Genomic DNA, 144179 nt, shown 5'->3' on the forward strand with positions numbered 1-144179 from the left:
AAATGAACCAAGCAAGAACAAGGAGTGGAATCCACCTTTAAACCAATCTTCACCTCTAAAACAAATAGAATTTTACCTTAATTTTGTCTTTACTAATAACCGGGTCCTCTTCAAATTTAGATCAAATTTCAGAAATGTCAAGCCTCCTTGCAAATAATGATGCCCTAGCAAAGATCAGAACTTTGAACTCTTGAAATCACCCATATATTTGCCAAAAATCAGACCTTTGATCATGTATCTCCTTCACCAAATAAAATTGCCCAAATCTAGGGCAGAAATTCACAACCTCTAGCAAAAATCAAAACTTTTAGAAATCACCCAAGCAAGAGAAAAATTCTAGATTTGCTCCCAAATTGCCTAGGGCAGAAATTCACCCAAATTGGAAGGAGACTGGTGCCAAGCAAGGAAAATCTACTCCAACAAGAAAATCGCCTAGGCTAGAAATTGCCTCTTCCTGAAAATTTGCCCAACACACGAGGAGGAGGAAGATGGAATGAGGAGATGAGAGAGGGGGGAGCCTCTCTTATACCAAAATTTCCTTATCTCTCCAAGCTAGTTGACTTGTCCTAGAGGAGAGCAAAATTAAATTAGCTTCTTTATTAATGGCCTAGATTTAAATGCCATGTTAAAATAACTTAACTCATAGTGAAATTAGCCCATTTGATTGCCGATTGTGATAAAAAATTGCAAAATAAAATAAGGAAAGCCCAAGAGATGCCAAAATTTTCATTTAAAAGCATTTTAGCAATTAAAATATCATTAAAATTGAATTTAGCAATCTAAAATCAAATTTCAATTTAATTTACCAAATTCCTTTAACATTTAAAAATCTTCTAGGCAATATTTCAACCAATTTAATGAGATTTTGCAATTTAATCCACTTCAATTTTGCAACGCAATTTTAATTTTTAACCAAAATAGATCATTTTTCTAGCATTCAAAATTGATTTTCCAATTTTAATTTCACTATCAAAAAATTTATTTTTTCACCAAAAATATTTAATATTTTCTAAAATAATTAAATCTAAAAAATTTCATTTTGAAAATGCTCAAGTCTATACAATTATATCAAATTTCCAAAATCCGTCGAAGTCCGAAAATTTGCAAATTTATCTTGTTGAATATTGTTTTAACGATAAAAAAAATGTTTCTTTTGAAATTTGTTTGGCCTAAGGATACAATTACATGTTTCAGAAAATCAAGCTTTGCACCGTGTGAAAAAAAAATCACATCAAATCCCTCCTGGCCCTAAGGCGTCCAAGGTGTAAAATTTTTAAATCAAAAACTTTTGGACAACTCCGAGGCAATCGAAAAAATTCCAAAAATCCACGAAAATTGCCAAGGCTTGCCCAAAAAAGGGGGTCCCCAAATTTTTTTGGGGCAATGGTGTGAAAACCTCACAACACCTGCACCACAAATGTGGCAGAAAACGTCCAAAAACACTTTCAAATCCTCTTTCTATTGGTTTCTCCCTTTCTACTAACATGAATGTTCCAGCCTAAATCATGCGTAGATGACTAAAGAAGCAAGAAAGAGTTATTTGAGATTTGCTTGAACTATAGTTAGAGTTCATAGTTTAGCAAAAAAAAATTTCTTAGGTAAACAAAGGAAACTGATGCATAAGAGATCTACTATAGTGGTCTTTAGAGACTGAAATGAGTTCAAGTTGGTTTTGTGCTTGTAAATTCCCTGCCAAACATTCCAACAAAATTGATTTTTAAAAATTTTTCTATCCCCAAACAATTCATCAAACAATTTGTGAAGCATTAAATCTTTGAAGGTCCTTACCTAATTTGTACCCAAAAATTTCTCCTTTTTCCCACACCCATGTCTTGTGAAAATATGTCAATTAGCAAGTTTCAGAGTGTGCAATGTTTAATTGCAGATTGTGTCTACGTTTCTTGTAAGAACTACTAAAAATTTCTCACTATTGCAACCAGTTTTAGCATTCTTTTCCAATAAAGAACAATGTTAAACAACTCGCAAAAATGTGAATATCACAACTTTTTTGTTCGCATATTTGACCACCTTCTAATAAAGGGAAACTCATGAAATATTCAAGAACATATTTGATACATATGTTCACAACATAATAAGTATGTGTTGCAAAGGCATAAATAAGTAGAAAGTTGTGGCAATGCTATCCCCAAAATTAAAGTTTAGACATACAAGTTTTCCTTATAGGGTAGTACTGCTCTATTGAACAGATTACAAGGCATATAAAATGGAGATCTGACTTGTATGATGTCATCACAACTCAACCATTATGTGGTGAATTTTAGATATAGGAAGGAAAAGAAGTGAGTACACAAAGTATGCATTGATAATTAAAGTGCACACTTTTATGAAAATGCCAAAATAGCTTCTAGCAACAATTTAACATAGAGGCTCCTAGTTTTGTCACTCTATCCAAGTAAGCAATTTGCAATCATATGCCCCAAACACTAAACATAATCATGCACCTCTAGCAAGGTTTATATCCAAGTGATACAACTTTCTATGTGTGCTATGTAGAGTAGAAGAAACATATTTGATACTCCTTATTATCATGGCTCGAATAAATGATAATCACTGAAAAATATTCTGACCCTTTGACCTATGAAAACCTTGCAATAGTGACCAAATAATAATATACCAAGAAGAGTTTGGCAAATAGTTAATCCTTCCCATGACAAACTTAAAGGCTTGTAGTATACAAACTTTAGCCACCCAATTTGAGTTTGTGTTCAGAAAGCTAAGGAGCATTAGAAGCCTAATAGGAGAGAAGAATCAAAAGAGAAGAATTTCAGGAATGGAGAAGGCAATCTCAACAGAGTTGAGTGTGGAAAGTTTAGAGCCAATCTTGGTGTCTCCTTCTTTGCCTTCACCCAAATCCATTCTCCCCACTTCCTCCATTGACCAAGTATATGGAAAACTTAGCTTTAATTTGTTGTTAGTCTACAATGGCTATCAAGGGATTTCTACAGATCCTGTGAAAACAATTAAGAGTGCTTTAGGCAAGGTCTTGGTGCATTATTATTATTTTGCTAAGCGTCTTATAATGGAAATAGAATGGGGTATATGAGTTTTTTTAATTTGAATTTATAAAATCAATGTACATGCCCCAATCAGGGCCTTGCTCTATACTAAAGAATCCATAAATTTTTTGCATCTCTGTAGATAGTTCTATGCATGTTTGTTAGATTTTCTAAAGTTGTCATCTAGGTGAACATTCTTACAACTTTAAAAAATGACTCTATAGACATGAGAAGATATCATAGCCATGAATGTTGAAACTTAGGAATGAACTAACAACTTGATAGGCAAGTGGAACACAACCTAGATGCTTCAAGTGGAGTGCACAGGTGAGGGTGCTCTCTTTGTGGAAGTCATGGAAAATAACAATCTCTATGTTCTTGGTGATATGGGAAACAAATCCGGGTCCATTGTTTTGCAAAAACAACCCAAACCACTACCCATCGAAGCCTCTAGAGGGATACCCACTTGGTAAAATCACAAATGCGAGGCCATCCCCATTACCAGAGGACATTGAAAAGGAAAAGTAGGAGGAAAAAGAAACATAAGATTTGTGGTTAAAGGGCTAGACTAGCCTAATGGGGTTTCCATACATAAGACACCCTGCACTTCTAGGTGACGACCTCACGACATACCCTTCACTGGAAGGCTACACCGCTGCATCTCCCACCAGGGTTATTGGGGAGGAGTGATGATTAAAGGTTGGGAAGGAGAAGGATGTGTGGCATGGATTAGAGTGCATAACAAACCTGCTATGTGATTGTATCAACAACATAAAATAGATGATGCAAAACACATACCTACACTTGTTACTCCCACCTGTTTAGAAGTCAAACCAGCAGAAATGAGCTATGAACTAGTGATGAAAAACTAAAGACGCTGCATTCTGTTAAAAGCTTGGTAAAAGCTTGAGCGCTAAAAAATGAGCAGGCATATTTTTCACAGACCCGAATTTTTTTATTTTTTAACAAAGTAAAAAAGTGGAACAGGAACAAGTATTCCAATTCCACCTATTTAGGTGGAATTGGGATACTCATTTTTTTGGGCATAAATGGAATACATACTCCCATTGTATGCCTATTCCCAATTCCTAGTTGTTGCACCCAAATGAACAATTCAGAGATTTCAAGAATAGACAGATGCCTATTCCAACCATATTTCGCTTGCCAAACGGGCCCTTAATTACAATAAAACACATTGAGCACGACAACATCTATTGTAACAAGTAGAAATTATAATTGAAGCTAAGTAATAAATAAAGCTAGTAGCTTGAGAAATTTTAAAACTTATATGATAAGTGTGTAATGAAGGTTCCCTAATAAGGATAACGTGAAACAAATTGTTAGCAATCGAATATACTTAAATAGGGTCTAGAAAAATAAGACCATAGAACATATTATAAATCCTTAAACATCACAACACTAGAGTTACAAGACCATGCAATACTTCTCGATGTTCATTGATAATTTAAGAGCATCTTTATATAAAAAAACATATAATGAATATTTGTAGCCTCTTGGAAGTAAAATAACCTATTTATCTATCTTCAAGACTCTATTGTAGAAGTTTTAAATATTTTATGCTCATATTAATAGATAATAATAAGAACTAAGTAGAATTTAAGTTAGATATAAAATGTTTGAGAATTATAGACTTAAATTCACAGTTCAAAAATTCACTTAAACAATAAATTTAAAATTTCTATATTTAATATAATACTTTAAAATTAATCTAAAATAATGAAAAACTAAAATTTAAATACAAACTTATAACACATGAGATATGTGATTCAATCAAAATTCTAATTAATTACGCTTCTTCCCATAAAAATATACTCAACCCTAATCTTTACTTATAAAAAAAAATATTAAAATTGACTAGAACACGAAAAACCTAGCCTTTTAATTGCACTAAATTAATTGGTAATATAATTGACAACAAAAATAATAAAAAACAAAAAATAGGAAATGAGTTCTTCGCACGGCTAAGTAATCGTACTAAACATTATTTTAGGAGGAGATCTAAAGCAAACAAAAACCAAAACCAGTAAACTGCGACCGTCGATGGATCCCACCGAAGCTGGGAAATGCATGACGGATCTATTTTTCTTTTTCGATCCACCATCCGTTGTTTGCTTGCTTCAATATAAAGTTTACGTGGAAATTTTGGATATTTGTGGAGGCCCCTCCCGCCTGATTCCATGTCGCTTCAGTTCACACTTCACCTTTATGATCAATTTTGCCTCCTATACTGGACATAAGATAGAGATTGTCGTTTGAAGTCGCCACCTCACGCACGAGATCAATTGCGATCATTATAACGAGAAAATAAACCCCACCAGTGCTCTCCACCAGAGATTCAACGCCTTATTTTACCAGCAAAACAGTAAGAAGTCAACAATCATATCTTAAGTCGAATTTCTGATCCATTTATAAATGTGGGTCATTAGGCACACTCAACGTAAAGATAAGGAGAAGAAATGAGTTTGGTGATTCACTTTGCTCTGGTGTTCAGTGTATTGGCGATCGCCTCCTACTTCGGATTCAATTCGCCTTTCGTTTACATTTTGTCGTTTCTCTATCTGTACCAGGTATGTCGATCATGCTTAAAGAACCCATCTTTTTGTTTGTTTTGTTTTATGTACCATTTCATCTGCAGAAGTTTTGCTTCCTCAATTTCATCTTCACTCGATACTCTAACGTTGACGCTGTAGAGGGCATATTTTTGAATGGTTTGGATTATCCGGGGAAATTTAGAAAACATTTTAGGTTAGGGGTTGTCTGAAATTGTTTACGGAAAATGTTGGAAAGGGGTCGGTGGATTAAACGGTAGAGTCTAGCAGCATGCTGAGTGGAGTCATGGAAAGCTCGTCCATGTGAACTAGTGTAGTCTCAGAGCCAGACTGGGAGATCTGAACACAGAAGCATGACTTGTTGGGGGGAGACAGTGATTGGGACGATTCATATATTGATGGCTTATAGGCCCTTCGAACTCGTCTTCTGGATCATATGGATGGGATACACATACAATCTCGATTACTTTAGTTTCTCCTTTTATTTGAAAATACATGGAAACACACAACTACAGACTTCAATACTTTCAGAGAGGAGGAGGAAAAATCACACGGGAAAGTCTGCAAACAACTGAAGTAACTCAATAAACCAAAAGATAGAGCAGGCCCATTTTTGAGCTTTATAATAACTTCAGTAATGAAAGATTAGAAAACCTAAAATTGACGAGTGAAGCAGGGATAAATACATAGTGAGGGAGTAAAATAGATGTACGCACACATCTACACGAATTTATGCATAGAGGGATAAAAGAAGGAACAAGTCATGTGAAAGGCTACAATTACCTAAATTAGTTCAATGGTAACAAGCGATACTACAAGTTATAGAGTTTTTGAAGGATTCCAATTACCTAAGATAAGAAAGTCTAACAACGATATGGGGAGGGAGCATCAAACAAGCTCAGAGATTTATATTTGACCTAATAGCAGGATATGTGGATGCTTCGGGTCTGGCTAGTTGTAGACAATAGTGATAAATCCAGATTTAGTTTCTCAGAAGTATCTTGGGTGTTCAATGGTGGAGACGTGTAGGGGCTTGCTCGCTTGCTGGCAGTACTGGTAAATTTACTTTCAATTTTTTTTCAATATCTTGGGTTTTAAATCATTCTACATAGGCCACTAATGTGCTGTACAGAGATCCATCACATAATCATGTGCCATAGTGAATCTCATGTTTCCTTTAGAAGGTCTGTAATAGACTTTGTAATTTCTACAGTTCTATTTCATTATTAATGTAGCAATTGATCCTGATGGACTGTGTGGTAAAATTTCACATGCCACAGTTTTCTTATGGAACAGTAATAGATATGGTTCTAATTAGTGAAGTGGGGGCCAAACAGTCATTAAGCATCGACTATTCATATGTTACTGTCAGCTTCTTTATTCATACGGCAAGGTTGTTCGGATCAGCGTACCCTTTCTATTAAGGAAAACTAAGTTACCGATTCGGATGCGGATTCCGGAAGTGGATACGGGATGCGGGGATTCTTTTTTTTTTTTTTGGATGCGGATGCGGGAGGAAACGTACATATATATATATATATATATATATATATATATATATATATATATATATATATATATATATATATATATATATATATATATATATATATATATATATATATATATATATATATATATATATATATATATATATATATATATATATATATAACGAGATAATTGGTAAATACTTGCTTGTAAATAAAAGAGACCGAAAGGTCAATTTATACAAAACAATGAGACGATGTTTCCTTAGAAAACGATCGTAAAGAATAGAAACATTCTATTCCAGAGAAAGCAAAAAAACGAAAGCAAACTAAAGCTAAAGATATTTACAAGATAACCATTAACTAATAATAGACGTCTTATCTACTATTATAATACCCTCCCTTAATGGTTAATCTATCTAACACACCAAGCTGTCCTCGGAATTTGACAAACTTATCAGGACCAAGAGGCTTGGTGAGAATGTCTGCAGTCTGATCTGTGGTAGGAACATACTGCAGATCTATAGTCCCGTCTTCAACCAGCTGTCATATGTAATGACAATGAACATCCACATGCTTGGTTCGTTCATGGAAGACTGGATTCCGTGCTAACTTGATAACGCCTTCGTTATCAACAAACAGAGTAGTCGGTCCTGTTGGTGACATTTGCATATCCCCAAGCATCCGACGAAGCCAGATAGCTTCACATCCTGCCTTAACAGTCCCTCTGTATTCAGCCTCTGTAGAAGAGAGAGAAACTGCCTGTTGCTTCTTGCTGGTCCATGTGACTGCACCGGATCCCAAACTGAACACATATCCAGATGTTGACTTTTTATCATCAACAAAGCCTGCCCAATTTGAATCTGTGAACCCACTGAGTTTAGGATTAGAACTCTGAGAATACAAAAGTCCATAATCAGAAGTGCCCTTCACATAACGAAGCACACGCTTTGCTACCATCCAATGATCAGCCTTAGGAGCTGTCATAAAGCGTGAAATATAGCTGACTGCGAAGCTGATATCAGGCCTAGTAGCAGATAGGTAGATGAGGCTGCCTACTAGTTGCCTATACATAGTATCATCAACGGAAGGAGTATCAGACTTGGCTGATAACTTGAGACCTTTCTCCATAGGTGTAGATGCAGGTTTGCAATCCTGCATTCGGAATTTGTCTAACAAGGCCCTGGCATATTTGGACTGAGAGATGAATATACCAGAAGACTGTTGCCAAACTTCAACACCTAAGCAATAATGCATGAGCCCAAGGTCAGTCATATCAAAAGACTGGCATAAGTGTTGTTTGATTCCCTGAATCAAAGATGCCGAACTGCCAGTGATGATCAGATCATCCACATAGATAACCAGAAGGATGATGTCACTGTCAGTAGTCTTGATGTACAGATTTGAGTATGAAGAACTCCTCTTGAAGCCTTGATCACGGAGGTACGTATCAATCTTGATGTACCATGCCCGAGGGGCCTGCTTCAAACCATAGAGAGCTTTTACCAATCTGAGAACCTGATGGTCTTTACTAGCAACCTTGAAACCAGGAGGCTGCGTCATGTAGACCTCTTCATGGAGATCACCATTCAAGAAAACACTCTTTACGTCCATCTGATGGACCTTCCAGCCAAACTGTGCTGCCATGGCTAGGACTAATCTGATGGTGCTCATCTTTGCAGTAGGAGCAAAGGTCTCCTCATAATCAATGCCCTGACGCTGAGAAAAGCCCTTTGCCACTAAACGAGCTTTGTACTTATCCAAAGTACCATTTGATTTGTATTTGATTTTGTAGACCCATTTGCAGCTAATGGGTTTCTTCCTTGGGGGAAGATCAGAAAGGATCCAAGTGTTGTTCTTTAGCAGGCTCTGGTGTTCAGATTGCATGGCTTGTTCCCACTCTGGAATTCCTTTAGCCTCGGAATATGTTTGAGGTTCAAACACACTGTGAATGTTGGCCATAAGAGCAAAGTTAACAGAATCTGTAGTTTTGCTCTTTTTCCGAGCAGTTCTCCCATTAATGAGCTCATCATCATGAAGATCAGCAAGTGTCTTAGCCCACCACTTAGGTTGGAGAGGAGAATGACCAACAATAGTACTAGGAGATGCTTGATCAGCAGGATCCTGATCAGAAGAATCTGGATCAAACTCAGGTGAAGCATCTTCAAAACGAGGTGATCCTGCAGGAGAAGCCGGAGGTGTTTGTACAGGTATCACTGGCAGGACTGGAGCTGGAGGAGCTACTGGAGCCCTCCCATCAGGTGGACCTAATGGAAGCCGAACTCCCAAATCATGAACCTGCATAGGCTGGTCTGCTGGATCAGGAACAAGAGAAACAGGCATGAATGCTCCTCGCTGCTCATCAAAGACTACATCGCGGCTGTATATGAGATGAGATGTCTCAACATCAATAAGGCGGTAGGCTTTGTGAAGACTGCTATATCCAGCAAGCATCAGTTTCTGACTTTTGGCATCCAACTTGGTGCCTTCACAGATTTTCACAGTTTTTCATTGAAAAACTTGCTGAAAAAAGCTTGAAAAAACTTCAGATTTCTTGATAAAAAATGGTCGAATCTGCTTACTAGAGCATGATGACAGACTGAGACGGCTAAGAGCATGAAGATTTCATATAGAAACATGCAAATTTTCACCCCAAAAACGCGAGTCTGCTAGTCGCGCGGCTGTTACAAACCCCTGCAACTACAACAAGAGCCTCCAAATCGCGCGAGTGCAGGCTAAAGACGCGAAAATGGTGTAAAAAAAATCGCGATTTGCTGAGAATGGTACAAAACAACCACGATTTTCATGCAATTTGTAGACCCGAGTTCAGAATTTCTCTAGACAGAAAAACCTAGGCGGGTTTTTGGAGAAAATAGCTGAAATAATTTTGGAAAAATTTAAATAAATAATTTCAAGAAGAAATTATAAATTTTAACAAAAAAATTAAAGCATTTAGCTCTGATACCATATTACGAGGTAATTGGTAAATACTTGCTTGTAAATAACAGAGACCGAAAGGTCAATTTATACAAAAGAATGAGACGATGTTTCCTTAGGAAACGATCGTAAAGAATAGAAACATTCTATTCCAGAGAAAGCAAAAAAATGAAAGCAAACTAAAGTTAAAGATATTTACAAGATAACCATTAACTAATAATAGACGTCTTATCTATTATTGTAATTATATATATATATATTATAATATTAACATATGCAAAGAAATGCAAGAAATATACAAAAACAAATTATTTGATAAATCATAATATGACTATGAATATATGATACTTCACAGTTAACTGAACCCTTAAACAAAATTCAAGATATTTCAAAATTCATATGATATTCATATATCACTATCAATATGTGCTTGTCCAACATTAGTGTTTAGTCTTGACTCTTAAACAATAAGTTCAAATAGGTCATGTTCAAGATTCCAACAAAATAAAATTTAAAAACATGGTAAATGATTGAAGCATGAAGATTCAATCAATCAAAGTCTGACTCTGAATCATAGGGATTTGCAAGAAAATCCACATTCTCATTGTCATCTTCAACTGCTGAAAGATCATTTGAACCAAGCATGGTTCCACTTATGCTAGATGCACCACGTGCCACACTAACATCATCACCGTCTCCAATTGTAACAAGATCATGAAGTTTTGCATCCAAATTTGCACACTCAGGGGCTACATCCCAAAGCTTTGTTGCCTCGTCCTTGTAATGATCATTCTTACGTGACAAAAGACGCAAGTTGGTGTGGACAAAGACCAAGTCCTCAGCTTTCTTGGAGCCTAACTGGTTGCGCTTCACCGAATGGATAAAGGAGTATGTACTCCAATTCCTTTCAGTAGCAGAAGAACTAGCAACCTATATAGTTGTCACAAAACATACAAATGAAAAGCAAATTAATTTTATAGAATGTGTGAAACGCTAAATTCTACAATGCAAGTGTAAACATAAAATTTTAAAACAAATTTACAAAACAAAATAAAAAACTTACTTGTGATAGGACTTTGATTGCAAGAGGTTGAAGATGCTTGAAAGGTTGACCATACATGTACCACCATGTGATAGCTCCCATTCTATTTTGGTCCTTTAGTGCAGATGGAGAATGCTTTAACCCCGAAGCAAACAACCCAAATTCTTCCCTCACTTTTTCATGCATTTCTTCCAGTGGGAAGAGTCTTGAAAGGGCTTTGTGGCACCCCTCAGCAACCTCCTCATCCGCAAATGGTGCAACTCTACCCGGCATACCAGCTATCTCCTCACTATAGTACCTAGGAGATAAGGCATATGCAAGGAGGTGCAATGGGGTAGTCATCTTATTCCAGCGATGGTTGATAATTGCTTGCACTTGTTTGCATAAGGCTTCACATTGTGTGGGGTCACTCTCATGTGCTTGTATAGAATGTTTTACCTTCTCAACCATGGTGTCCATGTCATCATACACATCCCCTAAGCAAGGTGTATCTGTATCAGTAAAACGGAGCATAGTCATGATGGGCTCGGTGAAATCCAATACATATGCCACACGAGCCCACCAACTCTCATTCAAGATCAAATTCCTGATCCTTTGTGCTCTTTCTGAATTTGAGATCTTCCATACACCCCATTGATGACCGATGACCATTTGACTTAATGCATCTTTTACCTTGAGGAGTCATCTCATAACGATTGTATGAGATGCAAAGCGGGTCTCAACAACCTAAGCAAGTTAACAATATGTCAATTGACAATATAATTATAAATTTTAATTTTTAACTAAATTACAAAACCATGAAACTTAGTAATTTAAAAAAATTAATTTACCTTCAGCAACTCCAATTTGGAGTATGTTCTAAAAATGGATTGTGACATGGGGTGGTTGGTCACAAACATCTGTATGTCCTCCCCCTCTTCATATATTTTCTTCACCCAATCTACTTCAGTGCCAATCCTCTGCATGATCAAGTTAAGGGAGTAAACAGTGTATGGAGTCCAAAAAAATGGTCATACCGACTCTCAACTAAAGCACTCGCACCCCTGCAATTTTTGGCATTGTCAATGACCACCTGTACCACATTCTCACTACCCACCATCTCGATGGCCTCAATGAGAATTCTAGAAATGAATTCCGAATCCTTCACTTGCCCTTCACAATCAATGCCCTTCAAATTCATTGCCCCTTTGGGGGAAATTGCAATCACATTAATTAGTGGCCGGTTTCTTGTATCCTTCCAACCATCTGACACAAAGTTAGATCCGAAGTTTTCCAAGATTTTTTGATTGGTTGAAGGTCTTTCTCTATATGTGCCCTCTCTTGTTGCAATAAAGTTGTACGCACCTTTTCATAGCCTAGGCTTGTGTAGTCAGCTGGTGATTCTTTGATTGCTGCTACCATTTCCTTCCAATATGGTGATCTCATCAGGTTGAAAGAAAGCCCATTCGCATAGAGGCAATGTGCAATAGCTTCATTAGCGCAATCTCTTGCCTCCATTTTAAATGCGGTGTCCAATGGGCCTCTTTTGCGGGTTGAAATTTCCACTTCTTCCTCATCCTCTCCTAGCATAGGTACCTGCAAGAATGGGTGTTGGGAGGATGCAATTGGTTCAGTGAGTGTCTAAGGCTTGCTCTTTGAGGAAGGACCTTGATAGTAGTTTTTTTTTGATCTATTGATCAATGCGTTAACAGCTTCTTGTTCTCTTGCAAATGAAAGTATTTCCGCGCTAGTCATCCCAGTACCATTTTTGCCTTTGCACATTCCAAATCCTTTGCCAACAGGGCCCATAAAATGAAGCTTCACTCGGGAATATGAGCTATTGAAAGGTTTTCCTTTGTTACTTTGACAATAATTGCACTTCCAATAGTATGAGCCACCTCTTGAAACCTGTGATATCCGTGTTGTATGTCTCTACAAAGGATAACCTACATCAATTTTGAAATTATCAGTCCCTTCCCCTCTTTGGCCCCCCATTGAACTTTGACTAGCACTACCACCGGTATCCATTCTTGCTTAGTTTTTTGCAACCTATTTTATAAGAAAATAAATAAATTTTAATTAGTTCCTAACAACTATGAACGTCAATGATCATGCATACAAGTGGAAAGAAGTGAGAAAAACTACTAAAATAGATACACAAAGTTGCTTCTACATATCTTTCAAAAAAAAAAAAATTGAAAAAAAACTTTAAAAAAATCATCAAAAACTCAAAAAAATTCATCTAAATACTCAAGAAAAGGATTGATCACTTACCTTGAATGGTTTAAACTTCTTTCGATCGATCCTCTTCGAAAATGCTGAACTTAGCTTCACAATGAAGGAGTGGCTGTAGGTGCAAAAAAAAATTCTAAAATGGCTCTTGTGAATGCTTCTATGTTGACTTCTAGGGTCGTTTTAGGGTTTTATTGTGAAAAAACACTTTAAAAATGCTTTTAGTCACACGTTGTTATGGAAGTTTAAGTTAAAATAAACTATATTTTATTGCTTTCCCGGCTAAGCCTCGCGGGTGTGCGCGGATGCCCTGCGGGTGCTGGCCTTAAGCCATCTGCAGGCATCCGGATGCGTGTGGAAGCTGATACTCAGCTTCCACATGCATCCGGATGCCTGCAGATGGCTTCCAGCCAGCACCCGCAGCGCATCTGGAGGCTTCCCGCATCCGTCCGCATCGGATGCGGAAGCCAGGCCCTGCTGGCACGAATTGGTATCTAAGAGAAAATATGATGAAACATAAACTACATATAACATGGACTGCATCTTTAGTGAGGTTCCCTTGGTGACAATTTTGATGCAAAATATTGGTGATATGATAGTTATATGAATCTTGGCATGAGTACTCAACAGAACATAGAATTGATTAAAGGAAAAACTGTAGCTTCCCTTCACCTTAGGTTTGCAAACATTGAAAACTAACTAGGCAAGAGTAATGTTTCAGAAGTGGTCCGTATTACTATTCTCCATACTTCCATGAAGGATGCTTTGGTTTTGTGTGTAATGAGTTTATTTATTACAATATGCAATCAGTGCCAGTCCTTGTCTGCCACAGGCCTTAAATTGTAACTATTTGGCATTCGATAGTTTAGGCACATTGTCACCTTTTCTGAACATTAGAGAATTTACAAGACAACCCATATTTATATTAATACTGACTTAAGGGAGACTTAATGCAGAATTATCAAAGACAATTTCATATTATAAAAGGGGTTAGTGAGAGACAGATTAGCAAAAGAACAAGGATAGGATTAAGGAAGCCGAAGAATCACAAGTTGGGTCATTAAAAGATGGAGGAGGAGTTCATTTGGATATGTTTGGACCGTGGTTCATCACTCTGGATTTGGTTTTTGAGTTTCTCTTGGGGAAACATTGGGAGAGCTTTCAGCTTTCTATTCAGACCTGAGGATGGAAACCTTCAGGCCATTTCTGGTGGGTTGAATGCAGACCCAATTCATCGTTGCAATGGATTCAAGACAGAGTTCATCCTGATCTTACAGGTTCTTTCTTAGTTTTCGAATCTGATTGTGTAGCTGTATTTATTTAGATATCTGGTTATTGTATTGCTGATGTATAATGCAATAACATATTTTGAGGTATTTTAATGAGCATCTACTCATTCATTTGCTGGGTTATTTTGCATTAAATATCTGTTTATATTCTGAAAATTTCTGTGAGAGGAAAATTGGAGAAAATATCCATTAGGGATATTATAGTGGTATTAGAGTCTCGAACCTGCCATCCTATTGGGTATTATGAGAGGGTTCCTCAAAAACATTTTTACAGAAAGAAATAAGTTATCTAAAGGTGCTGAAAGATTACTTTGGCTTGGAAGTTACCTACTTAAGGAAGACTAGTTTTTACAGTACAAGCAAAGGGCTATAATTATTTTGGTTATTTGGAAATTACTATATATCTAAGACTTTTATTAGGAGACGACAACTAATGACCCTCTCAATGTTGGGCTTATATTGTATTGGGTGGAAATTGATAGTTTAATAATTGACATCAAAAGAAATACCTTTCATAAGCTAAAGTTGATAAATGAAGTAAAAATGTTAAAGCGTGAATTCTCTGCTACAACTTTCTGTTGATTTATCATTAGCCTAACTTGTTAAGGCTTGTTCAATATTAGCATTGAAAATCTGGAAACAAAGATTTGTCTGATAATAGCTTGAGAGGCTCGGTTATTCAAGAGCCTAAAATACAAATGTCAAAAACTGTAAAACATAGTGATGGGAAGTTGGATGGTTGCCTCTAATCAGCATCTCCCAACGTTGCGTCAAAATAAGTGTCTGACTCTGAGTCACTGCTACTATGAGGATAAAAGGCTTGCTCATCTAATGGAACTCCAACCAATCCTCTTTCACTTCACTTGCTGTTACTGCCTCACTCCTCACTTTTGTTGCTAATCAATGCAGTTTTTTTCTAGCAACACCTTCAAACCATGCTGCTCTGTATTTCTAATTTGGCTGCAAATTGCTTTTCATGTAAAAATGAAGTCATATGCTACTCATGGAGTGCTATATCTTTCATGTTAGGGTTAGAGGGTGTGGAACCACAAAAAGCATTTTTTTTAAAACCTCGTGGCTGGCTGTCCGTGAGATGGTCAGGGATGTTTCTGACGTCCTCAACATGTTTGGAGGATGGCTGGCTGGCTGTCCCCAGTTTGTCCCTCTGTCATCTCACCATGAGCCTTCCAAATTTTGGAGATGATTGAGAAATGTCTCTGAGCTGTCACCCATCCCGGAGATGTCCTCGATGCAGGGACATGACCAAAAAATCCTGGGACACATACCCAGTTACCCTTGTGTTTTTCTGGTTTATCTCATTTTCATGTACTATTTTAGAAGTCTATAATTTTTTTAATGTCTTTTAAGTTTTAAGTATATGAATAACCATTATAATTATAAAGGTCTAGGCAGAAAAATATTCATTCTCAAGAGAAATAATTAGTGTAACTTTTATGAAATCTATATAATGTATGTATCATAGTTCCAAGAATCACGACGATTCATGCGATTCACGCGATTCGACGATTCGATTCAAGCCAAACGATTTTTTGTGAATCAATGAATCGAATCAGCGATAAAGGGTTTATGAAATAAGTTGTTCACTAAATTTCAAGGGTTTTTTAAATTTGCCGATTCGTGGGCGATTCAATTCCGATTCATGGCCGATTCACGATTTGATTCGGCCTTGCCGATTCCGATCCGATTCCGATTCTTGTTACTTTGGTATGTATGCATGTTTACCATTAGAAACAGATTATGTAGCAATAGCAGATGGATTTGTGACCTGCTCTGGTGAATGGAAAGACTTTTGTTCGTTTCAATGTTTAGATGCTTTACTTAAAAACATGTTGGGCTGTCAAGTTTTCTGTTCTCAACAACTTGAACTTTATTTTTGTTTCGCACCTAATTATCTCAATTTTCATGGCTCATTTTCTTTTTCTATCATTTGACAGGTTGATCAAATATGCACTCAGAGAGTGCAAAGGCGTATGCGCCACGAGGAGAGGAAATATGAAAACAAAAAACAGGTAACTTATCAGTATTATCTCCTGAATGCTTATGATAAATTGATCCTATGGCCTTTCGCACTGAACACATTTGTTTCTATGACAATTACATGAAAGTTTCTGAGCCGACAAAATTTTTTCTGATAAATATCTTGTGCATCAGATGTGGTCATAAAATATTTAAAGAAAATTGTCATTCTCCACGCCAAACATGCCTCTGTCTTTGATATAACTTTTTTCATCTGAGATTAATTCCCCTTGTATGTTAGATTGCACTTTTTTCTCACTAATAATTTAAACACAGATCACATGTTTTTGATACAATCAGTTTGCAAAGTTGTGTTTTGAGATAAGGCATTGAAGATGCAGTTGTATATTTATAACAAAAATTGAATTTCTTACTTGATGTTTGTGCTACAACAGCTTCTTTCAGACTCTGAGACTGTTAGGTGGATGAATCATTGCATGGAGAAGATTTGGCCAGTCTGTATGGAGAGAGTTGCATCTCAGGAAATATTAATGCCCCTCATACCCTGGTTCTTGGACAAGTACAAGCCTTGGACTGCTGTAAGTTTTTTTACATCTAATATTTTAATCATCTTAGTTACTTCCTTTTGAATGTCATTAGTCATCATTAAATCTATACAAGGGTCTTATCAAATGAGACTTTGTTGGCAATTTGGAGGCACTGACTATGAGCTAGCATGGCAACCGTGGAAAAATATGCAGTTCACCTTGGGTTATTGTTTGATCATAAACCAGAAATCTTTTGGTCACCAATGTTTTGACCCTATGAACACAAGGTGGAAATCAGTCTTATAAACATTTGTGAAATATAGGGCCTGGAAAATTTTTCTGGGAATCACGTGGAATTTTAGGAACAGAAATTTAGTTCCTTTCTGCAAGTGCAGCTGAAGTGGAATGGTACCCTTGGGTGCTATGGGACAATAACCACTAAAAGTTGAACTGGAAAGATGAGGCTATGTCATAGTAACTGGTAAAGCAAGAACCTTAGGATAAAGAGAGAGAAATCAAAATGGACAACTTGTTTGACGAGCTTAGCACTGAATCTACTACCCCTTATGACCCCTAAAACAAATGATCACTCCTGCCATTCCAGGTCACAAATGGCAGTGATTAAGTAGCGTGGAGTTCCACCAACTCTTGTTAGTTTACTGTAGCCTTGGCATAGCCTGCTCATGGAGAAGACACACCCATGTTCCTCAATGTGGGCTGGCACTTTGATCTAAAATGGAGCACTTCAGATGGCCAGTTTTGCATGGGAAACTTCTAATGACAGATATAATGGAAAAGAAAGGATAGATTGCTATGAAATTAATAATTATGTATGAAATAGGGGCAGTGCTGATATACTCTAAATCCCAAACAATATGCAGTTAGGCCTAGGTGAGTACTTCTTGAGGATGATATGGTAGAAAATGTTAATTCTGTAACTTGCTAAGCATACTGATCTGAGAACAGATCAATCCAATCTGAGATGGCATGATAAATATAGGACTAAGTTGTTTCCATTGCTCCCTTTATAAGGTCAGCATCTATCCTTATGTTTTGGTTTAAGACTAATCTAAACTTCGTTTGTTATGTTTGTGATTAAACTTAATCATTCTTAGAAAGTCGCCGACTTCTAGAGGTTAGGCAAACAACTTTGAAAGAGAAATGTCCTTTCTAAGGACATGTCCCTTGACTCTTATACTTATAGAGGGTAAGGATGAAGTCTAAGAGCACACAAGAACAAAGACAAGTCTGCTTCTTAGTCATTACTGCCCTCATATGAATTGCAGAAGCAAAAAGACAGAATTCTGAATTACATTTCTAATTAAATTAAAGGCAATACTTTGAAGTTATTCTCAGCAAATCAAAAGGAGAAGAAGAAGAATAAATCTAGTCTATATTCAGTCATAGAATTTGAAGAAACTTTACATGGTATCAGAGCTCTGGTAGTCGAACCTAGGCTCTGCAAAATTCAGTAATCAGATTTTATATATATCTAGCAACTATCTCCTATCTTCAATGGCATACACAATCAGACCCAAGGATAGGTTTGATGGGAAAGAACACTTTGAAGTGTAAGAATTTGCCTTAGGGAAAAATGACACCAGGATCAAGAAGCTCAAGAACAAAGCACAATATGGACCAAATGATGTATGATCATAATAACAATATGAGAATGAATGAATGCACATGTACACTAGAAGTGCCTATATATAAAGGCCTCTAGAATGACTAGGAGTTAGCAAAGTGATAAACGTCACAACTGAGCACATGTCCACCAAGAGTGGATTATCCTCAATTAAGCACAGGAGTTCGTGCGATGATGAGAGGATAAGCTTTCATAGGTGTGTCACGTAAAAAGATGTTGTAGACACCATGTGCTTAATTAAAGTGCGAACAACTATGTTGTCTACATGACAACTCAGTTGATTATGTAAACTCTTATGTTGTAGACACCATGTGTTAAACTGAGTTGCTAACTCTTGTGTTGTCAACAAGACAACTCATATTAGTATGCATACTCCTAGGTGTCTATATGATAGATAATAAAATAATGCATTTAACCTAAGTAAACTTAAGTAAAGTGTAAATAATAATTAAGTATTTACACTAACACCCCCCCCTTAAGTGCAACTTAGGGGAATGCACTTGAGCTCACAAAAGCTATGATGAAAATGCATGATGGGTCCCGACTATTAGGCCATGTTAGGTACCCATGTACAGATGCAATGCTCTACATACAATGCTATGCAATGCAACACAATTTCTTTGAAAATGGAGAAAGATGGAAAACCTCATGGGAAAAACCCTCCCCCAAAAAGAGAGATAAGTACAATAAAAAAGAGAAGAGTCATGTGACCCGCACCCCCAAGAGATCTCGCAAATGAAGATACTTGACCTCAGTGAAGGGCTTGGTGAAGATGTCGACAATCTGCTGCTCTGTAGGACAATACTGCAATGCAATGACTTTCTCATGAATTAGCTCCCTGATGTAGTGCATATGAACCTCAATTTGTTTTGTCTGCTGATGTTGGACTAGATGTTTTAGATTTCAATGACACTTTGATTATCACAATATATGACTATGGGTCGAGGTATGTCAAAACCAAACTCCTTTAGAATTTGCTGTAACCAAATAGCCTTTGCAGCCGCATTGACAGCTCCTTGATACTCGGCCTCAGTTGATGAAAGAGCAATAGTGTTTTGATTTTTACTCTTCCAACAAATGGGTCCGGAACCAAGATGAAACATATATCCTGAAGTAGACTTGCGAGAATCAAGATCTCCTTCATAGTCTGAGTCTATATAACCCACTAACTGTAGTCCAGTATCAGCTGCATAACATATCCCATATGTACGTGTACCCTGGATATAGTGGAGGATGCGTTTGGCTGCCTTCCAGTGAAGTTCATGTGGCTCTAGCATGAAGCGAGAATCCATGCCAACTGCAAATGATATGTTAGGGCGTGTATGTGTCAAGTAGCTGAGACTTCCAACCAACTTTCTATACAAGGTAGCATCAACAAGTGGAGTGGAACACTTTGCTTCTACCTTAACACCTGAAAGAAATGGAGTAGATGCAGCCTTGTAGTCACTCATGCGAAACCGAGCAAGTAGATCAAGAGCGTACTTGGGTTGTGATAATGCGATCCTTGATGAAGACTGATGTATCTGTAAGGACCCTCCTCGTATGTACTTATTTAATATAAATCTCTTTGTTAAACGGTTATAGGAGATTTAAATGGATATGAAGTAATGTTTATATTGTGAATGTCTTGATGAATTGAGAGCAGTTGACACATCCATGTTTTAAAACTCAGTGATCGAGAACTACTACATTATCTCGATTGTTTAAATATTAAAATTTCACTAATGATGATACGAGACATTTTCACCTGATGATAGGGGTTTTGAATTTTGATACCTCGATGATTAAGTTTTGTGCTTCGGATAGTTTATTATTCTTTAATTGGTGATGTTTATGATGATAGGTATATGCATGCCTAATAATGATTATTCTAGTATTTTAATCTAAATGAATGGATAAGTTATGTTATATTGATTTTATGATTACTGACGATTAAATGTGAGTAGAAATGAATTAAACAGTTAACTTATTTGAAAGATGGATGTTTTAATTTATGTAATTTCCTTCATACATTATATACATATATGCATGTGAATTTTCTTGTGCTGCTGATGTGTGTAATGAGTGTGCAGGATATTTTAGCCGAGAAATCTAACTGAGAAACGAAACAGAACCCTATGTACCGATTGTGGAAACCAGGGTTGAATCTAACAAAAGGTGCAAACCTTATTGTTCGTATTTTATTTGTATCATGGATTGAATGAATGCATCATTCTGTAATCAGTAAATGTTAATGCTTCGTAATAGTGTTTTTATAGTGTCGCTTGACACTTGTGAATTGTGTATGCATTCCAACATGATAGTTAGAGGGAACCGAGTAACCTAAAGATCTAAGCTGGATTTGGTTAGTTAACTTTTTGTTAATTAGTTGTATTGAGATTAATTACCTCTAATTAGGATTAGTGACTTATCTACATTTTGAAGGTTGTTAGTAAATCCTAAAATATTCCTAGCTTTTGATAGGTCTCAAATTAATCCTAAAAGCCTAAAATCATTAAATCTAAGTACCTAAGGGGTATGGGTATGGGTTAGGTACATTTTCCACCCCCTTAGCCCCTTTGGCTGACTTTTATGGTCACTCAAATACTCCATTTTTGCTTTAGTGCAAAAATTGATTGTCCCATCATGTGTTGGATAACTTTAACTCCACTTTGAGGCCTACCTTATGTCTAGTTGAGTTAGAAGTCTCTAGGGCTTTAGGCAAGTGGGTGGGAGTTATTGTTTTTGGGGGTAGGTGGTTGAGTTTTGGGGGGGATCTTTTTAGAGGCTTTTTGGAGAGGGTTTTGGGTTGTTACCTAATCTCTAGTTTTGGAGAAAGTTTGAAGATTGAAAGAAGAAAAGGAAAAGCTCTTCTCAACCTACCATTTTGCCATAATTTTTTGTGAAGGTAGGAGTTCTTTACTTTTTTGAATTGTTTCTTCATGTTGTTCATGCTTGAATCATGCATAAGGCATTGTGTTGTTCCTTATATTGCCTGCTTGTGTGTTGGGGTTGATTTGGAGGGATCTTAACTTGTTTCTTGATGTTATTCTTATGTTTGCCTTGATGTTTTGTTTTTGAGGGGATTTCATGGGGATTGTTTTGGCATCACTCACCATTGAATAGGGAAGGAGTGGCCATGCATGGGGGAAGGGCCTTAGTTGGACCTCAATAGTGTAGAGTCTCCTCTCATGGTGAGAGGAGGAAAAGAGGTAGAGTGTATGGGCCCCTACTTGTCATCCCATACCTTGTATGAAAATTTGAATTCTTGAAGAAGGGAAGGAATGAATACCCTTGTTATATTGGCCCCGAAAGGATATTTGTAAAAGAACAGAAGTTCTTGAATTTTAGCCCCGAAAGGGCTATGTTATGGTATGGTGATTGACATCTCTTATTGAGAAAATCCACCTCCCCTCTATTTTGGTTCAATGTTGAACCTATTGTGCAAAATCGGGTTGGGAATGCATGCTTGAATTGTTCATCATATTATTTTGTTTTACCTCCATGTTGGTTCTTGTCTCTTCATGGTTCTCTTGGTGCATTGAAGATATTGGAAAATACCTCTTGTGAAGGACCTAGAAGAGATCTCATTTGATTTGTAACATTATGTAAAAATATATTTAATTTTTGATGTATTGACAAGGATGTCGGGTTTTCTTACTAGTTCTTTCCTGATGGAGTCTTGAACTAGGTTGAATAATAGAAGAGAAAAAAAAAGGGGATTGAGTAATGTTCTTTCATTCAGCCTTTTAGTATTTCAGTTCTTTACATATGTTTAAATGAAAATGGATAAAATGAAGTTTCACTCTTCCTACGACATTCATATGTTTTGTAATCATATTAATTTGATTGAAGTTAATTTGATAACATAGTGATGTATATCAAGTTATGCAAATTTAAGATTAAAATATGTTAAGAAAATTCGCATTTGATTTGTACTTAAATTTCGTAATTATACATGAGTGTGAGGAAGTAAAGTAGTTCTATTCAAATACGTATGTATTACTTTTAATCCAATTATCACCCTTGTTTTTAAAAAAAATTGTTAGTGTGTTTATGCCCTATATTTTGGGCATGACAGTATCTCGATACCAAGGAAATAATGAAGTAGACCCAAGTCTGTCATCGAAAATCTGTCCTGCAAAGTAGCTTTGACACTACCAATGATGGATGCTATACTCCCTGTAATGATCAAGTTATCAACATAAAGCACAAGTAGTAAGTGAGAATCATCCCTTTGAAGAATGTAGACATTCAGATCGGAATGACATTTGGTGAACCTTGTTGAGAGAAGGAAAGAATCCATCTTGGCATACCAAGCTCTTGGAGCTTGTATTAGTCCATAGAGAGACTTTTTCAACCTGCAAACCAAGGTAGAATTCTGAATGAACCCCTGTGGTTGCTTCATATAAATCTCCTCATGAAGATCACCATTCAAGAATACGCTCTTCACATCCATTTGATGAACAACCCATCTTTGAGCTGCTGCTATAGCTAGTGTCAAATGAATGGAGTTCATTTTTGCAACTGGTGCAAAAATTTTAGTGTAGTCAATGCCAGGTACCTAAGAGAAAGCTTTTGCAACAAGTCTAGCCTTATGTTTATCAACATTTCCATCTGCTGCAAACTTGGTCCGATAGATCCACTTACATCGAACCAATTTTCTTCCCTTAGGAAGAGAGACTAAGTCCCATGTGTCATTTCTCATAAGAGAATTATATTCTTCCTCCATTACTTTATCCCATTCTGGAATTCCTGAAGCTTCTTTGAATGATTGTGGATCAGAAGCAACTGCTATATAAGCATGAGGGAGTGAGTTTTGTTGTGATCTTGTCCTCCTAGTAGCTGAAGGATTCCCTGACAATGGTTTTGTCGCATCCAATGGCTGCTGAGCCCATTTAGGTCTAGTGGAAGAAGATGTAGAAAGGATATCCTCAACCTCATCTGGCTGATGCTTGTGTTTGGGTCGTGGACAAACATCTTCCAAGTCACTGTCATCACTGTCATTCTCTTCAATGAAAGAGGAAGAAGGAGGAGTTGAAGAAGTAGAGCTTGGACAACTTTCTTCAAAGTGTACACTCCTCTCATAGAAAATGTTATGTGTCTTTGGATCCATCAATTTGTAGGCTTTTTGAGAGTCCACATATCTAACAAAAATGCAAGGTTTTCTTTGAGGTTCCAATGCCTTGCGTTTTTGTGGAGGTATTTTTGCCCATGCTGGACAACCAAAGACTCTAAAGTGCTTTACAGAAGGTTTCTTGCCAGTTCAAGCTTCAAAAGGAGTTACTCCATCCAAAGCTTTATGACTCCTATTTTGGATGTAGTCAGCACAATTCATTGCTTCAGCCCAAAAGACTTGATCAAGAGACTTATGTAGTAGCATGCAAGTGGTCATCTCCTTGAGGGTTTTGTTCTTCCTTTCGGAAACACCATTCTGCTGTGGCGTGTATGGTATTGAATGCTGAAGGTCAATTCCCTTTTTAGTACAAAAGTCTATAAGCCTTGAGTTCACATACTCCCCTCCATTATCTGTTCGAAAAACTTTGATGGCTTTCTCTGACTGCTTTTCTACTTGAGCCTTGAAGCTGAGAAATCGTTCAAACACTTCACTCTTATGAGCTATGAAGAATACCCAAGTATAGCGAGAGTAGTCATCAATGAAGGTGAGTGCATAGCGAGACTTTCCAAATGATGGCACTGGAAATGGGCCCGCCACATCACTATGAACTAGTTCAAGAACACATTGTGCTCTCTAAGACTTCCCCTTGTTAGACATTTTTTCTGGATGCTTCCCAAGTGTGCAACCTGAACAAATACCTTTTAAAAACTGGACTTGAGGTAGACCTTGAACCATGTTCTTGCTACTAAGTTGTTGAAGATACCTGCAGTTGAGATGTCCAAATCTCTCATGCCACAGTTTGTTTTCTATATTTGAATGCATTAACAAGGCTTGTGCATTTGATTTAGGCACAAAGGAAGAGAATGTGTAAAGCCTTGAATCATGATTAGCTTCACCTACTGCAACCATAGAGTCATCCTTGATACTTTTCACTACCACTGAATTGGAAGAAATTCAACCTTATTTCCACCTCCATAGTGAGTGATTTGGTAGATTGAAAGATGTGAGGTACCTCTGAAGGTGTCATTGAAGAAAGATCTCTTTGAAGCACCCATGTGATGTGTGACACCTAAATCAATAATCCATTCTCCCTGACTAACAGTGTTTGTGAGTAAAGCTTGCCCTTTGCCCTTAGAATCTGAAGATGAAGACCCTTTCTCCTTATAAGCAATTAGGTAATGGAACATTGCACTTCTTCATGATGTTTTTCAATTCATCAATCTGCTTGTGATAACACTGATGTTCGTTATGACCAGTTCCTTTGCAATAGGCACACCTCATCTTTTCCTGATTAGTGTCCCCCTTTTTGTTGGTATTAGGAGAAGACTTGCCTTGTTGTTGATTTGATGTTGGTGTTGACTTTTCTATATCCCCTTGTTTGTTATCTTTCCACTTCTCTTTTCCCTTTCTTTTGTTTGAACTTTCACCAACTGAATTTTTATAACTCTCTTTGTTAGCCACCAATGCCTTAGACGTTCAAGACTTGAGAATCTCCATTGTTATCAACTTAGTTTGTTCATCCTCTAACAACTGAGCATACTTATCAAAAGTGATTTTCTTATAGGAAGCCCCTAAGGTATTCTTTGTGGTGTTGAAAGAAGAGACAAATGTGGAGTATTCAGATGGCAGCTTATTGTGAATTAGATAAATCAACCCATCATCTTTAATGGGACTACCACAATCATTAAGTTTTGTTCTCAACTTATTAACCTTAATGATAAAATCGTAGATAAAATCAAAGCTCTTAGGATCTAGGGAGATAAGCTCATCTTCAATCTTGTAGACATCCTCCTCAGTCACTTTCCATATAGGTTTTTAAGGGCATCCCAAGTTTCCTTGGATGTATTATATTTTATGATCTGATAGAGGATCTTGTCATCAACCCCTAACCTAATGAGATCTAGGGCTTTCCTATCTACTGTTTCCCAAGCACAAATTTCACTTTCAAATATTTGATCACTTGTTGGTTTAGGAAAAGAACCATCTACATATTGAGAAACTTCTTCATTCATCAATTCACACCATTTTTAAACTGACCATGTGGCATAGTTATGTGGTGTTAATTTTGGAATCTTAAGGTTTCCCATAATGCAAGGAAATAAAGATAACAAAAAGAAAAGAGGAACACAACACCAAGAGACACCCCCCCCTTTTCACTCAATCAACCCCTCCCAAATGAATGATTTTGGCACTTTATACTTAGTGCGTTTACAATAGCCACTTGCCAATTTAGGCCTAAGTGGGCTTTTGATTTTGTTGTTTACAACCTCCTCTTGGAGTTCAAATCTGGTACATAGCATTGTAGCTCAAATATACAACAATTTTGAAGTTTTATCAAAGCAATTCAATGCAAAATAGGACCTATTTCTGAAAGTGGTATTTCTATCCACACAAGCCTATAATCTAATTGTAGATTTGGAAAGTGGACGAAAATTTTTTCACTTAAAAAAAAATGGAACCTGAAAATGTGTCCAGATGAGCCCGTACGGAGCATTTGAAGTTGCAAAATATAGGATTGGACAGGTACAGTCGCCAAAAACTGAATTTTCTGACAAATCCGTGCACCAAAACTAGAAAATAATAGCACCACTGAAAAATTCAGAAAATTCTAGTCAAAAAAAAAAAAAAATTGCACCTAATTTGGAGTCCGAATGATTGAGATATGGCCTCTCGAAGTTGAACTTTCCAATCAAAACTACATATGGTGAGGGGTCTACTCAGTAAAACACTGTGCTAAAATTGACGTCCAAACGACCGTCACAACAGTGCAAAATGGCCTACTTGTGACAGTCAGACGACTGTCAAATTTAGGCTCATGAAATGCTAACGTCATCGAAAAAAGGGCCTGCCTGGCTTATGTGGTAGGATAGATTGTACAGACTGACATGGTTGATGATGTCACCAGCGTACAGATTGATGACATGTCGGTTGATGTGTTTGGTGATTGGATAGTTGTACGAGAAGCTTATGTGTCTCCGCATGGCGCTGACTGGGCACTGCGTTGACATGTATGCTGGTTGAGTTGGCAAGTTACGTGGCCAGGGTCTCTATGGATGTGGAGCTCTGTCTCGGCGGGTATGTGGATGACTTGTGGCGGGTGACGTGGGCCCGGTCGACGGAGAGTGGGCCACGTTGTGTATTGGCAGCCGGAGTTGAAGTGGCCGATGGGAGGTTTGGCTACCGTGAAAGTTTTAGCCGCAGGTGGAGTTTGCCGGCGGGTGAAATAATCCCACATACATGGGGCTAATGGTGAGTAATGAGTTTAAAACAAGAGCCTGTTGGAGTTTAAAACAACTCAAGTTGCCAGATGTTGATTGTGCTGGATTGTGGTAACCGCTAGTTGTATATGGAATATGTTGCCAGATTATGTGTATTTGCGGGTGAATGTTGCTTGGCCACTTGTGGTCTGTGAAGAATTTGCAGTGGAATATTCTGCAGGTGCCGGGATTTGACCACCCAGTTAGCTTGCAAAAAAAACTCCTCTACAAGCCTAATAGGCCAAATTTTTTCCACAAAGTTTCGGAAAAATAATACAAATCCAAAAAATAATTGTAGAGAAATTGATTGCAGAGCAGCAAATTAAAATATGCAAATCTGAAAATTAAATTCACAGATCTAAAATATCATACCAAATTCGCAAATCGGGCCTTCGGGTTTCAATTTGCAAAATTTTTTTACCTTAAATTTGACTATATCCTAGGGTAGGCAAATTTATAGTCAAAATTCACCAAATCAATGCTCCGGACGCAATGGTGAGGTCCGCTTTGGCTCTAGATGCTCCCAATAGCTATAGATACTCCGGATTTGAATCGTGGTCCTTCGAGAGGCGAAGCAAAAATGGTTTCCAATGGCTATGAAATGACGCTCCCCCAACTTTGATACCATGTAACAATTTGCCTTAGGGTAAAATGACACCAAGATCAAGAAGCTCAAGAACAAAACACAATATGGACCAAATGATGTATGATCATGATAACAATATGAAAATGAATGAATGTACATGTACACTAGAAGTGCCTATATATAAAGACCTCTAGAATGATTAGGAGTTAGCAAAGTGATAAGCCTCACAACTAAGCACATGTCCACCAAGAGTGGATTATGCTCCATTGAGCATAAGAGTTTGTGCGATGATGAGAGGATAAGCTTTCATAGGTGTGTCACGTAAAAAGATGTTGTAGACACAATGTGCTTGGAGTTTGTGCGATGATGAGAGGATAAGCTTTCATAGGTGTGTCATGTAAAAAGATGTTGTAGACACCATGTGCTCAATTAGAGTGTGAACAACCGTGTTGTCTACATGACAACTCAGTTGATTATGCAAACTCCTATGTTGTAGACACCATGTGCTAAAATGAGTTGCCAACTCCTGTGTTGTCAACAAGACAACTCATATGAGTACGCATACTCCTAGGTGTGTATATGATAAATAATAAAATAATGCATTTAACCTAAGTAAACTTATGTGTAAATAATAATTAAGTATTTACACTAACATGAAGCCTGAAAATTTAGAATCGTGACGATTCTTGAAGAGAATGATGTAAAACAATTTGTTGAATCAGCAACTAGACAACCTGCTGTCGAACCTCATAAATCCTTATAGATTAAAGGAAATAGGAAAGCTATTCATATCATTCTAGATGGAGTAAAAAATGATATCGTACCTATGCTGAGTAAACATCAAACAACATTTGATATGATAAAAGCACTACCAAATGCCTATAAGGTTAACAATACAACTAGGGGTCTAACACTGAGAAGGCAACTAAATCACATACAAATAAAGAAGGGAGAATCAATGAATTCTTACTTTCTAAGAGTTGCTAGCCTAAGAGATGAACTTGCAAGTATAGGAACCATCATTGGTGATATAGAACTACCACTAATGGCTATAGATGGATTACTGAGACTTTTTCTCAAGGAGTAAGTGCTAGAGATAAACTTCCTGAGTTCAACAGACTTAAGAACGATTGTCTTCAAGAAGAATCCAAAAAACTAAAGAAAGGAGGGAAATTGAAAACAGAAGATGAAGAACTTCATGTTCTTAATACAAACTCCTATAAGGGCAAGAAGAAGCATTTCAAGAAGAAAAAGGAAAATCAAAAGAATGGAAAACCCAAAAAAGATTTATCTAAAATAAAGTGTTTCAAATGTGAAAAGTTTGGACACTATAGATCTAATTATCCTAAGAATTCCAAACAACAAGCAAACTGTACTAGCGTTACTAGAGAAGAAGATAATTATGATCCTGAGAATCGTGTATTATATTCGTCACTATCAAATGAAATCTCAAATAAAGCATGGGTAATTGATAATGGATCTTCGAGACATATAACAGGATACAAAGAAGCACTAGACTCTATTTCAGAAAAGGTCAATGGCGAAGTTACCATTGGTGATAATTCAACACATCTCGTCAAAGGAATTGGAAATTGCACCTTGAAACTAAAATTTGGAAATTCTCTTATTCTCAAAGGTGTACTTTACGTACTAGGAACTAAAAGAAATCTAATCTCAATTACAACACTTGAAGATGATGGGCATAATGTTGCATTTGTGGACGACAAAGTAATAACTTGGGCAAAGAACTCCTCAGTCAAGAAAGCAAAGTTGATTGGACAGAGAAAAGGATATTTGTATGAATTGAATTCAGAATCTAGTGGACCTATTCAAGCCTTAATTCATGAAACTGAAGACATAAATGAAATTTGGCATAGAAGATTAGGGCATCTAAACTTGAAAACCTTATCAACTATGGATAAGATGGTTACTGGTTTATCTAAACTCAATAAAGATCACTCAAGCATATGTAAAGGGTGTACATTAGGTAAGAACACCAGAAGTCCATTTCATGATAGCACTAGAAACACAAATAATGTTTTAGAATTAATTCATTCAGATCTATCTGGACCTATGCCTGTTCCTTCTCTTGGAGGATTTTGGTTTATATTTTGTTCATAGATGACTTCTCTAGGAAAATATGGATTTACTTCTTAAAGTGCAAAGAATTAAAAGAAATCCTAAAGAGATTTAAAGAATTCAAAACATTAACTGAAAACTTATCAGGACATAAAATTAAAACTCTTAGAATTGATAATAGAGGGGAATACACCTCAGATTTGTTTAAAAGTTTTTGTAAAGAAACAAGAATTAAGAGGGAGTACATCTTTCCTTATAATCTAGAACAAAACGGGGTAGCAGAAAGAAAAATTAGAACAATTAAAGAAGTTGCTAGAGCTATGATATTTGATCAAACTCTAGAATATTATCTTTGGACAAAAGCCTCTTGTACTGCTGTTTATATTCAAAACAGAAGCCCTCACTCTTAGAGAAGTCTTTACTAAAGTTAAACCCGATATAAGTCATCTTAGGATTTTTGGGTGCCCCGTATATATCCACATTCCAAAAGAAAAGAGAACCAAGTTAGAACCCTTTGGGAGGAAAGGTATTTTTGTAGGGTATAGTGAAACATCTAAGGCATATAGGATTTTCATGCCTGGACAAAAAACTATTGAACTTAGTAGGGATGTAATTTTTGAAAAAGATCTAGCATTCAAAAGAGCCCTAAGTTCTGAAGAACCTTCTTCTTTACCCAGTTCTAAAAGAAATACTGAGTCTTATTCTCGGAGGGAGAACATAGAAGAAATTGAAGACGAAATTCAAAATCTAAATCTTGAAGAAATTCAAAATTCAAAGAAAAGACCACTTTGGGCCATCAAAACAGTAGAGGAAGCACAAGACTTTGTTGCACCTTCTGGAATAGTCAGAGAAAGCAAAAGGCCTAAAAGATTTTCTAGTTATACAACAAACATGAATGATTTGTCCAAAACAGAACCAACCAATCATTTAGATGCTATTAAACATTCAACTTGGAATGAAGCTATGATAGAAGAATACCAATCTATTATGAAGAATGATGTTTGGGAAATTGGTCCAAGACCTAAAGGAAAATCTGTTGTTTCTTCTAAGTGGATATGTAAAATAAAGCATGCTGCTAACGGTAGCATTGAGAAATATAAAGCTAGATTTGTAGCTAGAGGATTTTCTCAGAAAGAAGGGATTGATTATGAAGAAACTTTTGCTCCCGTTGCCAAATATACCTTCATAAGAGTAGTCCTAGAAATTGCAGCATTGAAGGGATGGAAAGTACATCAGATGGATGTAAAAACATCATTCCTAAATGGAAAGATTACAGAAGAAGTATATCTAGAGCAACCTGAAGGATTTGAAACTCATGATCCTAATGTTTTTGTTTGCAGGCTCAAGAAAGCTCTATATGGGCTTAAGCAGGCTCCAAGGCCTGGTATGAAAGAAATGATAAGTATCTCACCAGCTTAGGATTCTCCAAGAATGAAGCCAATCCAAATTTATATTATAAAAGAGATAAAGATGATATGGTAATTTTGATACTGTATGTTGATGATTTACTAATAATAGGTGATGATCATCTTATAGAGCAATGCAAGAAAGATCTAACTAGAGAATTCGAGATGAAAGACTTAGGACTCCTTCATTACTTCCTAGGACTGAAAGTACAACATAATTCTGACAGTATCATACTTAATCAAGGGAAGTATACATCAGACATTTTGAAGAGATTTGGAATGTGGAATTGCAAGTCTATGTCTTCTCCAATGGAGACTAATCTACATAAACTTAAAGAAGTAACAACATAATCACTTTCGATAGATTCTAATCTCTACAGACAGAGGATTGGGTCCCTTATATACTTAGTAAATACGACCTGATATTTGCTATGCTGTTAATGCCTTAAGCCAGTTTATGTGTGAGCTAAAGGAGATTCACGTAGTTGCAGTTAAACACATTATGAGATACAAGGCACTCTTGATTTTGGACTCAAATATGAGAAGGTTGGCTTAGATTTATATGGATTCACTAACTCAGATTGGGGTGGAAGTGTTAAAGACAGCAAAAGTACTTTAGGATGCTGTTTTAGTTTAGGATCAACAATGATATCCTGGATATGCAGAATGCAGTCTTCAGTAGCTCAAAGCTCCACAAAAGCTGAATATATTGCAATAGCAATGGCCTCTCGAGAAGCAGTTTGACTAAGGAAGTTACTTGTGGGATTATTTGGGCAAGCCATGCATCTTATGATTATTCATTGTGATAATTAGAGTTCCATCAAGCTTTTGGTGAATCCTGTTTTTCATGAAAGGTCCAAGCATATTGAAATTCCTTGCCATTATATAAGAGATATGGTAGACAAGAATTTTGTAAAATTAGAATACATTTGCACTGCAGAATCAGACAACAAACATACTCACCAAACCTCTATCTAGAATGAAGATAGACCACTTCAGGAGAAGACTTGGTATGGTTGAATTGTAATCCATTTGTATTCTTTAAATTATTAATAAAATAATTTTTGTTAGGCTATTGACTGTTATGGGCTCCACCATTTGTATTCATTATTTAAGAGTGGATGATCTTTGAGATAATGAACACTTGTATAAAAGACATTATAAGAGATGATGATCTCTTAGATAATGTGCTAAACAATAGAGTTCTACTGTAAGATCTAGAGGAGTTCAAGATCATATTGTGATGTTGATATTGCTATGTCAATAAGTCACAATTTGGATAAAGGAAGAATTTTATTATTCTCCAGGTTTATCCTATATTTTGGTAGATCTTAAACTCAGAATCATATTGTGATATAGGAATACCAGTATCTATGAGTCACAACTTGGATAAATGTAAAAAATAAATTACTCTTTAGATTTATCTTGAACATTGTATTTTTTGCAATACTGTTATCACTAGTTGTAGTGATTTGTCATACTACAGGTTTAGTAATATGACATTGTATCATGTGTTCTATGATACCACATGCTAAGGAGATTCAAATAGATATAGAGTATCAACTCTTGCTTGTTCATCTTTATTGATGTTGCTAGATATGATATCTCTCAGTATGATTATCAAGTTAAGAGGGAGTGTTAATTTTGTAACTTGTTAAGTATATTGATTTGAGAACAAATCAATCCGATTTGAGATGGCATGATAAATATAGGACTAAGTTGCTTGCGTTGCTCCCTTTATAAGATCGGCATCTATCCTTATGTTTTGGTTTAAGACTAATCTAAACTTTGTTGGTTATGTTTGTGATTAAACTTAATCATTCTTAGAAAGTTGCCTACTTCTAGAGGTTAGGCAAACAACTTTGAAAGAGACATGTCCCTTCTAAGGACATGTCCCTTGACTCCTATACTTATAGAGGGTAAGGATGAAGTCTAAGAGCACACAAAAACAAAGACAAGAATGCTCCTTAGTCATTACTACCCTCATACGAATTGCAGAAGTGAAAAGACTGAATTTTGAATTACATTTCTAATTAAATTCAAGGCAATACTTTGAAGTTATTCTCAGCAAATCAAAAGGAGAAGAATAAGAAAAATCTAGTCTATATTCAGTCATAGAATTTGAAGAAACTTTACACAAAAACCACTTAAAGATGAATTGGAAAGATGAGGCTACACCATATTAGCTGATTTGACGAGAGAGAGAGAGAGAGAGAGAGAGAGAGAGAACAAATTGAAAATGCCAAGAAATTTAAAGATTTTTATGGATTTAAACCTTGTTTCATGCATCATTTAATAAATAAATGCTAAAGACAATAATCTCAATAAGTAGAAGCCACTTTGAAGACATGCACAAGTTTACATTGATCACATAAGTATGAATGCAAATTTTGGGCTTTATCTGAAGGAAATAAGCATAGTTACAATGCCTTGGGGGACAGCTGAATGGGGGGACAAGTTTTCGGAACAGGGGGATAGAGAGGCCTTAATTTGGGGACGGTGGGGGGACAATGGTAGGGGACCGTGGGGGGAGGGGGGGGGGTTATATATTATACATATGTTTGCTTAAAATGCTAGTTATGAAAAGATTTATTGCAATATAAAGATGTAAAGATGTAAAAGAGTACATACTTGAACATTGCATTGAATTGGAACATTGAACATTGAATGCAAATAGCCAAATCAGCAAATAGTCTGTAATAATCCTGACTTAGTATGATCAATACGTTAAACCTTGTCTAGAGGTATTTTGTTGAACAGTTGGCATGTAACCTTGGCATTAAACTCTGATGTTGCTGTGAATAGTCCAACTCCAGAATATATATAACAATATGACTATGGAATTTGCATACAGTGTGACAACCTCAGAAAACAATAGTATTGTATGTATATTACTCTTCAAGTACAGTAGATCCCATACAATGTTTTGTCGAACTTGGATTATAGAGAAATAATTACTGAATGAGTTCACACGTAATTATTTATGTTTAAAGCACTAACACATGGTATTACAAACATAGACAAGGAAATAATGGAACTTGTATACTGCAGCTGCTAATAAACTGGACTGCTCATCTATGACATACTCTTCAAGGTAAATGTTCCGGAGCTGCCAATGCCCAATCACTCTGCTACCCGTATTGGTTACTTGACTTTGTCTTGGCGTGAAGGCCTTGAACCGTGGTCTCTCTACTCTTCTACGTCACCTCACTTATGTTGGCTAAGTACCAATCCCTGCATATGAATGAATGAGCCACGCACAGATACTTTATCAATCCTTTGGGGCATTGTTTGGAGCTCTAATCGTTGTTGTATCAGACTGCTGGAGCTACCCATACTCCACTTGACAATCAGACAAGTATCATACTGCTGGTGCAGCATTCAGATGCTCTAATCGCTGTTGTATCAGACAAGTGTCAGACTGCTGTGGCAGTGTTCGGAGCTCTAATCACTGTTGTATTAGACTGTCAAAGTAATATGAATATCCCCTTCTTGTAACCAAGCCTCCACTTTGTTATACTGCATAATGTATGTGCAAGGAGTGAATGTAGGGTCATGTCTGCTACCTTGTATTCTTCCTTTTGCTCCTCACGTGATTCCTGGTCCTATGACTCCCCTTACTAATGAACAACCACTTATCCAATAGGCTTCACGGCTAGCATAAAAAATCTGGTTCAGAAGCCATTGTACTATGTTATCCACCATTTTCCTGAACTTGATGTAGATCTCACAAGGAATACTGGGGCTACGTCTAGCTTCCCAAACTTCTTAAGGGGTTTCGTCCTTAAGATAACCAGTCACATTTAAGCAACCATTTGTATTTGATCAATATCATATTATTCATGGTGTCAATCCCAATGTGGCTCCACACTTTTATAACCTCAATATGAGAGAAGACACAAACAACTTGGCAACATGGGATAAAAGCCAATTTCGTCTTTTAGTCACTGAAGTTACTTTTGTCATAAAGTGACTTTAAATCATAAAATAACTTTATATTTGCACTTTATAATATTAGAGTGACTTTATTATTATATGTTACTTTATAACTTTATAATAGCGTTAAAATATTTAAATAAATCACTTTAAGTTCCTTGAACTTTAATATCTCTTGAAATACTTGTCTAATGTCCATGCTATTTGAAATAGGAATCTCCCCTCATAATTCCCTATGTGACCAAATACACTTTCTAAAAATAGAAAGGGTCCATCTCTATTACTCTTGACTTACCACACATAGTAAGTATGGCAAATGGAATCCAAATGATACTGAACGAAGGCCAAATCCATAGTAAGTATGGCAAATGGAATCCAAATGATACTAAACGAAGGCCAAATCCATAAATCCCTGAATGTTGGAGATAAATCAATCCTCATAAGACCCTCTAATCATCCTCGTTAGCCTATGAGGATCCAATATTAGGCTAATCCTTGAAATTCTGATGCTGACAACAAATGGGGACATTACAATCCTCCCTTCTTGAGATTGCTTGCCCTCAAGCAATCCAACCATCACGGTGAACTCCAACCTCCACTTGGATCACAAATGAAGTAGTATGTGACACCCCTGTTATCATTGAACCAATTGTATTGATTCCAAATACTTGTCTGGTTTCCATACTATCTAAAATAGGAATCTTGCCTCATAATTCCCCATGTGGCCAAATACACTTTCTAAAAATAGAAAGGGTCCATCTTTATTACTCCTGACTTACTACACATAGTAATTATGGCAAATGGAATCCAAATGATATCGAACGTAGGCCAAATCCATAGATCCTTGAATGTTGGAGATGAATCAATCCTCAGAAGACCCTCTAACCATCCTCGTTAGCCTACGAGGATCCAATATTAGGCTAATCCTTGAAATTTTGATGCTAGCAACAAATGGGGACATTACAATCCTTGCTTCTCGAGATTGCTTGGCCTCAAGCAATCCAACCATCACAGTGAACTCCAACCTCCACTTGGATCCCAAATGAAGTAGTATGTGACACCCCTGTTATCATTGAACCAACTGCATACCACTGACATCATCAAGACCAACAACATAACCTATAGGATAGCACTCAAAACTTGTGTTAATGATGTAGGAGTTAGAATATCTCTAGAAGAATCCCCCTCAGGAAATATCTTCAACTTAGTCCCCACCCATATAATATAAGCTGGATTGCAATCTTGATCAACAATCCCTTGAAGAGACGTAGCTACAAGAGAGCCATATGCACTCAGGCCAACTGTATCAACCATAGGTGTAGACACGTCAAAATCGGTGGACATAGGAACATTACCAACTGCTGCGACACAAAATTGAATCTTTATAGATGGTGAAAATTAAGCCCAACTCCATTCGGGTGAGTGATCAACATCAACTTCAAACAACGGATTGTCATAAGACAATGTTGCATCCATGTCAAACATAGGACTATCCATGAAGTGGACATCAATACTTTGTTGATTAATAGTATAACATGACTCTATCACTACATCACTCACCTCATCAACAATAACAAGTGTACTATCATTAGAACACACATATACAATTGCATGCATATTGCTAAACTCCTCATTAGATGGCTCAATCGACACAGAAGTGGCTGTTGATATGACAGTGTCCTCGCATGCTCCTACTCTCACTATCCCTGCATCGGCATCAAAAACATGATCTGGGTAGCTGATGCCAATAATTGCATCATTAAACTTAATCGGATATAAATTCTCATCACATTCCACCTCAATTGTGCCCAACTCATGAAGTGCCTCATAAGAAATGTTTCGCAAATCTAAAGCCGTATCATCAAATTTTGCTTTTCGAAGAAGCAATATCATCCTCTGCTCAAATCTCGGATTCGAAATTAGTTGGGTTATCCATTTGTGATTTTGATTCATCCCATTCACTAGCACATCCAACTGTTTTACAATACCCTGTAGCTCAAAATCTCCCTCCATTGGCAAAGAAGTATGCCCTTTGCGAGCATAATGAATACCAAACCTTTTGTCACCATCCATAGCTCTGAAAACCAAGTCCTCTACCTATGGGCAAAAGAAAAGTGATGAGCACTCCTCATAGTGTAATGCCGATAAAAACTCCCAATCTCTGTCAAGGGCTCATCATCATCAAATTAGAAACCAAAAGATGACTCCAATCTCTGACTCTGAACTACTGGTTGAGCAGGATCTTGGGCAACCCTCTCAGCAAGCCTAACCACAAAATCCCTATTGGGAAGCATTGTAGCCAGGGTTTACAATCTTCCTCACCAATTGTCGAATAGCACAAGAGCCCCAAATGAGAGCACCCTCAAATATACTATATGAAACCTCCCACAAATCCGAGCTCTCAATTAAATACTCCATGAATGACTCAGTACAATAGAAATTATATGTGAAAGGATCAAGTTGCTCCCCTGCAATCCACAACCGATCTCTTTGAAAATGTGACAATGCCAATTGTCCAATGCTACCAGTTGTATGAAAAGAAGAAATAGATTCACTTCCAGTAGAAGGAAGCAAATCACAATGAGAGCCTATCTCCATTGGTGCTCTCACCTCCTCTGTACATACCACACTCAAATCTTGGATGAATATGTTCACTACATCATCACGCCCCTCATCCTCAACTGTAGAAGCAAACTCACCACCAACCACAATATGTAACTGAACAGGGTCTGGGGCTGGTGTTGATTGTACCCGTTCTAACTCCATGATAACCTCATCCAACTGTGACTGTGACTCCTAAAGAGCCAACTAAGTATACTGAAGAGAGTCCACCGTCACCTCAAGCTCCCAGGTGAGCTCAACCACCTCCTCCTCTTTCCCTAACAACATCTCATAGTAGGTGCTCCCCTACTCCAGAAGGTAATCTCTGTCATCAACTAACTGAGAGTAACTATGCTTCAAGATCTTAACAGCCTCTCGAAGCGCATGAACCTCTGCTAAGGAAAGACTACTATCACCATGCTCATCTGACATAGGAGCACCCCAACCAGATGTGGCTAGCATATGATGAATAACATCATAATGATCAAGAGATGAAGAAATGTCACTATCACTCACCTTCAGCTGATAGGTCACATGATGCCTTTGTAACCCCTGACTCCTATGCAAGCTCTGTGTCTCACTAATTGCACTGTGATAGCAAACTAAATCAAAATTGTCCACCACAAGATCACTCATACATGTGCTATTGTCCTTGCACAACTCTGCGTCTGAGATACAACTACTATGTACCTCAAACAACTCCTCCAAAGAAATAGAAGCCCTCGCAATATCAATCTCCCCACGTCTCAACTTCCACCTCAATAGTAAGATTTTGTAAACATCGATCTTGGGACTCATCTACAACCTCCTCAGAGTCATCACCCAATATTTGACAAGGGGTATCATACCCAGTGCAACTCATAGCATCATCCAACAAATTACTAGAGGTGTCCATACTATTTGCATCCCCATCACCTAATAGAGCCTCAATTGTCGTCACCTGATTCTGCACACGACTCTATTCTAGGTTGTGAATCAATAATACTAGAGCATGAACCCACATCTATTGACTCCGTTGTAACACCCAAATCACGGACACCACAGCTGGGTGACTCCATACATGCATCGGTCCCACCTGAGGAAGCAATTGTCTCCTGAACTGGAGCAACACTATGACAACTCCCATACAGATCTCCAATAATAATACCCTCCTCAAGAGAGCCTAAAGTATCAGTAGTAACAACTGCATCAACTGTTTCTGCACTAATTGCAACAACTCTAGGGGCCTCAATGTGCTAAAGCTTAATGCCACTATCCACCAAGGGTATTGACACATCTACTGATCTTTGTAAAATGGGTCCACCATCAACACTGCAGATAGGACTAGCAGGTGTTGTACTAAATACAGGTACATTTGCATCATGGACACCTGTCAGGGAAAACTAAAGCTTCCTTCCTTGCAACCTCGATGTCGGCCTTCTAAAGACAGAAACTATATACTTTGCTGTCCTCAACTATCTTTGGATCCGACAAGCTCTCTGTCAACCTCTGTTGATAAAGCTTAAGTTTTTCCATACTCTCCTGCAAAGCATTCATTTTCGTGCTAAATTCCTCATTACTCCACTAGCTTCTAAAACTACTAGTCCTCCTATATCTGTCTATAGGGGGAAAAAACTAGAGTGCTGGTCACTCCAAATGGAACAACAAAACTGAAAATAAAATATCTTTCCTACCCCATAGGATGGTAGGAAACTAGGCTCTGAACAAAGTGATTCACTTTATTTCTCACAAAGACTCTTCCACCTCCAAAAGAATACAACTTCAAACCATTCAGATTAAACCTTTTGTGAAAATGTCTCTAATGAAATCTCTGATAAACAATTTCCAAGACAGCACACAGGTTGGCAGAATACACAGTTCTGATACCATTGTAATAATCTTGACTTAGTATGATCAAATACGTTAAACCTTGGCTAGGATTATTTTGTCAAACAGTTGGCATGTAACCTTGGCATTAAACTTTGATGTTGCTGTGAATAGTCCAACTCTAGAATATAGATAACAATATGACTATAGAATTTGCATACAATGTTGACAACCTCAGAAAATAACAGTATTGTATTTATATTACTCTTCAAGTACAACAGATCCCATACAACGTTTTGTATAACTTGGATTATAGAGAAATAATTACTGAATGAGTTCACACATTTATTTATGTTTAAAGCACCAACACATGGTATTACAAACATAAATAATGGAACCTGTATACTATAGTTGCTAATAAATTGGACTGCTCATCTACGACATACTCTTCAACGTCATTGTTCTAGAGCTGCCAATACCTAGTCACTTTGCTACCTATATTGGTTACTGGACTTTGTCTTGGCGTGAAGGCCTTGACCTGTGGTCTCCCTGCTCTTCTACGTCACTTCACTTATGTCGGCTAAGTACCAATCCTTGCATATGAATGAGTGAGCCACACACAGATCCTCTATCAATCCTTTGGGGCAGCGTTCGGAGCTCTAATTGTTGTTGTATCAGACTGCTAGAGCTACCTGTACTCCACTTAACAATTAGACAAGTATCATACTACTAGGGCAGTGCTTGGATGCTCTAATCGTTGTTGTATTAGACAAGTATTAGATTGCTGTGGCAGCGTTCGGAGCTCTAATCGCTGTTGTATTAGATTGTCGAAGTAATATGAATATCCCCTTCTTGTAACCAAGCCTCCACTTTGTTATACTGTAGAATGTACGTGCAAGGAGTGTGTTGGTTCCCAAAACCGCAGATTGGAAATCCAAGAGCCTGCCAGTTCTCCAATAGGACTTCTCAATCAATTTTGGCCAATGAACGGGAATACTTCTCGATTCCCCTGCACTTCAAGCTCTACTACACTTAGGCGGGTAGACCTTGTCCTCAAACGTTGACTGTCTGCTTCAAGGCTTTTCTATAGTGAATTTAAACTTCTGGAGTTCTCCGGCTGGCAAGGTCCTCGAACTCAAAAATGATGAAAACTGGATGTTGGATAATGGTTAAATGTTTTGTATAATTGAATAATAATTAACTTGATGCTTGTAAAAGGAATATATAGATTTTTTGACTTGAATAATAAAAAGACTAGTGCCTCGGCTCATCCGAGCAATAAAGTCAACTTAAGTGAATTTTCACGTACAACTTTATAATGATTTATGCACTTATACTGTCAACAATTAAATAATCAAGATGCAATAGATTAAATATTTATGCAATCCTAAATTAGTCCAGATTGAACTTTAACTCCTGTGGTAGGGAGACAAATTGGATACAAATACGGAAATGATTTAATATTTCACAATATCTGTAATAAACAAATTTAAAATGCTAAATAATTGTGTCCACTTATCCGATATTTAAATTGTATATAGAATTCCAGAAAATAATTACAAAAGACGATTCGCGTGCAGTTTAAATCTCCACGCCTTTAATAATAAGCAAAAAACCTTTTATTTATTTATAAGAATAAAGTAATGGAATTTATTACAAAATCATAATATAGCCCTTATCCCTCCATACAAATAATATAAAAATACTTCTTTAAGAATATAGATGCAAGAAGGTAAGAAGGTATGTCTTTTAGTTTTGGATAGACGCACTTCTTCATAATCCATAATAATAAATGATTTGCTATCAACAAATGTTATTATTATTATTATTATATCATGGCACTAATCGCACCTATTCAGCCTTTTAATTTTAATTTGATTTTGCCGGCATATAATGAACTTTTCAAGGCTCTTGTTTATTTTCAACTCCTGTAGCATCCAAAACATACACATACCATGAATTGATTTTATTGCTACCTTTGAATAATCACAAACTCCACTGCAAGCTTATTTAATAAAAATCATTACCATAGGCTTAATAACTGTCGTGAACTTCCAAAGGGCGATCATAATTTGAGAAATAATCAATAATCGTTATCGCACAAATGGGGTTCCCTGCATCCACACTCCACATGAATTGTGCCACATGAATACTTCGTCTGTTGAGAACATCTACTTTCTTTGCTCCTCTATGCCAAATCCGTCAAAGGATAATTGATAACTGTAACTTTCTTTCATCAATTTCATGCCGATTCATCACAAGTTTATCATTGGACATTCATCGTAGCTTCCTAAATATCCATGCCGTTCCTTCTTCCATAAACAAACTTAGCATATATATTCATCATCGCTGCTTGATGTTTCTTTTTTGTTGACTGAACTGGCTTTAGATTGAGGTGTGTCACACAGTTACTGTTACCACAGTACATGACATTTTCTTTACCATGTTCAATATCATTACTCAGGCACTATACAAATATTGCAGTCCATGGAATTTGTCAATAATTTTTCTGTATTTGTTGTACTTGGTTTACAATGACAGTATACAGTTCATACTATGCCCTGTTTCAAACTATTCCATATATCATTCCTTTTCTGAAATCACTAACAGTACCATTGAAATTAGAGTAGTTAATGAGGACACCATCAATCTGCTGTTCCAGAATCAAGAACTTCAACTGGATTTTGATACATGGATTTAGTAAAAATGGAGTGAATGGTGACATAACTTTGCATGTAGTCAGAAGGACATAGTAAAGAGCTGAGAGTGTCATTCCTTTGTCTGATTGCTTAGACCCCGTTCTGCAGGCTCCCATGTCTTCTTGCTACTACTGTATTATATTGGAACACATTTCTTTGAGGATTTTTATGGACAGCTCATCTGTTTTGTTTATGATTCCAAATTGTGTATGTATTCCGAGTTTGACATTATTTTGCTTGTGTTTTCTGAAACATATTGTTTGAATAAGTAGTGGGTAAGATCTACAGATTCTCCTATTGGCATGGTATTTGGTACTCTAAATTTTGCCAAAATTTAGAGTTCCATCAGTGGCTCTTTCTGGGGACTTATGCTCCCTTTGAGCATAGCGAGATTCCAGCTATCTCTGGAAGAGCAGACGGAGCATCCATGCTTAACATGATGCAAGGGTGAAATTTTGGCGGCTCCCGGCCCCCCAAAAGTGAACACCAACTATTCCCTCTATCAAACACATAGTTCTGATTATGTAACACCTTCTTTCTTTTGATCATGGCATGCTGCATCTTAGTAGAATCTGATCCATTAGCAAATGTTAGAAAACAACCATCATTTGATATATGCGTTTCTTTCATCATTTCAGTCTGCTGCTCATACATCAAACCTGTATTAGATGCACTGCCCATATAGATGATGGTTATTGGGTCTACTTCTTCAATGTAGCCTTTAGGATCTGATTTATGTTTAGCCTCCGAGAAGTCATCAAGTACACTAACATCTTTGCTAGGTGGAAGATCTTTATGCATACAATTTGACCCATTTTCATAAAAAGAAATCGAAGATAACTCGCATTCAAGAACTTTCTTTTTATCGAGAGCTTGATCAGGTAGGATACTGGAACCATTTTCAGAACTATTCTCCAACATGCTCTCCTCATTATGCTTGGCTGATTCCATCTCATTACACATTTCCTGCTCATGGGATGAACTAAAAGATATCTCACCTTCAGAATGTATGTCATGAATTTCTTCAACTTCTAAATCATTGTTAGGCCCACTATCTTCATCATGATGCTGATGGACTTGATTGCAAAGAAAATCCTCCTCAAACAATGGATTTGAGAATATAGTGAATTCAGATGTATCTTTTATCACTTCTTCTTCAAGCAATGGGTTTGGGAATATAGAGAATTCAGCCATGCCTTTGTGAGAGCTTTTATCCAGATCATCTGATGTTTCATCAACAAGACTAAAATCTTCATTATCTCCTGAAACTTCCTCATGTTCATACATTGTATGCAATTCTACTTCATCCTTACTATATGATTCCTATGAATTACTATCTCCTTCATTCAATACATCTTGAGAATGCACTGATCGATCAACCTACTCACCATGGTGATTTGATGAAATTTTGAACCATTTTTCTCAACATGCTTCTGATATTCTAAATCTAACAAGGCTGAAATCTCCTCCACAATAAGAGAATCCTCTTCCTCATTTTCACATTCACTGTCATCTGTAGGCATATAAGTATCATCAAGGGCTGATTCTCCTTCAGAATATTCAAAATTTTCATTTCCATTCAAATCTAAAACTTCACTTGACTCATATATTACTTCAGCCTCGCATTCATTTCCTTCTATAGTCATTTCATTATCCATAAGTTTGAGAAAGTTAAGAAACTGATGATCATATAAGAGGCCTAATTCCCGCATCCTGTAGAGAAGATCGGATGATGGAGGCCTATATTCTGAAGGTATTTCTTGATAAGCATTAAATATTCTTATGAAGAATTGTGTTGTAGATTCATCTTCTTGCTTTTCTAAATTCAAATATGTATCGAAAGGAGATATATAACTTGGACTTTCATCCAATATTTGGAAGAGAAGCATCAAATCAGGATCATTTGGCGAGATTCCCAACTCACGAAATTTTCTTATCAATTCCTTGCACGAAGGTATGATGTCTAAAGGTACTTCCCGAAAAATATCCACCATTCTTATAAAAAATGTGCTGATGTCTCGCCTTCATATCTTTCCAAATTGAAAAACGCATCCATGGGATGTATGTATTCTTCCGTCGTGGTGTAACATAGATCCTCATATTGAACATAGTACATATTCTCCATTGTGCATGATCAAATTATTTCCTTATGAGTCCTTTCCCTCAGCAAAGTTACCAACTGAAACTTTATTGAATAGTCGCTAGCTCTTTCAAGGAATGTATTTATTTATGATCTTCTGGGTTCTTACTTCCAGTAGAGTACACTTCCAAACAAATTGATGCAACTTCTGATACTGATCTACGAACTTAGAAATTTAGGGTAACTTCGCAATATGTACTACAAGCAACTCTCCCCAGTAGAGTCGCCAATCTGTTGGTTCCCAAAACCGCAGATTGGAATCCTACGAGCCTGGCCTGCTCGATGCTGGGATATCAAACTGGTTAAGGTCAACTTGACGGGATTGATCGATGCGATCCAAATCCCTTGTGCTTCCGGCTCTGCAAAACCGAGGTGGGTGTACCTAATCTTGGACAATATCCTTAAATCAAAGATGCTTATAGCAGATAAATTAGAATGCGAATGCAACAAAAGCTTTTCAAAACGGCAAGAATTATAGAAACTTCAAATATGTGAATTGTGAATTAAAAATAAAATAAATGATTGTATAAATGTGATAATTTTTTAAATAAAGAATAATTATAGATTACTGCGACAAATGAATATATTAATTCTTCAAAGGAAAGAAATGAAACAGTTGCCAACATATAGATTATGAATCAAGAATAAAAGACCAATGCCTAATTAAATGGGTAATCGGAGTCAATATTATTAGTTGGAACGTATAACTTTATAAAGCTCAATATATTTAAACTATAAACAATTTTAATAATTTAGACACGACAGGTCAATTATATGAATGCAATTTTAAACTAGTCTAGGATGCAATTTAACTCTTGCCGAGACAAACTAGACATAAATACAAAAATAATTAAATATTTCACAATATTTATGTGTATCAAATTTAGAATGCAATACTGACCCAGTCCACTTATCCGAATATTAAAATATTTATAGAAATTAATAAAAAATATTTATAAAGGACACAACTTAATAATAATTTAAAACTATAATGCAAATAAATTAAAATAAATATTTCTTGCTGATCCGGAAATAAAATTGTACTTGAGACACTCCTTACGGATGATCCATCCTATACAGTTCGACTCCAGAATCAAACAATCAATAATCCACCATCCATAGGCTTAGTTAAAAAAGAAATAATTTCTTTGCCAATCGAAAAATCTAATACATCGTAAGGGCATCAATATATAAAATTTTAAAATATGAAAATGAATATGTCTCTTAAGTCTTCCTTTTGGTTTGGCTTTTACATCTCATATTTATAAGTTTTAGAAGGGTGTTGGTTGCTTTATCAAACATTGCACCTCTTCATAATAAAAACTAACCAACATTAAACATAGTTTAATTACACCCAAATGTAACTGACACTTTTAATGACTCCTTTATATTTCTGGATGCCGTATCTCTTGCTTTCCCGTGGATACCTCTCTGTGCAATCTTCTAACCATCGAACAACTTCCTTCTATTAATCGCAATCTCCAGTTGTGTTTGATATGGTGTAATGAAATTGTGCAATTCCACTTTGTTTTCCATGTAATACTCAGGTCAAATATAGAATGTGATTTAGGGTCACTAACATCTGGAAAAAAAAAATCATCTCATTTCTTCTCAGGCATACAGTCATGAACTCAGGTGGCTTTCCATTGATCCACAGGTACAGATTAAAACCTCTGAGTTATGGCATGAGCGTTCGGAGTGCCTTTGACGTTCAAGTCGATGTGCTTCCCAAATTAGTGATGTGTGGGCTCATCAGAATTCAACGCAAAACTTCTTCCCATATATGCTCAAAACTTGCACTAAAACACACATTATAAATCAAATGAATAATAATAAGACTTCTTACGCTATTCCCAGGCAGATGAACAATGATCTTTAAACAAACTCTTTATCGCTCAAAAACATGAAGAAAACTTCCAATCCTTTTGACGAATTTCAAACAATCAATCCTGGGGTGGGATTATAATAATCTCCTTGGCATTGATCATCAAATGCAAGGAAAAAACCTTTGTCATCTGCGGGTACTCTAGAGCATAGAATCTTCACATGAATGCAAACCATAGATTGTTGTTGCCACTATCATTATACTGCGTGAAGGCATGTATCGAGGGTTTGAATCTGTTTAGATTTATCACTGTATGACCTTTGACAACTTCATTGTAAACATCTAGCATTATGTACATATTTTCCTCCATCCAATCAATATCTTGAAACAATTGACCAATTCTAGTGAAATTACTGAGCCAAACATGCCATCAACATTCATTTTTCTTGACAATCTTCAATTCTTAGTATGCTTCCATCTTATCTATAGAATTTGTCCTGCATCTACATATATCTCTGAGAGATTGCATTAAAGGTTGAATGCAAACATAGGACTGCAATAGATTGACGATAGTTGTTTCTCTCTTAGATTTACAATTTGAACATTGCTGTGAACTTATAACCAATTGGAAAATAAAAATGGAAGGTACAATATGCTGTAATATGTTCTGATTCGATAATTCATAGATCTCAAAATAGACCAAGTACATCATCTGACTTATCAAATGTCTCTTGAGACAACAAAAGATTCAGGATAATGCATAAATGGAGACCCAAAATTTTGGGCTCCATTAGAGTGAATGTAGGGTCACGTCTGCTACCTTATATTCTTCTTTCTGCTCCTCACGTGATTCCTGGTCCTATGACTCCCCTTACTAATGAACAACCACTTATCCAATAGGCTTCACGACTAGCATAAGAAATCTGGTTCAAAAGTCATTGCACTATACTATCCACCGTTTTGCTGAACTTGCTGTAGATCTCACAAGGAATATTGGGGCTACGTCCAGCTTACCAAACTTCTTAAGGGGTTTCATCCTTAAGATAGTCAGTCACATTTAAGCAACCATTTGTATTTAATCGAAATATCATATTCTTCACCGCTTTTATAACCTCAATATGAGGGAAGACACAAACAACTTGGCAACGTGGAATAAAAGCCAATTTCGTCTTTTAGTCACTTAAGTTACTTTTGTCATAAAGTGGCTTTAAATCATAAAGTAACTTTATATTTGCACTTTATAATATTAGAGTGACTTTATTATTATAAGTTACTTTATAACTTTATAATAACATTAAAATATTTAAATAAATCACTTAAGTCACTTGAACTCTAATATTTCTTAAAATACTTGTCTGATTTCCCTGCTATCTAGAATAGGAATCTCCTCTCATAATTCCCCATGTGACCAAATACACTTTCTAAAAATAGAAAGGGTCGGTCCATCTCTATTACTCTTGACTTACTACACATAGTAAGTATGGCAAATGGAATCCAAATGATATCAAATGAAGACCAAATCCATAAATCCTTGAATGTTGGAGATGAATCAATCCTCAGGAGACTCTCTAACCATCCTCATTAGCCTACAAGGATCCAATATTTTAGGCTAATCCTTGAAATTTTGATGCTGGCAACAAATGGGGACATCACATAGTTAACATTGGGACGCCCCCCATCCTCGGCAAAGGTGGTTGAATTTGGTGGCACCACTTAGGTAGGGGAATAGAGTCCCCAAGTCCCTGGTGCATCCCTGTCTCTGGGACGTGGCCAAAAAGTGGGGGGACGTGTCCCCGTTTTATTATGGAATTAAGTTAAACTAAATAACACCTTAGAAATATAAATAGTTTCAAATGTCTACAATATTTACGAAATATGAAACCTATGGAATTGTAGGTTCAAAACAGCTATCAAAATAAAAGCTAGAGACTAGAAGACTAAGGTTCAAAGGTTCCTAAATTAGTGGCCCTATTGACCTCGCAACCCTCCTACATATATGCCCAAGACAAGTCCTAGATGGTTCTACTATCATAATATCTACCTTTGTCTTAGGCTTAACTTCAGTGACATCCACATCATCGTTAGGGCCCTCCAATGGTTCTCATGCTCTAAACTCCTTAGCCATCACTATTACCTCTGCTTCTTGATCCACTTGATCAACCCATTCTAAGTCTTCATTGTCGAAGACGAGATCATCAACCTTAGTGTTCCACTTTGCTTATGGATCAACCTCCTCTAAAGTGATAGGTGATGTCTTAGTGCCTAAGATATTTCTATGATGGAGGTGAAGGTTGTAATGAACAAACACATTAAGCCTTTGCACTGCCAACTTGTCGTGCTTTTTTGAGGGTATATGCTTGATCATGCTTCAATTGCGTTTGCATCGTGAAAAACTACATGATTAGCTTAAGATATGAATTGCAATCATCTGTAGATTTGGCACCTTGGCAACAAAGATCTGCCACAACACATCTAAAATGAGAAAAATAAAAAGTTAAGTTATATTCTCAACATAAAATGGTAATAAAATCATAGATAAAAAAGTTTAAGACTTAGATATTTAAATTATACTCTAAATAGATTATTACCTGGCATCATTAGTGTTTGGTTTCGCATGCATGTCTCGTGAGAAGGAGTTGCCTTGTGAATTCCTTAACATCTTCATTTCATGGACTACACGTGCTCTAGTTGACAAATTGGGTGACATTCACTCTACAAATTTGTGGAGCCCTTTCAATACCTCTTCATTGGCCTTGGAACGTGAAATTAAGGTGGTGGGTAGCTGCAATTATAGGCCTTTGAAGCAGATTGTACATTGTCAATCAATGACCTCCCATAGGGGATTTTGTCTAGCTTGATTCCCTACATAAATGGATCTAATGCCTCTGTCACTCTGTCCATGCTGTTGAAATGTAGCCCATTGTAGGCTCTTCTCCATTAGCAACTTGTAGGAGAACGACAAGAGGCTGTGTGAATTGCTATCATTGTCAAAGTTGTAACATTAACCTTTAGGTTTTAAGTTTTACTTTAAAAAAATGAACAATGAACATAAATACCTGTTAACAAGAATGAGGAAATGTGGGGAAATAAGAACATAAAGGAAAATTATGTGCACAATCTCCTTGTTTGGTTGCCAAAAGCCATTCTCATAAAAAATCCGATCAATCATCTCAATTCCTTCATTTGTCTTTGCATATTATTATGTGGTCTACTCTTCACTTACAAACATGCATTTCAAATCAGTTTTCGACTAAAGCAAGGATTATAGCATGATAAAATTGGTTAGAAATCTGGTGATTCCTAGATGAGCCAACTCTTTTCTTATTTGTGAAATTCTTGAGAAGGTTGAGGACCCAAGTATGATTATATATGAATTTACAAATATTTCTTGCATGTTGTACACATGTTTTTAACTTTTTATTCAATTTTGTCAAATTCTTTTAATAAGAGGTAAGGCAATGAGGAGCACAAGGGGTCCAAAATAAGGTGGGGTGCTTGAAGTCTACATGCAACACCATAAATTTCTGCACCATCTGTGACTATATGTATCACATTCTCCTCACCCACCTCCTCCAACACTTCCTCCAAGACCTCACAAAGATACTCAACATTCTCTTTGTTTCTCCTAAAGCATTAATTGACTTCAAAAACACCATGCCACTTGAGATAGAAACAAGCGATTAAGTAAAGTAAAAATTCAAAAACTATAATCTTAAGCAAAATTTGTGTTCTCCTTATTTGGGGACATTACAAAATCTCAACAAGTTAATTCTATTAGAATATTATAAGGTTTTTTTAATGGTCACCTTAGTTAGTTTTCAGTTTATTAAGTAGTTTCTATTTTTGTCTTTAGTTCACAATTGTTTCTTTAAGAAACATTGTCTTTTTAAATCTATATAAGGAGTTTTCATCAACTTTGTTTAATACAACTACACCATTGATTTACCATAACATGGTATTAGAGCAGGTCGATGAGATGTCATAAGTTTTGGCAATTTATTTAAGAAAAATCTGAGCCTCTTTTGATCTGGAATTTTTTTCAAAAAAATGTTTTCTTTTGATTTTTTGAAATAAAAATCGTAGAGGTATTTTATGAAATTTGTGGGTTGTCTTTGAAGATTTTCGCCGAAAATTGTGAGCCTAGTTGAGGGTTTTGATTTCGATTTCTTGGTTTGAGCAAAAGTCTCTGATTACAAGGGTTGCATGGACTTTTATATTTGTTGTATGTACTTGAATATGCTCGCATTTTGCTTGCATGTGCTGGTTCACCACACGAAGTCTCAGGTTTTGTTCCATTTGCTGGTTATATATATATATATATAAGTAGGAGAAAGATGAATTTGTCTCATTCTTTTGGGCATTGATGTAATTGAGAGAGTAGGTGTGCTTCTAACAAGGTGGTACATCACCTTCCCATTGCCTACACATAACTTCCCTAGTGGTGTTCTTTGTTCCCTTGGTGTTCTTGTTCTAGTCATTTATTTCCCATTGGTGTGTGTTTATTTGATGCCCTTTGAACCTCCCCGTGCCGCCCCCCGCCCCCCCCCCACACACACACACACACACACAAACACACACATCTTAACTTGGGGGATTCTATCCTTGCAAACCAGGGCTTCTTTACTCCGTTTGTGTATGAAGGATATTAAGTGTGATAAGAAAGATGAAATTTTGAATGTAGAACAAAATATTTCCAAAGGTGGTGCGTATTCTAAGAGTTTGGATATTTAGAAACTGTCTTACAAAGACATTCTTTCTGTAGAAGAAGGGAAAGTTGAGTGTTCTTTGTCTTGCGGTGCTCAATGGAGGAGTTGTGGTTGTCGGTGAAATGAAATGAGGAAGACTATTGGGCAATAAAGATGGACTACAAAATGGAGCCACATTGTCGATGGAGACCCCAGAGGGGTAGAGAATGGAATTCTCTCACTACGAATGAGGAAATGGTTAAAGCCATCAAAGGTGAGCAGAATAGGCTTAAAAATGTTACAGTGTTTTTTGCTTGTATGGTTCTTATTTCTTTATCCTTGAGGAAGTTTTTTGATGAGTGGGTCAACAATGTTTGGGGCAAAAAATTAGGAATTAATGTAAATTTTTGTATAATGGTGCACAAGTGCTTGTTTATTGTGGTGTTTAAAACCTGTAGCATGCAAGAAAGGGTTTTGGAATGTGGGGAATCTTTATTTCATTCCTTCCCATGGTTGCCCAAAGGGGACAAGGAGAAAGTTGTTGCAAGGTTCATTCCCAATTGGCTTGAAATTAAAAATGTGTCCATAGAGTTTTGGACCTTCTTGCCTCATCTTTTGAAATCCTTGGGGAACGTTATTCAAATTGAAGAATCGAGGGTTACCCGCTCCAATTTGAATGCTAGGGCTCTTATTGCACTTAACCTTTAACATTGATATCTCGGGGAAACTTTCTCTAAATTTTGCTAGGACATTGAGGTTTTGGGTAATTTGAATGCATGCTTTCACTGTAAAAGAAATGGTCATAATCGAAGAGAATGCTCTTTATTGAAGTAAAAAATAATACTAAATCCTTTAATGTTATGTAGGTTAACCTAATAGAGATTCATTCCATAATCAAAATAACACAAATAATGATATTCGTGACAAACAAATGCTAGTAACAGAGGGCCCACAAAATAAAAATGGTAGGAAAGTGTTTGGCTCTTGTCAGGGAAAGGCAACTATCAACAACTAAAAAGTTTCTCTTATTATTCCACTATTTGAAGATGAGTTTGATGTTATACTAGTCAGGACTCATAGCATAATCCAAGAAGGTACGTCCAAAGAGACACCCAATGGAAGGGATGCACCGTGATGAAATGCACATCAACTTGCATTAGCCACCATTAATGAGAGAGGATAGCAATCTCAAAACAATAAATTAATGGACCAAAAAGATAACATTCCCAATGAGGAACTCCCAAGTGCAGATGAAAATGTTGGTAAAGAGCTTGTTGTGTATGAAGTTGATATGTACGAGGCTCAAAAACAGACGAATACCCACCTTTTGTGGAAGTCTCTAAAAAGAAAAAGAGAAACATCTGATAGACAATCCCTTTCTCAAAACAATTATGTTAAACCCAATTCGAAAAAGAAAGGAGAGATGCTAGAGTGTTTTAATAGGCTATATAAGAATCAAAACCCCCCATACCACTAAATGAAAATGAACATTGCTAGTTGGAATGTTCAAAGTGTTGGGTGGATATTTTGCAACTGACATTTTTGGGTAAAATCCAGTCGCAAAATAGGTAGAACAGCCATAGCATGTGAGACAGAGTCTCTCCTACCTTAAAAGGAAGGCTCCCCCTTCTCATCGTTCCTTGGATCAACTCAAGGTAAGCAAGAGGTTGAGAGATTTGAAAGGGTATTACCAATATTCTTTCCTCTTAGCTTTTAGAAAAGAATCCACTTATGTGCGCAGCGAGTAATGGGCAAGATGAAACACTTCTATCTAAAGTTGTAAACAATGACAACAATAAACTAAGACTAACTCAAAGGCTAGCTGAAAGCGTACCGGTATGACTTTAAGTTCGGTCTTAATCTATGCTATAAAAAAAGCCTCTACCAATGGGGCGCAAAGACTTAGAGAAGTAGGGGAATCCTAACTATTTTTCGTGAATTTGAGATGGTAACACACGCTACAGTCAAAGCTTCTAGTCTATGTATTACCACAACCACTCCCAGTCAAAGCTTCAACTCCGATTTTTTCTTAATTCACTATGCTCTATTGTTGAAAATACAACAGTAACATGAATCAAAGACAATAGGCACAAATTATAGTCAAAGTTTCTAATTTGCTCTATCATATTGCTTTCAGTCAAAGCTTCGAATCCAATTGTTTCTTTTATTCACTTTTCTCCCAAATTGGTACTACACAATCAAATTTATGCTTGCACAAGTTTGACAGAGCTTTCTGGCTTACAACAAAGATGATTTTTACCATGAGTGGGAGCAACTCAACCAACTTTGACCTGGTCTAACTAATAGGATAAGTTATTGGATTACATGTCATTACACATGTAAATCATATTACATGTAATTACACAATTTCCTGCAATACATTCTCTCCAATTACAAACATGAAAGAAGAAGAAGAAGAAGAAAGAGTGAGGCTATTGATTCTAAATAAATCAATCTTGTGGATTGTTGGCAAAGGTCTTCTACTTGATGTTGATCATAGAATTGGGGATTCCTGTATTCTATGCCACTACATTCACCATGATGGGTTTCTAGTTGTGTTTAGAAAACTCGACATGATCAAGCGTTTCCTTATTCCAAGTTGTGAATTATCTTGTTAGACTTGCTTATTCTAGATTTTCCAGCACTTTGAAGACCTTCTCAACGATGTTTGGAGGTAAACTTGGAACAACTTTTCAACAAGCATCTACAATTTTTCTTTTCTTTTTTGAAGCAAAGTGCTTGGTGCATTCCCACATGAACTCAGGTTCTCAGACAACCATTGGGAAAATGGGGACCAAATGAATTACCGCTTCTTTGATTTGAAGCATGCCTTCTTTAATGGATAACTTCATTCTCTATAGAAATTCTTGCATATCTTGACTTGCTGCAACATGAAAGTTTCAATGGGATTGAATCCATCATTGGAAGATATGGACTCTGACTCCATGAGAATACTGGCAAAATTGATCTCTGAGGAACAGCATATTCGAAGTATTGATTAGATACTCATGGAACATATGCAATGAATAGGGTGTGATATGTAAAGTACATGCAAAGGGCTAAAATGGAACTTAGGAAGATGGATGGCATGTAAATTCGTACGGGAAAATGACGAGTTCTTATAAAGATGTCTTGAGGAATGAAGGCTGGACGCATGGGAATGCATGCAAACAATTTTTTTTGACCTTTAAAGAGGGACTTCTAGTCAAAAACGGGTTCTCAAGACGTCATTGCACGAAAAGTGAATTACATGTATATGTGACATGTGATTGGGAATGAAGGATGAGATTGCGTGTAAATGCGGATGGAGGGTAAAATTACATGTAGAGAATGAGATGCAATGTGTCATGTCATGGAAAGTTGAATTATATGTAATTGCTCTTGAAGTGTAATTGCATATGAAAGGAATGGATGCAATATGCCTTGGCATGTAATGATAAATATGGAATGAAATGATGCACTTTCGCGAGACGATGGAAAGTGGAGTAAAGTGAAACAAGCTCAAGTTCTTGGGAAATAAGTTGCAATTTATTTCAAATGAAGAAAAACAAGAAAGCAAGCAAGCAAACAATGAAAATAAGCACAAAAGAAACACATACCTTTGGCATTAGACTCAAACATGTCAATAAGCAAGTTACTTCAAAATGCAAATTCGAATTTGGAATTTGGGGAAAAACCAAAAGTATGAAAATGAGAATTTTCATTATTTTTAAAGAAAAAATGCACTTTTCATGGCATCTATATCAACAAGTGTGCATCATCAAGTTAAAACATGTATCAAAATAGCAAGATAAGCATGAATTAATGAGCAAGATTGAAAATGTCCACTTAATTGAAGATCAAATAGTCAAAATAACAAATTTTATAGACTTGAAGACCAATTCTCCTCAAATTCGGATTTGCAAACAACTATTTGACTTCCTCCACACTTGCAACCAATAAATATTAATGAGCAATGAAGGGTCGAATTTGACATGAGAATGCCAAAACAATGGCGTCCAAAGGCAATAGCATGCATTAAAACTCAAAACGACCTCTATTGATCCAAACATATAGGCTGAAAATGCCATTTTTTGGGTGTTTTTAACAAAAATGTGCCCTTCTCATGCAAAAATCTGGGTCGTTTTTGCTAAAACATCATTCATAAATGCATATAAATTGATTGTTTTTGACTTCTGAATGTAAAAATGACTTCCCCAAACGCTACTACATGGATCCAAAATGCATAAAAGTGGATAAAAAGTTCAAATTTTTGGCCGTTTTTAGCAGAAATGTGATTCATACAGGACATGAAATGAAGCGTTTTTGACCTCGAAGGGCAAAGATGTGTTCTTCAATAGCAATTAAATGAATGAAAACCTCAAAACGACTTCTATTTGAGCCAAAACGTGATCAAAATTGCCTAAAATCTGGGCGTTTTTAACAAAAATGTGGCTCAAAAATGAAAAAATGTGAGACATTTTTGTCATGGATATGCAAAATCATGACCCCCAAATGTATGTATATGCATTAAAACTCAGAAATGCCCTCCTTGTGATGGATTTCAAGCCATTATATGGTTAGATGTAAGCATTTTTGATGAAAATTGTGTTCCTGGAGGAAGAAAACATCAAATTTTTTGCCGTTGAATCTTCAATTTTGGGTTCTATGAGGGCATATGCATGTATTTCAAGGCAAATCACACATTTTGGAAGAGATTACATGTTTAAAAAACATGTAATGGAGTCCAAGAGCAAAATCACACCTTTTGGGGTGTATTATATATTTCAAAATATGCTCACAAATGATCCTTAGTGCAAAATCACACTTTTTGGGGGTGCATTACATATTTCAAAGACATGTAATAGAAGACCAAAAACAAATCACACCTTTTGGATGCATATGCATTTTTCAAAATTTGCTCACAAATGACCCTTAGTGCAAAATTGCACCTTTTAGAGGTCACGACATGTTTTGAAAACACTCAAATATGCATGTCTCACCTTTTGGGAGTCATTGCATATTTTAAAACACGTGTAATGACATGTTTTATGTGTTTTGAAATTGCCTTTTCATTCAAAATTCTTGGTTTCTAGAGGCAATTACATATTTTGATGTCAATGTGCTTATAGACATGTTATACACAACTTAAGTGATGAATTAAGCAAATGTCAATTTATTTTTTGATGAAATATTACTTAAATGGGCCATAAATAATATTTACACTATATAGATAAATATATAATGTGCAAATATTATTCAAAAAGTAATATTTACTAAGATGTTTGAATTAAAATTCAGAAATTAAATCAAACTATATAGTTATTATAGTCACTTAAGTGAAAAATTAAAAAGCAACTCAACTTAAAAATATAACATAAAGTGCTCTATAGTTTCTTTAAGTGAAAAATTAAAATGATAAAGTAACTTAAAAACATAACATAAGTGAATTTATGTTTTAATTTTCAAATAGTGAATGTCAACTTCAAAATATAACATGATATTTTAATTCGTGCAGTTGCACTTGGAAAGTCAACTTTTTGGGCGCTAAAATGTTTATATCTTTTGATTGCCAACTTTGATTAAGCCCTAAGATAGACCGAATTGTAGGAAAAACCGAAAGCAATGACTTGAGCAAAACCAAAGGATCAAAAGCTAACAACCATACACTCAAAAATGAGAAAAAGGACATTGAAGGCTTCAAAATTCAAGTATAGGCTCAACAAACAAAAAAAACTAAAAAGACTTGATGAAAGCCTTAAGTAAAAAGATTCATTATATCAATTGGGGTTGATTGATTGAGCAATGTTATCCAATTAAATAATGATCTAACTTACAGAAAAACTATACTAAGTTGAAAAAGTTTCGTTCTATTACATACATTTTGTGGTGACAAAATGCAGGACAACACGAAGCCTTGAAATGAAAGACAAAAAACTTGTTGTCAGGGATTGGTGCAATAAAGTAAAGGAGAGAGATATCATCTGCATCCATGAGGTAAAAGTTGTTGGTTTCTATGTTTCCAATATTTTTAAATTCATTTGGAATTAAGTGAAAAGTTTCTGCACTTATCATGATAGGGGTAAAGGTGGGGCTGCAATTTTGGTTGGTCCAAGATGGGCTGACAAGATTGTCCAAAATGGTGTCCCACCATGCAATAGGGTGTGCTGGGTTATTCTTAAAGATCAAGAGATCGATGTGGGCATATATAACATCTATGACCCAAATGACTATAGAGGGAGGGCTGCTCTGTGGGATTGGATTTCCATATCCCTTCCCAAAGCTCATTGGATTCTACCAAGTGCTAACATGATTGAATACAGAGTTGATAAAGTGGGTAGTGTGAAGCATGAATGAAAAGGAAATGAACAACATTTTTGGGCAAAATGTAAAAGAAGACTTAATTTGATTGATCCCTTAGAAAGGGAAAAAAAGAGTCTAAAGGGATAGATATGGTTTACTTGGTGTAACAATCAACCTTCTAAGCAACGGATTTATTGCAGATTTGATAGAGTTTATGTGGATGCTTCGACTTTCTCCTTTGCATGTGATAGATCCAATAACCCTATTATTATTGCCCCTATCACCATGTTTGATCATTCTCCCATTTCAGGAGTTATTAATGTTGTTGGTAGATATCATAATACAGAAAGGAATAGGAAAAAGAATGTGTTCAAACTTAATATATCTCTGCTATCAAAATGGTTACTTTTCTTTCAAAGTTTTGCCATCAAGAGTATGGAGGAAAATGTTCCAATTTGTTGGGGAAAAAATGCTAAAGATAGGTATAAAATGGAAGCATTACAAAGTAAATTAAGTAAATCTTAGACTTGTCTACAACATAAAGAACATGACGAATCTTTGAAAGGGGAATTGGTCAAGACTAAGACGGATTTGAATAGGATTAAATATACTGATTCAAAGGGCAAAGTCTCAAAGCTAGATTTAACTAGGTGAAAGAAGGTGAGAACGGATCAAATTACTTCTTCAATATTATTAGGCAAAAGAAAAAAGGGGAAGGATTGAGGATATTACTTTGGATCACAAATTGTACCAGTTGATTGAATCTTTCCATGTTAACTCTGCATGTCAACTGTTCTACATTTTGTAACCCATAATACTCATGAAATCTTGACTTCTTGTACATACCTGGTAGATTTTTCTTTACAAATATCTTTAGCCATGTCTTACCCTCGTATCCTATAAGCCATAATTCATAACTCACAAAAACATAGGAGAAAAGGGTTATGTATTTTTGGCTTATATATATTGATTTTCTTGAAGCAAAATTTCCATATTCAAACAAACAAGAAGGAATCTAATAAAATTAGATAAATAAGGATATAGGTCTATTTTTTCATAATAATTTTTTTTCTTCTGTTTAATAGAGAATACAAGGAATTTATTTCCACCATCCTTAATCATTCAAACTATAATTTTCTTATACGATAATGGATTGAAATAACCCAAACTCTACGTATCAACATGCATCCATACAAACACGAAGATACATGTTGTGCGGGAGTATTGTGGGGTGTATCGTTATGTGTGTGAGTAAGATCGAGTGCCGTACAAGTGGAGAGTAAAGTTGCCATTTGAGGTAGTGCCTTATTTTCCATACTTAGAGACAATACATTCCACTTTGCAACAAACACATGTTGCAGAGTGTTTTGAAGAAAATGGGGCAGCCTTCTATACATTTGCGACAAAAAAAGCTATAGAATATCTTGGTCACATGCAAAAGTTTTGCAACATCAAGGAAAGTCTCTGCAATAGATGAGAAGGGGGCAGCCTTCTATACATTCATGACCAAAATACTTATTGACTATGTTTTTTTAGAATAGAACCATATATCAATTATTGCCATTTTATAGGTGATAAGTTGTCTTATCGCAATAAGTTGAACTAGACGATAATTTACTACAAGATATCACCCCTAAATATTGCCTATAAATTGGCAACTTATCGGCAACTTATCACCTATAAGTTGGAAATATTGCCTATAAATTGGCAACTTATCCTCAGACTTGGCAAGAAGAGGTAGGAACACTCAAACCCTAGGTACTTATCCACTTGAGGATGCGATTTTGTATCCTATTTGCATTTATATATACCTAGATCAACCTTTTAAGTTTTTTGGTTTGTTTACACATTTATTGACTCATTAGATAAATCTCCTTATTGAAGTTTGCAAAAAAAAAAAAAACATTTCCAATTAAATTTTAGCAATTTTTTAAGTTCTTGGTATTTTCCTGATGAGTTCTTGACTTATATCCGATATTTGTTGATTTTTTTTTGCCCTTGGCGATAAGTTGCCGTTAACGATAAGTTGAACTATGGTCAGAAGTTAGAACAATGACTATTAAGGGATGGTATCAAATAATGTAATATTCCTTTAAAGGTCATCTTAGTTGCTTTCGTATGTTTCTATTTCCAATTTCTGCTTACGAGTGTTTCGTTTAGAAACATTGTCATGTAATCTGTTATGAATATAGCCTTCCATTTCGTCATGACCCTTCTTGATTAAAGCTTACTGAAAATAATAACTATAAGATTAAAATGTTAAACATTATACTGTAAATAAATAAATTGCCTAAATAAATAATAATAATAATGTAAATAATAATAACTCAAACATTTAAATCACTTATATAGTCGTTTAAGATAGACAATATGACTAAGATATAATTAGAAAATATGTAAAATAAATAGTATAGCATATTACCATGGCAGCGATAGGAAAGACTGGAGTATATAGAGTGAAATAATACTGAGCGGACAACCCCCCTATACGATTGAGTTAGTATTTATCTGCAGATATCAGAGTTGCATATCTGCAATCATCATATCTGATATAATACAGAGTGATATAATCAAACAAACCATTCCTTGTTCCATGGGCATCATGGAGGAATAATATGGATGGCATGAATAACTTTGACGTTGCCTGATTTCTGACTAATGAGTGTTGTAGTGCCTAGCCAATCATGGTCCTTGAGGAGCCTGATCCATATCTAAGGGATATTGACACTTGGACAAATTGCTATAAATTGATAACTTGATCTATCAATGCTGTTATAATGGCGAATTAACAAATGATATCAGAATCCAGAAGTATGCTGCTATACCATGCTTACGATTGTTGTGACAAGGAGTTGCCGTTCGGTGAATATAAAATCATGAAATGGCGGCCATAACAAAGGATTGTGGTAAGAATGGCATCGGCTTACTACTAATTAGCCTGTGCAATATGGAGCAATCAAAGGGAGTGATTATGCCATAACAAATAATCAATAGTATACAACCAATTAATATAATAAAGGCATTTGAATAAATTTAAATTGAATTATTTACAGCAATTAGTAAAGAACAGATGTAACTCTTGCAAAGGACAGCAATGTTGAACGGGTGTGTCACCTTCAAGTATAAAGATATAGAAGGGGAGACATAATATGAGGGTAGGGAATAAATATTAGCTCAGGAAGGAATGATAGGAGGTTAGGGCAGAAAGATCTCAGACAACGAAGGAAGGAAGGTTTGAGTAAATACAGCGGCAATATCATTTTTGAAGATCTAAGGGAAACAACAATATATATTTAAAACCCAATATGAGCAGGCATATCGATAGTCAACTTAAGCTATATATCATTGACTACCTTGGTGACTTCCAACACCAAGATGACTCCGTTGCAGAATTCCTGAGTGGTTGACTTGAAGAATGACGGCAAAGGTCCCACACACGATACAAAGTATTAGGGTTCTATCCATTGAAGCAATTGTGAGTTCAAATGTTATATATAAAGTCATTTGTATACGGAGCTCATGAAACATATATAAGCTGAGAAAGATTAGGGAACAAATTAGCTTGCTACATTGGAGAAAATTAATATTTATATAACCACTCTGTTCAAACACCCATCACAAAATTTCCTATCTATTTTCACACATATTTCAGATTCGATGTGTTCAGAATAAACAAAGCCCTTGACTGATCCGGTGCATGTACACAACTTACATCAAGACTGCACCAATCATTGCATAAATTAATAAATTAATTAGACTACATTATCCGATTATTTGCATCTTGTTAAGAGACCTATCAGACATAGTATTATTGTCATGGTATAATTCTTAAAGGTATCTTATAACACGACCAGACCATTCTTTGCATGATATTACTATTAAATCACAAATAACAAGAATTGAGTAATGCATGGTTACATAGATATATCTGAAATAGCAAGGATTCACCATAAATACTCTTCTTCATCTTTAAGAGCACATTGCAATTCATTATTGTAATTCAGTCAAACGCTACCATTGATTGTTCACTGTTAAAATATTGAGTTATCAGAATAGTAAGACAATAGAATTCAAATAATTGTCCCAAAGTTTTAAATTATCAAGGGGGGGACATTTGTGAGGTCCCCTATATCAAATTCAATAAATAAATATGCAGTAATAAATATAATATTAAATATACAAGTAGTTAAATGAGTAAAAGTATAATATCATATAATTACAAATTAGATATAAGATATGGATTAGAAAAATAATAAATAATAAATAATAAGTAATAATATAATTCTATTAAATTAGTAAAATAATAATTAAATAACAGGCAAGAGCCTTTGACACAACGGTAAAATTAGAATAATAATAAATCTTGGCTTCAGCCTCTTACCGAACACAACTAAAATAAAATAATAAAATAATATAAATTCATGCAATAAAATTCAATATTAGAGTATATGCCAAATATATGAATAACTCAATTCAAATATAATATAAATTAAATATAAAACACACAACATATATAAATATTAAGTATTGAATAAGAATCTAAACAATTAGAAATATTATTTAGTAGAGTCTATTGATTCCATTGAACCCTAGTGAGCAGTAGAGAAGTGTGACAATACTAAATGATGAGGATGAAATAGCATTTCCTTTGGAAGACAATGCAGGAGTATCTCTGACAACTACACTTCTAGTGCGAACCGCTCACAACGATAACATATAATAGCAGTGTAGCAACAAAGGTACATACGTTAAGCATATCATAGTTGCAAACATTTTGGGATTGCGATCATAGCCAGGGATCACATACAGCTATCATATCCTTACATAGACCGATTGGGATTGTAAACGTTGTGTTCACAGTTTGCAAGACATATGGAGATCACATAGGAAAATTATTATGACGTCCTAATTGAATATTGCAAGGTCGATTATGTACAATGATTAGATTATGGAGAGTCTGCAGTGGTGTTAGTGGGTGTGACCCCAAGAGATGGATCTCCCCATGGGCAGCTACTAAGCCCAATATAAAAAGGACAAGAAAACTTATTGGGAGGGGCATAGAAAGAATCAGGAACCTTATATATACTATATATATATATATATAATCAGGAACTTTCTATATATATATATATACACACACATGGCAGAAGAAATTATTTTCAGAGAGCAGCAAGATACAAGAATGGGAGTCGGCGGCAGCTATTAAGCACAATATAGAAAGGAGAAGAAAACTTATCGGGAGGGGCATATAGAAGAAATCAGGAAAATACACGGCAGAAGAAATTATTTTCAGAGAGCAGCAAGATACAAGAATGGGAGTCGGCAAATAAATTGATTTATAATCACCAATAGAACATCCATGTCAGACATAAGGATGGGGAATTAAAACTATTGTCCAGCATAGGAGAACATTAGAGTAGGAATCGGCAGCAGTATTGGAGAAGATTCGACAGTACAGAGAAAAGAAGGAATGGGAATTAGAATATGGAGAAGATGATAGAATAATATAAAGGAAATACATTGAATGCACAGGCCAGTCAATTAGCGTTGTCATCAGTCATTGATCCCCACAAAGATTGTCTTTTTGAATTTTTCCCTACAGAAGGAGCAAATAGGTTGAAGTCATCAAGGGAAGGAGAAACTGGTCCAGATCAAACAGTTCCTCCTTGCCCAGATATTAAGAGTAACAATACTAGAATACAATGTAGATAAGATTAATCTATTAATGTCCAACAAGAGACCACCGAAAGGTCTATGGGACAGTATATAGATGGCAAGAGGATAAATCAAATATTAGAAAAGACCTATTATATTATTGCAAGCCGATATGTCAAAAATTGGACATGGAAACTACATCACCTTAAACAACAATCACCGACCAGACATTGCATGTTTAAAGTGTTGATATCAGAGACAGCATCTCGTATTGCTATATATATATATATATATAGTTTATTATGTTTACATATCTAGCAAGAGATTATTACATTCTGTGCAAGCACGCCAATTCCCGTGACAATTTTCTAACATTTTTCAATTCTGTGATAGCAATGGGTAGTGATTATTATCATCAAATAAATTAAGTATTAATTACACCAGCTTATTGCAAAATCAGAAATTTTAGTTCTAGGGAATCAAAGTAATTCTTCAATAATCCCCAGTCATCATAAAGGGGGATATTACAACATTACACATTTGTATTGTATATATCAATTTATAATAACAAGACCTAGGTGAACCACTCATAGTTTCAATTTCTTGTACCCGCCTTAGGATATGGGTCTGGAAGTTGAAATTGTCTTGTTTTACTTTCTCTGTGTATCGTTTTTCCATATTACTTTTGTACATTCCCCTCCAGGCTGGTTGGCTTTATGTGTCTGGTATCACTGTAATAATCCTACAGAATTTTCATCCAAATTTTCACTGTTCCTTCTATATTTGTAAAATGCTTTGAATGAAAAAAGAATTAGGAGTTCCAGGTTTGTGTTTGTTTAAGCAGATTACTTCATGAAGAATATTGCATTGGAGAATCCAAACAGGTTTATAATGACTAGGACAGAAAGAATAGAGCTCTTATTAACTTAAATAAAGTGCAAGAAGAAAACCCAAGAGTAGGTAACCTTTATTGTATAACCAGTTTTGATGTGTCATTGGAAATATTCAGAGAATCAGAACAACAATCTTGCACTGAATACAGTCTGACAATTTCTTCAGATGGCACCACATAGTCACTGCAATAACATTCATTATTAAATTTTCCAACACGTAGTAGTCTGCTCAGCAAGTGCTGCAAACTCTGAACTCAAAACCATGTTCAGGAGTAGAAGGTTGTCATGCATTATTAAGTCCCAATGCTGGACTACAGTTTTAGTTTATATACACTAATTTTCTTAATAGGGGACTCCATGTTCTGAGGGAATTCTGCAGATAAATATAATTCTCCTGATATTGTTGGGCATTCGACTCAACTTCAGGCTATGCTATCTATTGATTAGTTTGATATATCATAGCTCCCATTAGTAATATACAACAATCCTAATCACATTGATGCCATAAATAGTAATAAGGAGCCACCATGCAAAGATTTCTTGTATTGATAAAGAAATCCATGAAATAACTGAATCACATCAATGCTATCAGTGAGAAAGAATGAACCTTGAGGGCAATACATAATCAACAGATGATATTAAACCAGTGCCAGGTGATAAACCCAATGCTTACAAGGAGTCCAGAGAAACTTGCAATTATGACAAGGAACTTGAAGGTTGATGAAACTTCTGATAAGAATGATTTGCTTGATGTTTCCAAACTACTAACTCTATCTTCGTCTTTCCCGATGAAATGGACATGAAAAATCTGCGGATGAGAGATGATGGAAGTTTGTTCATGCCAAATGTATATTAGGAGTCCACAAATATCAAAGCTATCAATCTCAACAACTGTTAGAGCGTAATAAATCACCCCATTTACTTGGCAGAAATTTCCACAGCTTTTATCTTTATTCACCCATTTTGGTTATAATCCAACTCAAAACTTATAACACAAAAATGTTTAAACTGGAAAAGATCTCAGCATCCCACATTATTAATAACAGGATCCCCCTGATAAAATCAACAATTCTTTATCTCTTCAATCAGTGACAATGAATTATTCATATGGTCAGCCTTATTATTTGATTGTCCAACTTCGAAACTTCAACCAGTTCCAAGAAATAATATATTATTCTGCAAATAACTCTGAACTCCAGTAACCAATACTTTAATGTGAAAAGAAACCCTGCTCAAAATTTTGAATAATAATATTCATCTGTCCAAACTTCCTGTAGTTACAATGTGAAATACTTGGCTGGCACGTCCAATTGTGAATGGGTTTTCATCTGATTCCTAAAATTCAAGGGGTTTCCATTCTTGCAGTCTGAACCCATGACCAAGTTTGCCAAACCTTATAAAATAATTACCAATACAATACTCCCTCTACTAGTCTTCCTTTGTATAATTTGTTCTCAGGAACCGTTTTTGGCAACTTCTTTACCAAAATAATTCAACAAATTAATCAAGTATTTAATTTTGCATAGCCATAAAAAGAGACACTGCAGTGACAAGTTGTTGTGCAAAGTCCAGAAGAGTAGTATAGCTAATGTATGGCCAACAATATGCCTAGTTTGGGAATTGAAAATGTGCCTCTTGATGTGAATACAAACAAGCCTGAGGCATGCAACCATGCTCTTTTATTTTTCTAACATATACATAGATGCGTTTTCAATGTCTAGGGATTTTAACAAGTCATTATCTTGCAAGAAGATTATATAGAAAAACTGTGATATTTGTTTGCATCAATGTTTTGGATCACATTCCCAGAGCATATGATGTACATAGTTATGTGCATCTCCAAATGTTAGAACCGAGGAATGAAAGATCGGACTATAAGGGTTTTTAGTTGACAAGGAGCTCAAGGTTTCTCCAGAAATAGAGGAAGAGATAAGATCAATTTTCTATTTGTGGTCACAAGGATTTTATGAGTTTTTACTGACATCTATGTCTCATTGTTTTTATTTTGACATATCTTGTTTTGGCATGGTGGCGGGGTTCATTAGAATCTAGTTTTTTTCAACAGAGCTAGAGGGAAAACCCAGTGCAAATCAAGTTTGGAGGCAAGCAGTTATTGACCAATGAACAGTAAATATGCATATATCTTGTTTTGTCCTTTTGTCTTTGCTATGTCATTCCCTTGGCATTGGAGACTAGGATTGGGGAGATTCAGTGAGGAGATGAATTTTACAGAGGGCTAGTGGCTATTTCCCACTTTTTATAAACATATTGTAAGAGGAATAACATACTAAGATAAAGTTTGTGTAATGGGCCTTCTTGCGCTTTACAGTATCAAAGTGTTCAAAATTTACTGGAACTTCTATATTGTTAATGGAAATCCATATTTCAAGTGTGAAAATTTTACTTATTTTGTGAAGGTAAAGCATGTGAATGAGATGATGTTATTGATCTCTATATGCAATGCAATGTTAATTATTTTTGTGAAGGTGAGATTTGGGCTGAATGCCATATGAAAGGTTGGATGTTATTTGGTATAAGTCTCTAAAACATAAAAATTACTAATTTTAGTTTCCTTTATAAGCACATGAAATTTAGCTATTCACTGGAATGAAACCCAAAATGTAGTACACAATTAGACCATTTGATGACCTGTTTGAGTTTTGCTATTTACAAAATCCATGTAGTAGTTGCCTATAAAAAAAGCTTAATATGAGAGCTAAGATGAGAGTGGTGAAACAAAGCAAGGACATTGACAATTGATTAGACTTGTCCCATGGCATATAGTGACAGATAACCTACACTGCACGAATTTGCATTTTGGGTGACTTTTTAAGTAAAGCTGATAGTCAATGTAAGATAAAACCAATTGCAACAGATTGGTGATGAAAACTTCACCAGAATTAGACTATTGCTCATTTTATATGGGATTTACAAGTTCTAATCCATTAACAGGGGGAATCTTAACTACTGGTAGGATTCACCAATTGTCTAGGATCTGTGGGATTTAAAAACTAGTTATTTTGACTACACGTGATCTTCTTTATTGCATCTAAAAAGGAAGGGATCCCAGGTTTAGCAAAATGTTTGAGAAGTTATAAGTGCCCTATTTCTCTAATCTTAATTGTTTTATATACTTTTTCTGTTTCTACAGAAAAAAGCCACCATACAACATTTGTACTTGGGAAGGAATCCTCCAGTGTTCACCGAAATCCGTGCTCTTAATCAATCTGAAGATGATGACCACATGGTATACCTGCACATTTTATTGGCTATTGTACCAGTCAAAGAATTTCAAAATATCTGTTTTTATATAGCCATGGGGTGCATGCATTTGTGTGATTTGTATAGGCTGACATGAATACTTATCATCCATAGGTGCTGGATATGGGAATGACTTTTCATTCAGCAGAGGATATGAGTGCTGTAATTGCAGTGCAATTGAGAAAGCGCCTTGGCTTTGGCATGTGGGCGAAATTACACGTGACAGGAATGCAAGTTGAAGGGAAGGTATGAGTATACTAGCACTCTCCTTTGACCTGTGACTTTGTATTCTTAAGTTTTACTATAATATTTGATTTAGTCTGACACAGCACGATGTCTTTTGGCACTGTACATATGAAGATACATAAGAAAACTATGAACCACAAACTTTCTTCCTTCCTCACCTGCATAGTGTAAATCTGCATTTTGTAATAAATATTTTTGGCATAAAATATCATTAGTTTTAAATCCTTGAATAACTTGCTTTCTTCTTGTTTGTATGACGTTGTATATATATGGTGAAATTATCTTGTCAAATGACAACTTACACTTGTGATGATAAGCAAGCTTGCATACCAATGTGTGTAGCACTCCTATTTCATTGACTTGCAATTTCTCATAATCAGTCCTAGGTTTTGCAAACTGTTCACAAACATATTATACAAGTGTACATACATTATATAAGATGTAAATATTCATGCTAGTTATTTCCTAATTGTATGTACATGTGTGTTGCCAAGTTGGTACAGTTGCTTATGTTCCATGATGCTGATGCACTTTTAGAAGTTTAGACCATTTCGTTCAAATCTTTCAATGAGTAAAATAGATATATATCATGTTTTTGTTTTGATTTCTTTGATGATTTTACATTTATTCTATAATTATCTTGTCAAACTATGTTTTCTACTTGTAATGATGAGAAAGCTTGTATACCAATATGAAGATCACACCCATTTCAATGACTTAAAGGTCTGATAGTCATCATGAAGGTACACTCTGATACCACTTGATGAAGGGCCACACCACCCTTACCAACTCACAACCAAGAATGCAACACTCTAGTCTAGATCCAGATCCACACTCTAGTGGATACCTTCGAGATCTCAACTTGTGCTTGCAAGCCACCAAGCAACCTCCTTGTTTCTAAACCGCAGTCACTAGCTCTTCTCCAACCTTATCCAAGATTCAAGTGTAAACTGCCTCACATTCGGTGCTCTGTCTACACACTCATAAGTCCATCACAATCCTACTGTAAACTACCTCACATTTGGCGCTCTGTCCACAGACTCAAGAAAACTCACTCTTCACTTCCTCCTCCTCTTTCACACCTTGAAGCCTTCACACCTTCCAGATTTCACACCTTGAAGCTTTTTCCTTCCAAAGCTTTCACATTTCCAAGTTTCACCTTCCACAGCTTCTACTTCCCAAGCTACTCCTTCTCGAGCTTCTACTCCTCGAGCTTCTCCTTCTCAAGCTTGATTAGAAATGCTCATATGCCTTGCTTAAATAGGCACTTACCACCCAATGCATAACTTATCCACAACCTTTTAGAATTCCACCTACACAATATCCACAACCTTATACAACTTCCATAACCTTCTACAATATTCACAACTTTTTACAATATTCATAACTTTCTAGAATTCTTCCCACACACTTCGATAAATGGAATGACAACCATTTATTTTTTATTTTTTCTATTATGCCACCTATGCACCTCGAAAATAGAAATCCCCTTTTCCTTTCTTTTCTCCTTTTTCCACTTTTAATTTTTTTTTATTATTTCTCCTCTAATTTTGGTCACTTTCTCTCTCTCCTCCACAATTTTTTATTTTATTTTTAAAAATTTTTTTCTTTTCTTTTTTTTAAATTTTTTTTTTTTTTTTTTCAATAATTTTCCCATGCAAGATGCTCCTGCATCAGACTCCCCCGGTAGATAGAAAAGTGTGTCCCACACTTTGACGCCAAAAAAAAAAGATCTACAACCATCTTCATCTTCACCAAAGGCTTCCACCTAATAGGGACAAGAAAACCACCATGCAAATCTTCCACATCTGCATTACTCTATCAAACACTAGAATCCCAACCATCCAATCAGCATGCTCACTCCCAAGAACAAACTGAACATAATGCTTCAACAGAAAACTCTCATCCACATCAGCAACTAGTGAATTCACACCCGTAGCAACAAACCCCACATCAACAGCCACATTTAGAACTCCATCAACACATGCCAAACTCTCAACACCAACAACCTCATTGCTCACAACAAGATGCTCTGCAAGATACAAGTCACCACCAACAATTGGATCATCCACGACCGAGTGCTCCACAATCTCCGTGATCATGAAAACCAATCTCCATCCCAACACCAACAAAGTTAGGAATATCTTCAGCAACAACCTCTAGTTGCTCTGTAGGTTTTGCATCAGGCTCCACAAACTGATCAACAAAACCATCCTCTTCCACCTTGACCTTCTTAGCTTGATCAGCCAATCTAGCATCCAATCGAGAAAACATCTTAGAAAAATTCCTCTCCACTATATCATGGATTTTCACAATCATCCTAGGGTCCAATCCTCTCGGAGCCATCTCCCAAGATCTTCGTAAACCCTCTGCAACAAATCCTTCCCACGCTCCTTGTGACAACCTCGAATTGTTTGCAAGTCAGATTGCAACCTGCCACCTCGCACGAACAATCAGGAACCACATCACAAGTCTAGGACGATGGATTTGCAATCCACCAGTTCTCCACAATCATGCCTCAACAAGTTCAATCTTCCATCTTCGCATCCATCGATCAATCTGCATGTCCTCCTAAGATCCCGGTGCAAACTGCCTTAGCTTCGGCGATCTGTTTACACACTTAGGAACTCCCACTCTGATAAACTTCTCCCAACCAAAGTCCTAGTACAAACTGCCTCACACTTCGGTGATTTGCTTGTACACTCAGGAACTCTTGCTCTGATAAATTTCACCCAACCAAGGTCCTGGTACAAATTGCCTCACACTTTGGCGATCTGCTTGTACACTCAGGAATTCCTGCTCTGATACCACTGATGGAGGTACGCTCTGATACCACTGATGAAGGTACGCTCTGAAACCACTTGATGAAGGGCCACACCACCCTTACCAACTCACAACCAAGAATGCAACACTCTAGTCCAGATCCAGATCCAGATCCACACTCTAGTGGAAACTTCCGAGATCTCAACTTGTGCTCGCAAGCCACCAAGCAACCTCCTTGTTTCTAAACCGCAGTCACTAGCTCTTCTCCAACCTTATCCAAGATCCAAGTGTAAATTGCCTCACATTCGGTGCTTTATCTACACACTCACAAGTCCATCACAATCCTGCTGTAAACTGCCTCACATTTGGCGCTCTGTCCACAGACTCAAGAAAATTCACTCTTCACTTCCTCCTTCTCTTTCACACCTTGAAGCCTTCACACCTTCCAGATTTCACACCTTGAAGCTTTTTCCTTCCAAAGCTTTCACCTTTCCAAGCTTCACCTTCCACAGCTTCTACTTCCCAAGCTACTCCTTCTCGAGCTTCTACTCCTCGAGCTTCTCCTTCTCAAGCTTGCACTTCTCAAGCTTGATTAGAAATGCTCATATGCCTTGCTTAAATAGGCACTTACCACCCAATGCATGACTTATCCACAACCTTCTAGAATTCCACCTACACAATATCCACAACCCTCTACAACTTCCATAACCTTCTACAATATCCACAACTTTCTACAATATTCATAACTTTCTAGAATTCTTCCCACACACCTCGATAAATGGAATGACAACCATTTATTTTTTATTTTTTCTATTATGCCACCTATGCACCTCGAAAATAGAAATTCCCTTTTCCTTTCTTTTCTCCTTTTTCCCCTTTTTATTTTTTTTATTATTTCTCCTCTAATTTTGGTCACTTTCTCTCTCTCCACAAATTTTTATTTTTTCCAATAATTTTCCCATGCAAGATGCTCCTGCATCAAGTCAGCTCTAGATTTTGCAACTACCCAGAAACATATCATACATGTTCACATACAAAATATATTACTTCATGCTAATTTGATAATTAGTATTACTAAGTTACTGATCTTGGTTTGGGTTTCTTACTTTGGTTTACCAATTTAGGGTTAAATATAAACATATTTGCAGCTTAAAAATAGAAATAATAAAAGGGAATATGCTCAGTTCCCCCATATTGCTGATGTACAAAAATATTTATGAGCCTTATACAATATAAATAAAGTTAATATAATAATAAATTATACTGATAAGTATTGATATGTTAATTGATTTGGTTTAAATATTTCACCCCAAGGTTGTACCTGTCCACTTGAACCATGGTTCTTTGAGAATGTGCAATGATTCATAGAATTTTGGTTACCATCCTTCTTAGAATTTTCTTTAAGTCTCCTACGATGAATGCTCATGCCGTGACAAAGATTAACTCCTACGATGTTACTGTCTGCTGTCACATGATCTCGGGTGCCCTCTCACCATGGCGTTGATTTCCGCTTGTGTTCATTCGTCCGTGTGCCCTTCTTCCTTTGTCGACCTTCGCTTGCCTTTAGTGTTTGGTGTTCTTTCTGTCGGTATTTTCTCTCGTGCTTGCTCAAGCTTTAAACTGGTCTTTTCCGTTAGGGTTTGCTTCGGATGGATTACAGGCACTAGTTTCGGTTTTTGCTTGAATGGCTGTGCATTCCTGCCCTGCTTCCATCTGAGATAGGTCTTGGTTTCCCTATTTGCAGGCAGTTTCTACCTCAGTTGCACACGGGTGTCTTTCTTAGGTTGCTTACCTTGTTGTGCCTACTCTTCACGGGGTTTTCTGCTATTCACGGGGCCTTTCCTTGGTCTATCTAGTGGTTCTACTTTCACAATAAATTCTGTTAGTCTTACTTGTATCTGTGCTAGGGTTTTTCTCAGCTCATTTTTGATAGATGTTACAATGACCATGAGATAACTGCCCTCCCCAGATTCAAACTCTGACATATCAGAGACTGTGTGATAGAGTGCTCAAGTTGGAGAATGACAGTACCTTGCTGAGAGAACAGGTTGTGACTTTGACAACGAAACTTTTAGACCTCAAATAGTCGACTGAATTGAATATCAAATGTTTCTCAAAGACCATCTCTGAAACGACAGGGCTGAAATCCAATCTCAAGGTTGTTGTTGAACAATTAGACGAGCTGGAAAAATCAAGGAACAACAAATCGAAATGGCTACAATACACTCTTCTCTGATTGCGGAAACCAAACAGAAAGTGAAATCATGGGCTTTGATTTGTACTAACATGGATACTACTACACCTAAGACGAGTATAGACAAGATTGTCCAGGGTAAGATTGATGATGAAAGTGTGCGGCGTGCACGTGAGCTGAATCTATGGGTCCGAGGTATCTTACTCACTCTCGATCCTATGGCTGCGGGGCATTCTTTTCTTTCAGATCACCTTGGTATCTTTGATAGTATCTTGGACAGGTGTTGGTTCGGTATGGGTGGTATCCTTTTCATCAGATTCTTCTCTTTTTCTGATAGGCTTTGTGCACTTAGAGCGAAGAGAAAGTTGTTTTCTCTACCCACTAAAATTTATCTGGATGAAGATCTTACTAAGGCATTGGTTACAGAACTCAAACATTCTCAAGGAATTGTGGCAGATGCTAGGCGTGTTGGGAAATGGGTTGTTATTAGGAATCTTAGAGCTATGGTTCGTGATTCTCCTCCTACTGGTTGGGTAGAGAGGACAACCTCCAAATCGGCATGACGGTTCCAACAGCAGTCTGCCAAGAGGAAGCCCCCTCCTTTTCTTGTCAACTGCTGGAATGTTTATGGCTCTTTATGGTCATTACCTGATCTTCTTCATGATGTAGTGGGGTCCTCGGATATTTTGGCCGTTACTAAGACTCATGAGAGCTCCATGCGCCCTCTTCTAGGATATCTTGGTTATCAGTGGTTGTTAGTTTGCAGAGATGAGGTTCGGACTTCTGGTGGGGTCCGTGGGTCTGGGGGTGTGGCTTGCTTGATATGCGATGATATTTTCAGCTTCACTTCAGTTGTTCACTCTGACGCCTTTGCTAGATTTATGTGGGTCCGAATTGGTCGGCATAAATATTGATAGAGATATATTTTTATTGCTGTCTGTTATTTTCCACTGACCTCCTTTCCTTATGCCATTAATGACCCGGAGAATGCAGATCCTTTTTGTGGCCTTTAGGAGAGTATTTCATAGTTTGTGGCTTTGGGTGATATTATTATTCTTGGAGACTTCAACGCTTGAACCAGGGATATTCAGACTCCTTTGCATGATCGTGGTTTTGATTCAAACTGCACTTTTGAGCTAGACCTGACTAGTATGGGACTTAAGCACACCTCGGAGGTTGTTCTTGGAGGTTATGGCCGTTACCTCCTCCAGCTCTATGAGTCTTTTGGGTTGTTAATTTTGAACGGTTTACCCTTCCTTCCTGGATTGGACCACTTTACCTGTTGGCCGCACTGTGGTGGTGCGAGTGTTGTTGACTATGTCATTTCCTCTCCTTCCTTCATTTCTTCCATTTGTAGTTTCACCATTTCGCGTCTCCCCTTGGCTGATCATGCTCTTCTTAGCATTTCTGCTTACATTTCACCCCACCCGTCACGTTCTTTCCAGCCTTTTCACTGCCCGACTTATACCATCTCCTTTCCTACTCGCTTTCATTACCCCGAGAGCGATGTTGAGCTCTTTACTTTCCACCTTAGGAGACTTCTGACACTTGCTAGTTTTGGTGAGTCGCTTGCGGCCTTTGACATGTTTGATTCACTTGCCTCTGCCATTTGGGATTTTGGTCTTCTTTCTATTCCTCACTGCTCTCAGAGCTAAGTGTTAGAATACTTGTCCTATGAATAAATGGTTTGATACTAATTGCAAAGCTTTCCATCGCTCTGTTCACACTGCCTTCACCCATCTGCACCTTTCGTACCTCTGTTTTCTTCGCCACAAGAAACGTTCTTATGCTTCTTTTCAGTGCATAACCCTTTGCTCCACGCTTATTCAGAATCCCTAGATCTTTTGGTGTTCCCTTTTTCCTCAGTGCTCCCCTCGTCCTCCACTCTCGACTACCACTTTCTGACCTCCCATATCATTATGCTTTACGACATTCCTGGGCAGCCACTTTTTCAGTCCACTCCACCTCCATACTACCATTTGTTCACCTACTCCAGTATTATTGGGGCCATCAAATCGTTGAGATGTAGCAAAGCAACGGATGAAGATGGTTTCTAGGTAGAACTTTTCAAGCTTGGTGCTTCGGTTCTCGGATCTTACCTTCCTAAACTCTTTAATAGAGTGGTTTGTACTAGGTTTCCTGAATCCTGGTCTAGACATGTGGTTTACCCTATTGACAAATTTGGGCCTGCTTTCGATTCGGGTAACTACAGGACTATTATGATCGGACATACTTTTGCCAAACTTTATGCTACTACTCTGAATACCATGTTATCTTGTGAGCTTGATAGAAGAGGCTATAGAGCTAAACGGAAGGCTGGTTTTCGGTCGAACTATCAGACTATGGATCATGTTTTCATGCTGTGGGCTATCATTGAGGAGGCTAGGCACTGCTGTCAGAAGGTCTAGTGTTGTTTTGTGGACTTCTGTAAGGCTTTCAATTCTATACCTAGTTTGGTCTTATTTCAGAGACTTTGTGAGATTGGGATCTCAGATATGTTGCAGATTGCTATTATGAGGCTTTATGAGAAGGGAACCGGTAGGCTTAGGACTTCAGAAGGCTTTTCTGTTCCGATACAGAGCACCATTGGGGTGAAACAGGGTTGTCCTCTTTCTCCTACTCTGTTTGGCTTATATATTGATGAGTTGGAGGATTTCCTTGTGAACTCCTCTCAACTAGATGATGGGTGCTATTTGCATCAGGTTTTGATCTCCATTCTCGTTTTTGCTGATGATGTGATTCTCTTGGCCTCTTCTCCCGACAGCTTACAGAGACTCCTTGATGGTCTGGCTTCTTTTTGTGATCAGCGACTACTTGTAGTCGATTTGTCTAAGACTCAGGTTATGGTCTTTAACTGTTTAAAGACCTCTCATCTTCATTTCTTCTTTCAGGGTTATGAGGTTGAGATTACCCCCTCTTATCTGTAATTTAGTGTGAAGTTCTCAGGGCCGCACGTCAGCTTGAGACCAGCTATTCAGTCCAGAGTTAGTGCATGGGTTCCTTGGCTTTGCTAGAAAGACAATGCTTTAGGGATCACTTCCAGGATATTTCGTCCAAGTTGCCCCTTTTTGACTCCTTGGTCCGTCCGACTATTCTCTATGGCTTGTTTGTTTGGGGACCTTCTCTTATTGCTTTTGATTGAGCTTCTATTGAGCGGGTTCAGACGTTGATGTTACGGCGTATCATAAGATGTCACAGACTCACCCCTCACAACATTGTCTTAGCTGAGTTTGGAGCTCATCCTCTCAAACTTGGCCACCATTTTTGACTTGATTGGGTTTCTTCATCGGCTTCGTGGTTTTATGGATTCGGGTGTTGACTGGCACAGATACTCTCATCTGGCATATTGTTCTTCTGTTGAGATTATGAGATCCGACACTTCTACGAGGTCTTGTTGTTGGTACGCCCAGGCCACTTCTTTGTTGGGTTCGATTGGTATTGAGATAGATCGTCTTCCTCCTTACCAGTTTTCACTTGATGCTCCTACTCATCTTCTCCCCTCACATCAGGAGTTGAATGAGCATGTCAGATAGGATATTTATAGACAGTATATTATCACTACCTGGAGTAATCTCTCGGGAGGGCTGCGACCTAAGATGGCCTTCTATGCTGAGCATTTTCTTAAGATTCAGGATGGTATTATTGTTCGCCCTGCTTATCTCTGTCGGCACTCGAATCATGCCTTATGGTTTTCTTTAAGCTCTTTCAGAGTTGGCTCTCACCACCTCAAGGCTCAAACCGATCACCATATGGATTGGGTTGATAGGATATGTTAGTTGTGTACTTTAGCAGAGGTTGAGATTGAGATCCACTTCATTTTTCGATGTCCCCTTTACTATGAGATCAGAGGGAGATTTTACTGTCTTTTCAGAGACTGTTCTTCTTTTTCGATGTTCTTCAGCTATATTGATCAACAGTGTCTTGCACTTTATCTTCAAGAGGCCACCCATCTATGGGAGATTACCCTGCAGTATTTTATACCTCAGGGGAGTACTTCATACCAGCTCATTATTGCCTTTTTCTCTCCCTTGTCTCCTTCACGGGGTTTGAAAAGGCCTTCCACTACTTCTCATTCCAGATCGGTTAGACACTGCACCAGTGTCTCCAAGTAGCGACAGTCCTACAGCAGTTCTACACGACATTTCTAAGACTTTGGATCGTTCACGGGTTTACCCCTCTATTATTGATTTCTTTGTGATAAGGAAGGACCCTTAGTCCTTACCTTGTCTTCTCTCTTGTTTTGTTTATTGCTTTTGTTGCTTCTCAGTCACCGTTTGGTGCTTCTGCTTTGGCCGAATCTTTTATTTGTATCCTCAATCCCATAAACCTTATTGGTTTTTAGTGGACATTAATATTATTATCTTATCTTATCATAGGCTATGTGCTATCATTATTGGTTTATTAGCTTAGAAGAAGAGCTCGTAATACTTCCAGGCTTACAAACGGTTTTGTTTAACTCATTCATTTCTTTGTGTGCTCATTGAAAAAGAGCAGTTTTGTGTTTTATGTTGTGTTTCCTAATTTTTGATGTTGAGTTATGTTGTATTTACCCTTTCAGCCATGTGAATGCCATGTTTTTTTTGTTGCCCAAATAATAAAGCACCAATTTACTCTTAAACCCATAAATATTGAATTACTTATATAGTGCATGTATACACCATGTTCTCTAGGAAAAACCAATTGTTGTACCCAATCTGAAATCAAACTATCATACAAAATATATTACTTCATGCCAATTTGATAATTACTAAGTTATTGATCTTGGTTTTGGGTTTTTTCTAATTTACCGATTCGAGTTCGGGGATGGATTTGGGTTTGAGTTTGGGTTTGTGGGTTCGGGCAATTTTTTTTCGCATTTGGGTTTGTGGGTGGGTTCGTGAGAATATATATATATATATATATACAAAAAAAAGAGAAACTTGTGGGTCCTCCCTAGTTTGCTGTGGGTCCTCCTGGGTTCGCCGCATGTCCTCCTAGGTTCACCATGGGTCCATTTGGGTTTGCCCAAGTCTACTGTGGGTTTGGGCAGGGTCCTTATTTTGGACTATGGGTGCATCTTGATAAAGATCTATTCTATAGGATCCTAAGGAATCTTTATTTGTTACCTTTTGACAATTGCTAATTATAAGAATCCTACTCCCCTCTTCTCAATATGGTTGGAAGGATGATTATTTGGTAAGCCAAGAATAACATCAAAATCGCCTCCTTCCTTTCTTAATCCAATTTGAAGACTAGGTTTAGACTTTATCTTATTCTTTTGGGGGAGTAGACCCAAAGCGTCCAGAATCTTTTCTGGTGTTACAAAAATATTAGATAGAACTACACTACTTTCCTATATTGGGCCTAAGTATTTCCTAGGTTGGATATGATAGTTGGTCAATTGTGTAGAGATTTTCATAGTTTTACTTTTACATAAGGAATTTATATCTACTAATATCACAACTTCCCCAATATCATAGCTAGGCTTTTCAAACCTTAAGAAGGAACCCATAAAGTTACCTATTATGTCTAGGGCTTCCCATTTTGTCAATTTTGGTGGAATATGACGTAGGGAAACCATTGAGAGCTTAGAGTTGGAAACAAAATTGAAGCATCAAATTAGGGTACCAAGTGAAGAACAAAAAAGGATAACCTTCAAAAATCAATTTAATATCTAATAGCAATAACTTTTTTGTACTTTCAGATTTAGATTCCGACATTATGAATCTATTTGCCATGTGGGTTATACTTACCTGATCGCACAAGGCTTTCCTCCACCATGACTCCATTCCTTCTTTGTTAGAGAGGCCATTCCACATTGCCGTTGATCCCCTTTTTTGGAGGTTAGAGAAGAAATAATTCTCCTCTTTTTGTCGAATCCGAGGAGAATTCCTTCTCAAAACTATGGGTTGGTTTTCTTCAATAGTATTGCTTTACGCAATAATTTTGCTTTTGATCTATGAATTCTCCAAGGGTTTCTCTTGGTGTTGAAGTTTTTGAGAGGCCTCTTTGGCCCCTAGCTTAACACAATTTTTTCTTGTGGCAATGGATGGCGTCGAATTTGATAGTGGGACAACCCACATTCCACTCGATCTCCTTGGCCTCTCATGTTGGTGGATAATGCCCTGGTGATCTGCAACTTTAAAGAATGGCCCGAGGTTGCACAAAAATGATGGGTGACCTTTATTCCTCATATCTGCAAGTGGAGGACTATGCTTCCTGTTTTGCCCTTTGTTTTGACGGGCTCGGTGGTGTTGGTTCCCAAAACCACAGATTGGAAATCCAAGAGCTTGCCAATTCTCCAATAGGATTCCACAATCAATTCTGGCCAACAAACGAGAATCACCTCGATTCCCTTGCACTTTAGGCTCCGCTACACCTAGGCGGTTAGACCTTCACCTCAAACTGGATCACCTAATCCAAAGCTTTTCTATGGCTAATTTAAGCTTTAGTGAGTTCTTTGGTTGGCAAAGTCCTTGAACTCGATCAAAATAAAGTTGAATGCTGAATGTTTGAACTGAATGAATGTTTTGTTATTTGATGCTTGTAAGAAGGAAGATATAGATTTTTTGAGTTCAAATATAAACTCGATAATTATACTTCAATGATTCAAAGACCAGTGCCCGTGCTTATTCGGGCAACAAAGCCAACTACAATGAAGATTTTCACATACAACTTTATAGAATTCTATGCACTTATACTGTCAACAATTTAATAATCAAGATGCGACAGATCAAATATATATTCAATCTTAAATTAATCCAGATGAACTTTAACTCCTATGGTAGGGAGAAAAACTGGACACAGATACATAAACAATTCGATATTTCACTATATCTATGATAATCACATTTAAGATGCTAAATAACCGTGTCCACTTATCGGACATTTAAATTGTTTACAAAATTTAAAGATGATTATAAAGGACAATTCAACTACGATTTAAATCTCCATGCCTTAAATATCAACAAAAGACTTTTAATTTATCATTAAAATATTAAATTTGAATACAAAGTCATATTTTGAGCTCATTTTTCCTCCATACAAATATTCTTCTTCTTATAAATACTTAACCTAATGTGTTGAATATGTCCTCTTCATTTTGGTACTCCGTATTTATATATAAACAAAAGGGTGTATAAATGAATAAACACACCTCTTCAAATAGCCTAATCTTATTAGTTCCTGCCATTGCCATAGGCAGGAATACTATTGCATTCATTAGATGCAATTAAAAACTATAAAATATATTAGTTTAACCAATAAGATTCTATTATTTTTTTAAGTTGTAAATGTTTTATAAAGTTTGAACATTTTTATTATTTTTTGAAATGGAAAAAAGTCATTTAACTGAAATCTTATTGGCTTTCATTGATAATAGTAAGGGAGAAAATTAATTTTTCGAACCAAAAAATCAAGAAAAATTTAAAACTCTAACTTTTAGCATTAATTGTGCAATTAATATGATTGAAAATATCATAAAAGATGATGTGACACTACATTATTTCACAATTTAAATTCTTTATAAAGTTTGGACATTTTTATTTTGTTTTTTGAAAAACAAGAATAGTATTTAATTGAAATCTTATTGGGTCCTACTAAATAGTAATGGAGAAATTTAATTTTTAAAACTAAAAATCAATGAAAATTTAAAATTCTAACTTTTTGTATTAATTGTGCAATTAATATAATTATTATAAAAGATATATTACACCACACTTTACTTTACCATTAGTCAAATTAATAATAATAGAATGTACTAACTCATTAAATTTTGATTATTTTGTCCTTAAAAAATTATCTTTTAAAAGAATTAAAAGTAATAAAAACTAAATAATGTAACAAAGAATTTTAAAAACTAGAAACTAAATAATATTACAAAGAATTTTAAAATGGTAGTTATTGTATGTATAATTATGTTTATTGTTTATGTATTTAAAATATTAAATATCTTATATCATTTTTGAGTGTCAAGTTGTTGATTAAATATTTTCTTCAATAAATAAAAATAGTGTATAAAGATGACAATTAATTGTAGTTTCTTTTAAAATAAAGAATTATTTGATGTTAAATATTTGTAAAAAAATTGTTTTTGTATCGTAATTCTCAACTTCTCTAGTTTTTTAATCATATAATTCGTTCGTTTAGGATAAACAATTGGTTTCTAATTTCTTACATTGCAAACATGCTAAAAATATAATAAAATTTATTGTATTGCAGACTCGAAGACACAAAGAATAAGCAATTTAAATTGTGGATGTCTTTTCTATATGTAGAATTTAGTTATAACATACTTATGCTTTTGTTAGGGTTTTGGTTGGTATTGTTTAACCTTGCACAAGATCTCAATGATCTATTTGTTCACAACACATTACAACACATTTATGGCAACTTTATAATTGCATTCAAACTAATATTGTAGAAATTTTATTTATTATCTCAAGACTTCTCATGGAAAAACCAATGATGCAGAAAATGTGTTGCCTTGTAATGTATGCATGATTTTTTTAGTGAAATTGAACAACATTTCTTGAGTGCTTATGAAGACACTTTCCAGTCTCAAAACTCTTGAAGTTAAAGAACTCCATTTTGTTTTAAAATTCTTATACACTTTTGAGTTTTCTATGATGGAATTTAGATTTACTCATTTTTAAAATTAAATCATGTCATTAGACATTTATAATGCTCTAAATTTCTTCTTTCTGTATATGTATAGAGTATAGTAGCTTATTTTAAGAAACCACAATTGATTGTGATAAATTTCAAAGTAGACCGAAAGTATGATCCATTTTTCTTGTTTTATAATAATAAAAAAACAATATTTTTGTTGTTTAGTTATTCTACAAAAGCATTCCTAACACCAAATTCATTACAATATGAAAAGTAAACCTTGTATTATGTTGAGCGCACCATACAATATTATTTATTATCTAGTCCTCTTAACCAATTTTAGAGCTGCTTGTAACTTTTTTTGTAAAGGCGTTGATGTTAAAATTCTAATGACACAAAGAAGTAATTTTGCACTTGGTAAGAGCTATAACTTATCTACTCGCATTCAACTCCAAATATTAATGCAAAATGTAATTGTCTATGTTTCTCCACTGTCTTTAATTCTTAAGTTCTATGTACAATTACAATTAATTTTAATACGGTTTAAAGGTAGTTCAACCTCTAAAACATCAAAGGATATAAAGAATGTTGTTCTAATACATTTTGCATTCTTTCAAATTAAAAAGTTTATTCCTCGATCTCAAACACTTTATTGCCACACTCTACAATACTATAATCATGACACATATGGCAGAAACTATGATGCTTTGCATCTCTTGTTAAAATCGTAACTGCTTATTGCTATAATGAAACTATGAATGGCTTATCCTTAATGCACACAATATTATCCCAAACTGCCTGGAACATATAATAGTCTTTCAAACTTAATGATTTAATTGAATAAGCGATAAAAAATATGGGAAATCTTCCATTCGATGACCAAGATTATCTTTCGCATTTTACTCTTCCGCATTTTTCCACAGTGAGGTTCTACGTAATGCAATTCTCTGGAGCAAATCTACTCTCCATACATATTGTGACTATCAATCTTCACGGGATGAATTATGCAGAGTACTTCTTTTGCCTTTCCTTGTTTATGTTTTTGTGTAGCACTTGAGTCTATTGAAAGAGTATTGTGGATTTCCCAGTAGAAACCAAAGGCCAAGCCAGTGCTGATGATGAAGCATGATATGAAACCAATGACTTGATTCAAATCTGTAAATTTAACGGAGTCCTGATTATGGTTGGTTACCACGTTGCATTTAGTGTTGACAATTTTGCCAAAGGATTTATAGAGTTCCACAAGCTCTTTCTCTGTGCATTCCCACGGCAAATTCCGGAGATGTAAAACCTTCGATGGGGGCATCATTTATTTTCAGTCCTGGTTCAAAAAATGACCCATCCGACTACCACTTCCTCAAATGTTTGGAGATTTAGAATAACCAAACACTCACATCATATTCCAATCGGGCATATTTAAATTAACAATTGAATAATTTTTCTGGTACCTTATCAACTGCTACCATCGTGCCTTTTGCAAGCTATTCTTGCTTAATGACATATGTATCTGATATGTCCCAGGTATGATTGTCTTCCATCATCTGGCAGTCTTTCAAACACTTTCTTCATATATTAACTTTGCATACCTGGCTTATTTAAATTATTTTTCATATGCTAACACATTCGCTGCTTTGACTGGGATGTGCAATCAAGGCTTTCCACTACGTACATCCTCCTTGGCGGGATTAATGAAATCTCATCTTGAATCCCATTGTATAAGCCAACATCATTGGTTTGAAGAAGTCCCTTCCTCATTGAATCTTTTATCATGTAAACATTCATCAAATTTGTGAGACTCTCTTGCACATATCATATTTATGTGAATTGCTGCTGCTATATGTATCTCACTCCTAACTTGTATGTCTTTCCTTCGGAACATGTCTCCAATTTTGCAGGTTTGTGAATACTGCTTATTGCCATATATTTTAGGGTTTCATGCATATCTTCACATTGCCTTGTCTATCTGATATTGATTCCAATGCCAAATTCAGAGAATGATACTGCAGGTAGTGATTCATAGTAACTTGCTTTATCTCCCAAATACCCATATGACCTTTATTATGACATTCCTATATGCTTGCATGATCAGAATACAACTTCCATTGTTTCATTTGTTGTCATGAATGGTTGTTAGCACTCCATTGTACTCTATAATGCATGATGATATTTAAGCTTATTTAATCCATCAATGCCAATATTCCATCACATGTATATCTGCAAGGATATTTATATGGTGTGCTTGCTGCTAAGGACATAGTTTTGGGTGATTGAAAAATACTTCTCTAGCAATAATATACAATATCCATTCATTGTGAGCAATGCAGGGGTATACAATAACATATTCATATATTTAGCATTGATTTGCAGCACCTTCACACAAATGGAGACCCAAAAGTTGGGGCTCCATCAGGTGGTTCACACCAATCTTTTTTTCTGCCAGATTAGATATATACTTCCATTGCTTATTTACAACCATCATCCATTCACTGTCTATGACATTTTTAGTATGAGTGCACAAATTAGGATTAGCATATTTAGTAATTCCCATTTTTGCTGTCAATTTATTTAGGATACTGAACAGAAATTTAGCTGCCCTTGGCATTACCAGATTCCATTAATGATGAAAGAATACGGTTTCTGAATCAGAAGTTGGAAAAGGGGTAAATGCAAAGTGGCAATGATGCAGCGAATAAATTGAAATTTTAACATTCGTGATTGTGTGCAGGTGCCCTTAAAGAGTTTTTGTTAGACCTTTATTAATGAGAATGTAAATAAATTGTTTCCGCAATGAGAGTCTTGTTTATCGGGATGGGAAAATATTTGTTCTGCTGCACAGTTGAAGGATTTTACTGATCGCAATGTAATTATTCTGTTTCCTGCACAATTGGAAGCTTTTATTGATCAAGATGTAAATAAATTTGTTCCCCTGCTGATACTGGTGACAACAGTGGCATAGGCACAACTTCTTTGCAGATATCGTTGCCCCTTCTGTCTGAAATCCAATGGCAATTTTATGACTACCCTGCTCTTATACTTCTCCATAGGGCTGTTCTTTGATATTTGTCTTTAGTTTAAAATTTTTCCCTCGTGCATCAACAGGTCTGCCTTCAAATTTGCCCTTGATTTTGCAGACTTGATTAAATCACCTCCTTTTAGGGCAGAATCTGCCTTCAAACCGCTTTGAACTTTGCCTAGTTATTGGAAATTCACACTTACATGCCTGATTTACACTCAAAACCAGTAATACCTGAATATATTGTTTTTTTAAAAACTTCGATCTGTTGTTGTGTGCATATGAATTTAACAGATATTTTGTCTTGTGAACTTTGTGATCAGGGATTTCTTTTTCATTTATTGTTTGTAACTTTATTCAATAAAATTTAATTATTATTTATTATTATATCCTATTTCAAAACAGGGACATCAACAAATGTTTCTTTGAAAGGACATAAATTCAGAATTTGTAAAGAATGCCCTCCAAATGAAGCATAAATTCCAATCTATGTGATTCATGCTGCACGGAAGCATAGTTTCAAATTTGTATGATTCCTAACAAAGTGAAACTTGAGTTCCAATTCACGTGATTTCTAATGGAGTGAAGCTTATGGAAACTGTGAGTTTTGATGCACTGTTCAACTTCAATCACATGTAGTCATAGTAACGAGACTTGCTGCGAGTCACGCAAGTCACCCAGGTTGGTGAGTTGAGTTACCCCAGCTGGGTCAAAATGACCCATGACCCTGACCTGCCAAGTAATAAAATACCTTATATTTCTATAAGGTATTTCTATTAATATACCCTAGCTCGCCGGGTCACTGCCGAGTCTTGACCGAGTCCAAGCTGGGTCATGAGTTAAGGGCTCCCCTTGCCGAGACAGAGCTGGGTCCGAGTCTTGTTACTTTGCATGTACTACACAATCTGCATTTAGGGGAACAAGAATGTTGCAGAATTTTAGATTGAGTTTTGCATGAATAACTAGGCCATGTTTGTATATTGTTTTTTTTTTGTAAATATCTAATGTATTTGGTTGCCCTCTAAAATAAAAAATGAATAGGCTGAAATGTGGACCTCAATAACAAATGAAAAGACAGAATAATGTGGTGATTGGTAGATTTGGGATTTCTCCCAAATGTGAGTGGGCAAATAATTGCAACTCATTTGCCTTTCATTTCTAAAGCACATGATATCAGCACTTATCTAGCAGTAAGGCAGATCATGGTCAGGCTTTAGAGGATTACATCAAAGAGATTACAGACCCATGGCAAAGAAAGTTTTCTAGGAATGATGCCTTTTCTCGATAGTATAACTGGTGGTGACAAAGACCTGTGCACTCAAATTAATCACAATGGTCTCCTTGTGGAACTCAGCTCCAGGTTGGAGGATCTTGTTACAATTATTAGAGGTTCAAATCAATATCAGTATTTGGTAATTGCATACTGGTATTTCAAGTTTCAACGCACATTTGAAAAAGGATCCCATCTAACTCACATTTGAAAAAGGATCCCATCTAACTGTCAAACAATTCAACCATCTGAAGCATCAGGCAGAATTAGGATGTCAAATTTGTTGAACCTGATACAAGAAAGATGTGATGTAAGGAAGAGATGCCAGCTGAAAAGAACATATTCATCAGACCTTTATTATTCATTGGGAGATGAGATTGTCAGTCTGACGATAGTCCATGAAGTAGTAGACATATTAATTGATTGCAACACTTGGGATGGTTAGTTGTAAGAATTGAACAAAACTTAATGAGCAGATAGTTAACAACATCAAGCTGATGGAAGGAGTCTGTTTAACACTGACAGACTTATAAACTGAAGCTTAAGTCTCTGAAGAAATCATATGGGCTTGAGGAGAAGACGAGATGTCTATATGGACTACTCACAAAAAGTGAATTGAGGAAGGAAAGAGGCAGTCCTCTCTACAAGTTGGTTGTATGGGTTGTTAACAGTTGAATAATCATTTCTTGAAAAAGATATGGATGCGATAATTTAGAATAGAACATGATTTTTTGCTGAATGGACTAATGGGAAAAACTTAATAACTTTGGTGTTTTATTAAGATTCTTGTGGCAGATCAGAACAGTGAGTTTGATATAAAACGAATAGCTTTATGTATTCTGCAATCCGCTGTTTTATATAAATATAATATCTTTGCAAAAATTTAGATGACTTAAGTGTGGTTTCTTTCCATTGATCAATGTGCACCTGGAAAGTACATATATTTTCTAGATGACAGAGTCAATGATTTTTATTTTCAGCTATATGCTACATGAAAACTGAGAGTAAGAGTCACAATTTTATTTTCTTATTTGATGTAAGGTTTAATTTATTCTAATATTGGAGTAAACATGGAGTTCCACTTCTCCTTTAGGTTTTAGTTCTAGAGTGAGAGCTGCTCTTTGAATATTCATCCCAAATTGCATCAAAATCCTTTCCCTTAATATATCTCCAGTTCAAGTACTAAAGCCTTAAACTGTACTGAAAGAAACCTTCACTCAGAATATCTTCAATTCAAGTACTAAAGACTTCAACTATAATGAAAGAAGCATGACTGATTTCATCCCACATTTTCTTATCAATTCAAGTACTGTGTAAAATGTGTTTTGGAAATCAATTTTCAGGGAACCTGCTCTTGGAACATAGGAAAAGCATGAATTTTTACTGATACCCTTAAGCATTGTTTCTTTAGAAAATTTAGATAATGATACACAAATAATTGCCTCTATTAGCAAAATGTTAAAAATCTTAAGATCAATTACCTTTTCAGCAATGATAAGTTTCAAACCTTTTAAGTCCCGCAGTTGCAATTATTGTTGCTTCAGTTCAACACAGAGATAATGGCACATTTCAAAATCTTCATCAAGCCACTGTTATGTTATGTGCTGTAATATGGATTATTACTTTTTTTTAATACTAAATACATGTTTTTAACTGTTATGAAGATTGTTTTCCGAGATGCTTAACATACAACAGACCTTTCTCCAGTGCAACACTACGATAATTTCAATATGGTCTCCCTTGGTTGTTTACTTATTTTCCAGTTTAGGGGCATACCAGCAAGGCATCCTTTATGACTATCTTTTAGTAAGTTTTAGCATATGGCCTCCTAGAGCTTCCCCCTCTCATTCCACTTCTACTGGTTTTAGTTCTGATTTCTCATTGTCCTACTTTGGTCACCCTTAAGACATTAATATGATATCTTTCTTTTTTCCTTTCTTAGCCATTTCTCTATAAGAACTCCTTCACATTTTGTTAAATACATTTTGATTGCTTATGATGACCCATAATTGGTTCTTGTCATCCTTCCATCTCCTGTCGATTCTGGCAATGTTGTTTATAATGCGGATTAGCTTCTTTGTTTCCAAAGACAAACATAAATTCTTTATTCAAGTATCATTTTTCGAGCCCTAGTACATTCAGATGACTATCGTTTACAGAAGATAATTTTACATATGTTCCATTATGAGAACGTCCTCTATTCCCAGTGTCTGAAATATTTGAAATGGTACACAGGTTCGTGTAGGCATGAAAGTTCTTGGGGAATGGCCATTCTTGAAGCGCTTGCGGATTTCCTTTGAAGAAGTCCCATATTTCCAGATGACAGTGAAGCCTATTTTTAGTCATGGTTTAGATGTCACTGAACTACCAGGGATAGCTGGTTGGCTGGTAAGATTGCAGCCTTCTAACTCAGTGATGCCAGAAAATCTTTGTAACTTCTGGGGTGCTACCTATCACATATTCATTTATTTGGGGTGTTCTGGCAGGATAAGCTTTTGGCAGCTGCATTTGAGGAATCATTGGTTGAGGTTAGTATTGACCTGTTAATGTGTTTATCTAAACATTTCCCATTATTCATAGTAGTTCAAAGTTGCAAGGACAAGGCCTATAATCATAGTAATTAGGCCTAGTATTGAGAAGATGCTATGATTAACAAAATATTTCAATTTTGTAAACTGAGTTACCAAAGTTAATATGGAATTCTTTGAACACACTTCTATAGCCAAACATGCTTGTGGTCGATGTGGAACGACTTCTGGGCTCCCCTGCCTCATCTGAACTGGATCCAAAATCACCTGGTAAATTCTTTATGTTTTGTTGTGCATGCTTAACTACATTTATATCTGATTTTGAAATTGCTTTGGATGAGGGTCTAGTAAGAGCTGTTTTTGAAACCTTTGTTATTCTAATATTTTTGAAGCAATGTTATACTAAACTTTTTTAGGTTCAGAGATATCATTTTTTCCAGTTTTCTTGAGAGAATGCATTAGTTGTCATTTTCTTTCTCCTGTATTCATGTTACTAATTACACAAAGCCTGCACTGCAAATGCTTCCATAATTTTTTTTTCTTTTACTATTAAAATGCTCCTATTTACAATTTTACACAAATACAGATAACACAGTTTGTTTTAAAAAACTAAACATGTTTTAATATTCTATTGGGCATATTGAATTCATGTTGCTCAATGTAATCATCTCTATGATAAGATACTCATACTTTTGATATCTATGACTTTTATTATAGTAGTTATATTTCTTTCATTTGCCATTCGAGTATTTAAAATTTTAATATTTATTGTTCAATGTTCAATGTGCCACTTTCATATTCAATGCTCAAGACTCAAATATTCAAATTATAGTAAATTGGTATTTTACATCTTTATGTCTTATATTGTTGTACATATTTTCATCACTAGCATTTTAAGTACCAAATGTATAGTATATATTATATACAACCCCCCCGTCTCCCTATCCCCCAGGGAAGTGTAACTATGAATAAACCTAATAAATAAATTATTGCATTACATTATTAAATAAATTTAGCAAAGACTTTTACATTATATTATTACATTACAATGAAATAAATTTAACAAAGACATTTGACAAAAGACTTCCGCTAGAATGAATTTGCAAACGTGGGAGATGACTAAGGAAAATTGCATATGATAGTCTGCAGGAGTTGGAAATTCCCCCATGCATACTCCTCTGTAGGAGATGGAAATTTCGCCTGTGCACACTCCATTGCTTTAGGACTGTAGAAATCTCCGTTCAAACCTCTGTTGAAACCTTTGTTTTGAGCATTCTGTGCGTTTAAGGGCTGAAAAAATGGTTCAAAAACTTTTTAAAATGTTGCCAAATGTCAAGAATAGTAGTTTCTAAATGTTTACAGAAATCAAAAAACATCCCGATTTTTGTGGGCGAACATTGGCAATTTTCATCGAATATTTCAGGAAAAATTAATATTTGGCAAAATTTGAATCTCATGCTTGGGATTAGCTGAATCCTATGACCTTGGAATCATCATTAATAGTCTTTGAAATTCTGCTACATAGTGCTCGACTGTGCCTTCTTGCCTCAACTTTGCTAGCATCTTGAAGTGAACCCCAAGATCCTTTCTATTAAAATCTTTGGGTAAACTCCTCTAGGGTAGTGACTGAGCCATGTCCTTGGGTTAGCATGCGATGGTACCATCACAAATGATCCACACTTTCTAGGTGAAATGTTGCAAACTTGATTTCTTTCTCGTTGTACATGGGGGAAAGGAGTAATAGGTATCTATGGCCCCATTTGATTCAACATAGTTGGTTGTGGTGACCTTTCCCAACAACTGTTGTATGTCTCTTCTAGGTTGATCTCGATGTGGGCTAAAAGTTTTGGTTTAAGTCAGAGACCACAACTCGCAAAACTATGATTTTAGGCAATGTCTCATGAGATTTCTGTCTCCTCCCAGCAATAGGAGAGGCTCCCTTCTTACCATAGGTCGCTTCAACAAGAACTTAATTGAAATTACAAAAATGACAATCATATTAGACAATTTCTCTTTTTTCAGGAATGTTTCACAAACAATTACTTCTAAACTTAACAAAAAGTGCCTATATCTATGATAATGTTGGTGATTCAAGGGTTGATGTAAGAACAACACCAAAGACACCAATCTACTTTATATTAGAGGAATGGTTACAAAAACCCAAAGTTTCTTGCACTTGTCCTGAATGACAATTCAATAATCTGAACAAATAGTAAGGCACAAAGTCTCTTACTGAATATTCACTAATTTCCATGAAAGTACTCAATCACTGAAGTGCAAAGATTCTCAGTTTTAAGTATATTTGAAGTCACTATTAATTATAGCAATTTGCCCTTCTGCAACACAGAGTCTCTAAAAACTCAAATTGAACTCTGATTATGAACACAATATGCATCTCAAAGTCTGCAAGATTGATTTTTAATCCCTCTTGAACAAAGCAGAAAACTCACAATTAATACTTAAAACATGTCTTCACATAACACCTTGGATCAACACAAATTTGAAAGCAAGTTGCCTCTTTTGATGAAAGCAATTTAATCTACATCCAAGCAAAATGTCTTAGAGTGCATATACAAACTGACAGAGTTTTCTTGCATTGTCAAAAGATGAAAATTACAATGAGCACCCTCCTTTATTTATAGATGAGGGGATGAGAGAGAAAGGTGGGAGAAACCCAACATTCTTGACCTATTTCATAGCTAACTTTAACTTAATCAAATTGCAAGTGCTAATTTACTTGAGCTGCAATTTGATTACATGCAATGACTTTACAGGTGAAAAGGTCACTTGCTATTACAACTTGTTTCCCAATTACATGTAATTAGTCAATAACAAATTACAAAATGCATGATGAAAGTAAATTATCTGACAAGACACGACTCCTATTACATCATCCTTTGTCAGTCTTCATTTTGCTACAGGGTGATCCGTGATTGAAGTGCTCAGATTTGGCCAATGCATCTTGAATTGGAATAGGAACTTACACCTTTGATTGTTTTGCACATAATAGTGGTTACTGGGGAAACATCTTTGTTTCTTTCTATCTCTGTCTTTAAAGCTTTCTATGCTGTGATCTTTTTTTTCATCATGTGCATATTCCTGCTTCATATCACTCTTTTAGTCTTTAAATCTGTTGGAGAAGTCATGGATCTTCTTCCAACTAGAACTTTGTAAATCTGGAGCTATTCATGTTGAATATGACTGGAAGGCCTTTGAGCAATAAATAAAAGATGTTAGAAAGTAGATGAAATCAGCCTCTAAAAGGGAGAAAGATGAAAAAGTTTTCCGTGAACACTGCAGGTGGATGAAATGCAAGCATTTGGTGTGGAAATGAAATGCAAGTGCATATCTACACAAGAGAAAGCCTTTCTTACTTGTAATGGTTTGGAAATCCAATTGCAAGTCATTTTGGAAAGGTTTACCACTTACAAATAGGTTTTTAAAGCCAACATGCAGGAAGGATAAAAATTTAGCTCTTTTGGCAAAACAAACTTATGAACAGGGTTTTAAATTCTGTTTGCAAGAGGGGAAAAATGCATTCTTTCAGCTCTTTCTTTGAGGAAAACCTTGCATTTTAACTTGCATCATTTTGATGAAGAACATGTATTGTTTTGAAAACAATGCTCTTCAAACTTTCAAATGCAAGAATCCTCTTTTGAATCAGCATCAAAACAAAAACAATTTGTAAAAGCGTAAAGTTGCTGCTCCAAAACTTAGGAAAAGATCCAAAAATCATGGCTAGATAGACAATGAAAACTTGATGGAATCCTGTCATTAATCAATCCACATTCAGTCCATGATAGCTTTTTGACCAAGGTCACCAGGAGACGGGGAGACTTTGAGGTCTCTAGTACTGGTACTAGTACTGGTACAGCAATTTTTCAAATAGGAGACGGGGGTACTTGGAGACGGCAATTTCAAAAAGAAAAAAAAAATTTAATAGTTTAAAGAGTCTAATACTAAAAGTAAATACAAAATTTGAAAATAGTAATTCTGTAAGACTAAAGCAAATAATAATAGTAATGTCACATTAAAAATTAAAATAGACTCATAGAGTCAAAGATTTCAAAACTCACATGATCACAATATTGTATCTCATAGACATTTGTTTTTCAAATATTGCATATGATCACCATCATATCAGATTGATAATCGCTGAGATTATCATTACATATTCAAATTTTAAATTCAAAAAAGTATAGTTTGATGCTGAATTGCCGATATGCAAACAAAAATGAACAATTTGTACAATAAACAAAAAACAGAAATATATCTAGTATTAGTATGTCGATGGTACTATCATCTACTCCACAAGGTTGTGATCATCCATCTCAAGGTCTTCAGCTATCATGCTCTCCAAAAAATCATCTCTCCAAAAATATATATTAAATGATTTAATCATTTAAATTGTTGAATGAACATAATTTTTAAAAAGTGTTTCTAATGTTTTTAAAGTTATTAATTTATTAAATAAAATATTTTAAATGATTTAATCATATTGTATCTCATAGACATTTGTTTTTCGAATATTGCATATGATCACCATCATATCAGATTGATAATTGCTGAGATTATCATTACATATTTAAATTTTAAATTCAAAAAAGTATAGTTTGATGCTGAATTGCCGATATGCAAACAAAAATGAACAATTTGTACAATAAACAAAAAACAGAAATATATCTAGTATTAGTATGTCGATGGTACTATCATCTACTCCACAAGGTTGTGATCATCCATCTCAAGGTCTTCAGCTATCATGCTCTCCAAAAAATCATCTCTCCAAAAATATATATTAAATGATTTAATCATTTAAATTGTTGAATGAACATAATTTTTTAAAAGTGTTTCTAATGTTTTTAAAGTTATTAATTTATTAAATAAAATATTTTAAATGATTTAATCATTTAAATTGTTGGTGGTCTTAATTTTTGTATTAAAAACATTAAAATGAGGGCTAAAATATATAAAATTATTTAATATTATATTTTACATTTATATTTTCCCAGGAGACTTTGGGGAAACTTCACTTTTTGGATTAGGAGATGAGGAGACTTCGTCATGAAGTCTCCAAGCTTTTTTGAGGTCTTCGGAGACGCAAAAAGTCTCCGAGACTGAGACGCGACTTTTAGGGAGGAGACGGGTCTCCCAATAACCATGTTTTTGACAAATGGCCAAGTATGAGATCCGCAATGCAAGAGAATAGGAACTTTGAAGACTCATCCAAACACCAAAAAAGGGTTTAAATTGTGTATTGCAAGCTAACTTGCAATGGTTTGCAAGAAAATGGTGCCTAAGGAGAAATGTGTGGTTTGGAATGATCAATCCAAGCTTCCAAATGATAAAGTTTGCCAATGGATAGACATTTGCATTATCATTGCAAGTCAAAATGTTGTTTTCCTTTTTCAAAATCATGTGTATTTTCCCTAGATGAACTTTTATAGAGTACAATACAAGTGCTCAGACATGTTTTAAAAACTATCTAGTATTTGCACAATTGAATAGATGCATTTTTAAGATGTCTTAGAAGTCTTTGAATAAAAATGATTCACTTACGCCCTAGGATGGGCTTTAGTGCCAGCGATACAAGTAAAAATGCTACCTTCTTGTCTTTAAAAACATTATAAATGCTAATGATAGGCTTTTGACATGATGTTATAGGCATATGCAGGCTTCTTCAACGTCAATACAAGCATAGAAATGCTTTGAAATAGTTATGGTGAACTATTTTTTTATTGACGTTAGATACCACAAAGTACTGACTTCACTAAAAACAGGCTTTATTTTTGTTATCAAAGGGTATCCCCATGACCCAAGCCCAACGATTTCCCTTTATAGGGTGAGCTTGGGGTGAGACTAGTCCCTTCAGTCACGTTGCAATTCGTACTTGCCCCCAGGTAGGCATGACAGAATAACAATCAGACAGGTGAATCGAACCCGAGACCATGGGGATCTTCCCACAACCTCAAACCAACTCACCTAACCCGTGGGGGCACTAAAAACAGGCTTTTAGTGCCTCATTACAAGTGAAAAATGTTTTAAGAATTGCAGCAACAAACTTTATAGATGTGTTTGCAAGTCAAAACATCTTTAGTCCCCTTTTAAAATAACTTGTATATGCTCTTGACAGGCTTTAGGAACATCATCGTTATACATGTCTTCCTTTAAAACAAAGATAGCACTTGCAAACAAGCTTAAAAGGCTCAGTGTTCAAGGGTAGGTTTCTCATTCACCTTCACAAGCATTTTAACTTTTAAAGAGAAAGCGTGTAATGAGAATTAAAAAGACCACCAATGCATTAAAATCTCATTAAAGTTCACATATTTCCTTGCAAGTATGTAATGGTGGGATATTAATTCCATATTGCAAGTAAATGGCACTGAAAATGACATGTATGACTGACAAAAAGACCACTTGCAAGACTTAAGAGAGCTTGGTGGACTTTTGTTTCCACATTGCAAGATTTTAAACAAGAAATGAAGACTTGCAGTCAGGCGTAAAAACCCCACCTGCAGGTTAATTCTTCATTATCTCTTGAAATATAGCTCTGCTTTAGGCTTAAGATAGCTTAGTACGAGCAGAAATTGAAATGTAACATATCTAAGGCCAAACAAAACCAAAAAAAATCAAACAATCAAGAGAAATCAAACAAAGACTCAAAGGTTACCAAAAATCGAGTACCTGCAGTTTGGGAAGAAAAACTGGTCGTAGCAAGAAAGACCAAGATAAACTTGACATAAAACTTTGAAAATAGCATTCGTAGGATGTAAAGCTTAGGACTATTCAAAGGATAACTTATTGCCTTCTCAGAACACTATTACGAACACCAAACTTAGAGAACTTCGCCTATGAAGTCACAAGAAAATGGCATAGGGTTGTCCAATTTTGTGAATACAAAATTGAGGGAAACACTTGATATCTTCTTTCTTAGTTACTTGGATTTGCTAGTATGGCCTCCAAACCAGGTCTGAGTTCAAACCGGTACCAAATTCGGGTCCAATTCGTCAAAAATTCGCCTAGGTTTCACAAAAAATTTGTGTATCAAGAGCTCCCTGATTTTCTTGCAAGATGTTATAGTGTAGCCATCCTAGGTTGCATCTTTGACATAGAGAATGTTTAATTGCACAAAATGGACTAGACTAGATCATGAATGTGGAGACAATGAGCTTCTCTAGTGGCAGACATGAACAGGATAAATCTACCATCGAGGGATAGAACAATGCCACAGGTATAACTCTGCTTCTTTTATAACATGATACACTTCTTTCTAAGCTCAGCTTGCTTTATACTTGTTGTAATAAACAGGGTTTTTGACAAAGGAGCTCTCTTGTTTGCATTCAACTTGTCTAGCAAGGCCTAAGATATGCCAATCAATTGGACAATGCTTTGTAATGATGCTATGACTGCAAATTTAAAGTTTATGGTGTTTTTGTTGTTTAAATGATTAAATCATATGATTTTATGATACTATGTGACCTTCTAATTTTAACTTATGCTTTTAGGCTTCATTAATATATATATATATACAAGTTTTTGTACAGACGAACCCAAACCCTTTTCCAAAATTTGGCTGTACCAGCAAACTGCTACTTTAAACCCGTATTTCGAATTGAACTCGAACCGGTAACTAAGTCTTTTTTCGCTACTGTGATCATTTCTTGTTTTCATATTGTAAAACTCCATAAATGATATGTTTGGTCGGATGGTTGGATTTTGGTACCATATTTAGGTTGATACCTTTCCATATCATCCTCAAGTCTTGGCCAACCTTGCTGACCTTCCTCAATGGATCCTCTTCCTCTCTTAGGAAAATTTTGGTTTTGAATGGACATTACAAAGCTACAACCTAGATGGATAATATGACATCAATACAAGCTCAAGTCTTATTCTTAGTCAAATGAATGAAATCACAAATGCAAATAAACCAAGTTGAACAATAATATCTATAGCATAGTGTAGCATCTGCTGTCCTCTTTCAGTTCATTTGTTTAAAGCATTTATGTCTGGGTTACAAATGGTTAGTCTCTGCAAGTTTGAAATAATCCTATTTTATCTCCAAAAACAAGCTTCAAAGAAAAGCCCCTGAAGGCTGCTAAAAGGTTGGAAATAATGAAACTCTAAAATAAATATCCTAAAGAAATAATAAAATAAAAACTAATAATAAACATTGGATATAACATGTGCTAGTGGTAGACTTTGCTAAAAATAGCAATTTATAGATAAGTAGTCTCTATGTTTGAAATGACTCCTCTGACACTTGTCTAATCCTTTGAAGAACCTAAAACTCTCACTATTTGTGTCCATCCTGCCAAGTGAATTACTTTCAATGGGCTATCATCAAACACCTTCCAAACTGTAAAAGGTTGAAAAAGCTATTACTAACAAGATCAGTAATGCCAGAATGACCTTGACACAACCTAAACTCCAATGTGAACAAGATTTGCCTAGAACTTGATAATCAACTAATGAAAGCACAATAGTGTTAAATCAGCAAATCCTAGGCTGAACGTACTAACATCAGCACAACCATGGAATGCTTTGTTTGGCTTGTTTATTCATAGGACACAATTTTTTAAGAATGAGTCAACATTGTTTGAATGATTTGTCACCTGATATATGCATGAAATAGGGATAACAAAAAATTGCACAAGCTGCTAGCTTTCATATGCATGAGTAATGAGGGCACACACCATGCACTATGCCCCACATGCATGGGCAGTGGGGTGTGCGCTGACGCAATCCCATCTTGGGCAATGTTATTAACACTGGTCCCATTTCATTTTATTTATTTATCAAAGAGAAATAAAAGTGATTCTCTTCTGTTTTATTAAATAAAAATGAAATTTCATCCTTTTAAAAATACGTTAAGTTTATAAATAAAAAATCTATTTTTATTTATTTATATATACTTATACTTTTTTAATATATATTTTCTTTGAAATGTCTATTGATTTATAAAAGGAGACACATAATTATATACACAAACACACACAAATCCTTTCATTTATTATATTTAGGTTTCCTCAAAGGAGTGAATTTCTTTTGATATGTATAAATACACTTTTAGACAAAAAAATCAATAAAACAAAGGGAAACCAAATTTAGAAAGAGCTCTACAGGTATATGAAATTCCTTAAAAGTTAAAATCCCTAACGGATGCCTTTTCCTTGCGCATATCCTGAAATAGCACACACAAAATAAAACTTCTAAGAATGAAAGTTTTATCCAATTTTCCCACAAAATTACCCAAACAAAATCTGATTATCAAAATCTCAATTTCGAAGAAGACAATCAACCATAACACAAAACAAATAGGCACAAAGAAGACAAGTTTTTCAATAGAAAATTTCAAAGGTTCAAAATCCTACCTTGAATATAAGAAACAATTTGAGAAGACAGAGGACGCAATTTGCAATCCAAAATTCCAGCTTTGAACATGCAAAGAGCCTACAACACAATGGTAACTTGTGAGCCTCTTATTTGGAAGGTTTTGGGTTTGAAACTATTCGAGCTCAACAAATTATAATAATTAATCTCAACAAATAATAATAATTAATTTTGCTTCAGCCTATTATTCATCTTAAAAAAAATTAAAATTGTGGCTTTGAAAACCAATTTCTTTCACCCATAAAATTGCTAGGAAACATAACCTCCAACTTGAGCAAACCTTTCAACTGATAACTTCAACATATTTAAAGAGAAAAACCGAAACCTAGGGTTTGAAATATGCAACCCTTAAAATAATTCCAATTCAAGTAAAAAAAAACACCACATTATTTTTTAATTAAATTTCAACTTAAGTTTACACATTGGACTTTATAATTGAAATGAAAATTTAATTTATTAAATTGAGTGCAACTTAAATAGCATAATTTTTATTTTAATTATGCTATTTATAGCATAATTAAAATATGCAACTTGAAAATATAAGTGAATATCAAAATTTCATTGAACTCAATTATGCTTTTTTGGTTCGATTTGATTTAATATTTATTACTTTTTGATTCTTTTTAGACTTTATAATTAAATCATTTAATAAATATTGGTGTTTAATTAATAACTAACAACCAAATATTAGTATTTCGTCAATCGAGAAGGTTTAATTATTTAATATTTATAATTAACCTTTAAATAATCTTGTATTGACATTACGACAAAATGCGACATTGACCTACATGACTATATGCAAACTGAATTCTTAACCAAATGAAATTGTAGAAAAGATGCAACAAACATAAGCATGCTCAAACAAGGGTTCACAAATTCACACAAACTTGCATCACAACACTGAACACACACACACACACACACACACACACACACGCATTGTGGGGATCAACCCATCGTGTAGATCTCGCAAGCAATTATGAATCCATCCTCAACATATCAAACCTTCAGACATAAATTTAAGACACACCGTCCATTTTAAATGAGATATAGGGTCAGAGGTCAGTAAAGCCATAAATACACATAAAATCATTTTATTCAAATCATCATCATCATCTAACAAACATGATATAAATCAAGTAATCAAAGCATCAATGTTTTGCATCATCAATAGATATAATCTACATTATCGATTTAGATGCAGATTCCGAAGCGGATATGGGGATGCAAGGATTTTTTTTTTTTGGGATGCGGATGCGGAAGGAAACTAACACACACACACACACACACACACACACACACACACACACACATATATATGCAAGAAATATACAAAATCAAATCATTTGATAGTATGACTATGATACTTAACCCTTTATCAAAATTCAAGATATTTCAAAATTCATATGATATATCAATATGTGCTTGTCCAACATTGGAGTTTAGTCCTAGATAATAAGTTCAAATAAGTCATGTTCAAGATTCCAACAAAGTAAAAACTTAGTTAATGGTTGAAGATTCAATCAACTTGCATCAGAGTCTGAATTATAGGGATTCACAAGAAAATCCACATTCTCATCATCATCTCCAACTGCTGAAAGATCATTTGAACCAAACATGGTTCCACTTATGCTAGATGCAACACGTGCCACGCTATCATCATTACCATCTCCAACTGTAGCAAGATCATGAAGTGGTGCATCCAAATTTTCACACTTGGGGCTGCATCCCAAAGCTTTGTTGCCCCTTCCTTGTAATGATCATTCTTATGTGACAAAACATGCAGGTTGGTGTGGACAAAGACCAAGTCCTTAGCTTTCTTGGAGCCCAACCGGTTGTGCTTCATTGAATGGATAAAGGAGTATGTACTCCAATTCCTTTCAGTAGCAGAAGAACTAGCAACCTAGATAGTTGTCACAAAAAACCTAAATAGTTGTCACAAAACATACAAATGAAAAACAAATTAATTTTAAAGAATGTGTGAAACACTAAATTCTAGAATGCAAGTGTAAACATAAAAGTTTAAAACAAAACAAAATTAAAAACTTACTTGTAATAGCAAGAGGTTGAAGATGCTTGAAAGGTTGACCATACATGTACCACCATGTGATAGTTCCCATTCTATTTTGGTCCTTTAGTGCAAACGGAGAATGCTTTAACCCCGAAGCAAACAACCCAAATTCTACCTTCACTTTTTCATGCATTTCTTCCAGTGGTAATAGTCTTGTAAGAGCTTTGTGACACCCCTCAGCAACCTCCTCATCCGCAAATGGTGCAACTCTATCCGACATACCAAGTACCTCCTAACTATAGTACCCAGGAGATAAGGCATATGCAAGGAGGTGCAATGGGGTAGTCATCTTATTCTAGTGGTGGTTGCTTGCACTTGTTTATTCTAGTGGTGGTTGCTTGCACTTGTTTGCATAAGGCTTCGCTTTGTGTGGGGTTACTCTCATGTGCTTGTATAGAATGCTTTACCTTCTCAACCATGGTGTCCATGCCATCATACACATCCACCAAGCAAGGTGTATCTGTATTAGCAAAACAGAGCATAGTCATGATGGGCTCGGTGAAATCCAATATATATGCCACACGAGCCCACCAATTTTCGTTCAAGATCAAATCCTTGACACTTTATGCTCTTTCTGAATTTGAGGCCTTTCTGTATGCCCCATTGATTACTAATGACCATTTGGCCTAATGCATCTTTTACCTTGAGGAGTTGTCTCATAACAATTGTATGAGATGCAAAATAGGTCTCAACAACCTAAGAATGTTAACAATATGTCAATTGACAATAAAATTATAAATTTTTATTTTTAACTAAATTACAAATCCATGAAACTTAGTAATTTAAAAAAATCAATTTACCTTCAGCAACTCCAATTTGAAGTATGTTCTAAAAATGGATTGTGACATGGGGGGGTTTGTCACAAACATTTGTATCTCCTCCCCTCTTGGTATATTTTCTTCACCCAATCTATTTGAGTGCCAATCTTTTGCATGGTCAAGGGAGTGAACGATGCATGGGGTCTAAAAAATATGGTCATACCGATTCTCAACTAAAGCATCTGCACCCCTGCAATATTTGGCATTGTCAGTGACCACCTATACCACATTCTCATTACCCACCATCTAGATGGCCTCAATGAGAATTCTAGAAATGAATTTGGAATCCTTCACTTGCCCCTCACAATCAACAGCCCTCAAAAACATTGCCCCTTGGGGGGAAATTGCAATCACATTAATTAGTGGTTGGTTTCTTGTATCCTTCCAACTATCTGACACAATAGTTAGACCTGAAGTTTTCCAAGAGTTTTTGATTGGTTGAAGGTCTTTCTTTATATGTGTCTTGTCTTGTTTCAATAGAGTCGTACACATCTTTTCATACCCTGGGCTTGTGTAGTCAGCTGGTAATTCTTTGATTGCTGCCACCATTTCCTTCCAATATGGTGATCTCACCAAGTTGAAAGGAAGCCCATTTGGATAGAGGCAACGTGCAGGGTCTCTTGCCTCCATTTTAAATGCGGTGTGCAATAGGCCTCTTTTGTGGCTTGAAATTCCCACTTCTTCCTCATCCTCTCCTGGCACAGGTACTTGCAAGAATGGGTGTTGGGAGGATGCAATTGGTTCAGTGCATGCATGCATCTTGCTCTTTGAGGTTGGACCTTGATAGTAGCTTTCTTTTGATTTATTGATCAATGCATCAGCAACTTTTTTTTCTCTTACAAATGAAAGTATTTTTGCACTAGTCATCCCAATACCATTTTTGCCTTTGCAGATTCCACATCCTTTGCCAACAGTGTAATGTCCCTTTTCTGGGGACATTAGAAATATTAAGGGGGTCATCACTATAAAATTAAATTTACTTGGAGAATTGAAACTTCTTTTATTAAAAGTCAAATTGATATTCCTAGTGGGCAAAAGAGGACAAGGAGAGTTAAAACGAAAAGACAGACAGAAAGGTAGTCGAAGAGTCACAACTGCAAGAATAAAAGGAGAAGGGACCCTTTCATTCGATATGCTTGATTTTCTATTCAGATTTCTAGTTCTCTCTTGTGAGAGTTTTCAGAAAGCTTCAGCTTTCAGCCAGTGTGAGGACATAGCCCCTTGTGCAGGCAGGCAGTGGACGAAGACCTATTGTCAGGGGAGATATCATTTCAGGTGTCTCGGTTGTGCTTACAGGTTCCTCTTTTTAGTTTTCCAATCTGACTGTAGAATTGTGTTTAAGATTGGATTTATAGTTGCTGGTTATTGTATTGCTGTTGTATAATACAATAACGTCTTGGGAGTAGTTTTGGATGTTGCTGGTTGTTATGTTGCTGTTGTATAAGGCAATAACATTGTTTAAAGAATTTATGAGTTTGCTGGTTCATCTCATCAATTTGTAATTCATGGTTATATGTTCAACATCGTGGATGTACTTTGGAAATAACGAATTATCTTGTGGAGAAGTCTTTGGTTTTAGTGTTGTCTTGTATGGCATATTCTTATAATTACATTTGAATATTACATTCATAAGAATTCTAGATTTATACTGGTTGGTCTTCTACTATTTACTCTGCAATATTCAGTTTTAAATATACTGACAAAAAGGGGAAAAACAAGATAATCACCGGAAAGGGATACTACAAGTAGGGCTCATAAAGTGAAGCTTCATCTAGGAATATGAGCTATTGAAAGGTTTTCCTTTGTTACTTTGACAATAATTGCACTTCCAATAGTATGAGCCACCTCCTGCAACTTGTGATATTCATGTTGTATGTCTCCACAAAGGAGAACCTATATCAGTTTTGAAATTATTAGTCCCTTCCCTTCCTTGGCCCCCCACTGAACTTTGACTAGCACTAGCACCGGTATCCATTCTTACCTAATTTTTTGCAACCTATTCTATAAGAAAATAAATAAATTTTAATTAGGTCCTAACAACTATGAACATCATGCATACAAGTGGAAAGAAGTGAGAAAAAACTCTTAAAATAGAATACCCAAACTTGCTTCTATGTTAAAAAAAAAATTCAAAAAAAACTTGAAAATTTTCTTCAAGAACTTGAAAAAATTCATCAAAAACTCAAAAAAATTCATCAAAATACTCAAAAATGGGATTGATTACTTACCTTGAATGATTTAAACTCCTTTGAGAAAGCTATCTCTCGCCTTTCGATTGATCCTCTTTGAAAATGCTGAACTTGGCTTCACAATGGCAATGCAAACTAGAGATCAAATGAGAAGTGGTTGTAGGTGCAAACAGAGTTTCAAAATGAGTTGTGAATGCTTCAACATTCACCTTTAGGGTTGTTTTAGGGTTTCATAGCAAAAGAAACCTTTAAAAAACAATTTCAACACGTCCATATTGGGCAACTTAAGTTGTTTTTGAGTTTTTTTGATTTGTTTTGGCTGCTGGGCCCGTGGATGCTCCTGGATGCGTCCGGAAGCTTTGTGGGAGCTGGCTGGAAGCATCTGGAACCCGTCCGTATCAGCATCGGCACCTGGGGGTATCTCACAAGAATCGTTAACTTAGGATATAATAATAACATCAAAACATCATCAAATATAACTGAAGATCTAACATGCACATGAAAAGTGGTCTAGAAGAGTTTGGCATCATAAATCGAAATGTTTGTAGATGGGTGAGTATTACATTGATGGCCAATCTTCAACACTCATTTGAGCTTGAGCTCGAGTTATCTAAAGAAGCCATGAAAGACCAGAATGGAAAGTGACTATACTATACAAGCTGAATATGAAACTTTAATCTAAAACTAAACATTGGTATTAGAAGGGTTACCTATTGGGAAGGGATCCGTTGCTTTCATATGGGTATACAAGGTCAATTAGATGGAACACATGACAAACTAAAACCTAGGCCAGTCACAAAAGGCTTTGCACAGACTGGAGGCATTGACTATAAGGAGACGTTTGCTCCTCTAATAATCTGACTGGTTATTGCCATGGAAACACAATTGGCCAGGAACCATATCAAATAGACATAGATGATGCCTTAATGGAGATCTAGAGGAAGAATATACATGCACCCACTGTAGGGATTTAAGTTACAAAGGAGGAACATATGTTCTGCTAACTAAAAAGAAACTCTTTATAGGCTGAAACAAGCTCCTAGGACATAATACATCTAAATTAATGAGTATCTGGGAGAACATGGACTCAAAAGAACTCCTCCTAACCCCAATCTCTATATCAATAGAGAGAATGGCAATTCTGATGACATGCTAATGCCATCATTATTACAACTTGTGATATCAAACAATTGAAAAATTAGGATCAAATTTATGTTTCTTTTTTGACAGTACCACATTTGTGGACAAGTTTGGCAAGCTGATAATCATATTTTTCCTTCTCAATAAAAATGTGCAAAAAACATTGTTGGACAAGTTGAGGATGGTAAATGGTAATGCAGTTCATGAATTAGTTATAAGGCAACTAGTTGGCAATTTGATCTTACAGTCACTGGGCCAGATTGGATCTGTCATTAGCTACATCTCTCAATTTATGACAACTTGGAAAGAGAACATATGACAGCAGAAAAGAGGGTGCAATGTGAAAGGATCATTTGTCTTTGGCATTCTATATGGTCAAGTTAAGAAGGTTTAGCTGTGCATATTCAAGCTTGGATTGAGTACATCATATTATTATTCATTCTTTTGACAAGAGCAATTTATTTAAATCAAGAAGACAGAACATGTAGTTTCACTTTCCTTAGCAGTAGAATATAAATCACCAGTAAAAGGATCATGTAATTATTTTGGCTTAGAAGAATGCAGGAAGAATGACAAGTTCATCATAGAACTTCACAGTACTTTTCTGTAATAACCAGGGAGTTCTCAAGTTGGCTAAGCATTTCATCTTTCATAAGTGAACAAAACATGTAAATGCACCTCATCACTTTGTAGACATTCTCACCAAGCTTCTTTGCTCATTTGAATTTCTAAAATTTAGATATTACCTTGGTGTAGTTTCTAGAATGAATGTTAAAGGAAGATGATATTATTTTTAATTCAAACTTATAATGGATAGGCTTAGTATTAAAGCCACTTGATGATGATGTTAAATAATGTGAATATGACTTAATGTTCAATTAAGTAATCTAAGGGTCACTGCATCTTTCATAAGTGAACAAAACATGTAAATGCGCCTCATCACTTTGTAGACATTCTCACCGAGCTTCTTTGCTCATTTGACTTTCTAAAATTTAGATATTACCTTGGTGTAGTTTCTAGAATGAATGTTAAAGGAAGATGCTACTATTTTTAACTCAAACTTATAATGGATAGGTGTAATAATCTCTGCTGTAAATGAAACAATAATAGAATACCAGGCTGGTGGAATTTCGTCAAACACTTATAGTGTAACCGAAATGTCTTCAAACAAACACATTGTAATATCAAGATATTTTACTGAATCTTAAACTAAAACCAAGGAGTGTCTACTATAACAATGACAGTGATGATTCCACAGTTCGGAGTTAGAGAAATAATCTCAGAATTCAAATAATGGACTGTAACCAGATTTCAGATTTAATAATTCTTGAACTACAATCCGGAAGATACAGAACAGTCTAACATAACATTTGTGCATGCAAATAGCTGAGATGAGAAACGGATGGATACAGACCCATACTCCTGATGAATGCCAAAGATTAACTGTTGCTGCAGAACTCGTTTTCTCCTATCTTTCCATGCCTACCCAGTCAGCCGACGTCTTTCTTACTGTTTATGCTCCCTGTGAACTGGAGAATGCTGCCTTTAATGGTGATTAACACTTCCTTGTACTGCGATTTACTGTGAAGACGTGAGTCCCTTAACCCGACCATGCTGAACTCTGGAAGATGATGACGTGAGTTGCCAACTGAATCTATTCTCTCACTGCGGCAGCCAACTCTCCTCCCATGCCTTTATCATTAATGGAATAATCACCTACGTCCAAGACCACGGCTGTAAGTGGTAAAATCTGCAGAGAGGACTTAGCTGGAGGTATATAGGGATTCAAACTGCCATTTAATCTCTTCCAGACTGCCTGTAGTATTAATGCCGACATTTCCAGAGGAGTCGTTAACTATATCTATGTGCCCAGATAATAGACTGAAACCTTCCACAAAATGCAGATGTTATAGAAATATGAATGCCGTACCAACCTGTTCAATACTTTATCTTCCCAATCTGATGTCCTACGAGAAACTTGGCTATCCAATAACCTTCGAATGATCTGATGTAGACTCCAAAAAAGAAGACCGGGGCTACGTCTAGCTTCTACTTGTCAAGGGTTTTTGTCCTCGAGATTATGACCAGTCACATTAAGCAAACAAAACGTGTCAATATATTAATTTCATATATTCGTTATGTTCGAATCCCAAGGCAAGCTCTCTTTTTATAACCTTGAAGTGAGGGGAAGACGTTGGCATAAGAGATGTGGGATAAAACAAGAATTTCGTCCTGTAGTCACTTAAGTCACTTTATAAAGTAAAGGACTTTTTAAACATAAAGTGACTTTATCAAAGAATCTTTAAATTAATAAATGATGAACCTAAAATAAACCTTTCGTGTGACTGGTAAGCATCCTGAGTCCTAATTGTTGATGCCGTTAATCTATCCGGATGTGGAGATAGATTAACTTGGCGCCATAATGCTGGAGCGGAGAAGGGGACATGCCAGTCCTCCCTTCCTGGGATTGCTTGCCCTCAAGCAATCTCAATGTTGGGTGCTACAAAATAGACTCACCTTCCCAACTGGCATCTTCATACGGTAAGTCTCTCCAACGAACTGGATACTCTCTAACAGATCTGTTTCACAACTTCCTTTCCCTGGTCTCAATCACCTTAGCTAGCTCCAAAACAAGCTTACCCTCCTCATCAAGCAACGGCAAACCCTTTGAAGGAACAATCTGCTGGCCAATGGCTTTCTTGAGACATGAGACATGAAATACGTTGTGGATTTGGCTGTCACCTGGCAAACCCAACTCGTAAGTAACCTCACCAACTCTCTTGGTGATGCAATAGGGTCTGTAAAATCTGGGCTTAAGTTTTTCTGACCCACTTTTCTTCGCAGAGCTTTGTCTATATGGCTGTAGACAAAGATAAACCTGATCACCTATTTTGAAGCTCCGCTCTGAACAATGTCGATCGGCATATAGCTTCTGTTGATTTTGTGCCTGCTGAATATTATCCCTAAGGGATCTAAGAATATCCTGCTGATCCTGAACCCAATCTTTGGCTAAGGGAACCCTGCTGTCTTGTAAAGCCAAATCAATGATAGAGAGGGGTTTGTAGCCATAAAGAGCACAAAAGGGAGTCATCCAAATAGACATGTGATACGTGGAGTTATAGCAATACTCCCCCAAATACAACCACTTAACCCAAGCTCTTTGCTGACCTGCAATGTAGTTTCTCAAATACCCCTCCACCCATTTATTCACTATTTCGATTTGACCATCCATCTATGGGTGATAGCTAGTACTGAGAGTAAACTCTGCACCTGTCAATTTAAAGATATCCTGGTAAAAATTGTTGAGAAACCTGCTGTCTCTATCACTCACAATAGTCCTGGGTAATCCATGGAGTAACCTCTCGAAAGAACAACTCAGCCACCTGAGAGGTTGACTAGTCCGCAACAATGGCAAAAAAGTGCGCGAACTTGGTCAATCTGTCTACTACCACAAAAATGTAATCTCTGCCCTGGACCCTCAGCAACCCTGTGATAAAATCCATGGAGATACTCTCCCATCTCTGAACTGGAATAGGGAGAGGCTAAAGTAAACCTGCGGGAAAGCCCTACTCTGACTTGTTTTGCTGACAAGTCTGACACTCTCTAACATGCTGTAGAACATCACCCTTTAGCCCCCTCCATGAGAATCTCTCTCTAATTTGCCTGTAGGTCTTAAAAACCCTCGGTGACCTGCTGAAGGTGCATCATGTAAAGTGTGCATAATATCCTCTTTAAGTTTAGATTCGGGTACTAGATAGATTCTATTCTTATAATATATTATATCATTCATTACCTTATACCAATCATCTTGAAGTATGCCATCCATACTCTGACATGCGTGAGTATTTTTGGAATACTCCACTAACCACTGAGATCTCCAATCTGCTGAAATCTCAAAAATGGTACAACATTGGAGGCTTTCGGGAAAGTGCATCAGCAACTATATTATTTTTACCTTTGACATATTCAATGTCTTTTGTTCAACTCCTTCTGTTCTAGGAAGTAACATAAACTGTTATGATCAGTCCTCACTGTAAATTTACTTCCCACCAAGTATTGCCTAAACTTGGCTAAGGCATGCATTATGGCCAGCATTTCCTTATTATATGTAGAATATAGTAGCTCGCTGCCCCTAAGTTTTCTGCTTTCAAAAGCTATGGGATGACAATCCTACATCAAAATTGTCCCTATTCCGCTTCTCAAAGCATTACACTCCAAAATGAAGGGTCTAGAAAAATCAGGAAGTGCTAGTACTAGACATGTTCTCATCACCAGTTTCAGTCTATCAAAGACTGCCTCTGATTCCTCTGTCCATCTAAATGCCCATTTCCGTGTCAGATCGGTAAGGGGTGCCGCTACCTGGGAGAAACCTTTGGTGAATCGCTTGTAGTAAGAACGAAGGCCAATGAATCCCCGCAACTCAGATACATCTCTTAGAGGTGGCCAATCCATAATTGCCTATATCTTTTCCTGATGTACCTTAACTCCCTCTGCACCAATCATGTGACCCAGATAGAGAATCTCGGTCAACCCAAATTTGCACTTAGACTCCTTTGTGAATAAAAATGTTCTTCCATGAGGCTAAGAATCTCATCGAGGTGCTCTAAATGTTACTCCCAAGTCCTGCTAAAGATCAATATGTCGTCAAAGAAAACCAAAACACTCTTTCGTAGCTGCCTTTTGAAGATATGGTTCATGCATTGAAAAGTGGCTGGTGCGTTAGTGAGCCCAAATGACATCACTAAAAAATCGTGTTCGTAGTGGCATCTGAAGGCTGTCTTATGCACATCCTTCTCTCGGACTCGTATCTGGTGGTATCCTGATCGAAGATCTATCTTCGAGAAATAAACAGCTCCATGAAGCTCAGCTAGTAACTCGTCAATGCGGGGAATCAGATACCTGTTTTTGATGGTCCTATTATTAAGGGCGTGGTAGTCAATACACATCCGAAGGGTGCCATCCTTCTTAACCAACACCATTGAAGAGGCAAAAGGGCTGGAACTGGGTCTGATGTGACCCATATCTAGAAGTTCCCCAATCGTCTTCTCTATTTCTTCCTTGTAATGCCTGGGATGACAATAAGGAGTGGTAATTACGGGTTTGGCGCCCTCCTCTAGCTCAATGATATGCTCAAACTCTCTGTCTGATGGAATACCTGAGGGTAAATCCTCAAAAACCCTCCTGTGCTTATCTAGCACCGTTAGGATGTCACAATGGTACTGTTGTCCTGTATCCTGTGTCTCCTTAGAAGAGATGAAACATTGTGTAGCCCATTCGATATCATCGTGCCTCAATATGGCTTCCATCCTGTCAGCTGTTATCACCCTGGGTCCACTATCTGGTATGGCTTTTAGGACAACCATCTGATCACCTTGTGAGAATTCCAATTGCATAGTCTCGTGATCAAATGTATACTTGCAGAGAGTCCTTAACCACTATCTACCCAGAATGGCATCCAACCCATCCAAATCAACAACATAAAAATCATTCTCTAATAGATAGTCATCAAATTGTATCTGAAGACTGGATACTTTCTCTGTGCAACTCAAATCCTCACCACCTGCTACCTTTACGTCAAATTTGGGTATGCCGACTGTCTGCAATCCTCTCTTAGATACTATCTATGTGCTGATAAAATTATGGGATGCTCTTGTATCCAAAAGACAAACAATGCATTGGCCCCTAACAACACCCTTCACCCTGAAAGGATGACATGCTGGATCACTAGAAAGGGTGGCTATGTCGGGTGGCTGTTCAGTGGTGACTTTTTTCTTTTTATCTTTAAGGGACTGCTCCTCATCTTCTTCCTCCTCGCTGTCCTCAACTTCGTTACCTTCCTGTAGCTCTCCTTCATCCTCTGAAAGGACCTCAACATAGTGAATCTTGCCTCTACCAAGGCATTTGTGATTGGGAGTCCAACTTTCCCTGCATGTGAAGCACAATTTCTTCCTCCTAAGTTCATTACGTGTCTCAAAATCAAATCTAGGAGGATTTGGTTTTTGCTGGTTTTTGTTCCCTTGGAATGTTGTAGACCCCCTATAGGTTTTCTTCGGAGGCTGCAGTAGTGAAGAGGGTGAATCCAAATCATGGGCTATCTTAATCGCATCAACTAAGGTGTTTGGTTTAAGAACCTTAACCAAACCCCTCAATCTGTCCTGTAATCCTTTTGTGAATAACACCACCTTACATTGCTTTGTCATATCCGGTACCATCATAGATATACCTTGGAACTCATCAATGAAGTTATCCAAGGACCCACTCTGCTGTAACTGAGCCAAATCTTTGTAATAAACTTCAATATCTTTCTTGTCAAAACGAGTAATCAGCTTGGAGTTGAAAGTCTCGTATGAAGTGATGAGGCTGTGATCTTGGGTGACTAAACCGTGATGCCACCAATCATACGCTACTCCCTCAAGGTGCATTGTGGCAAATTTGATGGCTTCCGCCTCAGCCATGGGTTTAAGTGTCAAATAGGTATCAAGCTTGTGAATCCAATCTCTAGCGGATGTCTTACTGCTGCCATCAAAGGTAGGAAGAGTTAACTTGTTCATAGCATGTTTTAGATCCCTGTTTGGTGCTCTCGGTCTCCTATCCTACTAAAGCCTATCAGCCTCCGTCTTCTGATTAAGATATTTGATAAAGTTCATGTGTTGTTTGATATGATCGGGAAACAAATCGCATTCATCGTATGTTGCCATTACATTGTCTGGTAGTAAATTCGGGGCTGCTAGTGGTACTACCCCTTCCTTTGCATTAAACACTAGCATTAAAGGCCTTTCAGTGTTACGTGTGGGAGATCTACCCGCTCGGGGTGGTCCAACTACACTATGTCCCCCACTGTGCTGGCTTGAGGTTCTCCTATTAGCAAGAGCTAACTGCTGCATAGTAATGGCAAGTTGCCGAAGTGCATCAGCTATGTTATTTTGCCCATCTCTAATAGCTTGCAATGTTTCTCGAACTTCCCTGTCTTGTTCAGTCTCATTATGCGCCATTTGAATGTTGTTTACCTGTTCTGAATGACCACCCTGTTTGGTAAAATCAGTTTGTTCACCTGTTCTGTATATTACTTCCTCATCCACTGAAAAACTATCTTCAATTTCAAAGTGATCTGAAGAACCTGCTTGTTCCGGCTGAAGATGACTGAATTTAAACTGCCTTTTACTCATTCCTGACTCTCATTTTTGAAAAAAGACGGTCTGCAACTGTTGTGTTATTTTCCCACAAGATGGCAAGCCTTGTGGCTCTGATACCACTGTAATAATCTCTGCTGTAAATGAAACAATAATAGAATACCAAGCTGGTGTAATTTCGTCAAACACTTACAATGTAACCGAAATGTCTTCGAATAAACACATTGTAATATCAAGATATTTTACTGAATCTTAAACTAAAACCAAGGAGTGTCTACTATAACAATGACACTGATGATTCCACAGTTTGGAGTTAGAGAAATAATCTCAGAATTCAAATAATGGACTGTAACCAGATTTCAGATTTAATAATTCTTGAACTACAATCTGGAAGATACAGAACAGTCTAACATAACATTTATGCATGCAAATAGCTGAGATGAGAAACAGATGGATACAGACCCGTACTCCTGATGAATGCCAAAGATTAACTGTTGCTGCAGAACCCGTTTTCTCCTATCTTTCCATGCCTAACCAGTCAGCTGACGTCTTTCTTACTGTTTATGCTCCCTGTGAACTGGAGAACGCTGCCTTTAATGGTGATTAACACTTCCTTGTACTGTGATTTACTGTGAAGACGTGAGTCCCTTAACCTGACCACGCTAAACTCTGCAAGATGATGCCGTGAGTTGCCAGCTGAACCTATTCTCACTGTGGCAGCCAACTCTCCTCCCACGCCTTTATCATTAATGGAATAATCACCTACGTCCAAGACCATGGCGGTAAGTGGTAAAATCTGCAGAGAGGACTTAGCTGGAGGTATATAGGGATTCAAACTGCCGTTTAATCTCTTCCAGACTGCCTGTAGCATTAATGCCGACCTTTCTAGAGGAGTCATTTACTATATCTATGTGCCCAGATAATAGACTGAAACCTTCCACATGAACTCCACAAATTGCAGATGTTATAGAAATATGAATGTCGTACCAACCTGTTCAATACTTTATCTTGCCAGTCTGATATCCCACGAGAAACTTGGCTATCCAATAACCTTCAAATGATCTGATGTAGACTCCAAAAAAGAAGACTGGGGCTACATCCAGCTTCTACTTCTCAAGGGTTTTCGTCCTCGAGATTATGACCAGTCACATTAAGCAACCAGAATGTGTCAATATATTAATTTCATATATTCGTTGTGTTCAAATCCCAAGGCAAGCTCTTTTTATAACCTCGAAGCGAGGGGAAGACCTTGGCATAAGAGATGTGGGATAAAACAACAATTTCGTCCTGTAGTCACTTAAGTCACTTTATAAAGTAAAGGACTTTATAAACATGAAGTGACTTTATCAAAGAAACGTTAAATTAATAAATGATGAACTTAAAATAAAATTTCCGTGTGACTGGTCAGCATCCTGACTGTTGATGCCGTTAATCTATCCAAATGTGGAGATAGATTAAGCTGGCGCCATAACGCTAGAGCGGAGAAGGGGACATGAGAATAGGCTTAGTATTAAAGACACTTTATGATCATGTTAAATAATGTGAATATGACTTAATGTTCAATTAAGTAATCTAAGGGTCAGAGTTCATGTTGTTTCTTTCCTATAAAGTGGCGCTCTTTCTGTATTATGTACAAGTAGTATTCTCTTGTGTTCTTGCTTGGTTTCTTTGTATGTATTGGTTTTTGTAATGACAATATCCCTTCACAAAAACATTAAAATGTACGAAAGAAAAATATTTATAGGCCTTGAAATTGTATTATAAGATGATGACAACAAAAATATTAAGTTGTTTAGAAACCTTTGGTATGATTATTTTCACGAGGATAAAACTTCAGAGAATCAAATTACAAATCTCATTCAGTTGAGGACATCATGTAAGAAACCTTTGAATTGTATACGTGGATGTATCGAGATTAGAAAGCATAATTTAATGAATTGGTTTTTCATCCAAAGTGTTTGATAACAAAGTACAATGTAAAATATATTTTTTCTTCAGTTCTTATTATTTTTTTTGGAAGAAAAGCTATGCCTTTATTCATTTACTGAATTGTGAGATTGAAACAGAGTTATTCCTAATTGTTTAAGTTTTGAAATAGTAGGAAGTTCGTTTCAGTTAGATGGAAGGCCTCCTCTGGCTTATGCAATAACAGAGATTCTTGAAGCAGCTGACTTAAAACCCTCGGATCCAAATGGTATAGAAGTACAAAAGTTTAGTCAATTCTTTGAAAATAATTGCCATTGAAATTTCTGTTGATATTTTCTTTTTCAATTTCTATGATACAGTGGAACTGTTCAAAACAAATTTGGCATTTTCCCAGAATAGATTATTCAATTACTTTTGCAATTTATGTAGGTTTGGCTGATCCATTTGTCAAAGGCTGCCTTGGAACATACCGGTTCAAGACAAAGATACAAAAGAAAACTTTGAATCCAAAATGGCAGGAGGTGTTCAAGATTCCCATTTTTAGCTGGGAATTACCAAATCATCTTGTCTTAAATGTTCGTGACAAAGATTACTTTCTTGATGATGATCTTGGGTCTGCTTCTTACCTTTTGCCCATTTTTAATTTGGATTAAATTTCATCTTTTCATCCCTTCCCAATGATTCTTATCACTTATTATCTTTAAATTCTTTATCCTTCCACTGTAGTGAGTGCACAGTTCCTCTGAATGATTTGAAAGGAGGCCAGAAGCACGACAAGTGGCTAACTCTTGAAAACGTGAAAATGGGGAGGTTGCATGTTGCTATCACGATAACAAAGTTTGATATTGGTTGCAAGATGCAGGCAAGTAAAATTCTGTTACCACTTCTCAACATATTTATGCATTACATTGCTTTTGGGTTTTTTAAAACAAAAATATGTTGAGCAGGGCAATGGACAGATTACTGTTGATCACCCCACCTTGCAGCAACAAGATATGAATTTGAGAACTAATTCATCTGCAAGTGAGAGTTCTAGTATTCCTTCTCAATTGAATGCAAGTGCGCCAATGGCAGATGAGATCGAAGCAATCAATCTTCAAGGTAGCATGGACAGCCCTATTTGGATTCACCATGCAGCTGGTGCCATTAATATCTCCAAAACTTGGGATTCTAGGAAAGGTAAGTTGAGCTTTAGAGGTACCATAAAAACTAAACAGGGTTCTGGCCTTAAGGATAGCTCTGTGGCTACCAAATCCAATCCATCTGATGAGTCCGAAGAAAGCAGTAGTGGAGAAGAAGAATCCGAGACTGGAAAAGGACATAGGAGGAGGAAACTGGGGAAACAATTACATCGTCTGCGCACTATATTCCGGAAAGATAAGGGACATGAGAAGTCTAATGAGGGTAGCGATGGAGTGCATCATTCAGAGAAAGTTGTAGTTGGTGCTGACAAAGAAAAGGGAGTGAAACTTGTAATTGAAGATGTTCCTAAAAATCTCGTGGGTGATATTGCTGGTGGTAGTCCTCACTCAGAAAACTTAAATGGCAATGAATGTGACAACGATGCTGGTCAGGAAACAAAAGGGGAAAGTCATAAAACATCATGAATGAGATAGTAATGATAGTGTCAGTGACTCTTCCAGTTTTGTGGACTATAGAGCAACAATGATGATTTTGATAAAAATATGTAGCTGATTGTATATGTAAGCAAGAATGTCAAGGCTCTTTTCATATTCAACATCCAAATTCATTCAAAACAACAGTATTTCTACTGGTAACAAGTTTTGGATGCCAATTCGTTATAGAGCCCTGCACTCTCATTGCTCTCAAAGTCAATGATCAAATAATTTTTGTTCTCATCGACCTCGAGAATAGTTGGTGCAGAGCAACTGAAATCAGTCATTGCTTATGTTGATTAATCCGTTGTCTTTATTGTACAGTTGATAAGGTTAATTCATCAGTCAGTAGGGTTCTCTGCTATCCACATGATTATGCATTTAGTGCTACTAATACTTAATGCCTGACGAGGGATGCTTTGGGCACTGTAATTCTTTTATCAATAAAGAAATCATTGTTCGTGCTTTTGTTACTGCTTGGTACCAGCTTGACACTATTGTGCATTGATATTTTGATCCAGTTTTGTGTTAATGATTTCAAATTTCTACAGGCAAACTTAATTTGCACATCCATGGTTGTGAGGCTTGCAATACAGTAAAGTGCACTCCAGCGTTTCCTAGCTGAACTGTACTAAGTTTCTGTAGTAAACCTTCCCTAAGAGAGGCAAGTGCTCCGCATCCCAGATTGCTCCTATTAACCAGCAATGTGAAGTGGCTCACCCATATTCTGTGGAGACAATCTAAGCAATTTATTGTATTGGAATGCTTTAAGGAATGCTCATTGAGCCAACAATTTCAGAATAGAAAGAAAATGGACTCCTCATGCTGTGTTCAGTTGCACTTGCAAGAAACTAAGAACTGGCTTTGGGAGTTGAAGGAAAAACCAGTCATGTCCAGCATTACAAGGACTTATCCTGGTACCAAACTTTTGAAGACCTGGTTCTATGAATGATTCAAGTCATCTGGATCTCCAGACATACCATTATGCTTTTGAAGATTTCAGTTTCTTATAGGAATAAGAAAAATAATTAAACTATCTTCAGACGTACTCATCATGGCTGGAGGCTATTTTGTGATTCTCATCTTAAAAAGACAAGAAAACTCTTATTCAGGGTGAGCTTAGCTTCTGAGCAAGACAGGTCTATGTATGTGACTATTGTCTTTGGCTTCAACTGAGTTTACCATCTACCGACTACAGTCTTTGTTTGTGTGATACTTACACTTCTATTCTGAAGTCTCGTGAATGATCACTCAATCAAGCTGGTATTTGCTATCTCTATGCTAATATTTCAACTTGGGATGTACACCATGCCTGTTTTAGTGTAAATGTTGATCTTGAAACACCTCCACTTGGTAAGTCACTTTTACAATTGGAAGAAATTTATTGAGAGCAACCATTGACCAATTAGATATTCAAATTAAGTATTAGGCGTGTCACAACAATGCGTAATTAAAAAAAGTTTTCCCAACTTGGCATCTACACAAGGAGTGCAAAGATGATGCAACACTGCCTTAAAGCATGCAATACCTTTCCGAGAGGCTCTAACAAACCAACAAAAAGAAAGGAAAAAAAAGGGCTAGCTTTCAGTTCAAGACCAAAGAGATGACAATCCAGCTCGCATGGATTTATTATACTAGGAGCTCGAGTAAGTTTTGTAGACTGTCATGTTTGATTACAGTTTTCAACATATTACGGAGCTAATTTTGCTTAGATTTTAATTGTCAGCTCAGGTAGTGTATTCGCAAGTGGTATGTATGAGAATTGGACCAATAGTTATTTATTGCAGCTAACTGTAAGTGACCAACAACACTGATTTTTTAGTGGACTGCACAGCATCATAATGATTTGCTTCATGGCATGCTACAGAATACGATATAGTTGCTGACCATAAGGAAGTATAATGATGTGCTCTTAGTTATACTGTTGAAATAAATGGGTAAGGATAGGCATGCTGCAATTTTATTGCAGCTAACTGTAAGTGACCAACAATACAGTGATTTTTTAGTGGACTGCACAGCATCATAATGATTTGCTTCATGGCATGCTACAGAATATGATATAGTTGCTGACCATAAGGAAGTATAATGATGTGCTCCAAGTTATACTGTTGAAATAAATGGGTAAGGATAGGCATGTTGCAATCAGCAACAATATGCTTATCTGTGCGAACAGCCCCAAATATTTTTTTAAAATTGTTTGCCAGATGTGTGATAACAAGAAACAAGCGAAGTGAATGTTGTTTCTGCCTTTGATTGTGTGTAGATTTTTACATCAACATTTTGAATACACTACGTGATCCATCATCAGGATCAAAAGAGCTGAAGGAACAAATAAGATTTTAGCTGTTACAGACTAGCCAAATATTAGAAGGAAAAAAAGTGGCCAGAGAATGGGGAAGCACAAGGAACTAAATACACCATTACTTTCACTGCCAGTTTTTTTATTATAAGTTTCCTATGTGAAATCAATGCCTTTCATTTATTTCTTGGAAAGAGTGCACTATAATGTTTTAACATTGAGAGATGTTCATAAAAACACGTCACGAATACCTTATACTAAGGTTTGATGGGAGCATACGAGTTCCAAAGGTCTGAAACCCCTAATGGCAAAGGTCGCAAGCTACAGGAGGGTCAATCGGCATCTGTTCAACACCAAAGAACACCTCCAACGGTCGCAAGGAAGCTTTACAAGGCAAGGATGCTTTCTCACTTGCCAAACTCAACAGTAATCATCAACAACCACTCAGAAATGCACCACATAAGATAAGACTGATATAACTCTGCTAAGAGTAGAAATGAAGTGTTGATGGCTGCAAAATGTTGCAGTGATACCGAAAATATTGAACTTCACCTTAAATTACTCCTAAGCCTTAGTGTCAGCACCTACAAACCAAGGACATCCTCAATGTTACTCCACCGTTCACCAGTAGCCAACAAATCACAGGGAACGCCAAACTAAACGTCTGAACTGAGTTTTTACTTTATGCACCGTTACCACTGCTGAAGTGCAGGGGCAACAAACATAGGAAATTTCATATGTCAATTTTCAGACCTTGTTTGCACCTGGGAGCACCTATTGAATGGTCCACAATACCTTGCATCCACAAGGCCAACGGGCAGGACTCTGGAAATGCAATGCTGACACTTACACGTCCTCATGCCATTATACCTGTACAGCCCTGAAAAATAGTACAGCTCCCTTGGAAATTAATCACAGCGAGATAACACTTGGAAATTGTTACCATGGTAATCACCTAGCGTTTAAGGAACCATGGGATTGGTACCATCGAACAGCTCCAAACCCACATCTTATCAACAAAAGGGGGTACGTTATGCTAACAGAGACGTCCCAGCCAACGTGAACAGCCTGCAATTTCACCTATAAAACAAAACACTAGGAGATGCCACTGCACAAAAATCCTTGAAACTACTTTGAAAATTTTCATCATTTTCAAAACTCTGGATTGCCACACTGGATGACAAAACACTCGTGAGTCCTGAATGAAATCGCTCTACCAATTAGGAAGCATCTTTCAGTGAGAAAACTAATGCTTCCGGGCTTTTTAAAATCCTTCGTGAAAATTTCAAATCACTTCTAATTTACAACAGCTTATTTGGCCCTGCTTATAACTAAGGTTTTAGGTCTATATTATCAACTATGATGCCAAGTCAGTACCTTTTTTTGCCAAGATGTCAAAAATAGCCTCAAGAATAAGTGAGACCAATGGTCCTATAAAAAAGATACACATCAGCTGATGCAACATCACACAATTGGTTACTCTTTACAAAAAATGATACAAAAAAATAAAAATAAATAGTTATCATAGCAAGAACAATGTTGTAATGTCCCCTTTTCCAGTCCATCATGACTGATGCTTCTTTAAACAATTGTAATGTTGATAATAGTCATTTCAGTTATCAAATGATAGTATTATCAAGATTTATGAATGAAGGATATAGATGCTATCCAAGTTGCTGAGACACTAATGATGAACTCCCTCAAAGTTACGGGTCCAAGTCCATTTTATGAAGCATTATGGAAATTTGACCCTTGCCCTCTATTGGAATAAGATCCATTAGCTTGGATATATACAAGCCCCTCCTTGGTAACATCATATTCTTCCTCCCATAAATCAAATAATAATATTGAAAATTTATTTTATTCTCAATAATTATTTACATTAATAGACATTATCTATTCTATTCATAGCATAAGTATTTAATCGTATATTCTTAATACTTGATGTTATTATGAATTCCCTTTCAATATGGGACACTATTATTTCCTTTATTATCCATATATTTTATTAACATACATACGGTCAAAGCTTTGACCTAACATGTATTGGGTTATTGACATGTTCTTAATAAAGGTCCCTTTGTTATTTATGTTCGATGTGCATGTGCTTTATTTAATCTTCTTGCTTTTCCTCGCTTTGATGTTCAATCATTCTACTTGTTTATTCTCTCCCCCTGCCCATGTTCAAGTGGTCCCTGCCACTTATGTACCATTAATACGATCTATTAAGGGTCGTGACTCATGGGTCTACTTAGTTCATTTCCAACTATTTGACCTTAAGTTGAATATAGCTCGAGTGTATCACCATATCAATCAACTTTATTAAGGGGATTTAATCAATTTTATTACTTTGTTAGTCCTTGCCCTTAGGTAGGAGACTAAAGTTTTTGGATGTCTATTTTACAATAGTGCAAGGCTCGATAATGGTGAACATCAAGTAATATGTCACATATCCTATAGTCTGATAACCACTCCCTATTAAAATGAATTTCCTTCTCCAAAATTCTTAATTTTTGACTGGCTCTGCTGATTTTTCTAGGCGTTATTTTCTTTTTCTCACTGATAAAATTCTCTAAAAATTGAGCTTCAAGAGTTGCAACAACTATCCGCAACAGATAGTGACATGTGCCTTCTCAATGTGTCCACATTTCACATGCATGCATAATAGGTGGAAAAACCCCATTTTAATATAGAATAGTTTTTGACTCTTTGATGGGGCAAGCCCAAACTAGTAATGGAGCAGGATTAGATTTGGCTTTAATCCAACCATGCATGCATAGAAACAAATTTTCAGCAAGTAGACTCAAATTTGTTTGTAAAATATTAGAAAAAGCTTGAGTTTTGAAGTGATTCACTTTTCACTCAATCTACTGAAAAATATGTAATTCAATTTTCATCTTGATACTGGGTAGAACTTTGTATTGTGTAAATAGTAGTTGCAGTTGCATAAACCAGATGTGATTGGGGCTAATGTTCCTAATATTAGATTAGTAGTCATCGTTGACTTCTATCTATAGAATTTGGAGTATTTCATTAGTTTCTTCTTCTTTTTGGCATACCTTACAGATTTGAAAGCTTTAGCACTATAAATATCATTTTTCTGTAATTTATTGATCCCATATTATACATTTATATTTTGATTGCAAGTCATTTTTCTTACATTTGCATGGAGATATAGGTTTTCCCATTCCTTCTCTTGTTGGTCATTTTAGGTTTTCAAATATTTTTTGAGTAGAACTTTCAAACTTATGGAGCTCCTAATGTGTATAGATTTAAAAGCTTCACTATCCATGACAATGACATTGACCCTAGGGTAAGCGGATAAATGAAAGCATAGGCTAGGATAAGAGGAGAAATGAAAGCACAGGCTTGGAATGAAGCTAAAGTTGCAGAATTCTTGTTGCTTAAGTGGAATCCAAATTTCCCTAGTAAGTCAATGATATTATCTACTTTCCAATGCATATACAAATGGGATCACAAGCTTTTTTCTTTATAATAGGTTCAAGTCTCACTAATGGTTGTTTATATTTTAAAAAATTATTCCTTATTTCCAATCAGTGATGCACTTTTAGCTATATTCTTGAAAAAAAAAATTTGGTGGAAAAATGGATGCCAAAGAGTTGGTTTGTAGAGATTTTCCTATTGATTTTCTAAATTAGGTCCCTATATTTTCATTTTATTACATTAGATGTCCTAATAACCTTGCACAATCAAAGCACACATGAACATCCCACGAAAGGGACAAATCCTTCCTCTATAGGCACATCTCAAGGATGGTTTCATGTTAGGGCCTTGACACTGGTACTTGTACAGATTATTATTTACTCCTCCTATAGCCCCCATGATGTTCTCACTTATTATGTTGTGTTAAAAAAGCACAAAACAATAGGGACAAAATCACAAGGTATGTTTATATGCAATGAATCAACAAGGTCATAATTTGAATGCATTCATAAAAATGAAATATTTGTTGAATAAAACTATATTACCAACTTAGTATTGTCCTCTTGTGTTTGTATTTAAATGCAATGGAGATGTCAGACTCTAGTGCTTGGAAAATATTTTCTCTATTTCCAACTCATCACTCAAATTATTTAGGTAGGATACATAATTTATACCTTGTGGGACAAGTATTTACAATTATAGACTTCTAACTTGCATAATGAAAGTTGTATACAAGAAATAAAATAAAAATAAAATAGAAAAGACTCGGATACAAAGAAATGAATCTATGCCTTAATTTTAAATCCATTTCAATTGTTAATATTGAAATAAGAAATGATGACTTGTCTGTTGCGTTGAACTGTTGGGGATTAGCGAGGTCCAGTACACACCATTAATGTCATTATAACATAGTTTCTTGCTTTTCTTTCATTTTTTATCCATATAATGCCTAGATTTCATAGCCATAAGGAGAAGCAACAATAATGTCTGATATGGTGTTGATCTGATTCTTCTTCTTATGGGTTGATCTAATAGATATCAACAACTGCTCCTTTGACAATAATAAATGGATTCAAGGGGATCTCATCTCTCATAGTAGAAATATGATGAATGTGCATTTTGTTAATACAAAAGACAACTTTAGTTGGGTTCTGACCAATGTTTACACCCCCACTACCAAATGGGGAAGGAAGGCTTTGTGGGAAGAAATTTCTTATCAAAGAAAGTTTTTTGCTAAGGATAAGTGGCTGGTGATTGGAGATTTAAATACCCCCTTAAAGGATTCTAAAAAATGGGGAGGTAATTAGACCAATCTGGATAACAGATTAGATCTTATGCATTTTATTGACTCTCATATGCTTCATGACATTGAGTTACATGGGATTGAGTATACCTGGACAAATAGGGGAATAGGTAAGGATCTTATTCAAGTCAGATTGGATCGGGCTCTTATTAGCAATGAGTGGATTTTGAATTATAAATGTTCCCTTAGTGCCTAGGTTAGGGTTGGGTCAGATCACTATCCTATTTTCTTCTCTGCTGATCAATGTTTCTTAAAGGAGAATTTCCCCTTCAGATTTGAAAAAATGTGGACCCTACATCCTAATTTGGAGAGTCTCATTCAGGAGTGGTGGAACATTAATGTTGAGGGTACTGCTTTGTTTAGAGTGGTAGCTAAATTGAAAAATGTTAAGAAAAACATCAAAATCTGGAATAAAACCACCTTTGGTAACATTTTTTAGAACAGAAACAAGATTGTGGAGGAACTCAAAGACATTCAAGACAAGATTCAAGCTGATGGTTATGAGTTGGTATCTAGGGAAGAGGAGAGTGATAAGTTGGTTGAACTTCATGATGTTATTACTAAGGAGGAAATGTTTTGGAGACAACGATCCTGAAAGGTTTATCTTAAAGAAGGTGATAGGAATACCAAGTACTTTCATATGACTACCCTCAAGCATAGGATGGCTAATAGAATTTCCAAAATTAAGATGGATGATGGAATGACTGATAATGAAGATGTTATTAAAAGGGAGGCCATGTTGTTCTTTTCCAGCTTGTTGCAATGTGACCCTGTCCTCAATGTTGAGAAGCAGAATTTGTTCCTGGACTGTATTCCTTCGTGCATCTCTGAAGCCCAGAATTCTTTTCTTTCGTCCATACCTTCTATGGAAGAGATTTCTAAAGTTGATTTCTCTTTTGAAGGCGATAAGGCCCCAGGTCTTGATGGGTTGCCTCTCTTGTTTTTTCATAAATTCTAGCATATTATTGGTTGTGATGTTTGTCATGGGGTTAAGGAATTTTTTGGCTCAAGAAACCTCCTTAGAGAGCTTAATGGTACTTTTATTGCTCTTATTCCTAAGAAGCCGGGTGCTGATAGTATGGATTAGTTTAGGCCTATCAGTTTATATAATTCTTTTTATAAGATCATCTCCAAAGTTTTGACTCTAAGAATTCTCTCTATTCTCTCGGTTATTATTTCTAGATAGCAAAATGGTTTTGTTCCAGGTAGACAGATTTTGGATTCCATTATATCTGTTCATGAAACATTCATTCTCTTGTGGTTTCTAAGAAGGAAGGGTTTCTTCTTAAGCTTGACCTTTCGAAAGCGTATGATAGAGTTGACTGGAACTTCCTTCTTAGGGGGTTGGAAGCTTTTGGCTTTAATAATAGATTAAGGGATCTTATTTTTATGTTAATTTCTTCAGCTTCCTTCTATGTGCTTGTTAATGGCTCCCCTTCCCCCTTTTTTAAGGCTTCCAGGGGCCTTAGACAGGGAGACCCTATTTCTCGTATTCTTTTTATTATCTTGGCTGAGTACTTGGGAAGATATGTTAATAATATGGTTGTCAAAGGAGACTTTGTGGGCCTTTGTCCGTCTTCCTCTCCTCTAGTGTACTCGCATCAGCAATTTGTGGATGATTCTATTGTCATGGGGGAGGCCTTAGTGCATAATGCAAGGAATATTAAGAGGGTTTTGATTGACTATGGAGATGCCACTGGCCAGATTATTAATTGGAACAAAAGTGTGATTTACTTTATCAATGTTAGTGAAGCTAGACAATTAAAGATTAAAAGGATTATTGGGTGTGAGAGTGATTCTTTGCCAGGCACTTATCTGGGGTTACCTATGGGATTATCCCCTCCTAACAATTTTTGGAATTCTTTGATTGATAAGATTCATGTCAAACTTGCTGGCTGGAAGGGTTCTCTACTTAGTCAGGTTGGGAAGGTGATTGTTTTGAAATCTATTATTCAAAGTGCTCCACTTTATGCCTTGAGTGTCTTTAAGATTCCACGAAAGTTTTCTCTTGCTATTGAGAAAATTTAGAAGACCTTTTTGTGGACTGGTATGGAGTCTAAAAAGAGACTTCCTCTTATTGCTTGGGAGAATGTTTGTATTCCTAAGGGGAAAGGCGGGCTTGGGCTACGAAGGATTTCTACTATGAATGAACTTTTACTGGCTAAACTTCTTTGGAGATGGCATAAGGAAGAGGGGGAATGGAGGAACATTTGGGCGGATAAATACAGTTCGGATAACTTTGACTTTCAACATTTCCTTTTCTCTGATGTTGATCAAGGGGGATCTCAGATATGGAAGAATGTTAAAAAATTTAAACATATATTAAGGAAAGGAGTTAAATGGAAGTTTGGTAACGGATTGAAAGTCCTTTTTTGGGAAGACATTTGGATTTTGGATCACCCCCTTTGTGATGACCCTAGATGGAATGGGTTTATGGTGCAGTGTAAGAATTAGTTTGGTACTTTGGTTAGTGATTACTGGAATAATGATATGTGGGTCAATCTTCTTTGGGTGGACCTAAATCTGGTGGAGCTTGCTAAATGCTTGAATGCTTGTTGTTTGAATCATGAAGAGGATGTTTTGATTTGGAAAGAGGATCCTAGTGGAGAATACTCCATCTCGTCTGCGTACACAAATTCTTTTGAGGATCATGATGTACCTTGTTGGGCTATAGCTTGGGTGAAAGGTATGACTCCTAAAGTTAATATTTTTTTTTGGATTCTTTTGCAAAACAAAATTTTAACTCTTGACAATCTTAAGAAGGGGTTTTTCATTGTCAATCGATGTGTCCTCTGCAAAAATGATGGGGAGTCGGTGGACCATATTATGCTCCATTGCTCCTTTACTAAGTAGGTGTGGGATTTTATTTGGAGTTTGATGAACATGGATTGGGTATCCCATGCTACCATCCAGCTGTTCTTTTCTTCTTGGAGAGTTCCTTCCAAGAATACTTTAATTATCAAATTGTGGGAACTTATTCTTCCTTATCTTTGTTGGGGTATATGGAAGGAACGTAATGACATAATCTTTAGAGGGGTGGAATCCAATCCTACTCAGGTTTTCCATAAAATCAAGGTCCTTTTGCATGAAAATATCAAAATTTGTGGTAAGGGACAACAACCTTTGAATGAATGGGATGCTGGGGTGATGAATAACTGGAATATTAGGAATATGATTTTGAATACTAAAGATCCCAACCCTAGGGAAAGTGCTAGATGGGATTGCCGTCCGACTAATTGGTTCAAAATTAACTTTGATGGGGCCTCGAAAGGGAACCCGGGCATGGCTGGTTGTGGAGTTATGATTAGAAATTCTAATGGGGATTTTGTTGGTGGTATGGCAATACCTTTGGGTTGTCAAACCAATCATGTTGTTGAAGCCTCTGTTGCACTTTATGGTCTTATTTATGCTAAAGATCTGAACTTGAAGAACATTTGGATTAAAGGTGACTCCCTCAATATTATAAACTGATTAAATAAAATTTATCCACCTTCATGGACCATTAGTAATATAATGTCTAAGGCTGGTCAAATTATTAACTCCTTTCAAAATTGCATTATATCCCATAATTATAGGGAAGCTAATGGTTTAGCTGATTGGGCTTCGAATGTGGCATGTTGTAATGATCAAACAATCATATGGGATTCATATGACACTTTACTTGTTGATGGCCGCGAGCATGTTAAGCAGGACAAATGGAAATCCCAGCAAAAATCCTTTAATTATGATGTTGTCAGAGAATTATGATCTTAACTCCTTTGGAGTGACGTGGGAAATTATGTTTAGAAATGTGGGCAGAACACATGGTTTTTGGGTTGCCTCTTTTTATCCGTGCTTAGTTAGTGGTTTTTATAGAGTTTTTGGGGACTTTTAGTGCATGCAAACCAGTGCTTTTGTTGCAGAGATCATGGGAGGAAAGAGGAAATGGGTCGAACCACCTAGCTGGGTGGATTGGAAGAAGAAATCTGAGGTGTGGGATATCCTCAAGTAGGGCAATTTTACCGATTACATGGAGAGACTCAAAGGTAACAACCCAACTATTACGCATTAGTTTGTGAAATCTTGGAAGGATGGTTCTGTCATGGTTGGGAACCAAAGGCTGGAGGTTATGAAAGAAATCATAGCGGAGGCAATAGGTTTGGAGTTGGATGGGATGAATTTCTACAGGGAAAGGAAGATCTTGGATAAGGCGATTGACGACTTTGTTGAGACCGAACAGGAAAGAAATCAATTGGTTAAAATAGGTACTTCTTATTTTAACTCGGTTTCTGTGTCTCGTCCGTGGCGGTTTCTGTTCTATGTTACTATGGAATATCTGACTTTGGATGGCAGATATACAAAACTGTATGGTTACCATTTTGTGTTGGCAAATCATTTTCGTCATGACATTAGGGTTAATTTTCCTACATACCTGTTACAATCGCTCTCCAATTCTACCCTAGCTATTCAGCATGACCCAAATGGTGAACATGTTTGTCATGAAGGATTAATGGTTTTGATTATGAATGTGCTGAAATCTAAAAAAATCCCGAAACCTAGAAATTTTAAAGGGGAAGATCAAGATACCGAAGGATGTATTTCGAAAAAGGGCTACGACTCTGAGACAGGATGAGGCGGAAGGGGGTCTGGTTAGTCCTAAAAGAGGTTTGGGTGGTAACACTAAAAAAAAAAAAAAAGAGTGTTGAGAAGGTTAACTCTGATCGGGAAAGGGAAAGTGATTTTGTTGATGAAATTGTTAGAGAACATGCAAAAAACAAGGGATGTAGCAAAGGGAAGGGCAAAGGTCGTATTGATGAGAGGGTTTCTCCTCTATCGGATGATGAGCCCCTTGCTAATCGTTTGGAAAGAAAAAGAAAGTCTTTACAACGACAGGAAAACAAAAATGTGAAAACAAGGATTGAGGCTTCTAACTTTTCTAATGATGGTGAACAGGGGTCCTAATCTGACGGAGGTGATTGTGTTGGTGGTGGAATCAGGCCCTCTAAAGGCTTATTTGGTAACCCTAGCTCTATAATGAAGGATATCGACATTCTTAAACATAAAATGGTGCTGTTGAACAAAGAAATGGAGCATCTTAGCAAGATGGCCAGAGGGGAAAGAACATTAGGTCAACATATTGACAAGCTCTCAGAGGTCATAGGTAATGCGGAAGAAGTGAAAAATCTGATGCATAAGATCCCTGTATTGGAAGCCAAGTAGAAGGTGATGGACAAGGACATTAGCAGTATCCAGGGGAAGGTGTCTAAATTTGAAACCAGGCTGGGTAACATGGATAAACATCTCAGACAATTAGGCGATAACATGACTAGCTTCTTGAAAAAGAGTGAGGCAGATAAAATTCAAGTTTCTCCCCCAGGGGTAGACTTTCAAGGTCCTAGCAAGCGTACTCGAGCCAATTCAAAGAAGATGGAGGAAACCACTAAGAAGGACGAGGTGAATGCTGCTGCTGAGACTATGCATTCTCTGGTGGACCAGGCTGTGCATCTGATTAATACTCCTTAGCTGGTCGGTTGTTGTTCCTTTGCTGGTCTTTTGCTATCTTTTCCAACAAAGTTGTGTGTGACCTCTTTTTGTTTTCTGAGGTCTGTTTCATGTTCTTTGTTTGTTCTCTTTTCATGATACTTTCTTAATACTCTGCTGATGTAAGGTTTTGGGTCCTTTAAAACCTGTTTTTACATAATCAAAACAACTCTTCCTTTGACATCTAAGTTCTTTGTAAATTTAGTGTCATGTTTGTTTTTGCTACACATGTCGATAAACAATTGATTGAGATAGTATGTCTTGTTATCACCAACTATTCTCTTTTGTCTAATATTGGTTTTTGCACAATGTATTCAAATTACTCATGTTAAGTATTTGTAGAATTAATCACCTGTGAAATGACATATTATTACGATCTACAAGACTAAATAGAAAGATTGAACTATTCCTATGTGCCTAGAGATATCATTTTTTTTATTTGGAACACAATAAAGTATATCATTTTTTGTTTACATATCACAACTTTGGATAGCATTATATAATGCTTGAGGTTGCTTGTAACATTTTGAAATGTTATTGCTAAAATATTATAACAATCAAAACCATAAACAACAACTATATAACCATAATATCATATTGATCAGTTCAGTATCGCATTAAAGTAATTTTCTATCCTTTTGGACTTTCATACATCCTGATGTACATCAGAACTATTGATACTAAAAAACCCTCACAACTATGCATTTTCCAATATTTGATAAGCATAATAATAAATAATGTTATGTTAATCAGTATTGAGAATTAAAATTTTATGGATTCAATAGATTGTGCGCATGCAAATCTTTCTTGTTCCATTTAGACATGGATTGGGAATTTTGAAACTTTACTATATGTTTAGTACTATTACCCAAAATATACGAGCTATATAACAAAGTTGAAACATGAAGGGTATGGTAGAAATTGCTTGACACTATTTGTCTAGTTATAGTTCTAAACGTAATCTTCTGGTAAGATAAAATATATGTATTTTTCCTATTGTTGTGTGGGCTGCTTGAAATAGGTTGATCACTTAATAAGTGGGTTGAACCCATTGACAATTGAGTACTTCGTGTTTAATGAAAAATATTCAAAGAACCTTGTGGAGATAGGAGTGATAATTACCATCATCTTACTATAAAAACTAGTCCCTTCAATTTTTTCATTGACTACTAATCCTCCAGCTGATTTGAATGATTCTCATACAGGAAGGAAAAGTAGTTGGCAAAACTTTTACAGGATTCACGACCTACAATGCTGATGGCAATAAAGAGATGATTTTCATTGGCATAATGAACATTGTTGGTTCATGCATATCTTGCTACATCACAACTAGTAATTATTGTTGTGCTCCTAACAAAATATTATCTTATCATAAGGTTTCATTGCATTCAAAGCATGGAGTTTAGTATTCATTCTAAGTTTTTATGGCAATCCAAACATGGAATTTAGTGTTAGTTCTAAGTTTTTATGTTTTTTAAAACATGTATTTTAGTGTTGATTCAGAGCTTTTATGTCCTTCAAAATATAAAGTTTAGTATCTTTTCTAAATTATTATGGCATATTTGACTTCTATTTTAGTATTGATTTAAGGTTGCATTGTGGCCCATGAGTTTGGTGTAGGTGCCTTTGCCAAATTAGTTGTTAAATGTTGGTTGCACGATAATAATATATCAAATATCCTGGTGGCCATTGCAGTGGTGATAACTCTTCACTTTCCCAAATTTTCCTTTTTGTTCTATGATTTTTTCATTCATCCTATGAATTGGTGCAAATTTAGGATGCATAGAAAGCCAAGATCAAAGTTCAATAATCTAATGATATTTTCTTGTTAATGTACGGTAAAGAGATAATCTAACCATTAGACATTAGCAAAAATATTTCTAAAATAATCTTTTTTGAAACGTATGCTGAAATTCAAAATGTTGAAGGTTAGTCCTAATATAAAAAGAATGTTGGCTAAAATAAGGTGCATGGCTAGATAATTGTTGGTTTATAGAAATATATTTAGTGGGTAAATAACACTAAGTTTGTAAATATAAAAGAAATATGAGCAGTATGAAGTATATCCTATTTTTTTTTATTGAGGTTAGAAAGTGCTTCATAATGAATGCATATTTAAAATTTTAACAATATTTTCAATTAAAGGCTTTTCCCTTTGAACTGCTAAAATTGTTATTATCAATGAATTCCTTTTCCCAAATATCTAAATCATCACATTGATTTTTCCAAGGATATTTGGAACAAAATTCTTGGATCTCCGTGAATTTTTGGTGAGAATGTCTTGTGGTGATTCATTCTCACAATGTTTGGTAATTCAATCTCCTCAGATCACAGAGGTGTAAGTGGGTGGTTGTTAGACAAATAGTAAAAACAATGTATATGCATAGTGCTGAAAATGTTTCCAAAAATTTCAATAGTAAAGATAGAATCGTTGTAGCTCTCATTTGTCAAGCGAGCACTCTACCATTCTAGGTGTAGGATGATTTTTTAAATGGGGATCTGCATCAATTAACAACAAAGTTCAGTATATTTTTTAATTGTTTGATTCTATGTGGCACAGTTGGATCAATTCTTCCTTTTGATGGGATTTGACTAGCATTGTTATTTGTAGTGTAGGAGCAAAAACTAAGTTTGCAGAATGTAGAGGCATTGGAAAAGCCATATATTTAGGAGACGAAGAGAAAATGACAATGGATTAAATGATCCCCCATGCGTGAGGAGATGGAAATATATGGAGAAGAGGGAGCACAAGATAGAGGAGACGTGTGTGTAAAGCATACTTATCTAGACGGGTCAATCAATGATCAAGAAGGGTAATAGCCTAGTCAGACAACTTCATTACATGTGTAGAACAGGGTTCTACCTATTAGTCTAGTGTTCGAGCTGCCCCAAACTACACAAATATAAGAACAAATCTTTTTATAGTGGCAGGAGTCTTTTATGTGATAGGAAGCAATGTTATTATGTGATATGGATTTCAATCGAATTATTGCAATCAAGAGAGGCATAAGTGGAATATAGTCTCTCATCATGCCAAATGGTGCCACACTATGCACATCCTATTTATGAGATTCTTATAAGATATGATACATAGATGTACCTCTATTTATTATGACACTTAGTTGAGCTAAAAGAAAACCCTATATATCTCCTCTAGGCTCCAACTTTAATGGTTAGGTTTTCTTATCCTAAATCACCACATTTCCTACCTCAGTGTAAGATTAGAAATGATTCCTCCAATGTTAATCACTATTTTGTGCAATGTTGTGCCAAATGAGAGCTCCAATCTTCTCCCCTACTCAAGGCAGGGACTCCAGTTGCGCGGTGCAACTCTTGTTTAGTTATTATTTATAGCTTTATTAATTACTTATACTATCTATACTTGATACCTATTTGCTGGAAATGAAAGTGGCAAGCCACAAATATATTAATATTAACATATATAACTAGTTTGATAGCTAATCGGAGGAAGAACCAACCAAGAACGCCTCCAATCCCAATTGGTGATACAAGAAATACAAAATCTTATGGCTTCCCTAAATACTATTAAATACCTAAATCTACTAATCAAGGGGCCAAAGGGGCCTTATTGATATCTATTGTTATTAGGTTAATTATTTTATATTAATTTATTTAACTACACAACTAACATTTTAACCCATATATTGATTTATAATTATTTTGTAATAGCCAATAAGCCCTTCAATTTACATGTATAGTTGTATTAAATGATTATTACAAATAGGGACATCTATTATGGCTTAATATTAAATTTCATTATTAGTAGGGGTATTACTGTCATACCCTTCCAAAATTGTTGCTCCTCAAGCAATTTTGACTTTCATTTTCTTTTGTTAGCTCTATTCAAGAGTATAACCAGGAGTTGGACTAATCGGTAATTGAACATATATTGAATGTTATGAGTGATTCCACTTTGATTGTTTATGTGGCAATCAAATTGGCGAACATGATATTACCAATAATCTGATCATCATGATGGTTCAGAACATTGCACCTTGGTGTTCTTTGTTCTCTAGGTTCAACAAATTAAACATGATTTCCATTATCGATCTCATAGAATAGTTCATGTTTTGCATTTTGATTTAGTACTAATCTTTGACTTGTGTTTATGTGATTTGTATCATCATCTGAATCATATTCAAAAGTACTCTTGTACTAAAATCTTTCATGAATTCTTACATTTGCCATTTCAACAATTTTCTTTAGCCTTAAGTTATAGCATCAATAAACCTTACTTTTAGTTGAATATTCAAAAAATATACCTTCATCACTTCTACGATCAATCTTTACTATTTCATCATCTTTTTTCATATAACATTTGCTTCCAATTTTTATGAAATATTTATCAGTAGGTGTATGATCAAACCAAAGCTCACAAGGTGTACCTATTCCTTTTCTAAGTAGAACTTTGTTCATGGTGTATACTATTGTATTTATTGCTCCTCTCCAATGTACATGTGACACTTTACCTTAAAGAAACATTGTTCTAGTTGCCTCACAAACTGTTATATTTCTTCTCTTTGCTACTTCATTCTAGCGTGGTGTTTTAACTATTGAAATTTTCCTTTAAATTCCATTATCCTCACAATATGAATTGAATTAATTAGATGCATATTCTCCACCTGTTTCGAACCTTAAACATTTTATCCTTAGTCCCAATTCATTCTCAACTTCATTAAGGATCTTGAATTTATCAAATGCCCTGGATTTCTCTCTCAAGAAAGTAACTCACATCATGAATAAAATCTCTCACCATAGAATGTTCTTATCTTGGTAGGTCCACATAAATATGTGTATCTGAAGTAGTAAAAACTTTGCTCTGAAATGTACTCCTTTTCTATTTTTCCATCACACATTCTTTTCACATCATGTTAGAGGGTTTTACAATCTTAGGTAGAGCTTTCTCGCATTGGAATTACTAACCTTCACTATATTATCAAAGTTTATATGGCACAATTTCTTATACCATAACCGTTATCAAATTTTGCAGTAAAACAACTTATGCTGGTGGTTTGGCAGTGAATCAGTTATGCAATTAAAACAAATTGCAATATCTCTATTAATTTTAAAGTATGTAAACACTAGATTCAACGACCATAGAAACATAACCATGAATAATAACACCAGATATGTTAATTAGGGAAACCCTTGATGAGAGGGAAAACCCCAATGGGAATGATGCCCACAAGATGATGTACTAATATAGAAGTTCCTTGTGAAATGATAGACCCTGTTAGGAGTTAATGAAATAAAATCAATACATATGAGTCCCTGTTAGGAGACTTTGAATCCTAGTTAGGAGATTTCAACCTTGTTAGGAGTTGAAAGGTTGACAATTGAACCCACTGTCCAAATAGCCTAAAAAATAGTCTTCACTAGACAATCTTTTGGATGAGCATACCCAAGATTTATGAACTGACTAAACAATAACTCCTTTGCCAATACAATTCCTTTGAAGCTCACAACACATTCCTCATCAATCTCTCCTCTGATCAAAAAATATTCACATTCAAGTTCACTCATACAATAACTATCCACAATGGATACCACATATGATCTCATTGATAAAAAACACTCTCTACCATAAGGAAATAACCTTTCTTTTATGCCAAGTCCTAAAGTAAGTTACTGAGGCAGCTTTGAGGCTTTTCCAATTTGCAATAATAATATAGAGCAATCTTAAGATATTACAATACACGTTATATTATGATTTCACACTTTTCAAGATTACCAACAAACTGTCGGTGCACAGTCTTCATAACTTTTCACACTATGATTTTCTGATTAAGCCCTCTTAACCAAGGCATCTCTATTATGTCTTAGACCTCTGTCTTAGTCCTCTTAAGCTAATTCCATCGCTATGAGGAGATAGAATCAAAATAATAGTACCCATTTTTGAGAAGCATTGTTTGAAAGCTATCTTCACTAAAATTCTCATAACTTGAACTAGTCTTCATTTTTGAGAAGCATTGTCTGAAAGCTATCTTCACTAAAATTCTCATAACTTGAACCAGTCTTCATTTTTTTGTATGTGCTCATAGATTAATAGATGTAGAATCTAGACATACAAGTGAACATATCCTTAAGTGCACATAAGATGATCTTTAGTCCTTGAAACACAGTAAACACTTCTATAACTTTGTCAGTCTTCACAAAATAATAATTATGTTGTCATCAATGCCAAACACTATCATGAATGCAACACATAACCACTAGATCATGTCTCTAGCTATGATAACATACTCCCCCATAGGAATATCATCGACATTCATACTAATAATCTCTCCCCCATTGACATCGATGACAAAGGTATCATTATGTCAATTCAAAGTTCAGTCATTTCCAGAATAGTTTGTTCAAGCTTAAGTGTCCAAAGACACTATTGAATTCCAATATGTAGAGTCCTTAATGACTCAACTCAAACACAAATACTCCCCCATAGGAGAAGCATCAAACATCCAGTCCAGATAAAGTAATAGTGCAATGCTACCAGCTGGAATGATGCAATCTCAGCATCAACTTCTCTGAAGTAGGTTAGGGCATAACCCCAAGCATACCTCTTAAGTACTCAAATGTGTCCTTAGCAAAAGGTTTCAAAAATATGTCTTCTATGTGCACCTTTGTGCTAACATATTCCAATTTGATTTCTTTCTTTGCAACTTCCTCTCTCAAAAAGTGATACTTAATAGATATATGATTTGTCTTTGAATGTAAATCTAGATTCTTTGACATACTATTATCACAATGTATGATAATTACATTGCATAAACTCTATTCCAATGTCCTTCAACATCATCTTCATCCAAATAATTTGATTAAAGTTATTTGCTATCGCTACATACTCTGCTTTTGCTATGCTCTGTGAAATGCAATATTGTTTCTTGCTTAGTCAAGAAACTGATCTTCCTCCTAGGAAGAATGCTCCACCACTGGTGCTTTTTTTGTCATCTACGCTTTCTACCCAACCATCATCAGTATACGCACATAAAGTAAAATCATGTGATTTGTCACACCATAAGATAAACTCTTCTTTTTTGCTTTCTTGTCATTTAGAAATTTTACTTCTTGCTATTTTTTGATATTTTGCTTCTGTTCTTCCTCCGGATTTCATCCAATTCAACCAACTATTCTACCCTATCTTCCATGAAATTTATGTCCTCAAGGTACTTCTTTGTGACAAATCGATAGACAAGTAACACATTTTGAAGGGATAGTCTTTCTTTCTTTCCATACTAACTCATATGGGGGATGTCATGTGGATTTTTTTATTGTGATCCTATCAACCCATACTGTTGTTAATTTTTGTGGCTTGCTGCAAATGTACCAAGCACTACCAAATGTATTGGTATGTGTGTTCCAAATAAAAACATTCTCTTATTTATATTGAAAATAAGTCATGAAGAGACATGTCCCTTCATTGAACATCTCTATTTGTTATATATATATATATATATATATATATATATATATATATATATATATATATTCTCTCATTAAACATTAAACTTATACCTCAAATTTAATGAACACACAGATATAAATTATATCTCATATATAATTATATATAGGTTTATCCAATAGAAGCTACCGAATATAAACATTCCTTCTAAGCTAGGAAGGATAAACACACACACACACACACACACACATTATATATATATATTCTCTCATATAATTATATATATTCTCTCATATAACATTAAACTTATACCTCAAATTTAATGAACACACAGATATAAATTATATCTCATATATAATTATATATAGGTTTATCCAATAGAAGCTACTGAACATGAACATTCCTTCTAAGCTAGGGAGGATAAACACAAGACAAATATTACACCATTGGTAATATTAGGAATGAAATATTTTAAGGATATATTTGATCAGAACATATCCACCATTTTGATATCACACTTGATATCATGAGTATTGCCCTTCAGAATATCAACATATGATATTCGCCAAATACTCAGAGTAATGACCTACAAAATATTAACATATGATATTCACTAAGTACTCAATAATATTTTATATCACATCTGATATCATGAGTATTGGCCTCCAGAATATCAATCTATGATATTCACCAAGTATTCCATAAGGTTTGATATTACATCTAATCTCATGAGTATTGGCCTCAGAGTATCAACATATTATATTCACCTAGTACTAAATAAGTTAATGGCATGCAAAATATCAACACATGATATTCACCAAATACCTATTTTATATCTATACAAATAACTCATAGACCGTCAAATGAATGACATCTAACACTTAATTGTAGATTTACAAGATATAGTTCATCACGACCTGTCTCAACATTTACATAAAATGCATATCATGATTTAAGTTATTGTAAGATCATCACCTTCCAATAACTTCAGTAGATACAAGTGATAATTATTTGGAAGTTGTGACTTCGTCACGATATACACAAAGGGGGTAGGCCCATGCACACATGAAATCAAAAGTCCTTTGATTGCTACAATTTCTAAATAGTCTATTTCAACATGTTCTACTCCCTCTGAATCAATAGAACATAGAGCATCAAAGGTTGACTGAACCATATCTTCTATTTGCTCCCTCTCTTTTAAGGCTTCATTTGATAAAGTGTCAAGACTCCCTTTTCCTGCAAGAACATCCTTGAAAAAAAAGATCAAGGAAAATAAATTTTCTAATACGTATAGAATTCCAATTAATAGGTTTAACACAAAAAAAATAAAAAAAATAATTTCTATTATCCATTATTAATGAACAATTTTCATAATGAAAATGACATTTACATAAATAAATAACGATGTATGTATCTTCAAAATAACATCATTTTTTTATCCAAATACATAATTAAGATAAGAACATTAGAATATTCCTGCATTGCGTTTGTAAGAGGGACTCACCTGTACCCATGGCATTCGTTGTCACTTACCTTTTTGATGTCCTTGTATGCCCACTATGGTTGCTTTCCTTAATATTGGGGATAGTGGTTACAAGGGGAGGAATTTTATGATTTATCTACACGATGCCTTATCCTTTGTATTATAATGTTTCACCAATCTATTTTGTGGTATGTATTAGTGGCTTAGCTAATTGGATACTGTAGTTCTGGAGTTCATTTTCCCTTCAGTATTGTATTTGCATATCTCATATATATTTGCAGTGGTAGATTACTTTGCTGAGTTGTCAATTTCTTTCATTCCATCGTTCTCTTTTTTTTGTTTGAATGTCCTCTCAATACCTTTTTTCTTTGTTTTCATTTGTTAGCTCCAGTGGTTCAAAGTCCACACCAGCACTGTCTTAGATTATGTAACTTAGTTGTTCCCACGTATCAACTGCTTGAACTATGTGCCCAAATAAACCTTCATGGAGGAATCCCTTATCCCACAGTCACTGTGTCTTACTTTGTCCATGTCGTATTTAATTTCCTCAAAAAAAAAAATCCAAGCCAGCATGTGTTATGATGTGGAATCTTGTCCAGTCAGTGATCGTCACGTAATAGGAAGTGCTTAAACATGTCAACTCAAAAATACGAGCAGTCAAACTAAACATGACAGATTCAGATCCTGCCCCCAAAATATCAGAAGGATGAAAACTTATACAAACTCGATAACTACAAGACATACATATATGATATGCGAACCTCACACAATTCACAATCCAGATTGGGTAATCAAGCGACTTGGTCTGCAAAAAGAATAACATGGAAGCTATTAATGACTAAACAAGCCATGTCATTGGTACCTGTCAAATGCAAGCTCCATGATAAACTTGGTATGAGAAGAATGTTGGTAGGGGTATAGAACATATGCATTGGCTCCACAAATCGCCACATTAAACTTTGGGATAGTCCAATGCCACTTCAAACAGAGATGACAATCACTCTCCTACCTGATTGCAATCACACAGTTCTGCTGGCGACCATCTTATATAGGATGCCAACATGCTTAATGTTGAAACCACATTGGTGATTGGATGGGGTAAAGAAATAGGAGTTGGGAAGATAAACAATTTAAATGAACAACTTAGACAATAAAAATCACATTTCTTCATTTCAGATGAATTCCAAAGAAGCTCACATCAAATCATCTTAGGAAAATGAACTCTCTTAAACTTTGCACTTGGAGTAGTTGGATATGTTATTTTATTTCTCCATGCAGACACGAAGACAAATCATACAGATACCAACAAACATGTATCATTCAACCATTCATATTTTTGCAATTGATTTGATAGGTCTGTAGCTTATTCATTTTCAACCATCCTTATTACCAATAGGCTTGAGAGTCACCTGCTTTGATATCATGTTGATTTTCATGGATCATTGCAAATTCACTAAGTACTGCTGGATGTATTAGTATGTGTGTTTCAAATGACAACGATCTCTTATTTATATTGAGAATAAATCATGAAGAGACACATTTCTATATGGGACATGTCTATTCGTTGATTAGATAATTAATATAATAATAAATTTAATCATTGTTATACATACACACATACACGCACACACATATATAAATTTCTCTCATACAATAATATACTTATATCTTAAGTATAATGAACAAACACACACACACATTATATGTTACATATAGAATTATATATATATAGGTATACATATATCTATCCACACACACACACACACACACACACACACACAAATATTATATCTCATATATAATTATATGTATAGGTTTATCCGATATAAGATACCAAACATCAACAAGTGCTAGATTTAACTCAGAGTCCCAAGCTCTTTTATTATTATCAAGCATCCTTCTAATTATCTTCAATATATTTTTATTGTTGGGTTCAACTTAGTGTTACCTTGTGGATAATAAGGTGAGGAATAAGATAAGGTAATTTCATAAGATTTATAGTGAATTCCGTTGACTTGAAACACATCACATTATCTGGTATGAGTTTATTTGGATTTCCAAATCTAGTTAGTATGTTTTCCATTAACAATGTTAGTACCACTTTGCTTGTGGCTTGCCTTATAGGTATTGCTTCTACCCTTTTTGTGAATTAATCCATAGATACTAGGATCCACCTATAACATCAACTAGATTTACTATTAGTTTCCCCTATAAATTCAATCCCCCATGTCTAAAAAAATTCCTCAATGTGTAGTGGTTTTAGGGGAAAAGCTTGATCAAATTTCAAGTTCCAAAGTAACTTTTGATAGTCCTCTCACTTTCTAACATATGTATGACAATGTTTGAAAATAGAAGGACAAAAATGCCCCGCTTGTAGGATCTTGTGAGTTGTTGTTTTCAGTGAAAAGTGTCCCCCACATACTCCTTCATGTAGTTATTTTAGGATGGACTCGACCTGATAGATGTCTAGATAGAAAAGTAGGATACCATCTTCATTTCTCCAATATAAGTCTTTTCAAATGAGTACATATCTTACTACTTGAAGTTTAATAGTTCTCTTTTGAGTGTCAGAAAAATATTCTTTATATTTTATGTGTCTCATGTAATAATGGATATATGTATACCAAATGCAATGTTCAATGCTCACCTCTAATTTTTTCTGATTCTACTTGATGTACTTGGGAAACTTCCAAATTTAAATTAGCCATGATCTTTGCAAGGCCATAACCTCTTATGAAGAATTTATCTAGATGTCTATGTTATATTCATGCATTTGGTTCATCCATCTCCACCTTCTGCCAATAGTCTCTAATTGTCTTAAAATATCTTTGACCCCTGCATTAGGCACATAAGAAACTACTCTTGCTCCTACAAGATATGGCCTAAAGGACTTAACTTCTTTCACCAATGCATACACTTTCTTTTCATCTATATCATAATTTAGCTTTGATGATTGCAAACTCTTTTTGAAAAATGTTATAAGTTTCTCACATCCCTCTTCATTCTTCTATAATATTCCTATTTCTATAGTATGATAGGAAGAAAAGAAAAACAATGATTTTTTTTTGAAATCAAGTGATTTAAGATTAGGGGATTCTTTAATGGCCTTTCTGATGTTGTCAAATTCTTCTAAGGCTTCATTAGTCCACATAAATTCCCCTCCCCGCCCCCTTTTATCATTTTTGCAATGGGTTTAACAATTTCAAAGAATTTTGAAACAAACTTCCTTACAAAGCTTATCTTCCCAAAGAATGATCAGATAACTTTGATAGTCTTAGGAATCTGAATCTTGTCAATGGAAAATATTATTTTTGGATATATCCTTACTCCCTCTTTGGATACAATATTCCCAAGTAATTTCTCCTCAATGACTTTGAAGTAACACTTTTAGGGTCTTAAAGCTATCTGATACTCTAAGACTCTTAATTTTTTTCCCTAAATGATTGTAATGGTCATTTTCCCCATTTTGAGTATGTAGTTGTATCATCTTGATATACAACCAAAATAATATCAAGTAGTCCATCATAAACCACATCGATGGCTCTTTTAAATGTTATTACTGCATTGCTAAGTCTAAAAGGCATCCTTGCATATACACAGGTTTTCTAAGGTGTAGTAAAAATTGTCCTATATTTCTCTGATTCTTTCACTTTCACTTATTGTGGCCTAAAAAACCATCCATCATGGATAATAATTTATTCCTAGTAACCTTCTTCAATAATGCTTCCATATTGGATAATGCATAATTGGATAATACAAGCTCCATCAAAATACATCTACCATTGATGCAAGAGCATCTTGGGTTGCTTTTCTATCCTACTCAGTGGAGGTGTGCTCGATTATGCTTGTGAACATGTTCAGTGACATTGTTGTTGATTGCTTGTTAAATGTGTTTTTGTCTTCATTTACTAAACGGCTGAATTCTTCTTTTGCCAAGTGAACCTTTCCTATGTTCGTCAATTGATTCAGTGACCCCTATTGATATTTTTCGGTGATGTCTTTCACTGAGTTGTTTGTTTGGTTCTTATTTGAGATCTGACTCATGTATTTAATTTATGTTAGTCATTAAATGTATTAGATCGATTATTGGGATGTGTGTAGACCGTCATTTGGTTAGCCTTCTCTGTATGATGATCTAGAATTGTCTGTAAGCCATTTTGGCGAGTATAAATAAAGTCTTAGTTTAGATCTAAGGGGTCATTAGAAGAAGAACAATAAGCTAGAAGTTAGAATTGGAAAAGAAGACTGTGGATCTCGCATGTTGGATAAATTTGATGTATATCTAAATCTTTGTACTTGGTTGTAACTTGAAAGGCCTCACAATCGGGCATGTCTGAAGAAGATTTGAAGAATCAATAAAAGACTTTGTTTCCTCTCTTTTCTGGCATTGTCTCTTTTTGTGTTGCTTCTGTTGTGAGATCTTTGCATTGATTGATAGGCATGGCCTTGGCCCTACCATTCATCTTTTTACCTTGTGTCAGGTGGTTTCAGAGGCTAGTTGTTTGTGGGAATTGGATTGTGGAGAGTCTTAGATGATTTAGGTTATAGGGTGGAAAATCTAAGTTTGACCTACAACTTGTAGAGGGTCACGATCTTGCAGAAACCTATTGTCAAAAAGGTTCGAGGTAGAGGAAATGCTGATAATGACATTATAGACATGTTATGACAAATTGCAGCCAGATTACATGTTGTTGAGATAACACAAAGGAGGGGACTACATCTTGATGATGTTAGTGATGATGAAGGAGCACCAAGAACACTAAACCCTAATCCTGAACCTAAAGTTGAAGAGGATGTGAAGAGACTATTAAGAGTTTTGTCTAGGCCTTCAAAGCCTATTGTTGAAGTTACAAGTTATGATGGTAGATTGGACACCAATACTTTGTTGGATTGGATTTATGAGATGGAGAAATATCTTGAATTTGAAGGCACTCCTAATAATTGTAAGGCAAAAATAGTAGGTACCAAATTGAAAGGTCATGCTTCTCTTTGGTGGGAGAATTTGCAAACTAATTGACAAAGAAGAGGAAAGGAGAAGATTAGAACCTAGTTGAAGATGGTGAACAAACTAAAAAAAGAGGTTCTTCCTTGCTGATTACCAAATGAATTTGTCGAGGAAGATGCAAAATTTGAGACATAAGGATATAGTGTGAAGGAGTATACAGAGGAATTCTATAGATTGGACATTAGATCTGGACATGTTGATGATGAGGTAGAAAAAGTGGCTAGATATTTAAATGGTTTGAGAATGACAATTCAAGATGAGATCAATTTTGTGAAATTAGATGCCTTGAAAGATGAGGAGATATTGACAAAGAAGCATGAGAAAAGACAAATAGGTAGAGGAGGAAGATTTCAAAGAGGTAGACATTGATCATATGGAGAAAACACAAAATTTAACAATACTCTGCAACATAAGGGAAAATCTAAATGGAAGAATGGTGAGAAAGGTAAAATTGAGTGGAAAGGTGGTATTTCCTATTGAGGAAGAGGTAGTTCTTACTAATGTAGTTATGGAAGATGAGGTTTTTTGTGGTACTTGTTTCAAATGTGGTGAACAAATTAAAACCTTTGATAATTCTAGAAAGAGAAATGAAGGTAGTACTGGACCTGAGGTTGGAGAAAATTTGATGGTAAGGAGAACTTTGTGTAATGAGAGAATTGGTGAGGAACCTATCCTAAGGAGGAGTCTTTCAGGACCAGATGCAAGATGGTAGGAAAATGTTGCAAGGTGATCATTGACAGTGGAAGTTCAATGAATTTGGCATCAGAGGAGTTGGTTACAAAGTTGAAGTTGTAGAGGTTGAGGCACCCTAAACCCTATCATGCTTCATGGATCAAGGATGAGTATAAGTTACTAATAAGTGAGAAATGTATTGAGAAAGTCAAGATTGGGAACTACTTTGATGAAGTCTTGTGTGATATCATGCCTATGGATTGTTGTCATATTTTATTAGGTAGACCTTGGCAGTATGATAGACATCTTATGCATGATGAAAGATTGAATCAATAAACTCTTTGGGCAAATGGAAGGAGGAAAGTATTGTTACCTTTGATTGAGAGTCCAGATGAGGTTAATTGTACTATTGTAAGGGTTTATATGGCGAATTCAAATTACTTTGTAAAAGATACAAAGGAGAAAGTTTTTTTACCGCTATTCCTAGTAAACTGAGTGTTGCTAGTGTTGACCGAGTTCTAACATAAGTTGGGAAATTGCTTACTGAGTAGCAAGAAATTATTTCTAAGAGTGTACAAGATGGTTTATTGCTAGTTCGAAGTATATGTCATTGTATGGACCTGATTCTAGGAGCTAGTTTGTTGAATAAATAACCCTATAGATTGACACCTACCAAGAATGAAGAACTTAACAAGAAAGTGCATGAGTTGTTATATAAAGGTTTAATTAGAGAAAATTTAAGTCCATGTGTTTTACCTATTGTATTGGCACCAAAGAAGAATGGCAAGTGGAGAATGTGTATTGATTCCAAATAAATTAATAAGATAATACTAAAGTATATATTTCCTATCCCTATGATGGATGATATAATGGATTGCTTGAGTGGAGCAACATATTTTACAAAGATTGATTTGAAGAGTGGATATCATTAGATTAGAATCTGGGAAGGTGATGAATGGAAGATTGCTTTTAAGATAAAAGAAGGTTTGTATGAATGGTTGGTTATGCCTTTCGATTTGGCCAATGCATCAAGTACTTTTATGAGCTTGATGAATGAAGTCTTAAAAAAATTCTTGGGCAAGTTTGTGATTGTGTACTTGGATGATATTCTTATATTTAGTAAAACCAAGGAAGAGCATCTTAAGCATATTAGACAAGTGTTACAAAGATTGAAAGAGGAGAAGTTGCTAATCAATTTGAAGAAGTGTTCATTCATGAAAGAGGAGATTGTATATTTGGGATTTGTAATTTTAGTTGATGGTTTGAAGATGGATCCTAAGAAGGTTAAAGAGATTCTAGAATGACCTACACTTGAGAATGTGGGTAAGGTAAGATCATATCATGGTTTAGCAAGTTTCTACATAAACTTCATCAAGAATTTCATTTCTGTTTGTAATTCTATGATTGAGACAATAAGAGGAGATAAAAAGGATTTCAAGAGGACACATGGACATGTTAAGAGTTTTGAGTCCCTAAAACAAAAGATTGTTGAAATACCTATGTTGGCTTTACCTTATTTCAATAAAGTATTTCAAGTTGGATGTGATGCAAGTGATAGTGCAATTGGAAATGTGTTGAATCAAGAAGGTAAACCTGTTGTTTTCTTTTGTGAGAAGTTGAGTGATGCTAAGAGGAAGTATTTTGTGTATGATCAAGAGTTTTATGCTATTGTTCAAGCTTTGAAGAAATGGAGACATTATTTGATTCCCAAGTAATTTGTGTTGTATATTGATCATAAGGCTTTACAATGTTTGGGAAGTCAACATAAGTTGAATTAGAGACATATGAAGTGGGTTGAGTACTTGTAGAATTTCACATTTATGATCAAGCATAAGAGTGGAGTAACTTACCGACTTGCAGATACATTGAGTAGATGAAGGTTTTTGTTAACTAAGATGAAGGTTGTGTTGGCAATTCAGTTAGGTTAGAATATTTTATGTTTTCATTTATGGCAACATATCATCTGTGTGAAGAGGGAAGATCATGGAAAGTGAAGTTGTGGCAGTTAGAAATTTGTCTAAGTACCACTTAGTTTATCTAGCATAAGAGATAGAGTTTTGATCAACGAAGTTTAATGAGACAACATTCACACGTGTGAAGTTAGGTATAGAAACTTGAGACAGTCATGATGACATGTTCAAGACCACAGGTTAGTACAAACATTACAAAAAGAGTTATGGACAAATTACCGATTACAAGAATATGCAAGCAAAATAAAGCAAGACATAGAAATGGGTATTTTGGGTTAAGGAATTATTTTATTTATGAAATAATTACTTAACTAATTTGGGATGAAATCCTAGATGTTAAATTTAAGTCAACAAAAGTTAATTTTGTATTTTGTAGAGTGTACAAAGACATGAAAGTTGATGGGGCAGATAATTTATAATTAGCAAGGTATAAAGAAAGATTGCTAAATGTGAAGTTAAGTGTGACATCATGCAATATTGATGTAATGATTTGTAATGCAAACTTTGATGTATGATTAGAGGACTATGAATTTTTTAATAAGCAACAAAAATAATATCAAATATACAAGATATCATCAATAATAAAGAGGTTTTTGTATCTATCTCTTTTTATTGAAGGAACTATGTTGTATATTGCATGTTTCGGTAGTGGGCTCGTCTTGCATACATTTTGTATTTATATATAACATATAATGCCCATAGTCTTCTTTATATTATACATGTTGAACTCTTTTAGGCCTATATCATACATGTGTTAGTTTCAGAGATAAATGGTATGATGTTATTTCACGACTTCAAAATATCATTTATGATTACATAGTTGATTATATTTCACATGTTGTCTAATGATTATGATTACTTACACATTAATGTTGCTAAAATGATTCTTAATTAGTAAATGTGATTGCTTTCATAATGATGTTGGATGATATGTCTTTAACAATGATTGTTTTACATTCATAGTAATGTATTGTCATAATTGAGCATTTGATGAGTTGACTCATGATTCATTATGGTACTTACCCCATACTTGCATGTGCATGGTGTGCATGTCTATTTTACTTTTTGTTTGACGTGTCTAATGTGGTTAAGGGAGGGAGTTGTAGTCACCTGCTAATTAGGATCTACATGATGTATCACTCCCTACCATTGTCTATCTAGTTTAATTGTATGTATGTATGTATATATATACATATATATACATATATATACATATATATATATATATATACATATATATATATATAT

General features: G+C 35.8%; 1 protein-coding gene across 2 annotated transcripts; it reads left to right on the forward strand.

Annotated features, from left to right (window-relative positions):
* Positions 1-5477: 5477 nt before the first annotated feature.
* LOC149578635 (C2 domain-containing protein At1g53590-like) lies at positions 5478-114288 on the forward strand. 2 transcript variants are annotated; one of them, XM_089830519.1, is made up of 12 exons: positions 5478-5605; positions 16512-16586; positions 16989-17132; positions 66826-66921; positions 67050-67181; positions 87246-87398; positions 87497-87538; positions 87733-87808; positions 112372-112467; positions 112629-112812; positions 112926-113061; positions 113147-114288. In XM_089830519.1, exons 1-12 carry the CDS (start codon positions 5495-5497, stop codon positions 113804-113806), a joined length of 1905 nt encoding a protein of 634 aa, XP_089686645.1. In that variant the 5' UTR covers positions 5478-5494; the 3' UTR covers positions 113807-114288. The 2 variants fall into 2 exon arrangements, with proteins under 2 accessions (XP_089686645.1, XP_089686651.1); XM_089830525.1 differs by having other exon boundaries at positions 112375-112467.
* The last annotated feature ends 29891 nt before the right edge of the window (positions 114289-144179 follow it).

Source organism: Cupressus sempervirens, chromosome 1 (genome assembly GCF_028749045.1).
Source record: "Cupressus sempervirens isolate cs-2001-9-10 chromosome 1, ASM2874904v1, whole genome shotgun sequence".
In the NCBI taxonomy this organism is placed as follows: domain Eukaryota; kingdom Viridiplantae; phylum Streptophyta; class Pinopsida; order Cupressales; family Cupressaceae; genus Cupressus; species Cupressus sempervirens.

Excerpts from the sequence above, each read along its gene's own strand:
- LOC149578635 (XM_089830519.1), top strand. The coding sequence starts at position 5,495 with ATGAGTTTGGTGATTCACTTTGCTCTGGTGTTCAGTGTATTGGCGATC. Across the intron at positions 16,587-16,988 it reads AATATGAAAACAAAAAACAG|CTTCTTTCAGACTCTGAGAC; the intron begins GTAACTTATCAG and ends GTGCTACAACAG. Across the intron at positions 87,539-87,732 it reads TTGAGGAATCATTGGTTGAG|CCAAACATGCTTGTGGTCGA; the intron begins GTTAGTATTGAC and ends ACACTTCTATAG.